The sequence below is a fragment of the Schistocerca americana genome, chromosome 2 (genome assembly GCF_021461395.2).
Source record: "Schistocerca americana isolate TAMUIC-IGC-003095 chromosome 2, iqSchAmer2.1, whole genome shotgun sequence".
Taxonomy (NCBI): Eukaryota; Metazoa; Arthropoda; class Insecta; order Orthoptera; family Acrididae; genus Schistocerca; species Schistocerca americana.
In genome coordinates, this window is record NC_060120.1 from 165,108,798 (window position 1) to 165,252,976 (window position 144,179).

Below are 144,179 nucleotides of genomic sequence, written 5' to 3' on the forward strand. Positions count from 1 at the left end.
AAGAGGTTGAGGTGATTCGATACTTGGTAGAGATCAAGTTTTCGGGGAGTTCCAATTGAGCACGATGCAATACCAGCAATGTAGAAATGTGGATGAAAATAAATTTGTGGTGGATTGTGATGGCTGCATCGCATTGGGCTCGTCTGCTGGAAATGATATTTATGTTGTATTCACCAATGTTGGTTATTACCAGGGGCGGGTGGGGATGTTGATTTATGTGATGAGGCTATGTTTCAGAATATGGAAGATACTAGAATAAATATTTCTAGGAGAGAATGTGTGCATTTACTCGTATAGAGGAAGGTATGTCAACAGCTCTTCATTAAGATGTAAAATCTGGTTGGCTATCCAAAGGTGAACTAAATATAATATAGTAGAACAGAGGTCATGATCTTTGCTGCACAAAGCTTTTATTCTGTTATGAGGAGAGGGTAGTAAATATAAAGTGACAAGCAGTATGAAACTGTGAATGAAGGAGTTTTGGATGAATAAGGGAACTGTGATATTGAAGGTTTCTCTGTTGACGTGTTCTATGGAAGCACAATGTAAAGGTAGGGACTTTGCAAATGTTTTATTAAGGCGAAAATGTTGGGAGAGGGAAACAATAGAAAACTGGGCATCTTATGTCAAGATTAATGTTTATAATGAGAAAATGTACGCACTTCTCCTTTCAAATAGTACTTTGTGGTTGTCTCTCAGAATTTAGTACATAGGAGTAGGTACCAGGAAATAAGTAATTTTTCCAGTCATTCGAGTAAAATTCAATACTATTGCAGTGCCACAAATGGTTATAATAACCAAGATAATCTGCGACTGGGGGACATTCATTGCTATCGGTCATCCTACGGCGTATAAAGAAGAGATTCTGGTGTGTAGTTTCAGCATATGGGATAGTGTTATTAAGGAAGAAGATGACATAAGATTAGCCAGTGACCTTATAAATGGAGGCTTTTGCTTCAGTTCTGCTTCAGGTCCAACTCTCTCAGTGCTCAGAGAACCAAGGGGCAGATTTAAGGCTACCGGCTAACTTCTTGTTAATTAGCCTTTGAGCTATGATGCGGTTGACCTTCATTTGAGATGCGACGTAATGGATATGATCACAATTATTTGTCCCTGAAAAGACGAACCAGCTGCGATGTTACCACAAGTTGCACCCCAGAAGCGACAGACAATTGCGAGCTTGCTTCCCTCGCGCCCAAACAGCTAAAGAGCGCTCGGCTGATCCTTTGCCGCGGTGCATCTTCCAGCAAAGTGACTGTAAACATTGTCCATGAGGATGGGACCTAATTTGAAGCGTACGTCGCTAAATGTCGAATGATCTTGTAGCGCACCATCTGATTTATGCCCAGCAACTAAATACGGTTTTACAGCTGATCCTGCAATCTAAAATTATACGTATTCAGAGAATTAAACATGTAAGTTCGACAGATAATAAATAAACGTGACGAATGATTAAATCCTTTTGCACACAAAATGGCACAATTTCAGAGACTTTTCTGGTCTCATACTGATATGATTTTTTGTATATGGACTAAATCGGTGAGTGTATCAAGGACGGGAATCAAATCTCAAGTCTCGCAAGCCGCTAAGCCACCTTGGCACAGCGGTTCGCACAACCTCACGGATTACTGTGGCACGCCTCCACCCTCGATCCAAATTCGCACTGCCACCTCAGTCTAATTTAAATTACCCTTACACACGTAGAGGAAAAAATGAAATGATCCTGTGGCACTGATGGCCCGGAGGCCCCTTTCGGAGAAGTTCGGCCGCCAGGTTGCAAGTTTTATTTCAATTTGGCGACTTGCGTGTCGGCGATGATCAGATGATGATGAGGTCAACATAACACCCAGTCCACAAACGGAGAAAATCTCCAAGCAGGCAGGGATGCGAACCCGGACCCCTCAGCTTGGTTGGCAAACAGGTTACCAATCAGCTAAGCAGGCGAGTACGCACATAAAGACTTGCCAAGGTTCATTTTCTGGAATAGCACCTCACCATCGAACGTAAATGGGGCATCTAGCCTGAAACCCAGGTACAGGTACTTACACAAATGAAATGACACGTGTTTAGAGACTTCACTGCTCTCATTCAGATATGATTTTAAATAAGATATGCGAATTTTAACGACTTGATGATTTATTTACCTGACAAAACTACAATAAAGAAAAATGGTTACCATAAATTGTTTTCAAATAAGACCTAAAATATATAACAACAATACTCACTAAACAAATACAGTTAAGATTATGCAAATGCGATAGAAGTGCTAACAGACTCTCTCAATAAAACTAATCATATCAAACGCTCATATTGTAGAGGCCCATAAGGCTTAAACTGTCCATAAATCGTTTACTAACTCAGTAGTGCGATAGGCACACGTGAAATCCTACAAGATTTGTGTACTCTGTGAGGCTAACCTGTCGCTAAACTCAAAAACAGCTGAAATAAGTCCCGTGAAGCACATTGTCAGACACTCGCGAAAGAGACGTCTCGCTGTCACCTTTATTAAACCTAAGATTTCATGCAAAATTAAACGTACTGCAGCCTTCGAAAGGAGATAAGCCACAAGGTGCTTCTCTTCAGTAATGTTGCACAAAGCATCGATGACTGCGGACGAAACATATCAGCCAGAAACACAGACATAACTTCAGAATTTCCTTCTTTCTATATATCGTTCTAATCTTTTATTTGTTACTCGTTGTGATTCACTTGAAATGTACGTTCCGTTAACAGAATTTGTCTACTGAAAAGGCAACAAAACCACTGAGTCATGATAAATGAAAGCAGTAAATAGTAAATTACGTAAGCGCCGAAAGAATATTTCACATCCTTCGTTTTAAAAAAGTTGTACCGTTATAAATTCTCCTCGGAGGAGATTCTGTTCAATTAGCAGGGGCATTAAGTTGAGTTACTGCTCTCTCCGTTTTTGTTATCGAGTAATTACTACAAAAGCTAATTTACGCTGGTTGCTGCTGTCTTAACGTATTTAGCGAGTAGGGGCTTCTTCGCAGTTCACGGCATCAAACCTTAGGGGTGGGTGAATCTGCTGTTTTATGCAATATAGTCGTTTAAGAAGGAGATTTCGGTTTTTTTCATTAAAATGTCGTGCTCCAACTACGCAGTGGTATTTCTCTTAAATTAATCTTAAATATCATGTATTCCATGACTGCCACATTAAAGAGAGTTTGATATTAATTTATGCTAAGAATGTGTAATTTTTTCAATTTTTTTCTCATATTACTGGTTTGCAGGATAAGATTTATTTTGAAAGTTGTTGTTTTGTCGTTGTGTATATTAAAACCTATAGCGCAGAGATTCTTCATCACAGAATTGTCTTCTCATGAGCAACTGGTGAACCATTTAATTATTTCCAAAATATTACAATTATATATGGAACAAAAACATATTAAATAATAACAAAGTGTAAGATAATTGTGCAACATTTTGTAGGCTAATTCCGACACTAGCCCTCTATAAATAGACAAATTACCACTGACGGTACTTTTACATTTCAATAAATGGGTTATCTCTTTCTGAAATTTAGTCATTCACATTAAACGAATACAGTTACTCATAATATTCCAGTGAAGGTAAACAAAAGTAGGTTAATACCAAAGTATTCGCACAATGATCAACTCATTGTAAACGTTGGCTTCAGGGAATTCAAGGACGAAGTTCTGACGAGCCTCCTATTTCGTTTGAATCCCGCCCGGTCGTTTGAAAATCATTTTCGATCACGTTAATAACCCTCGGTTATTTTAACGATATTCCATCTGAGGCTTTGCTTTCGACATCATTTAGCCACGTGTAACAAGAAGTGTACGTCGGATATGACATGCTACTAAAAATTAAACTTCTTTTGGCAGACCCAAGAAGCATTTGGAAATGCAACTTTGTATTGTTCGTGTTGACGCGAGTGAGCTGTTAGTGAGCGAGTGTCGTTTTGTAGGTGTGTGACAACATTTTTAGCCCTTTTATGCGCCATCCTACTTTTTAATATTAGGAAGGGCGCTAATAACCTTCCCGCTGACTACCTGTGAACTCAAAAAAACAAACAAGCAAATACCCACCCACCCACCCACATACACACACACACACACACACACACACACACACAAAACACTCTTTGGATTGTGTTGTATTAATAAGAAATCGAAATCTTTCTATTTTCAGTCTAATGCCGTATATCCTTTGGTTACACATTGTGTGATTTTAATACGGTGGTTTCAGGTACCTTATTTCTCCTCCAGGTCTTGGAGAGGACAAATAAGGTAGTCCGAGTCTCCATCCGTTTCTCCGCCCTGTTTTGACATTGATAGCAGCAGAATGAGGGTGAGTCGTAATACGCCAAGGCTCGGACTAACATAACAGCTGACTGTTATTCAAATGTAAGCAGTAAATGCGCTCGAATCGAAGACTTAACGGACTGGATTACTGGCCAAGGTGCTACTCCTATAGCTCGTTGCACAGACAAGGCTATTTGTAAACGCCTTTTGATGCATAAATGAAATGTAGTTTATACTATACCTGTCTATGCGACCCTGTGTGCGTGTGCGTGTGTGCGTGTGTGTGTGTGTGTGTGTGTGTGTGGGTGGGTGTGGGTGTGTGGGTGGGTGGGAAGAGGATAGAAAATGGCGGTGGTATGGGGTGGGGAGGGGACAGCGGAGCGGAGCTGTATACACACACACACACACACACACACACACACACACCACATATATATACATGTAGAGCTGGATGGATAGAATAGTATCAACACCGTAGTCACTTATACATCAAAACTAGAGCCATAAAGCATGTAGCAGCACTGTGGATATATAAAAACGTCCAAGAGAGAAAGAATCGCGTGTCTTTGGGGTGCTGTGTGTTAAAACCTGATGTCTATGTACAGAAGAACATCTGCAAAAATTTTAAACATAAGAAGTGCTTCTTATACGTGCTCCCATACTGCTAATAAAACTGCATCTGCTGAAGAGTGGCATCAAAAACCATCACACAAATTCTTTGATGATCGTTTACATCCGTTATAATTTTGCTGGAAACCATGATAGTCATCAATTACCTAGAAGTATGTGTCCCGAGCGAGTAAGAGTAGAAAGACCACAGAGAATTAGGTTACGAAAAGCTAATATCACTTTGCAAAATAATGCCCATCCACGAAAAAGGTTTCACTACTCGCTCGTTGGAGCGATCCTCCAGTAATGCTTGATTTCTGATTGGTTTGAGAAGAGTTGGTAAGATAGTTTTTCCACATACATACGTTTTGCGAAATGATTAAGATTGGTAAGATCAGAGAAAATCGAGCTACCGACAATCGTTAATGCAACACGTAGAAAGGAAAAAGAATAGACTTGGACGTTCCAAAGACGTTTTAACCGACAGAACACAAACTCTTATTGAGATAAGCCATAAGGAACAGTCAAAAGAAAGCGAGACAGGAGGAGAAAAGTATGTGAAGTGTTTAAAATTTCGCAAGTAATTGCCATAATTGTTAATACATTTACCCTCCTGTGGGACAAAACGGTCAGTGCCCCCATGGAAAAATGCATGCTGTTGAATACGGTTCCAGGGCCGTACCTACGCGACCACCTCTTAATCCGAAGCAGATGGATGGCCATGAAGGTATTTCTTCAGGGATCCAGAAATACGGAAATCGCATGGGGATTCGTCGGAACTGCATGAGGGATGTTAATAATCAGCATTGGCGGTCGAAGACTTCTAACATATGAGGTCACCCTCATTCTGTAATAAATTTCAGTTAGTAATAGCGAATTCCCTGTTCCAGAATCACAAGAGGTGGAGGTATACTTGGAAACGATCGTTAGGTATGGGAAGATTCTAGTTAGATTACATCATGGTCAGACAGAAGTTCCTAAATCATATACTCGATTGTAAGGATACGCAGGACCGGATGTAGACTCAGATCACAATGTCGTGGTGATGAATAATAGGATGAAGCTTAAGAGATTAGTCAGGAAGAACCAATATGCAAGGAAGTGGGATATGGATGAACTAAGAGATGACGAGATACACTTGAACGTCACTAAGGCTATATACACTCCTGGAAATGGAAAAAAGAACACATTGACACCGGTGTGTCAGACCCACCATACTTTCTCCGGACACTGCGAGAGGGCTGTACAAGCAATGATCGCACGCACGGCACAGCGGACACACCAGGAACCGCGGTGTTGGCCGTCGAATGGCGCTAGCTGCGCAGCATTTGTGCACCGCCGCCGTCAGTGTCAGCCAGTTTGCTGTGGCATACGGAGCTCCATCGCAGTCTTTAACACTGGTAGCATGCCGCGACGGCGTGGACGTGAACCGTATGTGCAGTTGACGGACTTTGAGCGAGGGCGTATAGTGGGCATGCGGGAGGCCGGGTGGACGTACCGCCGAATTGCTCAACACGTGGGGCGTGAGGTCTCCATAGTACATCGATGTTGTCGCCAGTGGTCGCGCGGAAGGTGCACGTGCCCGTCGACCTGGGACCGGACCGCAGCGACGCACGGATGCACGCCAAGACCGTAGGATCCTACGCAGTGCCGTAGGGGACCGCACCGCCACTTCCCAGCAAATTAGGGACACTGTTGCTCCTGGGGTATCGGCGAGGACCATTCGCAACCGTCTCCATGAAGCTGGGCTACGGTCCCGCACACCGTTAGGCCGTCTTCCGCTCACGCCCCAACATCGTGCAGCCCGCCTCCAGTGGTGTCGCGACAGGCGTGAATCGAGGGACGAATGGAGACGTGTCGTCTTCAGCGATGAGAGTCGCTTCTGCCTTGGTGCCAATGATGGTCGTATGCGTGTTTGGCGCCGTGCAGGTGAGCGCCACAATCAGGACTGCATACGACCGAGGCACACAGGGCCAACACCCGGCATCATGGTGTGGGGAGCGATCTCCTACACTGGCCGTACACCACTGGTGATCGTCGAGGGGACACTGAATAGTGCACGGTACATCCAAACCGTCATCGAACCCATCGTTCTACCATTCCTAGACCGGCAAGGGAACTTGCTGTTCCAACAGGACAATGCACGTCCGCATGTATCCCGTGCCACCCAACGTGCTCTAGAAGGTGTAAGTCAACTACCCTGGCCAGCAAGATCTCCGGATCTGTCCCCCATTGAGCATGTTTGGGACTGGATGAAGCGTCGTCTCACGCGGTCTGCACGTCCAGCACGAACGCTGGTCCAACTGAGGCACCAGGTGGAAATAGCATGGCAAGCCGTTCCGCAGGACTACATCCAGCATCTCTACGATCGTCTCCATGGGAGAATAGCAGCCTGCATTGCTGCGAAAGGTGGATATACACTGTACTAGTGCCGACATTGTGCATGCTCTGTTGCCTGTGTCTATGTGCCTGTGGTTCTGTCAGTGTGATCATGTGATGTATCTGACCCCAGGAATGTGTCAATAAAGTTTCCCCTTCCTGGGACAATGAATTCACGGTGTTCTTATTTCAATTTCCAGGAGTGTAGATACAGCAAATAAAGATTAGCTCAGTAGGCAGTAGAGTGAAAAAGGAATTGAGATCTCTAAAAAGGGCTATCACTGAAGTGGGAAAGGAAAACCTAGTTTCAAAGAAGCTAAGTACGAAGAAACCATGGGTGACAGAATAAATACTTCATTTGATCCATGAAAGAAGGAAGTACAAAAAAGTTCAGGAAAATTCAGGAGTACAGAAATACAAGTCACTGAGGAATGAAATAAATAGGAAGTGCAGGGAAACTAAAACGAAATGTCTGCATGAAAAATGTGAAGAATTTCGAAAAGATTTGACTGTCGGAGGGGCTGAGTCAGTATATAAGAATGTCAAAGCAACCTGCGGTGAAATTAAAAGCAAGGGTGTCATATGCAGAGGAGAGAGGGTAAAGGTGGAAACAGTACAATGCAGGCCTCTATGAGAGAAAAGATTTGTCCATTGTGATAGAATAAGAAACAAGAGCCGATTTAGAAGAGATAGGGCATCCAGTATTAGAATCAGAATTTAAAAGGGTTTTGGACGACTTCGGAATTTATAAAATCATTGGGGGAATTGGCAACAAGACGACTATTTATGTTCGTGTGTCGAATGTATGAGTCTGGAAACATACCATCTGACTTTCAGAAAAATATCATCCACACAATTTCGAAGACCGCAAGAGCTGATAGTGTGAGACTCATCGCACAATCAGCTTGAAAGCTCATGCATTAAAGTTTCTGACAGGAATAATATACAAAAGAATGAAAAAGAATGTTGAGGATGTGCTAGTTGACGATCAGTTTGGCTTTAGGAAAGGCAAAAGCGCCAGAGAGGCAACTCTGACGTTGACGTTGATAATGGAAGCAAGACTAAAGAAAAATCAAGACCCCTTCTTAGTATTTGCCGTCCAGGATAAAGCTATCGACAATCTAAAATGCTGAAAGATGTTCGAAATTCTGAGAGAAATAGGGGTAAGCTATAAGGAGAGATGGGTAACACACAATATGTACAAGGGCCAAGCGGGAATAACACGTGTGGACGACCGAGAACGAGGCTCTCGGATTAAAAATGGTAAAATAGGGGTGTAGTCTTTCGCCCCTACTGTATAATCGGCACATCGAAGTAGCAATGATGGAAGTAAAATGAAGGTGCAGGAGTGAAATTGAAATTCAAAGTGAATGGATCTCAGTGATGACATTGTTATCCTGAGTGTAACTGAAGAATAATTACATCATTTACCGAATGGAATGGACAGTCAAATAAGTACATAATATGGTTTGAGAGTAAATCGAAGAAAATCGAAAGTAATGAGAAGTAGCAGAAAAGGGAACAGTGAAAAAATTAACATCAGGATTGATGGCCACGAAGTAGATGCAGTTAAGGAATTTGCTGCCTAGGCAGCAAGATAACCAGTGACGGACGGCGCAAGAAGGACATGAAAAGCAGACTTCTACTGGCGAAAAGGCTATTATTGGCCAAGAGAAGTTTACTAGTATCAAACATAGGCCTTTATTTGAGGAACACATTTGTGAGCATGTATGATTGGAGGGTAACGTCGTATGGTAGTGAAACATGGACTGTGGGAAAACCAGAACGGAAGAGAATCGAAGCATTTGAGATGTGATGCTACAGGCGAATGTTGAAAATTAGGTGGACCGATAAGGCAAGCAATGAGGAGGTTCTGTGCAAAATCAGAGAGGAAAGGAATACTAGGAAAACACTGATAAGAAGAGGCAGGATGATAGGAGATGTCTTAAGGCATCAGGGAATCACTTCCATGGTAATAGAGGGAGCTGTAGAAGGGAAAAACTGATCCAGCAAATGATTGAGAACGAAGGTTGCAAGTGCTACTCCGAGATGAAGTGATTGGCGCAGGAGAGTAATTGTGGCGATCCGCATCGAACTAGTCAGAAGACTGATGACCCCAAGTAAAGTGGGTTCCCAGTGAAACCTTTGCAGAGTAGTCGAAACAAACTGGGCAAAGCGTGAGGGGTAATTTTGTTGGCAGATCCTGCAAAATGTTTCGCTGTGGAACTCTTACACATCCTCTACACAGTCCCGATCTCTCTCCATGCGACTTCCTTTCTTTTGGAGGCATAAAGAAAGGTCTTTTGGCCACCGATTTGCTTCAATCGAGGATGATGATGTTTAGTCCGAGGGTCGCTCAACTCCGCGGTCATCAGTGCCCGTACAAAGTCCCAATTTTTACGCAGTCCAATTTTTTTCACCCTCTCAATCTAGCCACTCTCACGAATGATGATGATGATGAAATGATGAGAACAACGCAAACACCCAGTCCCCGGGAAGAGAAAATCCCCAACCCGGTCGGGAATCGAACCCGGGACCTTCGGACGAAGAGGTGAACGCCTAGGTACAAGGATTCCCGATTCCATAGGAAACCGAGTACATTTTTCCATGGAGGCAATGACCGTCTGAAGAGCTACACTTCTGTTCGTAGCATACACGATCAGTCTTAGGTAGACAAGTGCATCGAGTGGTACGTTTGCATAACAACCACGTTGTTGATACTGCAGTCGCTGCTTACTGTTATTGTCTCCTGGGTACAGTACACTTTTCGATGCAGTACAAGTTTTCATCGCAGGATTATGGAGTGATGGTGAACATTTTGGACCTCTGTAATCGTAATGCGAAGGCTGCTGTTGCCGAATATCACCGTCGGTATCCCAATCGTAGGATTCCGAGTGCCAAAACATATAGGACATCACTAGAAGCTAGTATTCTTCCCATTATTCGTATTCACTCTGAAAGACATCGTGACGTTCAAGAAGAGGAAAACATTCTTAATTCAGTAGAGCTCAGTCCTCGTTCAAGTACAAGACACCTAGCTACCCGATTGAACGTTTCACAGTATAAGGTATGTAGGATTCTTCATGAGAATGGACTGTATCCTTTTCATGTGCAGAAAGTTCACCATTTAGAGCCACATAATTGTGCCAACCGTTGGCACTTTTGTAACTGGTTAAATGGAAATCGGCAGCTCTATCGCTTCATAATGTTCAGCGTTGAGGCAACCTTTACAAGAGATGGCGTCAACAACATGCATAACAACAATGTCTGGGAAGACGAAAATCCCCATGCCACGATAGTATCTAAATATCAACGCAGATTCAGTGTCAAAGTCTGGTGTGGTGTTGTATGTGATCAGTTACTGGGGCCGTTTATTCTCCCGGGAAATTTAAATGATCAGATTTACGGTAACTTCTTACGATAAGACGTACCGCGGCTTCTTGAAGATGTTCCCCTGGAAACAAGACGCCACATGCTCGTCCAACACGACGGGCCACCTGCACACTTCCAAAATGTGGTAACAGCTTAATCAACAATTCCCACACCGATGGATAGGTCGCGGGGGCGCTATCAACTGGCCTGCCTGATCCCCAGATTTAATATCCCTAGATTACTGCATCTGGGGGTGGACGAAAGACATCGTGTACGATCTTAAGGCTGAAACACGAGAAGAGTTGATACAGCGTATTTTCAATGCCGGAACATCCATAAGGAACGAGCATGTGCAATTACGAAATTCTACTTGCGCGGTTCTCTCTCGCACGAAACTTTGCCTTCAAATGCAGGAAGGAAATTTTGAACACTTGCTTTATGTCCACTCTGAATGCAAGATACTGCTACAAAATTGTTTAAACTATTTACGATGTGCATTTTTGATAGTGAAATCCTACATTAAAAGTTTTTCTGCCATTTTCCTGAGTTTTTCAGTTACTGTAGCTCCTTAATTATGGATCTGATCCCATTATTTTATTAACATTTCTGTTCCCAATAACCTAAGAAATACCCTCCAGAAACTGGGGGAAAACCTCGTGACTCGCCCTGTACAAATAAACTCTCAAAACATTACTTAACTATTGAATTCGTTACGTATAAGCAGCACACTCTGCTGTGACAAGGAAAAGAGAGGAGCCACCTGAAAAATGCAAATATGCTCCTCTTTAGAACACTGTGACGGAAAAGCGGGGAACTAGCTGCCACAAGCCTCATTCGATATTCTGCACCAAAAAGTTTGGTATTGAAAGGTATTCACGCTTATTTGTGCTAAAAGAGAGAGAGAAATAGTGAAGATGGAAGAATGACAGTGAGAGATAAAGAGACGGAAGGTCAGTGACAGCAAGTGACATTTAAAGAGAAAGATATATTTACGAAGACAAAAACAGTGGGAGCCAAAGAGTGACGAGGTACTAATGGTCAGTAAAACACAGTGGCGATTAAAGAGAGATGAATGGAGATAGTAGCAGTGTGAGCAAAAGAAAAATAGTGGAAATGAAAAAGAGAGATGGGCGGATATCATACATAGTTATAGAGGTCTGGACCCCGTCGGGCAGTTGAACTTAAGCAAGAAGAAATTTTCCCCCTTTCCCTCATCCCCTATTCCCACGTGTTAAAATTTCCCGGTGTAGGGGTCAAATCGCCGAGGAAACAATCCTCAAGGGCTTCTGTGGAGAGGAGGGAATGGTGGTTGAAGAGAAAGACAGCAGACTGTAAGCGAGAAAGAAAGTGACAGAGGCAATGGAAGACAAAAGGACTGTGACCAATAAAATTATAGTGAGACAGAGAGGACGGTGACAGTGGTAAGGAAGAGAGAGGGAAAGGGATGAAGGCAGTACGATACGAGACATTTCAGTAGGAAATGGCAGTGGGAGAAAAAGGAGACAGTAGAAGAGAGACATGTAGAGACAGTTGTTGTGAGAGAAAGACGCTCAGAATGGAGGCTTTACTGCAATGGGTAAAACGATTAGGAACGTTCTGTATTAACAAAGAGCGAACAGAATTTTTGGTGACGAAACGGGAGTAAGAATTGAGGCAACTGGTTCTCCCATCTTCTGTCGGAGTCCTTTAAAGAGCAGCATAATCGTCTTTTTTGCGCTTCGACAGGAGCATTTTACGGCTCGTTTAGGTAAATGCTCGGGAAAATTATAGCCCAGATTTGTACATTTTTACACTGAAAAGTACACTGATGCGAAGAAGACGAAAGATGTGCTGGTCACCGCCATGATCTGAGGGCAATGATTTTAGATACCAATGCCTCCACAACTACGGCAGCTACTAACGCAAAAACATTAAGGGGCACAAGTGGGAACTGAGAGTAGCTCCAGACGCGAAAACATATGATTAGCGGTGAGTAGTTTTGGAGGTGTCACCAGTGTCATCAACAAACAGTTAAATTATACACTGGCTGACAAAAAAGTGAAGCACCCAAAAGTCACAATCTGTCATTGTAAGTTCCTGTTTACACCGGGTGTAGAAGTATGAGACCGGAATTTGGTTGCAATAATTACACGTGTGTTGCCTAAAACTGACAAACAATATTTTATTAAAAAAAAATCTCCATTGCAGTTTATTAGTTTCTCCCGCCTCTCCGGCAGGCTATGAATGCCACGCCCCTTCCCCCCCCCCCCCCCCCCCCCCAAAGAAAAAACAGTTCTTTTGAAGCGAACCAGTCAGCGAGCTATTTTCGTACATTTTCATACGAATTGAAGCGTTGTTCAGGGAGAACATCTCCCTGTGATGCAAACAGATGATAATCGGACGGACCCAAGTCTGGAGAATAAGCCGCATGCCCTAGTATTTCCCAACCAAACGTCTCGATTGTTTACCTGAGCCGGTTTGCTGTGCGCGACGGGGCGTTATTAAGGAGCAATATGACTTTGTGTTGCCATTTTTCGTATTAAATTAACGTTCGAGTTAAATCGATCATTTGCTGTTGGTAGGGATCTGTGTTGACGGTTTCACCAGGTTTCAGCAGATTATAATAGATGACGTCCTCCTCATCCTACCAAACACAGAGCATTTTCTTCTTGCTAAAGTGATTTTGTCTTGCAGTGGATGTCGATGGTTTGTCAGGATCCACCTATGATTTACGACGCTTAGGATTCTCAAAATATACCCATTTTTCATCACCTGTCACTATTCCATGGAGAAACGACTTTCTTTTGTATCTGGAGAGCAGCATTTCACAAGTGGTTTTTCGATTTGCTTACTGTATTTTATTCAGTTCATGCAAAATCCATTTTCCCACATTCTGCACCTTTCTCATAGCTTTCAACCGAAGAGAAACTCCTTTCTGCGTCACATTCAATTGTTCCGCGTGTTCCTGTTGAGTCTGAGTATCATCTTCATCTAATAATCCTGCAATTCGTTGTCTTCAAACTTGCTCTGTGATATTCCGTACTCTTTCTTTTTCACGTCAAAATCGCCACTTTGGAGTTTTCTGAATCCCTCGAAACATTGTGTTTTCCCAAGAGCATGTTCGCCGAAAGCTTCGACATGCAGTCGATGCCATTCTGCAGCAGTTTTCTTCAGATGATAACAGAAGACCAATACCGTCAGTAAACCGTAGTTCTAAGGCACAAAACTCTACATGTTTACAGGTTTTAAACAGACGCCGATGAATGGAACTTGAGTGTGTTGACATTCGTCGACAGTCTTTACAGGAAGCAGATGCCGCTGCAGACACGGTCTCACGGGCCCTACACTGACGACTAGAGCCATCTATAGGAAAATTCCGGTTAACATTTTTACACCTGGTACGCACCTTATGGTGTGGGAAGCAATCGTGTATGACTTCAGGTCACGGCAGGTGACTGAGGGAATTCCGAAGGTACCACGGTACGTCACGGATGTGTAGCTCACTCATGTGACACTACTGAAGCGTGATTTTTTGACACAACAGTGCTCGTCACATATAGCAGGTGTCTCTATGAAATGTCTGCGTTTGTAGAAGCAGCACCATAGCTAACAAGATCCTTAGATCTGTATCCGATAGAACGTACGTCGGTCCAGGTCGGATGTGAGCTTCTCACACGAGGACCAGTGACAACAACTGTGAGCCAGGTTGTCGCAGGAGAGCATAAAGCAATATTTTCTAATCATTGAAAAAACATCACATACTCTCTCAAGCCGTGATATTTCGTTTCTTTTCCTGCCTTCCTGCCCCCCCCCCCCCCCCCCCCCCCCCACCTGGACGCTTCACTTTTCCTGTCGGGCAGTAATATATTAATTGCCAACGACCTTGCCGCAGTTGTAACACCGGTTTCCTTCAGATCAACGAACATAAACGCTGCTGGGCTTGGATAGCACTTGGATGGGTGACCATCCTGTCAGCCTAGCGCTGTTTGAAAGCGAGATGCTCTCAGACCCTGGGTGGCCAATTGAGGAGCTACTTGATTGAGAAGTAGCGGCTCCAGTCAGATAAATTGACAACGGCCGGGAGAGTGCTGACCACATGCCTCTCCATATCCGCATCCGGTGATGTCTAAGGGCTCAATAGTTTTAGTGTGTATTCATTATCCGTCTATTTCGATTCTCGTGGTAAGTGAGCATCAAGTAAATTATAACTACTCAATTTTCATCATATTTTTACTTTTGAGGTGACAAACTCTGAAATTTACAGGTAAACTTTAAATATCTTCTTCTGCTGTTAATTTGGTCTAAGCGTCGAGGTTGGAGATGAGTCATCACATAAAATCGTCTGGAGATTTTGCATTACAGTAAAACCATGCATGTGAAGTTACGTCGACCAGACACACTGCTCGAGCAGAATACAGTGCCCGTTTCGTAAACAAAACTGTTTCAGTGTAAAAGATTTCGCCAGATGTTTCAGCCTTAGATCCCACAAATGTTACCTTGATTGTTTTAGACTTCTTAGTAAGTCATCAAAAGATTATCTACGGCAGTATAGCTAGTCGGTAAACATTTTATCCATTTTTCCAGCTCCCTACTGTATGTTATACTTTGACATGTTACTGTGTAACGTATTCATCTGACTTTCAAAGTGGTCTAAATTGGTTACGGTGTAATTTATGTGACTGAAAGCTGAAAAATTTCAACAAATAGCTTTGTTCAAATGGTTCAAATGGCTCTGAGTACTATGGGACTTAACATCTGAGGTCATCAGTCCCCTAGAACTTAGAACTACTTAAACCTAACTAACCTAAGGACATCCATGCCCAAGGCAGGATTCGAACCTGCGACCGTAACGGTCGCACAGTTACAGACTGAAGCGCCTATTACCGCTCGGCCACTCTGCGCCCGAAAGAACAGGGACCATATTTTTTCAGAGATATATGCATTCAAGCATCAAGATCCTTCTAAATGTCTACCAAATAGCAGGCATTCGTCACCGTTCCTCACAAGCATCTTCTAACAAAACTGCGTGCCTATGGAATATTGCCTCAATTGTGCGACTGTATTCGTGATTCCCTGTCAAAAATGTCACAGTAACACACGGAAGTAATATCCGGAGTTCCACAAGGAAGTGTTATAGACCCTCTATTGTTCCTGATCTATATTAATGACATAGGAGACAATCTGAGTATCCGTCTTAGATTGTTTGCACATAATGCTGTCATTTACCGTCATGTAAAGTCATCAGATGACCAAAACGAATTGCAATATCTACAGGGTGCGAAAAGTGGTAAAAGGAAGTTTGAAGTTGTTCACATGAGTACTAAAGGAAATCCGATAAATTTCGACTAAGCGATAAGTCACTCAAACCTGCAAATTCAACTAAATGCTTGTGGATTACATTTACAGAAACGTAAATTGGAAAGATCACATAGACAATGTTGTGGATAGAGTAAACGAAAGACGGCAGCCATTGGCAGAACACTTAGAGGGTTCAACAGGTCTTCTAAAGAGGCAGTTTACACCACACTTGTCCGCACATAAGGGCAGCTCGTTTTGTATTATCGCAAATTTAGGGAGACAGCGCACAAACATGTTGCGTGAATTGGGGTGGCAATCATTAAGACAAAGGAGTTTTTCGTTGCGACGGGAATTCCTCATGAAATTTCAATCGCCAGTTTCCTCCTCCGATTGCGAAATCACTCTGTTGGCACCCACCTACATAGAGAGAAATGATCATCACGAGAAGATAAGAGAAATCAGGGCTCACACAGAGATATTTAAGTGCTCATTTTTCCCGTGCGCCGTTCGAGAATGGAACGATACAGAGACAGTTTGAAGGTGGTTCTTCGGACCCTCCGCCAGGCCCTTTATTGAGAATAAAAGGCCGGCCGTTGTGGCCGAGTGGTTCTAGGCGGTACAGTCTGGAACTGCGCGACCGCTATGGTCGCAGGTTCGAATCCTGCCTCGGGTATGGATATGTGTGATGTCCTTTAGGTTAGTTAGGTTTAAGTAGTTCTAAGTTCTAGGTGACTGAAGACCTCAGAAGTTAAGTCCCATAGTGCTCAAAGCCATTTGAACCATTTTTTAGAATAACAGAGTAATCACGTAGATGTAGTTGTAGAATACGGGAAAGGCTTCTGCGTATTGAAGCAGGGCTGCTGTCGATGGAAGAGAAGGAAAGGTAGCTATTTTCATATTACTACGGATATTCCGTTACCGGCCGTCTTTGAAAGGAATGCAGTTCAGTTCAAGACACAAAATTTTGGAAAATAAAATCCGGTTCTCCAGTTCCAGAATATACGTTAACCGTTATCAAGAAATATTACTTACCACTGTTTATTCTAGTGTCATGTAGAATGCAAAAAGATAAAATTTGAAACTGGAGATACGAGGGCTATCGACAAAGTACATTACGTTTTGGAATTAAAAATAAGTAAAGTATTGGAATTTTTTTTATTATATACAGATGAAAGCCACACTCAAATACTACTTCCTACATAGTTGCCATTTAAATTAAGGCAGTTATCGCAGCGATGGACGAGCTTGGAAATTCCTTCGTCGTAAAATTCGGCCGCCTGCGCCTTCAACCACGTGGTTACCTCTTCTTGAAGCTGTGCGTCACCATCAAAACGCTGCAAAGCCAACCACTTCTTCATTGCTGGGAATACGTGGAAGTTGCTCGGTGCCTTGTCGGGACCGTACGGCGGATGAGGAAACAACTCCCACTTAAAAGATACGAGAACTTCACGAATGGCATTTGCCGTGTGGGCCCGGGCGTTGTCGTGAATCAGCAAGATCTTTGAGCCCAACTTTCCCCTGCGATTGTTTTGTATTGCTCTTCTGAGGTTGTGCAGAGTTTGGCAATACCTTTGAGAGTTTATTGTAGCGCCTCTTTCCAGGAAATCCACAAAAATCACACCTTTTCGGTCCCAAAAGACAGTCATTACGTGGTTGAAGGCGCAGGCGGCCGAATTTTACAACGAAGGAATTTCCAAGCTCGTCCATCGCTATGATAAGTGCATTAATTTAAATGGCAACTATGTAGAAAAGTAGTATTTAAGTGTGGCTTTCATCTGTATATAATAAAAAAAATTCCAAAACTTTATTTATTTTTAATTCCAAATCGTAATGTACGTTGTGGATAGCCCTCGTATTTAAGTGTGTGCTTCGTGGTGAAATGCTATACACTTAAGGTGACGAGGAAATAGTACAGCTGCTCATTTCAATTAATAGCGGTGTAAACCCTCTCTCTCCAGTTGGAACGCCGTAAGGAAGTGGTAGTCCTCTGATGCCTGAGATAAAGCGACGCAATCAGTGTCGTGGAGACGAGGACACAAAAAGCTAAAACGAGCGGCGACATTACATTAGGGCACTCACATACGCGAACCCCGTGCTCTTTCAGTCAAGCCCGAGGGCGCATAATTTACCTTTCCCGGTGTGGCAGGTAGCAATCTCGGCTGAAAGAGAATTTGTAAGTCTGCCGGGACACGGCGCAGTCGGGAAGTAACATAATTAGCCGGAAATTTCCTTGTCGCGGCCTGGGCGCTACTGTGCGTCGGCGGGTTCATTCCAGGCAGACTCGGCAAACACGGCCGGGATATAGCGAGCACACTGCAGCCTACTCTGTGTGCGTGAATGTGTGTGTGTGTGTGTGTGTGTGTGTGTGTGTGTGTGTGTGCGAACGTCTCCATCGCCACAGTCGGAACACCTGGCGCTGGCTGAGAAACCGAGACTGCGGCACCGGCTTATCAGTTGAGGCGACAGGCCAGGAACAGAGCTGCCGGGTGTCTGCTGTGTAGTGGACGACAAGTGACCGAGAGCTTTTATCCCGTCCCACTACTGCCTCGTACAGGAGTCGACAGTCTAGCGAATAGAGACAGTGTGTCTCTGTCCAACCCGAATTTCCAGACAGCTTGTTTGTATTTCATAAAAGACATTTTGAGCCGTTTAAATGCCACTATACTCACCAAAACAAATGAATTAATTAGTGTTTCAATAATACCAAGTATCAAAATTACTCGACTCTGCCTTTCAGGAAGTAGTAAACCCGACCGACAGGATATCTGGAAAGGGAGAAGGAATTAAAACTTTGAAGTTTGTCAATGACGTTATAACCCTGTTAGAGACGGCATGGGATTTGAAATACACTACTGAACTTTAAAATTGCTACACCAAGATGAAATGCAGATGATAAACGGGTATTCATTGGACAAATATATTATACCAGAACTGACATGTGATTACATTTTCACGCAATTTGGGTGCATAGATCCCGAGAAATCAGTACCCAGAACAGCCACCTTTGGCCGTAATAACGGCCTTAATACGCCTGACAATTGTGTCAAACAGAGATTGGATGGCGTGTACAGGTACAGCTGCCCATGCAGCCTCAACACGATACCACAGTTCATCAAGAGTGGTGACTGGCGTATTGTGACGAACCAGTTGTTCGTCCACCATTGACCAGATGTTTTCAATTGGTTAGGGATCTGGAGAATGTGCTGGCCAAGGTAGCAGTCGAACATTTTCTGTATACAGAAAGGCCCGTACAGGACCTGCAACATGCGGTCATGCATTATCCTGCTGAAATGTAGGGTTTCGCGGGGATCGAATGAAGGGTAGAGCCACGGGTCGTAACATCTGAAATTTACGTCCGCTGTTCAAAGTGTCGTCAATGCCACCAATAGGTGACCGAGACGTGTAAGCAATAGTACCCCATACCATCACGCCGGGTGATGCGCCAGTATGGCGATGATGAATACACGCTTCCAATATGCTTTCACCGCGATGTCATCAAACACGGATGTGATCATCATGATGCTGCAAACAGAACCTGTGTTCATCCGAAAAAATGACGTTTTGCTATCCGTGCATCCGGGTTCATCGTTGAGTACACACCATCGCAGGCGCTCCTGTCTGTGATGCAGCGTCAAAGGTAACCGCAGCAATGGTCTCCGAGCTGATAGTCCATGCTGCTGCAAACGTCGTCGAACTGTTCATTCAGATGGTTGTTGTCTTGTAAATGATCCCATCTGTTGACTCAGGGATCGCGACGTGGCTGCACGATCTGTTACATCTACGCGGACAAGATGACTGTCATCTCGACTGCTAGTGATACGAGGCCGTTGGGATACAGCACGGCGTGTCGTATTACCCTCCTGAACCCACCGATTCGATATTCTGCTAACAGTCTTTGTATCTCGACCATCACGAATAGCAATGTCACGATACGATAAATCGCAATCGCGATAGGCTACAATCCGACCTTTATCAAAGTCGGAAACGTGACGGTACGCGTTTCTCTTCCTTCCACGAGACATCACAACAACGTTTCACCAGGCAACGCCGATCAGCTGCTGTTTGTGTATGAGAAATCGGTTGGAAACTTTCCTCTTGTTAGCACGTTGTAGGTGTCACCACCGGCGCCAACCTTGTGTGAATGCTCTGAAAAGCTAATCATTTGCATATCACAGCCTCTTCTTCCTGTCGGTTAAATTTCGCGTCTGTAGCACGTCAACTTCGTGGTGTAGCAATTTTAATGGCCAGTAGTGTAAGTAAGGGAAATGCAAAGGCTCAATCTAGATATAGTAGGGGACAGTGAAGTGGAAGGAAGACAAGGCTTTCTGGTCAGATGAATATCGGGTAATAACAACAACAGCAGAAAAAGGTATAACAGGTGTAGGATTCGTTATAAATAGGAAGGTAGGCCAGAGGGTGTGTTACTGTGAACAGTTCAGTGACCGGATTGTTCTAATCAGAATCGACAACAGGCAACACCGACAACGATAGTTAGGTATACATGCCGACGTCGCAAGCTGAAGATGAACAGATAGAGAAAGTGTATGAGGTTATTGAAAGGGTAATGCAGTATGTAAAGGGGGACGAATATCTAATAGTCATTGGCGACTGGAATGCAGTTGTAGGGGAAGGAGTAGAAGAAAAGGCTGCAGGAGAATATGGGCTTGGGACATGGAATGAAAGAGGAGAAAGACTAATTGAGTTCTGTAACAAGATTCAGCTAGTAATAGCGAATACCCTGTTCAAGAATCACAAGAAGAGGAGGTATACTTGGAAAAGGCCGGGAGATACGGGGAGATTTCAATTAGATTACATCATGGTCAGACAGAGATTCCGAAATCAGATACTGGACTGTAAGGCGTACCCAGGAGCAGATATAGACTCAGATCACAATATAGTATTGATGAAGAGTAGGCTGAAGTTCAAGACATTAGTCAGGAAGAATCAATACGCAAAGAAGTGAGTTACGGAAGTACTAAGGAATGACGAGATACGTTTGAAGTTCTCTAACGCTATAGATGCAGCAATAAGGAATAGCGCAATAGGCAGTACAGTTGAAGAGGAATGGACATCTCTAAAAAAGGCCATCACAGAAGTTGGTAAGGAAAACATAGCTACAAAGAAGGTAGCTGCGAAGAAACCATAGGTAACAGAAGAAATACTTCAGTTGATTGATGAAAGGAGGAAGTACAAACATGTTCCGGGAAAATCAGGAATACAGAAATACAAGTCGCTGAAGAATGAAATAAATAGGAAGCGCAGGGAAGCTAAGACGAAATGGCTGCGGGAAAAATGTGAAGACATCGAAAAAGATATGATTGTCGGAAGGACAGACTCAGCATACAGGAAAGTCAAAACAACCTTTGGTGACATTAAAAGGAACGGTGGTAACATTAAGAGTGCAACGGGAATTCCACTGTTAAATGCAGAGGAGAGAGCAGATAGGTGGAAAGAATACATTGAAAGCCTCTATGAGGGTGAAGATTTGTCTGATGTGATAGAGGAAGACACAGGAGTCGATTTAGAAGAGATAGGGGATCCAGTATTAGAAAAGGAATTTAAAAGAGCTTTGGAGGACTTACGGTCAAATAAGGCAGAAAGGATAGAAAACATCCCATCAGAATTTCTAATATCATTGGGAGAAGTGGCAACAAAACGACTACTCACGTTGATGTGTAGAATATATGAGTCTGGCGACATACCATCTGACTTTCGGAAAAGCATCATCCACACAATTCCGAAGGCGGCAAGATCTGACAAGTGCGAGAATTATCGCACAATCAGCTTAACAGCTCATGCATCGAAGCTGCTTACAAGAATAATATACAGAAGAATGGAAAAGAAAATTGAGAATGCGCTAGGTGACGATCAGTTTGGCTTCATGAAAAGTAAAGGGACGAGAGGCAATTCTGACGTTACGGCTAATAATGGAAGCAAGGCTAAAGAAAAATCAAGACACTTTCATAGAATTTGTCGACCTGGAAAAAGCGTTCGACAATATAAAATGGTGCAAGCTGTTCGAGATTCTGAAAAATGTAGGGGTAAGCAATAGGGAGAGAGGGGTCATACACAATATGTACAACAACCAAGAGGGGATAATAAGAGTGGACGATCAAGAACAAAGTGCTCGTATTAAGAAGGGTGTAAGACAAGGCTGTAGCCTTTCGCCCCTACTCTTCAATCTGTACATCGAGGAAGCACTGATGGAAATAAAAGAAAGGTTCAGGAGTGGAATTAAAATACAAGGTGAAAGGATATCAATGATACGATTCGCTGATGACAATGCTATCCTGAGTGAAAGTGAAGAAGAATTAAATGATCTGCTGAACGGAATGAACAGTCTAATGAGTACACAGTATGGTTTGAGAGTAAAGCGGAGAAAGACGAAGGTAATGAGAAGTAGTAGAAATGAGAACAGCGAGAAACTTAACATCAGGATTGATGGTCACGAAATCAATGAAGTTACGGAATTCTGCTACCTAGGCAGTAAAATAACCAATGACGGACGGAGCAAGGAGGACATCAAAAGCAGACTCGCTATGGCAAAAAAGGCATTTCTGGCCAAGAGAAGTCTGCTAATATCAAATACCGGCCTTAATTTGAGGAAGAAATTTCTGTGGATGTACGTCTGGAGTACAGCATTGTATGGTAGTGAAACATGGACTGTGGGAAAACCGGAACAGAAGAGAATCGAGGCATTTGAGATATGGTGCTATAGACGAATGTTGAAAATGAGGTGGACTGATAAGGTAAGGAATGAGGAGGTTCTACGCAGAATCGGAGAGGAAAGGAATATGTGGAAAACACTGATAAGGAGAAGGGACAGGATGATAGGGCATCTGCTAAGACATGAAGGAATGACTTCCATGGTACTGGAGGGAGCTGTAGAGGGCAAAAACTGTAGAGGAAGATAGAGTTTGGAATATGTCAAGCAAATAATTGAGGACATAGGTTGCAAGTTCTACTCTGAGATGAAGAGGTTAGCACAGGAAAGGAATTCGTGGCGGGGCGCATCAAACCAGTCAGTAGACTGACGATCAAAAAAAAAAGTGTAAGTAGTGTGTTGATAGGAGGTTATAAGATGGCAATTAACAAAAGTGAAACAAGACTAATGGCATGTAGTCTAATTAAATCATGCGATGGTGGAGGTATGTGACTTAGGGATGCAACAATGAAGGTAGTAGATACACGATATACACTGAGAAAATAAGAAAAAAATTTTACACCTGGAAAGGCGACCTCGATTTTGATCTGATGACGGCGCATGCCACCTGAGACGTAGTAGATGTACTGGCAATGATATCAACGTCGTCTTCCAATCGAGAGCGTAGTGGCATAGTTACCAAGGCACCATCTGTGTCTACCCTTAATTAGGGAATACTCGCAGCCAGAGGACTCAGTGCTGTGCAAACGTGTCAAGTAGAGACGCACTTCCTACAGCCAACTGGGCGAGTTTGAAAGAGGTCAAATTGTGTTGCGGACTTCTCCTTTCGGAGAACTGAAACACAAGTTGGAGGTGCTGAGTCAGTTGTGCAACGATGCTGGTATCAGTATAGTGGTCATGTGAACATTCTCACACTCATACACAAGGTTCTGGACGTCCACACAGCACAGATGCCCGTAAGGATCGTCGTATTATAAGGGCAGCAGTGGCAGATCGTACAGCTACCACAGCACCGATGACGGCTAGTGAGCGTAGACGTGTCAACACGAAGTGTTGCGAGACAGTTATTAGCAGTGGGACTACGGGTACGCACACTCACGTCGTGCCATCGTCATGCACGGTTCAACTGATCCTGTCAGAGGGTCACTTGGAAGATGAAATCGCGCACGGTGGTCTTCAACGATGAAAGTAGATTCTACCTGCACCCAAGTGATGACCGTTTGACCATACGACGTAGACCTGGTGAGCGCTGGCTTGTTGGGTCCACTCTTCTGAGGCATACTGGCTGCACCCGAGGCCTTATGGTCAGACTACAACTCTCGTTTAACGCTGTTATTTCTGGAGGCGACGCTAACCAGCACCCGGTACGTGCAAAGTGTTGTTAGACCTGTTTTTTCACCGTTCTTCTAATTGGAAGGTGATGTGTTGATGAAGTAGAATAATGCTCGTCCACGCACTGTCAATGAAACTCCTCGTGCTCTGCTAGACGTCCAGCGATTTCCCTGGCTCGCACGATCTCTGGACTTGTCACCAACTAGCACGCGTGGGACATCACGGGACGAGAAGTGACTCGTGCGACTCGTCAATCAAAACTTCGGAAACAAGTCGGGCAGGCGTGGGATAACGTATCCCAGGACAGTGTTCGCGATCTGTGCAATCGACTGGATGCCAGAGTGAGCGCGTGCATTGCTGCACATGAAGGCTACACTACTATGGTTGTTTCACCATGGCTCGATTCCTGTTACCTCAGCTCTCGATCTGCTCTTGATCTGTAAATGTAATCATCTCATGTGCTCCATATGCACTTTCGCCACAATAGAACTTGAGTGAGATGGAAACCTCTAAAAGGATATACTAACTTTTTTCCGGCAGTATACTTCGTTATTAGGGCAACACAATAGGATGACGGCCGAGACAGAGAGGATATAAAATGTGGCAAAACTTGTGATTTATGCAATATATATATAGGTGTTGTCTACATTTCGATATCGTTGATGTGTATGTAACATACCTTCTAGTCTCTTAATTGGTACTGGTTTTCTGCCAAAATTTTACCTAAGGTCGGTTACCATACGGGAACAAAGTTGATATTATTACGTGTGTAATAGCTATATAACGAAACAATAACATTACCCGATTTTTCTGTTGGTATTTCGAAGAAGACAACAATATTACATAGAAATGTCGTACTTTCATAATGTTCTGCAAAATATCATTCATTTTTTTGCGAAGCGTCTTTAAATTCTGGCGCTTTCGTTGGGAGGCAACAGGATGTCACATCGGCACATAAAGTGAAGAGCGATTTGCACAAATGTTACATATAAAGATGCGAAAGATGCATGATATCGCAAGAGAAAGTTTAAAAAGCAAATTATTCCTTTTCATTATACTATGGAATTGTCACATTTAAGAAAATTATAAGAACAAAATTGTAATCTGTTACTTAGCTAGATGTCCCATGGATCATTTGAACAATTATTTTACGAAATGATGTCGGATGATTCAGATTTCAGCATATGTACATATATTTAGTGTTAACATTAACGAAAAGATTATACGTAAAATAAAGAACAACAGCCTACAGTCACAATTTGCCAGATTTAGGTGAATTCTGGTCCTGATAAGATTACAATGGTATGTTACAAAGCGAGCACGCTGTGAATATAGGTTTACACAACTAACACAAATCAAAAAATAACTTTTCCAGTGGTGGATGCCAACGGTCTTGCCGCAGTGGTAACGCCGGTTCCTGTCAGACCACCGAAGTTAAGCACTGTCGGGTTGGGCACTTGCATGGGTGACCATCCGGTCTGCCGATCGCTGTTGGCACGAGGGATGCACTCAGCCCTTGTGAGGAAAACTGATGAGCTACTCGACTGAGAAGTAGCGGCTCCGGTCTCTTAAACCGACATACGGTCGGGAGAGCGGTGTGCTGACCACATGCCCCTCCATAACCGCATCCAGTGACGCCTGTGGGCTGAGGATGACACGGCGGCCAGTCGGTATCTTTGTGCCTTCATGGCATATTCGGGAGGAGAGTTTAGTGGTGGATACATGGTTTTCAATCACAGTATGAGTAAACATGTGTATGTACACAAAGAGGTTTACTCATACTACGCCTCGAAACCATGCATCCAACACTGCACGCAGTAAGTTATTTTTCGTATTTATTATTAATTCTGTAAACTATATTCACCATATTCCGGCATTGTAACACACCATTGCAATTTTATTATGACCAGAATTACCCTAAAACTGGAAAACAAAACCGCTGAAAACTGTCGAAGCGCTAGAAGATGAGACCCTATTGCTCGCAATGCACTGAAATAAATTCATAATAGTGACTGTAGGAGGATGTGTTTACTTTACGAAAATAATACAGTCACTCAAGAAACACTGACTGCAATGGATAAAATAAAGACATATTACTTTTTAGTCTTACTAATGCAACTCTATTTAAAAGTAAGGTCTCCCAGGCGATCGGTTTTTTATGTGGGTTGTGCAAGAGAAATGTTTTTAGATTAGCTTTAAACCTTGCTTTGCTATCAATCATATCATGTTACTGGGAAAATAATCAAAACGGTCTTTTTCTGTCTATTGAAGCTATTTCTGACTCAGCTTTAATGATAGGTTATAAAGGTCATTTTCCTCCTCAAGTGTTTTAGGAACGCATATGACTATTCTTCTTAAATTCTGATCGATTATTTGTGACGAAATTCATTAGCGAATATATAGGAGGTGATCAAAAAGTTTTAGTTTGGTAGCCGTACAGTCCAGAATCGGTATGACAGTCAGACAAAATCGCCGCGAACATGGAGACAATCATTCTACAAGAGCACCAAACTGAAGATGCTTTTCGGTAAAAAACCGTGTCCTGCCGCATTAATAAGTCCGTAACTGCCTGCTGCACACCCTCTTCTGAGAGAAATCATTGATCATACAAGGCCTTTTCTTAAGGGATTGATGGGGAGATAACTGCGTGGGGAGAGATCAGAAGTGTAGAGTAGGTGCTCGATTGTCTCTCACTTGAGCTGACTTAACTTGTTCGTTACGACATCTGCGATATGAGGACGTGAGTTATCACGAGCAGCAGCACCCAGTGGCGTACCATTCCACGATGGTGCTTTTCGAAAGGCATGCGTGCTCGATAAACATTCCTCATTCTTCTAAGTATGTCTACCGTTGTTTGTCCTTCGGCAGTCCCGAAAAGAACAACAGCATGTTGACCAGGTTTGGTCGCCAAGGTTCCATCTGTGCATTCACAGCATGCACGTCAGGAAGACACGAATGCCACACTAATACCTTGCCTATTTGTCTGCATTTACACTACTGGTCATAAAAATTGCTATACCAAGAAGAAATGCAGAAGATAAACGGGTATTCAATGTACAAACATATTATACTAGAACTGAGATGTGATTACATTTTCATGCAATTTGGGTGCATAGATACTGACAAATCAGTGCCCTGAACAACGACCTCTGGCCGTAATAACGGCCTTGATACGCCTGGTCATTGAGTCAAACAGAGCTTGGATGGCGTGTACAGGTACAGCTGCCCATGCAGCTTCAACACGATACCACAGTTCATCAAGAGTAGTGACTGGCGTATTGTGACGAAACAGTTGCTCGGCCGCCATTGACCAGACATTTTCAATTGGTTAGCGATCTGGAGAATGTGCTGGCCAGGGCAGCAGTTGGACATTATCTGTATCCAGAAAGGCCCGTACAGGACCTGCAACATGCGGTCGTGCATTATCCTGCTGAAATGTAGGGTTTCGCTGGGATCTAATGAAGGGTAGAGCCACAGGTCGTAACACATCTGAAATGTCACATCCACTATTCATGGCGATGACGAATACATGCTTCCAATGTGCGTTCACCGCGATGTCGCCAAACACGGATGCGACCATCATGATCGTGCAAACGGAACCTGGATTCATCCGAAAATAAGACGTTTTGCCATTCGTGCACCCTGGTTCGTCGTTGAGTACACCATCGCAGGAGCTCCTGTCTGTGATGCAGCGTCAAGGTTAACGGCAACCATGGTCTCTGAGCTGATAGTCCATGCAGCTGCAAACTTCGTCGAACTGTTCGTGCAGATGGTTGTTGTCTTGCAAACGACCCCATCTGTTGACTCAGGGATCGAGACGTGGCTGCACGATCAGTTTCAGTCATGCGGATAAGACGTCTGTCATCTCGACTCCTAGTGATACGAGGCCGTTGGAATGCAACACGGCGTTCCGTATTACCTTCCTGAACCCACCGATTCCATATTCGATTAACAGTCATTGGATCTCGAGGAACGCGAGCAGCGATGTCACCATAGGATAAACTGTAATCGCGATAGGCTAAAATCCGACCTTTATCAAAGTCGGAAACGTGATGGTACGCATTTCTCCTCCTTACACGAGGCATCACAACTGCGTTTCACCAGGCACCGCCGGTCAACTGCTGTTTATGTATGAGAAATCGGTTGGAAACTTTCTTCATGTCAGCACGCTGTAGGTGTCGCCACCGGCGCAAACCCTGTGTGAATGCTCTGAAAAGCTAATCATTTGCATATGACAGCATCTTCTTCCTGTCGGTTAAATTTCGCGTCTGTTGCACGTCATCTTCGTGGTGTAGCAATTTTAATGGCCATTAGTGTATATATCCGCATCGGAGTCTCACTACGCTGCAGCATGCCTCAGTCTGGAACTTTTTGATACACTCTTATATGAGTTCTGACGGTGCGGTTAAAATGCCTAACTCCTTGAAGAAGTAGCTACGTGACGACCGCAGGTGACCACGACATATTATTTCAGCTGGTCGCTTTTGTGGAACCAAAATTTTATTTCTGAGTAGTGAGTTACGGCTGAATATGTCAGACGGTTCATTCGTTTTCTTCCAGGTCCGCCAATTACAAGAAGAGAAAGGTAGCTGAGCTTAATTGCTTGAGAAAGTAATATGCTTCTTCAAAGTAATGTATTTCTACAAATAATTACTTTTTTATAAAATTTCCTCATTCTTTAAAATTAAATTTGTTGCGTTTTTGCGGCAAGCAATACAGCCATTACAACTGTTTACGCAGTGGCTAAAATTAAATTTTGAAGACATAGTTTCGTAATACAGAATTACAAATTCAGTCGTTGTTATGTCAGAGCTTTATATATGTTTTTTGTTGATAACCAACTATTCGACTGATAAATTTGATTCTGTTATCAGTCTTAATTTTTTAATATTCGTTGGCGTCGGAATATCGATTTTTACGAGATTTTCCCACAGTATATTTTGATGTGGAATATCTTTGGAACATCCCAATATGATATTATGAAGATTTCCGTCATCTTCTGGATGTTCGCTAAATGTGAGAGAGTCTGTTACTGCAGTTACTGTTAGAGGGTTCTGAGGATTGATATTAAGTATTTTCTTGGAAGTTTTTCGTGGCTGTACCACGTTGAAATGAAGTGCACAAAAACCCTTTTTCTTCTGCGAAACTTGCCACTGACTTTCCCATTGAACATAACCCTCTTTTTATGATATGTATAGGATGTTTCGATATGGAATCATCTTCTCCATGTTTTAGCAGTATCTGTATAAGGCAGATGTATTTTTTTTATCTTTGAATGTGATGTTCAGTTGCTACCTCAACATGCTCTAAGAAGCAGAAACGCAGTTCGTGATAAATAATATTTTGGAGAATATCAGGAAAGTGTTCTAATTAAGTAGTAATTCTGATGTATGGCATAAATTAACTTACGTCTTTGGGGTGGTGTGTGCAACATGTATAATACATTACTGATAATATTCGGTTTCGAGTGTATGTGATAGTTGAGATTAAAAAACATTGAAATATCGTGCGGGAGTCAAACATGACTGCCAAAAATAGTTCAGTCCTTGAGTAAGAAACAACATAAAACATTAACAGACATTTCACATATGTATAAAACAATAAAAGATAGCTACAGAGCACTATACACTTTGGGTCACCAAATTAGAATAATGAACATTATACCTCGCCCTAAATATACGTCGCACATAATGCATCTGTGGCGTTGTGGTCCTCGTGATTATGTTGTATTATTAATGATACCATGAAACAACTAAATGAAACAGTACAAGCAGACTCTATATTATCAGTCCAACGACCTAAGTATGTCAGGAAAGTTAATAAACGACGATGGATGTTTGACAACAGGAAAACCTTTGTGTTTGCCACTCAGTTCGTTAAGATGACACCATCCATCTCACCCATCTCGTATGGAAAAAGGATACGGCAACAGAATTTTCAGAAAATATCGGACATCTATTTGAAAATAAATGTGCGGCACCAATCCAGTAATCCAACTGTCAAGAACGCAAGAGATAATTTTATTCGCAGCTACAGGAGATCCACATTTACATCAATACTCCGAAAACAACCTGACGGTGTGTGGCGCAGGGCCTTCTGGCACCACTAACTAATCCCATTCTCCCCTTTGCGCTCACGAATGGCGCGTGGGCAGGATGAAGGTCGTTACCTCCGTATTAGCACTAATGTTGCCGAATTTTCTCAACGTGGTTATTTCGCAAAATGTATGTGAGAGGAAGCTATATATTTCACAGTAATATGTGGCACGACTCTTCCTGGAAAGCACTCTCTGTCGAAATTTCAATAGTAAACCACTCTTGTAGAGTTTCCCACTAAAGTTGTTGAGAATCTCTGTAATGCTCGCACGCCCAGTAAACGATCCCGCGATGAAACGCACCGCTTGTCATTGGATCTTCTCTGTTTCCGTAAACCCTACTTAGTATGGGTCCCAGACTGGTTAGCAGTATCAAGAATCGGGGAACGAGCGCCTTGAATGCCACTTCTATCATGAAAGATTTACATTTCCTTAAGATTGTTCCTATGAATCTCAGTCTTGCATCCGCTTTTCCTGGTATTTGTTTCACGTGGTCATTCCACTTAAGGTCGCTCTTGTTAGTTATTAGTAGATGTTTTATGGTAGATACCGTTTCCAGTAATTTGCCATCATTAGCGTTGTTGTGTAGTAGCGGATTTCTTTGCCCATGTCTGCGCAATATGTTACATTTGTTTACATTCAGCAGCAAATTCCACTCCCTGCTCCGTTCATCAGTCCTCTGCAGGGCATTATGGAAATCCGTACTGTCTTCCGGCGTTGCTACTTCCTTACCGGCAGCTGCATCGCCTGTGAAGAGTCTTAAAGAGTTTTTGATGCTTTCTGCTAGATCATTTATGCTAGGTGTACTAGAAATGTTGCTACAAACTTCCTGGATGGGGGAGAGGAGTGTCAGACGGTGTCTTAAGGGACAGATCGAAATCGAGGATGAGAACCGGTGTCTGGGAGCGTTATGCAAGAACGCTACGGAGCGTCAAAGTTACAGGCACCGGAATTACCACTGGGCCACGCTTTTTGCATCAAACGTGACTTTGTCCGCTAACGGACGGTAGACGGAAAGTCTTGCAATGTTGTTTGTTATTCAGTGATACCGAATTATTAGCACGATCGCCAGTGGAGAAGACGCAGCTAGCTGCTGAGTAGACACGTCTTGTCTCCTAGCAATGCATTGCCGTGTTGCCCCCTTGGATGACGATTTCAGACACTTGTTTCCATCGGCAGTTTCTTTTCCTCCTGTATACCGACAAAAAATGGACATTTTAGAGGACACTTAAAGAAAAATAAACTGCAGTTGGAAACCCGTGATCGAAACCATCGTCCGCCGAGGCAACCACCACACTCATAGGAGACAAAGCATTTCTTTGCTGTGGCTAGCTCCATCTTTTCCGCTGGCGATCATAGCAATGAGTCACGATCACTAAGAGACATTACGCGTACTTCTCGCCAGCGCACAAAGTCTCGTTTGCTGCCGAAGGAGTAGTTCAGTAACAGACACTGGGGCCTCTTATTTGCATGATTTGTAGCATCATTGGATGACGTTGCACGGACTGGTTCCTGTCCTACGTTTGTTCCTCGAGACACTCTCTATAATTCCTCGAAGTTTGTCACAACATTTCTGGTATACCCTGTATACATTGTAATCTGTAACTGCCCTATTACACTTCCTTCAGTTACTCTAGAAATTTCCATTACATCTGTCATTCTGTTACACCGACGTGTTAGTTCTGTCTGTGAAGAAACCTTGAATTCAGTCGCAAATCTGGACCGATGCTCTTTAAGCTAGTATTTTTTCACTAAACGGCAGCGCGGGGCGGTACCAAATACCTTCCTGCAGTCGAGGAAAACGGCAGCACCCTGAGCGCGTTTGCCTACAGCGATTCTGGAAGAATATGGCGAACTTAGTGTAACCTACCCCTTCTTAATCGGTCTACTGGCCCGCTATGTAATTGACCGTGATCACGTATGCCTAACGAAATTTTACTGTGAATAAGGTTATCGCTACAGAAGGAAAGTAATACCGATTAGTAGGTGGAAAGTGTACAACCGCCCCCTCTGAAGGAGGAATCTATCCTAAACTTTATCTAAACACTGACGATAATTTCGAGATGGGAAATTCAATGCAATCGCACACGGTCCACACAGGGGGAAAGGGAGCTACGTAACATTTAATAGAAAGTAAATAGTGATTAGCAAAAAAGAAAACAAAAAGAATAATTAAACGGTTGCTAAACAACTAGGGCAAAGAATATCCAAAATCCTAAGAAAGGTAATAGTAAAGAAAATTGAGCAAATAATCGCACCACAACAGTTCACGCGAAAGTAAACGAATCAGAAAGCACCGAGTTTGCAGCTACTTGTTCTGAAATACTAAATTTTGAAAGTAATGGTAAATGGAGTTACTGGTTAAATAAATGCAACTAAAACTATGTTATGTAGAAAATGACTTTCAATAGCCTCCGTGTAATGAAATACCAAATTTAGAAAGAGAAAAGCAATTGCTATTGATAATTGAAAGTCTGAATTGAATTTACTTTAAGCAAATGAGCATCTGATTTTTACTTTTAAAATAACAACAATAAAATACATTCCAAGGCAGCATAAGTCACTCGCGCTAAGCTAAACACGGAGTAACTGAAAGTGGGCGTACTTAATTTGTGCTGTATCTTTAGTTATTAGTTTTGCCGATGAAGTTTTACGTTACTCTAAGTGAATGAAGTTAACACTCAGGATTGCAAATTAGTTACACCTCCGTTAAGAAATACAAGAATGAACAGTTACTGGCATTAAATAGTTAATCAGTTTTTATATTCTTTCGACACTTGGTGACTGCATAGGAAGCAAAGGGACCCTGCTTTGTAATAATGTGTGAAGACGACAACATAGGTCCCCTGCAAGTCTTAACTATAGCAGCTTACTACTCAAGTCAGTCATATTTTGTGAAAGAAATGTCAGTGGATAATGCCTCTACAATACTATATCAGTCACTTTACCGTCTTACGATGTGGTAGCTGTGCGGACGATGAAGAATGTAGCTGACGACAATGCTGAACTGCCACTGTTGCTGCTGTTTCTGGATGAGAACACCGAGTCGTCTCCAGAGCCACGGATAATTATGGGACAGGCAATAGTTATTATTGCAGCTTCCTCCGCTTGTCCACTCCTATCGTGCTCTCCATGCTCACAGGTTAACGAACCTGGAGGGCATAAATTGGCGCATCATCCCTGCACACTGCGTCTGCGCACTCTCTCATCGCTCAAGCTGCTCTGCCTCCTCTCTGCTCGCAGCGCGACAGACACTCTTCGTACCCAAAAATAAACAACGCCACAGCTCCTGCTCTTTCGTCGTCTCTATTGATACATTCAAATAAACTTCCATTGGCTATTACTCAGCAATTTCCAATATATACTTTATAATTACAATCAATTATACACAGTCAGAAATAAATACACTATTACATCCATTACATACTACCTATAGTTTCTGTAGTAAAGCTTACATATTCAGCATCAGAATTACACTACAAGCTATAAACGGATATGAAACGCCGAATATTTTGGAGGGTGCAGAAGGCATTTTATCTGCATTTTCGCTGTTACTTTCACGAGATCTCTGTTTCCATGTTGCTCTTCATAGAAGAGATTCTCATTCTCCAAAAACATCATATCTCTTGAGCATGGAACATATGCCATAATTCCACGACAGATTGACGTCAACGAAATAGGCCTACTCCTTATATGCACCTGTCTTACGAACCTTCCTGAAAACAGGAATGATCTGCGCTTTTCTTCCAGTTGCTAGATACCGATCTATGATAAAGCGTTGCTATTAGGGGAGCAAGGTCTTTGTCATAATCGTTGCAGAATGTTACAGGTGTCACATCTAGTCCTGATGCATTTTTACTACTAAGAGACTGTAGTTTTCTGTTCAGCAATCTGTCATCTCATTATCTGCCATGACGACGTTCGTAAGATGGTTGAAAGGAGGAACCATATTACGATCTTCTGCAGTGAAACAATTTCGGAAAACAGAGTTTAGTACTTCGGACCTCTCTCTTTTCTTAAACGGTCTATAGATCAAACGGTTAAATATTTTATGTGCAATCAAAATTGTGATTGGAAACCGGAAAGAATATCTTTCCTTCATCAAGCTTTCTAGTTCACATACAGATAAACTCCATGAACCTTTCATATTTAATTTTTGTCAAGTCTAACATGTTCTAAACTTTACTACAGTTTTCATTTATATTTGTAACCACTGAAAGTACGGTTCCCTTTCCTACGTAACAATATTCTGCTAATAGGAGCAACCTTACCTTGTAGAATGCTGCTCGTAACTGTGTACTATTGCCTTTTTTGAAAGACTGTTGACGCATCTGAATCGCCATGAATCAGTGACAGTATCGTTTACCAGATGCCCTTCCAGTAATATAGCTCTGTATGTTTCTCTCTTCCTCTGGCTCTAGAACGTCGAGAAACAGGAGAAATAAAACGACTTCCGACAGACTACCCTTCTCTCACAGAAGGGTCTGGAGACTGCAGCTCCGACTCCTGGAATCCAGAGCATTTATTCGCCGACCCACCTGGCAAGCTGCCTTGAGCTCAACAGGTTAAAGTATTGCGCCGAGGAACAGTAAAACGCACTTGTGCCTAGCTCTATATATGAGGGCCCACCCGTAGCAGACGACCTACTGCAGGGCAAATGTCGTCTGACAGATATTATGCAACGGCTGCTTCACCCCCTCTGTAAACTACACGGGTGTCGCTATAAAGGACCCTTTTTACCTTATGTCTCGCATCTGGATTCCCGTCACATATGAAACATAATAATGATTAATGATTTCGTAATTTCTGAGTGTGTTAACGCATAAACCAGATGTAACATCTGAAACAGTATTTAAAATACGTACTTTACGAGGAAGTTAATTATTTATGTGATCTACCAGAATATGCTTGCTACTACATCAGAGACGCAGTGCGAGTAACTGCTGAAGCGTCTTAAGTAATCTCTATTTGCTATGCGAATTGTGTCAGACATAGGGAATATAAAAATGAAAAAGCTGGCATACCATGCTTACTTTCATTCCATAATGTCATATGGGATAATTTTTTGGGGTAATTCATCAAGCCAAGCTAAAGTTTTCCGGGCACAAAAACGTGCAGTAAGAGCTAGATGTGGTGCGAACTCAGTAGCATCCTGCAGAAGCCTGTTTAGGGAACTAAGGATACTAACTACTGCTTCCCAATATATTTATTCCTTAATGAAATTTGTCATTAAAAATATATCACTTTTTCAAATCAACAGCTCAATTCATGGAATCAATATTAGAAATAAGAATAATCTTCACAAGGATTTAAAGTCACTTAGTCTGGCACAAAAAGATGTGCATTATTCAGGAGCACACATTTTCAATAACTTGCCAGCAGCCATAAAAAGCTTAACAACCAATGAAATTCAGTTTAAGAGAAGCCTAAAGGATTTATTGGTGGCCAATTCCTTCTACTCCATTGATGAATATCTTAATAAAACCAATTCATATAACTTCTGCACAATTTCAGTGCAGTAATGAGTTCATTGTAAATGTGTGTGTGTGTGTGTGTGTGTGTTTGTAAGTAAGTACAATCTAACTTCTGCACCACTTCAGTGCATTAATGTGTTCTTTGTAAATAAGTATTATAGTAGTTGTATTACATGTTTATTATTTTATAAATAAACTCTTTTATTTTAAATTCAGTGCATTGGTATTTGTAAAATGACTCTTTCATATAGCGTTCATTAAAAATGACGATCATTCCACTTGGGACATGTGGAATGGTACATTAGCTAATTTGTTTTAGTTGTAAATATTTGTCATGTATTGTTGTTTTTCTGACATATTCTACATCCTGGAGGACCTCCTCACTACGAATCAATTGGAATGAAAGTAAATCTAATCTAATATAATCTAATCTTGAATCGCATGCACGGCATGTATTTTTCCTCGCTGACTGAGAACTTAAAGAGAAAAACGAAGCTTAAAATCATTGTACCTTGAAACGTTGCCTGATTGTGTAATGAACTGGAATTGGTAAGTTTTGTATTTGACAAAATAAAAGGTAAAATATACCGCAAGACTTGCAGAAATGAAAGTTACTGAATGTGTGACAGTAATTATTACGTTTTATTTAGAAAGATACAGCATATCAGAAAGCAGATCTGTACTATAACATAAGTGATCGATAGTGATAGCGACAGAGGCACTAAAATAATGCCAGTGCTTTTTATAACCATCACAGTAACCTAATTTTTACTACTGTTCTTAATCTCCGGACACAAAATGACTTAATCGTGTGTAGAAAATATTCGTGTCCTGTCAGTACATGATTCTGATCCAGCGAGTAAAAATATGTGCAATGGCAGAGATTTAAATTCCACGTGTCGCGTCCCTGGTGTGCAAGCATATACCCTCTAAACTAGAGACATAAATTAGTTTCTCGTAAAATACCATATTTTAAATACTGTCTGAGACTGTAAGCAGAATTCAGACGTAATTTTAATCGACAGTGAAATGCGAATGTATTACTGCGATTATAGACTACACAATCCTACAGTGAAGTGTGGAACTGTATCGTTGGAATATTCCTGAGACAACTTTCTGGATCAGAAGCTAAATTTAATACAGAGTGTTTCAAAAAGATTCATCTCTTTTCACAAGACTATATCTTCTACATGATACTACATCACGGGAAACAACAAACCGAATAGCTAGACAACGAAGGTTGCTGAAAGGACGTGAAGGATGAGAAAGAATTTCGGAGCCATAGGAACGTTTTAAAAATGGTTGCCGGCCGGTGTGGCCGTGCGGTCTAGGCGCTTCAGTCTGGAACCGCGTGACCGCTCCGGTCGCATGTTCGAATGCTGCCTCGGGCATGGGTGTGTGTGATGTCCTTAGGTTAGTTCGGTTTAAGTAGTTCAAAGTTCTTGTGGGACTGATGACCACAGCAGTTGAGTCCCATAGTGCTGAGAGCCATTTGAACCATTAAAAATGGTTGTTGTTGTTGTTACTCTTGTAGTCTGGTTGCATGCAAGTTTGTATGTTATACTATATTGCGCAAGCCTCTTCATCTCCGAATAACTACTGCAACCAACCAAATTAACGATTCCTTACTGGCAGGGGATGTGTTCTAGCAACGGATGTCTTCTCTTAGTCTACTTTAGTCACATTTTTACCATTTTCGATTCTGCAGTTATTGGCAGGGCACTAAGAGGATGCAGACTGCCAACACTAGGCCTGTTCGTTCTCTCTGGAGTATTGATTCTTACCTGATACAATTAACGGAGGACGTCGACAAAGTTGAAAGAAGGTTCAAATGGCTCTGACCACTATGGGACTTAACATCTGAGGTCATCAGTCCCCTAGAACTTAGAACTACTTAAACCCAACTAACCTAAGGACATCACACACATCCATGCCCGAGGCAGGATTCGAACCTGCGACCATAGCGGTAGCGCGATTCCACACTGTAGCGCCTAGAATCGCTCGGCCACCCCGGCCGGTGTTTAAAGAAGGGCAGCACTTTTTTTTACGATTGTGAAGTAAGGGAAAGAATGTCACGCGTATGACTTGCGATAAGCCGATTTTCGTTGCGGTGAAATCTTTTCACCAAAATTTCTGCTTTGATTGCAAAAATGTTTTCACTGCCACATACATATGAGAAAATGAGAATCGTAATAGAATCAGATTAGAACTTTCACGGAAACATTTAAATGCTCCTTTTTCCCATATTCCATTCGAGAATACAACGATCGGGAAGCCTGAAAGCGATTCCGTGGTCCCTTTGCCAATCACTGACTTGTGATTTGCAAAGTAATCTTGTCGATGCAGACTTAGATGTACGAAAACGTATAGAACATAGAAAAGTACTGCAAGAGGTACACACAGCGTATTGGTCACCCCATAACTAAGTAATGCCTAGTACTGAGCTGTAATTACAGTTTTGAAAATAATACAGTTATTGGACTAGAAAGATGGAAATGGATAACTTATGAAATATGACATTAGTTCAGAAGTATGTATATATGTGCACTCGGCTAACGGCAACAATGAAAAATGACGAAGTCATTAATAATGGAGCGCACGTTCCGACGGGAGAAAGACAGGGAAGAAAGTCTGGCGTTGGTTTTCTCAGGAAATCATTCGCTCGCATGCGTTAATTGATTTATGGAGATAATAAAAAATTTTAATTTGCTCACATCACAGGGGGAACTCCGCCACCTCTGGATTAAATCACAGCGTTTTAAGCGGTGTGCCATCTCGTTCGGGATTAAGGTTTCGCTAGAAGCGTACTATATGAAGTTCAGATGTAGTTAAGGCTAGTGGAAAGGTGGAAGCTCTAAGGCAAGCTGACGTGAGCTTACCGCTTGGAAACAGCACAATGATCGTTCTGGACTGTTATGGATGGCGCCAGACGTCACGTGACTTTCCACCGCTTGATGGCAGCGAAGTGCTGTTTACTCTCCAGTAGGCTGAACGTATCAGGGAAGTAAGATGTCTCCACGTGTTTACATGACAGAATAGTAGAAATTAGTTACCGCGTTTGGACTTGCCCTTGAAGACACCTAGAATGAAGTTGCCGATTTGTTCATGTATTAACGTGGACTGATCAGTCTGCGTACAGTCACAGCCATGCATCACACCGTAAGAACGGTGGTCGTAAATAGATCCCAACCGATAGGGAGCGGAGGTCAGTTTCGTGCCAGACAGGAGTTACTGATGTTAGTGAAAAAAAGTCCATCTCAAATAATTTTCGAGCGAACATTGTAGACGAGACTGCCTTGAATCAAGATTAGGAGATGGGTATCTCGGAAGAGGTCATTACTAACAGTGCTACACTACCAGTGGAACTTCATCAATGCCACAAAAAACCGAGAAATATGATAGTAACTGACTATGGGCGTACAGTACGGCCTGACATACCACGAAATTGCTCCTTTTCAAATGCACCGACAAAGAACACCACAAAAGCACTACAGAACCACCTCCGGCCAGAACTACACCCTGCACATGTTGCGGGTCAACGCCTCATTCAGCTGTCACTGCACTTGAGCAACACTTTGCGTGGTTTGTCAAGAGGTAAAATCTTATCTAATCGGATCACAGTGCACTTCTACAATCAGCTACTTTCGAGTTTCTGTGTTGTCTGCTCCACTAAAAACGTGCAGCTTTCCATGCCGCTGTGCACAATTTTTTGCGATTCACAGATGAGGTAAACTACAGTGACAATTCCCTGGGTCAAGAGTAAAGATTATTGAGGCGGGAGTTTAAAACAGAATTACATTAATCAGTAGTGACACGTAATTCCCGTCTGATTTTAAAGCACCGCCCAAATGTTGATGGCACCTGAACCAGGTTAATTTCCATTCGGAAAATGGATGCACTCAGAGACTGTATGTGACTTTACAAATTATAGAGTGCAGCAATAAGTCGTCCTTTTTAGATTTTATTATGAAAATCGAGATTTCGGCTAGCAGCTATCCATTCTCACTGCGTGATTTTTCATTCTCAATGCATGTAAGTTTCTGTTGTTCGGGCGTCAGTCACAGTTCTTTGAACACTGCACCTGAATGGTATGTGGAAGACTGCTGCACAACAAGCAAATTACTTGAAACTTCCTGACATATTAAAACTGTGTGAAGGACCAGACTCGAACTCGGGACCTTTGCCTTTCGCGGGCAAGTGCTCTACCAGCTGAGCTACCCAAGCACGACTCGCGCCCCGTCCTCACAGCTTTACTTCTGCCAGTATCTCGTCTCCTACCTTCCAAACTTTACAGAAGCTCTCCTGCAAAACCTGCAGAATTAGCACTCCTGAAATAAAGGATATTGCGGAGACATGACTTAGCCACAGCCTGGGGGATGTTTCCAGGATGAGATTTTCACTCTGCAGTGAAGTGTGCGCTGATATGAAACTTCCTGGCAGATTAAAACCGTGTGAGGACGGGGCGCGAGTCGTGCTTGGGTAGCTCAGTTGGTAGAGCACTTACCCGCGAAAGGCAAAGATCCCGAGTTCGAGTCTCGGTCCGGCACACAGTTTTAATCTGCCAGGAAGTTTCATATCAGCCCACACTCCGCTGCAGAGTGAAAATTTCATTCTGGAAGCAAATTACTTTCCAAAGTCTGAGCAGCTCGCAAATGCAATAATACCAGAGTATATCGACTCACTATCCCAGTACAAATCATTTAGTTGTGAGCAGCGCGAAAGAAAATTAGTGTAGACGCTAGACGTGATGCGTACTCAAAAGAGGAGTGAAAGAAGCTGCAGGCCGGGTTGCAAGTCTCTCGGTATGTCCACGATGGAACGTCGACCCTGCGTTGCTAAATGTTGAACACAAAGTGTGTCCTTTCGTCTATTTTGCAACCCGCTCCTAAACACCACCGGCTGGGGAGCAAACAAGAACGTCTTCCCACAATCTAAAATGCAGGGAAAGGCAGCAGATTTTTCTCCACAAACCCCTGTTGTACTTCCGTAAACTGGCTACAAGCTGGCAGTGGACGAGCTCTTACTGAGTTCATTTCCCATACTGTGTACTGGAAAATGACGGTGGCTCATTAACTGCTTATGCTTCTGGGGGAGTTCGTGGGTATTTCTGGCTACCTTCCAAGGACCGCTCGTTGCTCGCAATTGCGATACCACAGTAGGGAGCCCCGTCACATACGGCAGCCTTCTCAAGCGGCCCTACCATCCTGGCAGGAATTTGAAGAAACCTCATGAAAATACGCTCCTCGACCAGCCAATACCTAAAGCTTACAGCTGGCGTTTTCCTTCACGCTCCAGCAGTGGACAATTTAACACCTCGTTTTCAGACTTCACAAGCCTTGATACCCTACGCAGAAAATTTAAGATAATATGAGTGACTCTGATTAAGCACTTATATCGCAAGGTATGCATAAGCTAGAGTCTACTGCATGCTATTCCGTACGCACCGTTCTCTCGGAAACTAGGTTGAGATAGGCCCTGCATTCTCTGACATCAGCAGTTCCAGTTTTGAGTCATTCATAATACGCGACACTTCTCACCCACTCCTGATTATAATGGTCATTTTACAGCCTCTGTTCCTTGCAGTATTACCCACGGCCTGGGCTGAAGGATCACGTGACTACATGAACACAAATTACACCGCTCCAAAGCAACTTACGAGAGGCATTCAATAACTAATGCAACACATTTTATTTCTCGGACAATTTCGTTTGGAAAAGTCAGGAATTTGTTGTGGGACAACGTGAAATATTCCTGATTCAATGGAGAGAAGTCTTCCGAAGTAAGTGTGATTTCAGGTGGGCCGCAGATGAGTGTCGTAGGACCGTTGCTTTTCACAATATACATAAATAACTATGTGGATAACATCGGAAGTTCACTGAGGCTTTTTGCGGATGATGCTGTGGTATATCGAGAGGTTGTAACAATGGAAAATTGTACTGAAATGCAGGAGGATCTGCAACGAATTGACGCCTGGTGCAGGGAATGTCAATTGAATCTCAATGCACACAAGTGTAATGTGCTGCGAATACATAGAAAGAAAGATCCTTTATCATTTAGCTACAATATAGCAGGTCAGCAACTGGAAGCAGTTAATTCCATAAATTATCTGGGACTAGGCATTAGGAGTGATTTAAAATGGAATGATCACATAAAGTTGATCGTTGGTAAAGCAGATGCCAGACTGAGATTCATTGGAAGAATCCTAAGGAAATGCAATCCGAAAACAAAGGAAGTAGGTTACAGTACATTTGTTCCTCCACAGCTTGAATATTGCTCACCAGTGTGGGATCCGTATCAGATAGGGTTGATAGGAGGGATAGAGAAGATCCAACGGAGAGGAGTGCGCTTCGTTACAGGATCACTTAGTAATCGCGAAAGCGTTACGGAGATGAGAGATAAACTCCAGTGGAAGACTTTGTAGGAGAGACGCTCAGTAGCTCGGTACGGGCTTTAGTTCAAGTTTCGAGAACATACCTTCACCGAGGACTCAAGCAGAATATTGCTCCCTCCTACGTATATTTCGCGAAGAGACCATGAGGATAAAATCAGAGAGATTAGAGCCCACGCAGAGTCATTCCGACAATCTTTCTATCCACGAACAATACGAGAATGGAATAGAAGGGAGATACGATAGAGGTACTCAAAGTACCCTCCGCCACACACCGTCAGGTGGATTGCGGAGTATGGATGTAGACAGGTAGGAAGGTAGGTAGATAGATGTGGTTTCATGAAGTTCCGACGGAAGGCGTAGCCATCACAATTGCGTCTGTAGCAGAGGTGTGTTCCAAGCAGAGAGCTGTTATTTAGTTTCTTTTGACCGAAAATGAGAGCGAACCAGATATTCATGGACGGAGACCAGAATCATGCACCTATCGACTTCCACTGTTTGGCGCAATGAAGGATACACTGAGCGGGAAACAGTAGGTGGATGACGTAGACGTTAATGATGCAGTAGAGTGGTACCACGAAGGCACACAGATCATCCCAATAAAATGGCATAAGCCCGTTGCATTGAACTGAGATTATGTTGAAAAACAGCCGTTTTGTAGTCAGAAGAGAGGTAATAAGATGGTGTACTGAAATCCTGAAAAAAATTATTTTCAGAAAAAATGTGTTGCATTACTTATTAAACGCCCCTAGTATGTAGCCGAGTTATCTTCCCATTGGCTCATGTTTACAACTGATGTTCAATACTTCTTGATACAGAAGCTACACCGTACGGTCAAATTAAATTACACTAACACAAGAAACTATAGGAATGAAAGTAAAATATGAAAATGCATTCATGATCAGGAAAAAAACACTTTGAGCGACTAGGGATAGGACGTTCATATTCACAGGATATGTACATTCTGCAGAAATGATTAGCATTTGAATCACGTCGGCCCGCAGTTTCGAGTCTAACATCGATATTGCGGTGCATCGTTACTTGCCAGTAAAATGTGCTTTCGGCTCTCGTTGTTACTATAAACCTGAAGTATTGGATCAATGTAACTTGATCTGACGTGCCAGATGCCTCGCGGACGTATGCGCGAACCGTACTGTCAAATCTGTGAGTCTGAAAGAGGGCGCGTTATTGCCATGATGTTGATGTGGTCTTTAGACTGGTTTGATGCAGCTCTCCATGCTAGTCTATCCTGTGCAAGCTTCTTCATCTCCCAGTACCTACTGCAACCTATATCCTTCTGAATCTGCTTAGTGGGTTCATCTCTTAGTCTCCCTCTACGATTTTTACCCTCCACGCTGCCCTCCAATACTAAATTGGTAATCCCTTGATGCCTCAGAATATGTCCTACCAACCGATCCCTTCTTCTAGTCAAATTGTGCCACAAATTTCTCTTCTCCCCAATTCTATTCAGCACCTCCTCATTAGTTATGTAATCTACCCATCTAATCTTCAGCATTCTTCTGTAGCACCACATTTCGAAAGCTTCTATTCTCTTCTTGTCTAAACTATTTATAGTCCACGTTTCACTTCCATACATGGTTACACTGCATACAAATACTTTAAGAAACGACTTCCTGACACTTAAATCTATACTCGATGTTAACAAATTTCATTTCTCTTCCACAGAATCCATTGCCAGTCTACATTTTATATCCCCTCTACTTCGACTATCATCAGTTAATTTGCTCCCCAAATAGCAAAACTCCTTTACTACTTTAAGTGTCTCATTTACTAATCTAATTCCCTCAGTATCGCCAGATTTAATTCGATTACATTCTATTATCTTCGTTTTGCTTTTGTTGATGTTCATCTTATACCCTCCTTTCAAGACTCTGTCCATTCCGTTTAGCTGCTCTTCCAGGTCCTATGCTGTCTCTGACAGAATTACAATGTCATCGGCGAACCTCAAAGTTTTTATTTCATCTCCATGGAATTTAATTCCTACTCTGAATTGTTCTTTTGTTTACTTTACTGCTTGCTCAGTATACAGATTGAATAACATCGAGGACAGGCTGGAACCCTGTCTCACTCCCTTCCCAACCACTGCTTCCCTTTCATGCTACAACCCTGTCTCTCTCCCTTCCCAACCACTGCTTCCCTTTCATGCCATCTGGTTTCTGTATAAATTGTAAATAGCCTTTCGCTCCCTGTATTTTACCCCTTGAAAGAGAGTATTCCAGCCAACATTGTCAAAAGTTTTCTCTAAGTCTACAAATGCTCGAAACGTTTCCCTTTCCAAATTTTATAACCTACGTGCCCGATTAAGGGACCTGACATTCCACACTCCGACCCGTAGAACAGTTTTCTTTCTTCTGATAACAACGTCCTCCTGAGTAGTCGCAACCCGGAGATCCGAATGGGGTGTATTTTACCTCCGGAATATTTTACCCAAGAGGACGCCATCATCATTTAACCATACAGTAAAGCTGCATGCCCTCGGGAAAAATTACGGGTGTAGTTTCCCCTTGCTTTCAGCCGTTCGCAGCCGCAGAAATTTCTGTTCGTATGGGGCTAAGTGTTCCGGCAGTGCAACCTGTGTGTGCAGAATGGTTCACTGAAAGCCGAGAAGATCTACACCTCTTCCGAAAGTCATCCCAGGGTAGATCTGAGTCCTCCCCGGCTCTGTCACAACAGTAAAACACTGCAACACATCGTACACTATCAGGGGTTATGGCGTGGGTTACGTGCGTGTCGTCTACTTATCCGCCTATCTTTGGCAAATGTAAAGAAACATGATACACAGCAACGGTGTATGCAACGACGTCGTTGGGGACAGGTATGGCATCAGATAGTTTCTGGGCGAATCCGCGTTGTGTTTGTCTCGAAATGAAGGCGGCAGTTTGGTTCGCCATAGGCAGGGGGAGCGGCATTCGCACAAGACATAGAGCGCTAACTCAAAGCTTTATGGTGTTGAGTACTATTGGATATAACCACAAATCACAGTTGGTGCGTGTCCAGGGCTCTTTCTATACTACATCCCAGACACCGTTTTTCAGCAAGACAATGCATGGGCACAAGGTGCTACACGAACCAATGTCTTCTTGGTATGACGGGATGTCAGCATTTTGACCTGACCCCCGCCAGTTCACCAGACTTGTCGCCAATCGAAAATGTGTGGGATATAATGAAACGACAGTTGCAGCGCTGTGACCCAATGCGAACCACCACAGACGAACTTTGGAACCAGGTCAATGTTGAATAGAGGAGGAGGATATTAGTGTTTAACGTCCCGTCGACAACGAGGTCATTAGAGACGGAGCGCAAGCTCGGGTGAGGGAAGGATGGGGAAGGAAATCGGCCGTGCCCTTTCAAAGGAATCATCCCGGCATTTACCTGAAGCGATTTGAGGAAATCACGGAAAACCTAAATCAAGATGGCCGAAGACGAATGCTGAATAGATAATTGTACCACAGGACGCCATTTGCGCCATAGAACCGTCGGTGGCATCACGCATGGAACAAGCTATATTGGCTCTGTGCCTAACACGCATCAGGAGACACGCTAAACCGAGGTGACTGAAATGCTAATCATTTCTGCAGAACATACTAATGTACATGTCCTGTTAATATGTATGTACTGTCTCTAGTCGTCCAAGGTGTTCTGTTCTTTTCCTGAGCATGAGTGTATTCAATATTTCCATCAGAGAAGTGCCCAAGACACTAAGTCTTTCCCACCCTCTCATCTGATTGCCATGTGCATATTGTAAGGGGTCCGTAGGCCCTTACTGTAAGTTTGCACTCGGCACAGGTCGATAGGGCAAACAATCGGTAGTGTCGGGTTGCGAGAGCGAGTGTGAGTTGGAGTCAGTTCCAGGTTGCGGGCCGAGCCGTGTGGAGGCCGGTTGATGTAATGCAAGGCTGTACCGACAAAGGGAGTGGCCATCGCCGCGGTTTAACCCCTTTGTGTTAGAATAATACGGGAAAGTGAAGAAGTTTAATTACGAGGGTGATCAGTAATATTTCTGCGCAGATATTTTTGGTTTCGCGTCTACCGCGCCGGCATCATTTGTATTGCAGTGTTGGATTGCAGTGATTGAATTTGCGTGTGACATTAATGAATAGCGAGGAAGCCAGTGCTGAGATTAGCCGTAATTAAATATGTATGACGAAGGCAGTGGCTGTCTCCTTCCTTCTTGTGTTTTTGAGACGAATATAGGTTTTGATTAGTGAAGCTGTGTTGTTGTTCTTCTTGTTACCAGACATTACATTATTACAGCATTTGATAAGGACAAAATGGAATGTAACAACTCCGTAGCAGCCAAATCCGATTGCCAGCCCCATTAGGTACACGGTCACATTAATTAATGTTTATTTGGGCTGCTATTCAGATCCCGATGGAGCAGGAAACAAAAATCGGAGGTGTTACACCCTTGGCTTACCGTGAAAGGACAAGTGCAATTTTCAGACGAATCGTAAAGAACAATAGGTAATTTTATCTTGCTTAACGCGAGAAAATTTTTTTTCCAATTTTGGATCGAGACAGAGCATAAACTTCGAAATCGCGACAAGAAACAGTGCATTTTGAACAATACGAAGTAATAATATCTTACGATTGTGACTAAACTGTTTCTTCTCGCCATATTAGATAAGAATAATAGTGTCAATAAACTGTGTTATAATGTGCATATGCGTAAATCCGCGCGAAAAACTGTGAAAAGTGGACACTAAAGAAAGACACATGTGTGAACATTACTATAGCAAAACGAACTAAGAATTTGTCATGGAAGCTTTTAAAGAAGTGTTTAGTGGTAATATTTTGACTGAAATTGCTTTTTGAATAGTGAAATTCGGACAGCTTCAAGTGGACCCATAAACTGTTATGCGGACGACAATTCATGTGGCGACGCAATTGTTGAGTGACGTCACGCTGACCCGTGTAGCAGTTGCGCCAAAGAGCTTCGATCTGCGAGGTGATTTCACACGTCATCCCAACTACCTGTGCAAGGAGTAGTTCGAGCACAGATGCACTACACCGACTGCCTTCACCGCGACACCGAGCGCCGACCCGGCATCTAGCGGCCGAACTACAAACTACGCCCGCCTGCAGCGCCACGGAGCGGCCAACGGAGAACTACGACGACTCGCCACAGATCTTCAGCTCCACTTCACGCAGCTCCAGCGCCAGTACAGCGCCACGCCCACTTCAAACGTCAAAACATCGCGACTCATGGTAACGTCAGTTGGTGAGTGAAGACGACTGGTTGGCATAACATTAAATTGTAGTGCACAGTCTTCGCGGTAAATAAACAATTGTAAACGGTGTTTCGCATTAGGAAAAGTGCCCAATTACAGTAATTTCCGAAAAGTTTGTGAAACATACTCTGAAATATAGCATACTTATTTATGCATGCTGCGTTGTCTAGATGGTAACTATACAGATATGGTCATTGTTTTTGGGGATTTTACATTTATAGATTTTATGAGTGGTGTGATTTATCTTGTTTAGAACATTTTACATAAGCTGTGTATGTGAGAATTGATATTTGAAGTTATTAGGTTTTGAGAGTTGGCCGGCCGAAGTGGCCGTGCGGTTAAAGGCGCTGCAGTCTGGAACCGCAAGACCGCTACGGTCGCAGGTTCGAATCCTGCCTCGGGCATGGGTGTTTGTGTGTCCTTAGGTTAGTTAGGTTTAACTAGTTCTAAGTTCTAGGGGACTAATGACCTCAGCAGTTGAGTCCCATAGTGCTCAGAGCCATTTGAACCATTTTTTTGTTTTGAGAGTTGTTATGTTCGGTATTCATATGTATTGTATCAATTTTGGGATTAACTGAAAATACTGCAGGTACTGTTTGATTAGTTTCATGGTAATTAGGAGTGTTTTGGGTTACTAGAGGTTATTTTATATTACTTGCCTGTGCATCAAAAATAAACCAAACATGTCTACTGAAGATAAGCAGGTTTGTGAGGCAGTAGTCGAAAGGAAAGAGATAGGTCAAGAAGACAGAGATGATTCGGGAATCAGTGATTATGAATTGTCATTAGGAAGCCCATCAGCACATTCAACTAGTTATCCCGAGACACCGGGACAAACGACGAGAGCTAGGCCAGTTTCAGAGGATGCCAATAGGTGGTCGATGTTGGTAGACTTGATAAAGAAGACTAACGCATCACTAAAGGAAGATTTACGAGAATCATTAGAGAAAGGTTTACAAGAAACAAGAGAATCACTAAAGGGTTTACAAGAAAATAACACATCATTAGAGAAGGGTTTACAAGAAACAAGAGAATCACTAAAGGAAGATTTACAAGAAACTAGAGAAGAGGGAAGAATATTCCGCGGATCATTGGAGAAAGGTTTACAAGAAACTAACGCATCATTAGAGAATGGTTTACAAGAAACTAGAGAAAGCTTAGAAAAATCGTTTAAGGAAACTCTGACACAAGAGCTCAAAACATCGGAAAGGAAGATAGAATGTAATCTGAAGAAGGAAATGCAGGAGTTACAAGAACGACTGAAGATGGACATCGACAAGAGAGAGACGAAGCTACAGAAGAGCATAGACCAAGTCCAGGGAGACGTGGAGAAGATGGAAGGAAAGTTAACACAAAAGATGGAAGACGATATTGAAGAATCGAAAGCCGAATTGGGAGAAAGAATCAACGAAGTGGAAACAAATTGCAGTCATCGAATCGCCGAGGTGACACAGATGCAGAAACAATGCAATGATGCGGTTAAGGGGATAGGAGATAGGCAAAACCAACTGGCTGTCAATCTGGGAAATGCTATAGCCGTGCAACGAGAAGAGGATAACAAGAGGGTTGCAATGGAGGTCAGGCAATTACAACAGGGAGTGCAGCAATTGGAAAGCAAGACAGAAGAAATCGATAAACGAATTAGCAATGCCACTTTAACCGTTGGGGAAGGTAGAGTCGTTACCTGGATGAGCAGTGATAATCAGTACTTCCAAAATATACAGGGCAGAAATTTAGACCGAAAGGAGGGTTGCACCCAATGATATTTATGAAATGGTTAAAAGGAGTTTTCCCAGCACATCTTAAAGACTCAGACAAGATTCAGTTTGCAATAGATGAAATGGAAGGTGAGGCCTTTACTTGGGGAGTCAGGAAAAAGGAAGGGACTACTAGTTATGATCAGTTTGAAGAGGAATTCTTGAAGAAATACTGGTCCAAAAGTCATCAGTGTGCAGCAATTGAGGACCTACTCCACTGCAAGTCACTTAGTACATGGAGAGGAACGTTGAGACAGCTGGCCAAACACTTGTGGGAATTGAACGAGACCTTGGAACAACCCCTGAGTGATGACGTAATGATATCAGCGATAAAAAGAAGAATGAGCCGGAGAATGCAAGAAACTGTATCCGGGAGCCTAATTAAAGATAGGGAGGCCTTGATGGAAATACTGGAACAGATGGAATCTGTTCGATCACAGGAACACAATCAAGCTAAAGATCAAAACCGAGGGGGAAGTAATGACCCAAGGAATCATTTTGATAATTCGTCTAATTATAGAGGAAGAGGTCGTGGCCATAGGTACAGGAACCATAGTGGTGAACGGCAATGACGAAATGATTGGAGAAGGAGTGAAGAACCAAGAGATCATGAGAGAGGATGGGATAGGCGAATGAATGACACAGTGCATGTAGAAGAGGCGGAGAGACTGGAAAACTGAATGACACTCCAGATGAGGTCCGGTCAGGAGTGAGAGCTACAAGGACCAGGGTAAACCTACTAAGACACGACAATGGTGGAGATCTGAGAGAAGATCTACTGGAGGAAAGAAGTGGGATTCCCAAAGAACCCATGCTACCCATGATAGGGATCAAGCTATGTGGACTGAATATCGAGGCATTAGTCGATACAGGAAGTGAAGCATGTGCAGTATCCAAAAGGTTATATGAACAGAGACTAAAAGCAAATATTAGCTTGCCTAGTTTCCCAGTGAGTGGAGTGAGAATTGTGAACGCGTTGGGTGCAAGGAGTAAACCTATTAAAGAACAAGTGTTGATTACATTGGAGATAGAGGGAGAAGAATACGAAGCAACATTTTTGGTGGTGGCTGGATTGAACACCTCAATTATTTTAGGGATAGATTGGTTGAATGAAGTTGATGCAGTAGTGAGTTTTGATGAAGGTACTATCAAGGTCAAAGGAAGAAAGGGAGAAGAGAAGAGATTAAAGTTTGCTGAGGGGAGTGCAATCGAAGAAGAGGAGGAATTCAGAAGGATAAGTTTGTGTCATGAAGAGGAACCCACCACAGGTTACAGGGAAGAGGAACTAGAAGAAGAAGTGTTGATATACCTGGAGGGATTAGCATGAGAGAATAGACATAAAGAGGATAAGATCAATAAAAAGTTGGAAGAGATGACACACCTAGATGAGGGGACTACAAGGCAATTAGCCACAGTATTATACAGGCGTTGTAAGGTATTTTCTCAACGGCCAGGTATCATGAAAGGGGTAGAGTGTTAGCGAAAGATAAAGAACCATAAACCGTTCAATATAAAACAGTATTCCATTCCCCAGGCGAAACGAAGAGCAGTAGATGAAGAGATACAGAGGATGATGGACCTTGGTGTTATAGAAAGGGCCAACAGTCAATATAACAACCCACTATTTGTTGTTGATAAGAAGGATGGAAAGGTGAGGATAGTTTTGGATGCACGAACAGTGAACAAAATCATCGAGCTGGAGTGGGACAAACCTGAGACTATAGAAGAACTGATTCAAAAATTCAGAGGAGCAAAGGTGCTTAGTAGTATCGACTTAACTGCTGGTTACTGGCAAATACCATTGGCCGCAGAGTCCCGCCAGTATACAGCATTTACTTATGGAGGAAGATGCTATCAATTTAGAGTGTTGCCATTTGGGCTTAATGTGTCATTGTCTGAATTCATAAGAGTGATGGATAAGATACTAGGCGAGGAGTTACTTAAAAAGGTCACAGTCTACGTGGATGACCTCTTGATAGCAAGCGAATCATGGGAAGAACATTTGAATAGATTGGATGCAATCTTGGCAGCTTTTGAAACTGCAGGGGTAACTGTAAACCTGGAGAAGTCGGAATTTGGCAAATCAAAGATAAAATTCCTGGGCCATATAATATCCGAGGAGGGTATCTATCCTAATCCTAGTAAAATGGAGGCTATTAGAAATTTTCCGACCCCCCATAGTAAGAAGCAGTTGCGAGCATTCTTTGGGGTTTGTGAGTTTTATAGAAAATTTGTCAAAGGATCTGTACTTGATGCCCCGAGTATGAGACAATTGACCAAGGCGAGGATGCCGTGGCATTGGAGTGCAGAGTGCCAAACCGAGTTTGAGAATATCAAGGAGGCACTATATAGTGCAGACATATTGTACCACCTGGATTTTTCCAAGGATTTTTATTTAGGAGCAGACAGCTCTGACTATGGACTAGGAATACATTTGTACCAAATGGAGAGGAGCGGAAATGGTGAGAGTGTAAGAACAATAGCGTTCGGTAGCAGAAGTTTGAATGCTTGGGAGAGGAAATATTCGATTACTGAAAGGGAGGCATTGGCAATTGTGTGGGGGTTTAAGCGTTTCCGGTATTATTTGGCCGGGAGGCATGTGAAAGTCGTGACTGACCATAAGGCCCTTACATTTCTGACCACAAGCAAGTTGAGGCATAGCAGGCTAATGCGATGGGCCGTGGCATTACAGGACTATGACTTCGAGATAATTTATGAACCAGGAGCAACACACATAATACCTGATGCTTTGTCAAGATTACCAGCTGACTCGAGAGGAATGTTGGTGGATAGGCCAGAAGCAGAAGGAGTTAGAATTAACCTGATGAAAGGAGTACAATATGAAGAATTCATAAGGAAGTTCCTAAAGAATTTGCGCAGGGAACAGTACGAGGACGAGAAATTAAAGACAATTAAAACCAAATACAGGTGTGCAGGAGAGGAAAGAATTCGCACATTTTATTATATTCATAATGGGATACTTTATAAAAAAAAGCAATGAGAGTGAGGAGAACTAGAAACTCTGTGTACCTGAGCCTGTGGTAGAAAAATTAATTTGGTATACGCACTATAGTAATGCGCATTATGGACCGAAGAAGTGTCTGGAAAAGTTGAAGTTAGATTGTGCATTCAACAACATGGGAAGGCGTATACGTAAGGTACTGAGTACATGTGACACCTGTCAAAAATCTAAAACGATTACAGTACAGCACAAAGGATATGTGCATCCAATTGTACCAACAGCAATTAAGGACATAGTTGCAGTGGATCTCTTTGGGCCACTTCCTGCCTCACGAGGGAATTACACACAAATCTTAGTAGTGGAAGAACTGGTTTCCAAATACATAAAATTTTACCCGTTGAAGAAAGCCACTAGTAGAGCCATCATTAACCATTTTGAAAAAGACTATTTTCAAAAGGTGTGTATTCCTAAGCGAATTTTGAGTGATAATGGGTCACAATTTAGGTCAAAGGAGTGGACAGAGATGCTAAATGAGCACAGAATAGAGCAAATTGCCATTTCTAGGTATAGGCCAGCTTCTAACCCAGCAGAACGAACAATGAAGGAATTGAACCGTTAATGCCGAACATACTGCCATAGGAAGCATGGTTCATGGAAAGAATATCTGGAAGAATTTGAGCGGGTCAGGAATCACCTCCCACATGATTCTACAGGGTTTGCACCGTGTGAAGTATTGCTCAATCAAGAACCCGACAGTATTTTTCGTGAGTTGTTAGTCTACCCACCAGGAAGTTCATTGACTTGGGAAAGGAAATTGGAGCTAGTGGAATTGAGTATGAAGGAGAAGGCTAGGAAAAGACAGGAAAGACACGACAAGCTAGTGAAACCGATAACTTACCGAGTGGGAGATTTGGTACTAGTAAAGGTTCATGCAAAATCAAAGAAAATAAACTCTGAAATACATAAATTCAACCACGTTTATAAGGGACCATACAGGATTATAAAAATTGGTCATCCTAACACTGTGGAGTTGGAATATGCTCGGACAAAGAGAGTGCATGGTAAGGAACATGTGGAAAACATAAAAAGGTACTACTCACAAGAGAACAGGCATAACCCAGATGAGGAAGGGGAACTCGATTAGGGCAAATGTCTGAAATGAGAGTGTTCAAGCTCCTTGATATAGTTGAGTAGGGTATGTTTAGAACGTTTAGTTGTTAAACGGACATTTGAAAAAGGGAAATGTTTATTTACATGGTGTTTTCTGAGGTATTATAATTAGAATTGCACATTTCATATCGACGATTACCTGAGAATGGGTATAAAACCTGTAACAACTAATTTGTAGTATAATAATTCATATGTCATGTGTTCAAGTAATAATTTTTGATTGTATGTTGTGTGTTTCATTCAATATTGGACTATAGAGGACTTTTGCTGTTTGATATAAAAAAATTGTAATTTGGTCAATGCCATGTTTATGAGATGTAACAACCTTTTGTAGAAATTATTGTGGAGGCAGCCCACTACCGGAGTCGAGGGATTTTTTTGGTGAATTGTAATTTCATTAATTATTTACACTGTGTGTTTTGTTCAAATGTAGCAATGTTTAATTCCCTTGCCGATTCTTTTACGCCGGAGGCTCCAAAGAAGTTTTCGGGGGCGGGGATGTAAGGGGTCCGTAGGCCCTTACTGTAAGTTTGCACTCGGCACGGGTCGATAGGGCAAACAATCGATAGTGTCGGGTTGCGAGAGCGAGTGTGAGTTGGAGTCAGTTCCCAGGTTGCGGGCCGAGCCGTGCGGAGGCCTGTTGCGGTAATACAAGGCTGACCGACAAAGGGAGTGGCCATCGCCGCGGTTTAACCCCTTTGTGTTAGAATAATACGGGAAGCTGAAGAAGTATAATTACTAGAGCGATCAGTGATATTTCTGTGCCTATATTTTTTGGTTTCGCGTCTACCGCGCCGGCATCCTTTGGATTGCAGTGTTGGATTGCAGTGATTGAATTTACGTGTGACAATAATAACGTAGAGGCCTGTGCTGAGATTAGCCGTAATTAATTATGTATGACGAAGGCAGTGGCTGTCTCCTTTTTCTTGTGTTTTTGAGACGAATATAGATCTTGATTAGTGAAGCTGTGTTGTTGTTCTTCTTGTCACCAGACATTTCATTATTACAGCATTTGAGAAGGACAAAATGGAATGTAACAACTCCGTAGCAGCCAAATCCGATTGCCAGCCCCATTAGGTACACGGTCACATTAATTAATATTTATTTGGGCTGCTATTCAGATCCCGATCGAGCGGGAAACAAAAATCGGAGGTGTTACAACATTTCTGTGGCTTACTATACAGTTATATACAATGTGCAATATACTACCTAACCCACTGAAGTCAGTAGAAAGTACGCCAGTGCACAACACTAACATAAGAAATATATCGTAGATAACTGTTCGGATTCTCAGTAGAATCTGTAAACACAACCATATCACCATGTTACATTCCTTACTCGAGTAATTTATGGTAGGTACACGATGTCTCAGGTTGTGCCGGCGGTTGTGCCATAAAGAGATGTCATCGCCTATAACCGCAACTTAGTCTTCGGTCCGCAAAGTTGCTGGTAGTAATTAGGCGCCGTCGGCCGCGCTTACAGGAGTCGATATTTTAGAAAACCGCGTGTAATGAATTGGGTTCTAGGCTGCTTCCTGCCCTCACACCCCAGTGTTCCACCAGCCTTCCCTTCCCTCTCCGACCGAATCCACGCCTCCGCCTCTCACCATTTCCCCACGCGGCGGAGCTGGCGCTGTTGCGGTGGCCAGAGTTAAGACCCAATATTGCTGCTGCGGTGCAGAGTTAACTGAAACTATGAAAGGAATTACCGCACCGCAAAAAGGATGGGCTCGCCTAGCCGCTTAATAAGGCTTTTGGCCGCGTGTGGCCTCTTCAATATGCGAAGTTAAGGATACGGCGATAGGAAAGAGTGTAGTTAAGAGCTACAAGCGTCTAGAAAAATTTTATCTGCCGGGTTTGAATATTTTTATCGTAGAAGAACAGATACTCGTTCTAAACATCTGCAGCCTAACTCCTATGGTCCCTGGAAAGATACGGGTTACGTTCAATATAAAATGAAACCATTTTTTGAAGGAGAATGGCATTATTCAAGGTCCCAATACACAATATTATACCCCGCTTTTTTGGCTTCAGTTCAATGGATCGGCCTTACGCCAGTTTACTAAGGGGCTCTGTCTGCTCGCTTGGTACCACTCTACTGTCATGTGCGGAGCTTCTAACGTGGTCAAAAAAGATGGCGCTCAGTGCTTTGGGATACCAATGGGGCAGTTGTCTGCACTGTCGTGGTATTTTTATTTCTTCAGTTGTCCTACTCAGACCGACTCCGCATATGACGACCTAATGGAATACAGAGTGTCCGACACATAACTCTTTATGTACACTACTGGCCATTAAAATTGCTACACCACGAAGATGATGTGCTAGAGACGCGAAATTTAACCGGCAGGAAGAAGATGCTGTGATATGCAAATGATTAACTTTTCAGAGCATTCATCCTAGGTTGGCGCCGGTGGCGACACTTACAACATGCTGACATAAGGAAAGTTTCAAACCGATTTCTCATACACAAACAGCAGTTGACCGGCGGTGCCTGGTGAAACGTTTTTTTGATGACTCGTGTGACGAGGAGAAATGTGTACCATCACGTTTACTGCTTTGATAAAGATCGGATTGTAGCCTATCGCGATTGCGGTTTATCGTATCGCGACATTGCTGCTCGCGTTGGTCAAGATCCAATGACTGTTAGCAGAATATGGAATCGTTCGGTTCAGGAGGGTAATACGGAACGCCGTGCTGGATCCCAACGGCCTCGTATCACTAGCAGTCCAGATGACAGGCATCTTATCCGCATGGCTGTAACGGATCGCGCAGCCACGTCTCGATCCCTGAGTCAGCAGATGAGGACGTTTGCAAGACAACAACAGTCTGCACGAACAGTTCGACGACGTTTGCACCGGCATGGACTATCAGCTCGGAGACCATGGCTGCGGTTACCCTTGACGCCGCATCACAGACAGGAGCGCCTGCGATGGTGTACTCAACGAGGAACCAGGGTGCTCGAATGTCAAAACGTCATTGTTTCGGATGAATCCAGGTTCTGTTTACAGCATCATGATAGTTGCATCCGTGTTTGATGACATGCGGTGAACGCACACTGGAAGCGTGTATTCGTCATCGCCATACTGGCATATCACCCGGCCTGATGGTATGGGTTGCCATTGGCTACACGTCTCGGTCACCTCTTGTTGGCATTGGCGGCACTTTGAGCAGTGGACGTTAAATTTCAGATGTGTTACTACCCGTGGCTCTACCCTTCATTCGATCCCTGCAAAACCCTACATTTCAGCAGGATAATACAAGTCCGCATGTTGCAGGTCCTGTACGGGCCTTTCTAGATACAGAAAATGTTCGACTGCTGCCCTGGCCAGCACATTCTCCAGATCGCTCACCAACTGAAAACGTCTGGTCAATGGTAGCCGAGCATCTGGCTCGTCACAATACGCCAGTCACTACTCTTGACGGACTGTGGTATCGTGTTGAAGCTGCATGGGCGGCTGTACCTGTACACGCCGTTCAAGCTCTGTTTGACTCAATGCCCAGGCGTATTAAGGCTGTTATTATGGCCAGAGGTGTTTGTTCTGGGTACTGATTTCTCAGGGTTTAAGCGCCCAAACTGCGTGAAAATGTAATCACATGTCAGTTCTAGTATAATATGTTCGTCCAATGAATACTCGTTTATCATCTGCATTTCTTCTTGGTGTAGCTATTTTTATGGACAGTAGTGTGTGTATGGATTCAGTGTGATCTTGTGGCAAAGAATGGCAGATGAAATAGACTAAGGCATTTCAAGCAATGTGTTTATTGCAGAGTTTATGGAGCGCAATGGTAGAGACGGAAGTATCAGTCACAATAACAAATCGGAAAAGGGTATCAGTTTTTTCCAATGGTAAAAATATTGTTTCTGTGCATTTATTACTGGACAGTATTTAACATAGCTTCAGAAACATTCAAAACAAAAAATATAACGCAGTCCTTCGAATGATGCGAAAATATTTCTTAACAACAAATGACGTCAGATCTACATCTGCATAGAGATTCCGCAAGCCACCGTACGGTGCTTGGCGGTGGGTGCCGGCCGGAGTGGCCGAGCGGTTAAAGGCGCTACAGTCTGGAACCGCACGACCGTTGCGGTCGCAGGTTCGAATCCTGCCTCGGGCAAGGATGTGTGTGATGGCCTTAGGTTAGTTAGGTTTAAGTAGTTCTAAGTTCTAGGGGACTTATGACCACAGCAGTTGAGTCCCATAGTGCTCAGAGCCATTTTTTGGCGGTGGGTACACGGCTACCAGTCATTCCCTCCCCTGTTCCACTTGAAAATAGAGCGAGGAATAAAAGACGGGTATATACCTCCATATGAGCCACAATGTCTCACATCTTATCTTTTCGGTCCTTACGCATAATATACATTAGCGGCGGTCAGCTTCAAATGCTGGTTCTCAAATGTTGTCAATAGTGTTCCTCGAGGAGTTCGTCACCTGGCGTCCAGGAATTCCCATTTGAGTTCCCGAAGCATCTCCGCAATACGTACGTGTTGTCCGGACCTACCGGGAAGAAATCTAGCACACCCTCGCATAATTGCTTCGATATCTTCCTTCAATCGGATCCAAAACACTGGAGTAGCACTTTAGAATAGGCCTTACCGGCGTCCTATATGCAGTCTCCTTTACACGTGAACCACGCTTTCCTAAAATTATTCCAATAAACCGAAATCGACCATTATCCTTCCCTACCACAGTTATCACATGCTCGTTCTATTCCACATCGCTTTGCAATGTTATTCGCAGATATTTAAAAGACTTTATTGTGTCAAACAAGACACTACTAATCCTGTATTCGAGCATTACAAGTTTCTTCCTCCTGCCCATTCGCATTAACTTACATTTTGCCACATTTATATGTAACTGGCATAAGAAATTTTGTCTGAGTCGTTTCTTTCTACAGTTGCTCTACGTCTACACCTTACCATACCCCACAGCATCATCAGGAAACAATTGGAGGTCGCTGCCCACCCTGACCAAATCATTTGTGTACGTAGAGAACAACAGCGCTTCTATCACACTTCCCTCGGCCTCTTCTGACGATACCGTTGTCTCTTATGAACATTCGTCGTCGAGGACAACATACTGGGTTCTATTACTCAAGAGTTGTTCGAGCCACTCACATATCGGTGAACTTACTTCATACGTTCGTACCTTCGTTAGCGGTCTGCAATAGGGCGCCGTGTGAAATGCTTTCCGGAAATCTAGAAATATGGAATCACCCTCTTTCTCCTCATCCATTGTTCGCAGTGTATCATCTGAGAAAAGTGCAAGCGAGTTCTAAGACCGTGCTGATTATAGACATAAGGTTCTGAGTCTCAAGATAATTTGGGCAGCTTTCGTCACCGACTGTCCAGTGCCTTATAGCGCACATTCTCGTTGATTTCATGAACAGTTCCCACCCTGATACATCATTTGTGTGATTAATCAACGGAAGTATTTTCACTTTTGAACTTAACCAAGTGTTTTCTTGTTTTTGGAGTGAAGAGAGACTCACGCATTAAGAACATTCACAAACACACACAGACACTGAATTTTCGTCGGCGGTTAACACTGCAACACAAAGAAATGTATTAAAGAAAGATATTCCACAAACTGCGACACTGTCGTGAATAAAACAGTGACCCGTATATACAATAACTTTCCTTTAATTTGGGTCTGTGGTTACAAACTTTTTGTTAACAGATTGCCGGTTTCGGTCAATAATGGCAATCATCAGATCTGTTTTATAAAAACAAAGTCCTAATGTACTACAGCCATAGTGGCATTGTCAAATGGTAAATGCAAAATCAACATCGTCAAATATATATAAATAACATCATATTCACGAGTCATGTTGTCAGTATCACTACAGTAGTAGTAGTGCTACTGACAATATGTATCGTGCTTATGATGTTATTTATATATGTGTGACGTTGCCGGTGCTGATTTTGCGATTAACATTTGACGGTGCCACTATGGCTCCAGTACATTAGGACTTTGTTTTTATAAAACAGATCTGATGATGGTCATTATAGACCGAAAACGTCAATCTGTTAACAAAAAGTTTGTGACCACAGACCTAAATTAAAGGAAACTTAAAAGAAATTCCAGTCGACCAATTTGAACAGAATACACCTAATAGGTCTTAAAATGTCTTTAGATGCAAAACTATTTTACAGATCATGTTTATGCTTGAATTACATTATTTAATAACATCTTAAGCAAAGTTGTAAGTAAATATGCACACAAAACCCCGTGAATGATAGAGAAACCATAGGTAACGTGTGGAGTAGATGTCTATTATCAGACAAATAAACAGATATATTAATATCTGGGCCATAGCCGAACACCAATTTATTGCAAATTCAAGTGTGACATTTACACTTCTTCGAGCTGTGAAAAGGTAGATAAGCCGACATTTTAACATTAACCAAAGAGATTCAGAATCATAAAAGTAATAGCGGATTTTGTACAAATAGCAAATCCCGAAGAGAAACGAACAAGGGTGAATGTTATAATGCCCTACGGTTTTCTGTTATAGTTATACAATAATTCCGATGATGCACTCCGCCTGCTTGAAAAAAAAAAAAAAAGCTGGGTGGTAACGTGCTTGCCTCCCATGCAAGTGGGCCCGGATTCGTTTCCCAGCCGGGTTTGAGATTTTCTCCGCTCGTGGACTGGAAGTTGTGTTGTCCTATCTTCATTTCATCCTCATCACCGGTACGCAAGTCGTCCAGTGTGGCGTCGACTGAAATAAGACTTGCACTTGACGGCCGAACTTCCCCGGATGGGGCCTCCTGGTCAACAATGCCATACCCTCATTTGATTTTTCATTTCCTATGATGTAGGCTTGAGTTTCGCAACCTATTAGTTTTAGTGCTCTTTCACAGTGAAAGCTGAGTCGACTTTTTAACAGTGTTTGTAGCAGCCACGACCTCGTTTGCATCATGCGTAAAATCAGCTCTCTGTTGTCTGAACAATTTCGGTTTTCTTTGAGCTGACATTGTTCCTCACCGGGAGAAGAGTGGATGGCTTAACAGCTTCTCCACAAGATATAACAGTTAAATGTCACATCTACACCTTTATCAGCAATGTAGAATTTTTAATGTTATGCAACTGTCTATGACATTTATGTAAAAAATCAAGATACATCCATGGGATCTAAGAATCTACAAGAAGTTGGCCTATACACATGTGTGGGCTAACACGTTTGCGACATTTAAGAGCACGTGATATTATTTAGATATAAGAAAAGAAATTTATTACCCTTGTAATAATAACTAGCCCATGAGAACTGAGTACTTACAGCTTTAGTAAAGGCTCCCATTTGAAACTTAAAAAGCCATAGGTACTAAAAATCCGACAAACTCAAGATTTAATTCTGCTCAATACAAGTAGTATTGCGAATCCGACAAACTCAAGATATTCTGCTTAATACAAGTAGTATTGCGGATTAAATCGAAGGAAAGATACAAGTGCTTTGTGCTCTGCCACTGTGTTAATAAGCAACACACAACTTCAACGTAACCTCTTCCCTACGCATTACCAAATACCTGCAACGTATGCCGGATACGCACTTCAATATAATTTCACTATACATAATAACGAATACTTGCATCGTATGTTGGATATATAATGAACACTTTACGAATTGTTCGTTTCTAGTTCTCTAAGTTATGTACGTTACCTTAGTTGGGTTTAACTGCGAGAAAAAAGAAATTTGGAAACACCAAGAATAGATGATGAAATTATAATTTAGTTAGTTGCTAGCAATAGTTTATGTTTGAAACAAAAACTTCTGTTCCCTTATTACTCAGACAATGAAATTATATCTTCGTAATACCACAGAAACGTGATCCCAAGAAATTCAGCCGATCCCAAAGTGACAACGCACACTTAACTGACGTTTTTCTCAGCTACAAACGCCCGCTTTGCGATACACTCCATGAACGAAAGGCAATCAATTGTTTTCAATTCTACTCAATTCTCGAACATATAGATTTCTCAAAAACAAAATTTATTCCTATAATGCCGAAGCTGCGTACAGTTGCATAAGACACCTTTCTAGATAAAAGGCCTGTAGTCGGTTACGTCTTGCTTGCAGGCATGATAAGACCATTTGCCAATCTCATATTTCCAGATGTTCTGAGCTGTCATGTAAAATTGCATGCGAACCGATTACAGTTGAGTCTTGTCGGCCGTCTCCTTGTTTGATATTAACGCAGAATAATCTGTTTCCCTCTGTACCGATACAACTGCGTTATAAGTTTAATGTCTTTTTATCAGAAACCAACAATACTACACTTTCTTCAGAGACTTTGTCTCTAACTAATGCCGTATGTATTTACAAAAAAATGCATTTCATTCATCTACGCACATTCGTTTTACTATTTTATCCAAGATGGACATAGAAACTGTCCTGACGTGATTTTCTTGTACTGTGCACGATAGTATTGGTCATTCGGAGAAAGGTACACAACAAAAAATAGCTGTTATTGGGCATGGGAAGACTCTTCTACAGATAAGCGAATAAAGAAAAGTCAAGTTCTAGAATTGCACAATATATAATTTATATACTAATTATATAATGACATTCAATTACTCAAAAACTCATAGTAGGATATTAATCATAATGTGAGATACGCGCTCGTTCCTGTCGTGATTTTTTTTTTACGTTATGCAGGAGCGACCCGCGCTACAAAAAATAGGTATTACTACGTACGGGTTGTAAGCTACCCCGTCTTTCCATTTGCAGCTATTGTCCACAATAATCAAAAGTCTTTTATAAAAAATTTGAGAGGAGCGAAGATTACATTAACCTTTCTAGTTTATTTAGCTTTTCATGTAGAGCTGGCTCCAGTTCTTCTTGTCTAGGAGTATGATTCTTGAAGATGGAAATGTCACAATTTAGGTCCTCACGGATGGACTGATCTAAATAAATTTGAAGAATTTTGTGCAGAATATTTGTTGTTATATTAATATATTTTGTCACATTTTAGTATATCATACAGTCTTCCGATTTTCACATTAGCAAAGCCGAAATTACGTTGTTCGCACAAATTACAAAAATATTTCCGATCGCATCAGAGGTATGCTTACCACTGTCTCACTCAGCGGAAATAACAATATTCCAAAGGGTTCATAATTTTTCTTCTTCACAAATGAATTTCTGTTAGTTTCTGTTACATTATTACCTTCTATTATTATTTCCTAAATGAATTCTGAAATAAACATAGTGAACAGGTTCATAATTTTTCTTCTTCACTTATGAATTTCTGTTAGTCTCTATTACATTATTACCTTCTATTATTATTTCCTAAATAAATCCTGAAATAAACATGGTGAACAGTGCAGTATTGCGTCATTAATAACAGAAATATTAACTGTATGACAGTTTTCAGAAAAGCAGCTGAGATTATATTGACCTGTCCAAAATTCGAAAAATAATGCTAGTATGGACAACTACTGTTGAGGAAAAGTAATGCTAGAGGAAGATGTCCCGTTGCAGGGTGTACTCGGATTGGTTCGGGTACGGGAATAACAAAAAGTCGAGAGCTAAAACTGTACAGTGCACGCATTCAGATACGCACTAGCAAAGAACGCCTTACGTAGCTGGCAAAGAAGAGGAAGAGATTATCACATTGGAGTTTTGAGCTCAGCTCCCGTACTTGCTGAAAAATAATGTTGAATTAAGGATGAGTCCATGTATTTGCAGGTGCACAGATTGTCTTTTCACTCAAAAATGTTTCACCACAGTTGTGGCATTCGCAGTAGGATATCTAATTATTTTTCTTTCATTTTACATTATATGTGTCCTTTGGCTGCCAACCAAATTCGTGCAATGAAACGTGTGTCCTAGCCACAGCAACGTAACACGGCGCAGTATTTACAATCGAGAAGAAGAAAACGTTCGGCTCAGTTACTGAAAACACACGTTTGGTACTTTGAAACAAACTTGTTACAGATAAGGTCTAGCAAAACACTGTAGTGATGACGTGGTGTACTAGTTTGCTCGGCAACCGCAGGACAGACAAAACATAAAACAAAAGGAAAAATAACAATAACCGCACTGAGGATCCGCAGCTGTGGTGAAACATGTTTAGGTGATAAAACAAAACAATAATTTGTGTTACTCGCAAAAGACGGACCATTCTTTAATTATTAAAAAGAGTTTAGTACGAATTATTTTTCACATAGCTTTAAAGCAGCTGAAGGACTCGACTTTAACATTGAGTAAAATGAGAAAGCTATTTACGAGCTCCTGCAACTAGCGGCACTTCACGAAATCTTTCATTCCATAACTTCACTGCTTTGTCGATCCACGTCAAGCAATACCGAGCTCTTTGCAACTATAATATTACGACTACAAATGATTTAACAAATAGATACAGATAAAATATATTTTACGTCCGGTTAAGTAGTTAATTACAGCTTTTCTGTATACACAATTTATAGAAACATAGAAAATATGAGGTTTATTTAGAACAGTTATGCCCGATGGAAGAAAGATGAACTACCAACAGCCATCTAGATGGTCGGCGTGCGGAATCGATGTTAGAGCGACTAAAACGTGCGTGGCAGAGTGGTCCTTTGAAGTTAGCGCTGCACTCAGTCTCAGTTCATCTCTGGTCTTGCACTACTCGAGGACAAAAAAATAAGCGATTGCTTTCCGTCCCTGACTTCAAAGAAACAACACGAGCAACTGCCGTTATGAGAAGAGCTTTACATTTTTCTGCTTCCGCTCCTGGCCCCCGTGCGTGACTTTTTCAGGAGAATAAACTCGGCGTCGTAAAGGTGATGGATACTGCTCTTTAAAATTGTAGATACAAGATTAACTTGCGAATGTAAGGGACAATGTCCTCTATCTTTCCTTGGTAGTGATAAATTTTCTTTGTATATTGAGTAATGTTTACAATGTAAACGGTGTATTTAACGCAAACCACTGCCTTAAATCAGAGGAACACAACGTCGAGTCGTCTATGATGGGAGAAAAAGATTTAAAGACTCTCCAAATGGCAGCTAAGTGGACGCGTATGACAGCGATCGAAGTCAAGTCGTCAAGTAGTTTTCAAAAAGCCATCACCTACACAATCTCTTCGAAAATTATCGTCGAGTCACCAGGATTCAGACAGAAAAATTTACATCTTTCCACCGAAAGAAATAACAGACCGATTATAATAATAGAATAAATGGAACCAGACAATTTCTCCAGACCCACGGACATTCTGAAAAAACAATTTTCACTTAATTTCCTGTGTTACTAATTATTTCTATGTTTTTAATTGTTCTTGTAAAAACTTTACTTTCACTGCCGGAAATGTCGCGTTTATGAAAATATTATTGTCTCTTATACAGTAGACGAAAAAATTGTTATTGGTTTCTCCAAGAAATTCACTCGACCACGAAATAAGTGAGAAGAATATTTTTATTAATATTACTCGCTATTAACAAACGTCGGTTTCAAAACGTGGCACACTGCACCTACTGTAGGTATCACCAGTGATACGATGAAATCGATTTATTCTGCGCAGTCATTTTTCCTTACATCATATATGATACCATTTCGTGGCCTCACGTCTGGCGTATATTATATTTTTTACCTCAAGCTCCAACCTCTGGTTCATATGTGTGATTTGTTCACGAAAATGACATACACCTCTGACAGTTTGATGAATGTTATATTCAAGTAACAGAACATCGGTTCCGACGCTGTTTGTGAAATGTATATGAACTTGTTTAAAAGCAACAGCAGTTCACAGAACAAAATTCTCGCATATGAAATAAGACTATAGATATTTTTTATGACTAATAGTCAGACTACGCTATGTGAGTGAACCGCAGTGTGTCCTGGCATTGGTTTTTAGCATGATTACCTGGAGTATTCTAGATTGAACAGGATGTCTTCAAATGTTAATAGACTAATTACTACCATAATAGCAGTTCAGATTAAACTCGTCTCCGTATTTCATTGAACATAGTGTCCTGGACATTGTAATCTTTTAAATATCGATTTATTAAAGAATCAAAAAATTCATGCCTTTCCTCGATCGTATTCCCACATTTAAATCTATGACTGGTCGGTATTGGTTGTAAGGTTTGCGTAAATGCTCAGTTTTTATTAGATTTGTTGTTAATTTGCTCCATAAGAACAGCTTATACGATATGTGCATCGTCTATAAGTGGTTACATACTTTTCTATTACGTTATGCACTGATATACATTGGATTGTTTTATTTATGATGTATCTATGACTATTGCGTGCTGAGTAGATTCTACAGTAGAATCGGTAACATCATAGAAGTAGTACAACTTAACTATGAGCATAGCTCACAAAGGGAGCACATGGCAGTCGTAAAATGTTCAATGGTTCAAATGGCTCTGAGCACTGTGCGACTTAATTTCTGAGGTCATCAGTCGCCTAGAACTTAGAACTACTTAAACCTAACTAACCTAAGGACATTACACACATCCATGCCCGAGGCAGGATTCGAACCTGCGACCGTAGCGGTCGCTCAGCTCCAGACTGTAGCGTCTAGAACCGCACTGCCACTCTGGCCGGCTCGTAAAATGTAATGTTCTTTAGGTATGGTATGTGAAGTTTAGATCTGAGATATTAATCCTCGAAATATTTTGATGAAACTCTCAAAACTTCTACAGAAAATCGACTTTGATATTTTCCGAGAGTCTTTAATATCCTAACGTAAGATCGCTTTCTCTCGAAAGGTCGTGTGGTTATATGGCAGAATACTCGCCTTTCAAGTTGAGGGTTTAGGTTTGATTCCCAGCTGATGCAAATTATAAGGCAAAAGTGCCTGTCCTACTAGCATTTCCGTGAATTTTAAAATACGTCGAGACGGCAGAAAATCAGCAACGATAGAGAGTAGTAATCGCTAGTTAGGGTCTCGTTTCGGTCATTATTCTTTTCTTTTTTCTTCAGTTCAGTTATGATAACTAAGTCATTTAAATATAAAATCCATCACACACACACTCACACACACACCCACGCAGACATATGTTAACTAACAAATGTCCAATTGCTATAATTATGAAATATGCACTTCTTTCAATTTCTAAATCATGCAAGAAAAACCAAAGCCAAGTGTTCATTGCAAATGTACTTCATTAATCACTAAGAATTTATAAAAGATTGTTAAAAGTAAAAGGAATTACCAATTAAGTTCTTTTTCATCAATATGTATTTTATGTTTCATGGAAAAGGTGATGGAGCATGTGTCTTTGTTTAAAATTCTGGCAGGGCTGAGAATCGAACCTGCGACACATACTTGGCAGGCGAGCATACCACCGCACAGGCACATAATCCGGCAAGAAGAACTGATCTAGCTTTAGCATACTGCAAAGGATCGCAAAACTTCACTGCCCAGAAAACTTCACTGTCCAGTGTCTCGAGAAGTTTTGAGAGATGCATCGAACCGGTTTGCCTCATTGGTATTTGAGTCCTAAACTTCACGAACCATAAAAATGAGAACGTACAAACATTCAATTGCCATTAGGTTCCCCTGTCAGTTCTTCTATCACATTCGGAGTACTGACAGATACCTGTTTTCCCGTAAAACTTTGGTTATCACAAAAATAATAAACATTTGATCAATTTAAGAGACAAAGAAGATCCTTTGTCATATTGCAGCAAACTGTTAACCAGCTTTTAAATAATCGTCACACAGATGTTGAAGCCTGCGTGGGACAAGATCTATATATACTTAGAAAAAATTGAAAGTTTCGCTGCGGAGAAAATAATCTGTTCACTGGAGGTATTCTTGAGTTGTACCTAACATATTATTGTAATTGTATACAAAAACTAATGGCAACTGCATTCCGTATTCCCTAATGACCGATCCATAGTGGTTTGACATTGAAATAAATTTAAAAGTAGGACACCAGATTGTTTGCACGATCCAGTCAGCATGGAAGTGGTTCCTCGCGGTTTTATCAAATTGTTCCAAGCGTATTCTAGAATGGTTCATGAGCCACGACCGAAAATTCTTAACTTGTAATTATGTTACAGGAATAAGTATTTATTTTGTCATTTGTTATCCGACTTCAAACTTGAAATTAAAACATTCTCGAAAATCTTGGAACCACTGGGACCAGTATCGATGTCGACGTCGATAACAAGGAAAACTCGTCATGCTGTTTTTGATGGTTATGCTTGTTGCCAAGCCAATCCAGTTTAAATGCGATGTCTTAGAATGAGAAATGTTCCTAAATATTAGGACTCCGAGAAGAGTAACCAGATGTTCAGAATGTAGGCTCGTTAGTCTGATTACCAGCAGTGGGATTTACGAAACGTTCCTACTTTCAACATAACGACGTTTGTTACTTGCTGAATGCACTTGGCTCATTATGGACAATGGAGTGTCATCAGCTGACATAAAGGGAACCATTTTCCCGCTTGAAGCAGAAGGGGCACAGGGACCGTTCGAGTAGGTTACTAAGGAGGAAACAAGGGAAACGAAATCTAAACGCTGACACGTATGGCTGAACGTACACTCCAGTCTTTATCTGTTCAATGTAAATCAATATAACTTGTCTAGATGTAGTTATCCCGGGATTTCAGCAAAATTACTGAAGACGACAGACAGATTATGAATATATGTTTGGTATACGTAGTCCGAACGCTGACGTAGCATACAGGATACTTTCTGCTGCTTCTCTTTTTCTGTTCAAGTCACTTAACGTAAATTGAGGGAAGAGTTTGCTGTATCATGCACCATCATGCTATAATAGAATTTTCTCACTGATAGGTAACTTAATAGAGGTTCGCACATAATCGGAATAAAACGTGGCAAGGACGGATCCATCAGTGTGACCAAAAGACTTCTACCATTGTTCAGTTAAATACACTACTGGCCATTAAAGTTGCTACACCAAGAAGAAATGCAGATGATAAACGGGTATTCATTGGACAAGTGCATTATGCTATATCTGACATGTGATTACATTCTCAAGCAATTTGGGTGCATAGATCCTGAGAAATCAGTACCCAGAACAACCACCTCTGGCCGTAATAATGGCCTTGATACGCCTGGGCATTGAGTCAAACAGAGCTTGGATTTCGTGTACAGGTACAGCTGCCCATGCAGCTTCAACACGATACCACAGTTCATGAGGAGTAGTGACTGGCGTATTGTGACAAGCCAGTTGCTCGGCCACCACTGACCAGAAGTTTTCAATTGGTGACAGATCTGGAGAATGTGCTTGCCAGGGCAGTAGTCGAACAGTTTCTGTATCCAGGAAGGCCCGTACAGGACCTGCAACATGCAGTCGTGCATTATCCTGCTAAAATGTAGGGTTTCGCTGGGATCGAATGAAGGTTAGAGCCACGGGTCGTAACACATCTGAAATGTAACGTCCACTGTTCAAAGTACCGTCAATGCGAACAAGAGGTGAGCGAGACGTGTAACCAATGGCACCCCATACCATCACGCCGGGTGATACGCCAGTATGGCGATGACGAATACACGCTTCCAGTGTGCGTTCACCGCGATGTCGCCAAAACGGATGCGACCATCATGATGCTGTAAAATGAACCTGGATATATCCGAAAAAAATGACGTTTTGCCATTCGTGTATCCAGGTTCGTCGTTGGGTACACCATCGTAGGCGCTCCTGTCTGTGATGCAGCGTCAAGGGTAACCGCAACCATGGTCTCCGAGCTGATAGCCCATGATGTTGCAAACGTCGTCGAACCATTCGTGCAGATGGTTGTTGACTTGCAAACGTTCCCATCTGTTGACTCAGGGATCGGGACGTGGCAACACGATCCGCTACAGCCATGCGGATAAGATGCCTGTCATCTCGACTGCTAGAGATACGAGGCCATTGGTATCCAGCACGGCGTTCCGTGTTACCCTCCTGATCCCATCATCGATTCCATATTCTGCTAACAATCATTGGATCTCGACCAACGCGAGCAGCATTGTCGCGATACGATAAACCGCAATCGCGATAGGCTACAATCCGACCTTTATCAAATTCGGAAACGTGATGGCACGCATTTCTCCTCCTTACACGAGGTATCACAACGACGTTTCATCAGGCATCGCCGGTCAACTGCTGTTTGTGTATGAGAAATCGGTTGGAAACTTTCCTCATGTCAGCACGTTGTAGGTGTCGCCACCGGCGCCAACCTTGTGTGAATGCTCTGAAAAGCTAATCATGTGCATATCACAGCATCTTCCTCCTGTCGGTTAAATTTCGCGTCTGTAGCAAATCATCTTCGTGGTGTAGAAATTTTAATGGCCAGTAGTGTACTAGAGACAAAACGTAAAGCAAAGTGTTCCGCCGCTGGTGGTACCTCTAATATCTTGCTACATTTTATTAGAATATTCTTGTGACACTGCTGTCTGGCAGGAGACCGAAACAAAACTCGATTTCCTTTCTGTAGAAAAGAGTGTAATGTTTTCACACAATCGTGTTTGTATCAACCTGGCCCCTTTCTTAACAAGTAGCATATATGGACATACCTACATCTACACTCCTCAAGACACTTTACATTTCTTAGCAGTATTATTCGCCCCCTTCTCCCTCCCGCTCACGGGTGTGTTTGCGAACGGGAATGGGAAATTTCCTGGGAGATTAAAAGTGTTGGCCAAGTGCGAACCTGGTTCGCAGAAGAGCTTCTGTGAAGTCTGGAAGGTACGAGACGAGGTACTGGCAGAATTGAAGCTCTGTGGATAGTTTGTGAGTCGTGCGTGGGTAGCTCAGTTTGTAGAGCACATGCCCGCAAAAGGCAAAGGTCCCGAGTTCGAGTCTCGGTTCGGCACACAGTTTTAATGTGCGAGGAAGTTTCATATCAGCGCACATTCCACTGCAGAGTGAAAGTCTCATTTTGGGAATGAGAAGCTTGAAGTTCCATTTCTTTAATCCCACTGCTTGCAATCCATAACTGATAATTCTACTTCGGTTAATGCTAAGGTGACGTGAACAGGAAGCGTATATGGTACAACACTTTTAGTTGTTTCGGCGATTTAACAATCAGAAAATTATGGTACTTAACTTTGACAATTACACAGATGTGTCGCAAGCAAAGGGTGACATACGAAATAATCAGTCTTTGCAGTGACTGCTGATTTCTAACTCACACTAGTCTTTCCTGAACTGCTGTCGAAGTGCCTAACGTTGACGGTGCTGTTGAAGTCGCTAATCTTGAAGCTGCTATTGAAGTGAGCCGCACCAGTCGGGCGCGGCGCTTATGTGCTCTCCACGTAGGGGCCGCTGCTGTTGTGTTGTCGTACTGCAAGGGCGGTCAGGTCAGCGTGCGATTGGCTGACCTCACAGCCTTCGCTTCCCTGTCGTTCCCGACTGGCTTGCCGGCGCTTGACTTTACACCGTAACAGCATGTACTGCCACTCGTCGGAAGCAGTTTTTTGCGACAAATATCTGTTATTTGTTAATTTTCTTTAACTTTCTTTGATCAATATAGCTTCACAACATGAATCATCTTCGCAGAAACTGTACATCGCGGTGAATCGTATGGTTTCTTCTTTTTACGACGCCTTTGTGTTTTTCGGCATTCTGATCAAGAAATAAAGTTCACTATTAAGAAAACGCCTATTCATAATATTGTGTCTCACTGTTTAGAGGCACAAAACGCGTGGGTGTTTTCAGCTCGTTACTACATGCAAATCAGTAGGAGGCCGAGTTGATAGGAGCTGAAGGAGTCCAGTTTGCAATAATATGAGATACGGCACACTGTTGGACAGAAGGATTATTATTCAAGAAACACATAGTACAATGAAATTACTTATCTTCAGTAGTTTGTAGGACTGTAGCTGCGGCTGTGAACTGACAATCTCGTAACATGGAATACCATGAACTAACACAACCTATTCTCAGGGACTATGCCTCATGGCCCTCCTCAGAGAATCATGCAAACATTACAGAACTGGCTGAGGGCCGATTATGAAAGTGCGTCTGCCTATGTTGAAATCTAGTTAAGAAGTGAACGAGGCACACTCCAGTTCCGTCGAGCTGCACAGCCCGCTAGAGAGCGCTGTGCTCGGCAGACGACGGGCTGCAAACCTTGTGTTGGCGCGGCGTTGTAGTAGTACCTGTGGCAATAATACTACACATAAACGTGGTATAATACGTGGACTAACATCTACTTCTTGGCAGACAGTAAAAGTTAAATATCGGAACGCTAATAAGAGTGACGTCAAGCGACTATAGAATTCAGGCAAAAAAATGATAAAATGATCGAATGTTTTCGCTCAGAACTTAATGTGTCGGACTGCGTCGAGTGTTTCCTCTTGCTCCTTCGGACTGGTTTCACTTGAAAGAATGAATAATTCAGACGATACGTAAAACTACGATACACCTCAAAGTGACGCAGCAACATGAGGTTATTTTTCAACACAGTCACCAATTGTTGCTAAACAAAAGTCAGAACGTTCCACCAATAGTTCAGTTCCTCGATGATGGACTTCTGCTACTTACGACACCCTGCCATTCGACAACACTTGCGTGAACGTCCTCATCGTATCTCATGCAGTTTCACCCTTTTATTTTCTAAAGATTTCTTGCAGGTTAGGCATACATTTGTTATATCCAGCGGCGAAATAGTTTGTCAAGTCTCATCCGCATCAAAAAAAAAAAAAAAAAAAAAAAAAAGTGCTCGAGATACTATTTCATATACCTGGTGATCAAAATGTCAGTATAAATTTGAAAACTGAATAAGTGACGGAATAATGTAGATAGGTACAAATTGACACCATGCTTGGAATGACATGTGGTTTTATTAGAACCAAAAAACTACAAAAGTTCAAAAAATGTCCGACAGATGGCGCTTCATCTGATCAGAAAAGCAATAATTAGCATAACAAAGTAAGATAAAGCAAAGATGATGTTCTTTACAGGAAATGCTCAATATGTCCATCATTCCTCAACAATAGCTGTAGTCGAGAAATAATGTTGTGAACAGCACAGTAAAGCATGTCCGGAGTTATGGTGAGGTATTGTCGTCGGATGTTGTCTTTCAGCATCCCTAGAAATGTCGGTCGATCACGATACACTTGCGACTTCAGGTAAACCCAAAGCCAATAATCGCACGGACTGAGGTCTGGAGACCTGGGAGGCCAAGCACGATGAAAGTGGCGGCTGAGCACACGATCATCACCAAACGAAGCTCGCAAAAGATCTATCACGCGTCTAGCAATACTTTGTTTTTTTTTTAATTAATCTAATAAAACCCCATATCCTTCCAAGCATGTGTGTCAAGTTTTACCTCTCTATCTACATTATTCCGTGTTTTATTAAGTTTTCAAATTTATACTGACTTTTTGATCACCCGGTACTATAGACTGTTTCCTTTACCTTGTCCGCTGAAACCCATAGTATCACTCTGAACCACTTGAAAAAATTTGGGATGTTTCGGGGCCCTTGTAACTTCTGCAACGTATCCGATGTACCGCTGTTCAACGCTGGAGTGAACAATCGCTTAGTGAGCAGTGAACAGGTGTGACTTTGTTTCTTTCTGCCTCCGCACTGCACGCGCCCCTCCGCACAGAGAACGAGAAAAAGTGATCAGATTTTAGTAATATACTCTGCAAGCGACATAACTTTATTGTGACTGACATAATTAATTTTGAAGTTATAACTCAAAATGCATTCCACTGTAAACCTCTTACTTCTTCTTCAATAATTGGCATAAATAGTTCAAATGGCACTGAGCACTATGGGACTTAACGTCTGAGGTCATCAGTCCCTTAGAACTTAGAACTACTTAAACCTAACTAACCTAAGGACATCACACACATCCATGCCCGAGGCAGGATTCGACCCTACAAGCGTAGCGGTCGCGCGGTTCCAGACTGAAGAGCCTAGAACCGCTCGTCCACATCGGCCTGCTTCAATAATTGCTACAGCGCACCTGGCTGTATACTAAATTGCAGTGCTTGTGTTGTTCAAAGTACGATGTTAAGTACCTACGGACCTGCATGCACGTCCGAAGGAATTTTACACTGTACTTCTCAATAAAAGAGGCACTGCAGTATCGCATTTATCCGCCGAAACCGGATCGGCGGCTTTCAGTTAAATGTCTCTCCTGTACGGGAATATACTCAATGTACGTACGAGTGCAGGTTGTAGACGCAAGGTTACGACATATACACTCCTGGAAATGGAAAAAAGAACACATTGACACCGGTGTGTCAGACCCACCATACTTGCTCCGGACACTGCGAGAGGGCTGTACAAGCAATGATCACACGCACGGCACAGCGGACACACCAGGAACCGCGGTGTTGGCCGTCGAATGGCGCTAGCTGCGCAGCATTTGTGCACCGCCGCCGTCAGTGTCAGCCAGTTTGCCGTGGCATACGGAGCTCCATCGCAGTCTTTAACACTGGTAGCATGCCGCGACAGCGTGGACGTGAACCGTATGTGCAGTTGACGGACTTTGAGCGAGGGCGTATAGTGGGCATGCGGGAGGCCGGGTGGACGTACCGCCGAATTGCTCAACACGTGGGGCGTGAGGTCTCCACAGTACATCGATGTTGTCGCCAGTGGTCGGCGGAAAGTGCACGTGCCCGTCAACATGGGACCGGACCGCAGCGACGCACGGATGCACGCCAAGACCGTAGGATCCTACGCAGTGCCGTAGGGGACCGCACCGCCACTTCCCAGCAAATTAGGGACACTGTTGCTCCTGGGGTATCGGCGAGGACCATTCGCAACCGTCTCCATGAAGCTGGGCTACGGTCCCGCACACCGTTAGGCCGTCTTCCGCTCACGCCCCAACATCGTGCAGCCCGCCTCCAGTGGTGTCGCGACAGGCGTGAATGGAGGGACGAATGGAGACGTGTCGTCTTCAGCGATGAGAGTCGCTTCTGCCTTGGTGCCAATGATGGTCGTATGCGTGTTTGGCGCCGTGCAGGTGAGCGCCACAATCAGGACTGCATACGACCGAGGCACACAGGGCCAACACCCGGCATCATGGTGTGGGGAGCGATCTCCTACACTGGCCGTACACCACTGGTGATCGTCGAGGGGACACTGAATAGTGCACGGTACATCCAAACCGTCATCGAACCCATCGTTCTACCATTCCTAGACCGGCAAGGGAACTTGCTGTTCCAACAGGACAATGCACGTCCGCATGTATCCCGTGCCACCCAACGTGCTCTAGAAGGTGTAAGTCAACTACCCTGGCCAGCAAGATCTCCGGATCTGTCCCCCATTGAGCATGTTTGGGACTGGATGAAGCGTCGTCTCACGCGGTCTGCACGTCCAGCACGAACGCTGGTCCAACTGAGGCGCCAGGTGGAAATGGCATGGCAAGCCGTTCCACAGGACTACATCCAGCATCTCGACGATCGTCTCCATGGGAGAATAGCAGCCTGCATTGCTGCGAAAGGTGGATATACACTGTACTAGTGCCGACATTGTGCATGCTCTGTTGCCTGTGTCTATGTGCCTGTGATTCTGTCAGTGTGATCATGTGATGTATCTGACCCCAGGAATGTGACAATAAAGTTTCCCCTTCCTGGGACAATGAATTCACGGTGTTCTTATTTCAATTTCCAGGAGTGTATAAGTTGGGTCTGATCGTTCATCGGCTCGGGTAGCCTAATGGTACAGCATAGCTTACCAAAAGCGGGAGATACCGGGTTCGAGTCCGGGTGCGGCACAAATCTGCACGGTCTTCATTTCATTGTAGAGCTGATGGTGAGCCGTAGTCCAGCTGCGATTTCATGTATTTCATAACGGCTGCACACGCTGCAGTTTGCGTTCCTTCGGACATTCATGCATGTGCAAGGAAACTTTGTACTCTAACTACGAAAACCACAGGTACTGCAATATAGAATTTATCCACTAAAACCGAGTAAGCAACTTTCATTTGAAAATGTCTGACTTATATGGGAATATACGAGGGTTGGAACTTAAATAGTGGCAACTATTCATCCACAACCGATGCAAAAGAGTACATGTTTGCACCTGTTACTGTCCTTCAAGGTAGTCACCAGCGTTGTGTAGAACCCTTTGCCAGCGATGTGGAAGGCGTAGTATACCGTTAGCAGAGCCTGTTCTGTTGATTGTGCAAATCGAGCGGTCTAAAGTTATGGTGATTCTCGTGTACGACTGTGATGGTGTTACCCTAACGCATTACGTTCCTCCACGGCAGACCGTCAGTGCACAGTATTACTGTACGTTTTTGGAGCATCACCTGCGACAAGCTCTGCGAAAGAAACGGTGACACTTTCTGCTCAACCCACCCCATCATTTTGCACGACAATGCCCGGGCGCATACAGCGCAAGCTGTGGATGCCCTGTTCGGTCGATGGGACTGGGAAGTACTGTACCATCCACCATACTCCCCGGACTTAAGTCCTTGTGACTTTGATTTGATTCCGAAGTCAAGGAACCACTTCGTGGCATTAGCTTCAGAACTGTTGCAGAGATTCGACAGGCAGTAGACCGCTCCATTCGTGCCACCAACAGAACAGACTCTGCTAACGGTATACTTCGCCTTCCATATCGCTGGAAACGGGTTCTACACAACGCTGGTGGCTACTTTGAAGGACAGTAGCAGGTGCAAACATGTAACTCTTTTGTATCGGTTGTGAATAAATAGTTGCCACTATTTAAGTTCCAACCCTCGTACATAATAGATTAGCATGTGGAGGTTGTAAGCACGTGGTTGACGACAGATGGAACTTTCAGTATATTCATTGAGGATGACGAACTGCAACTGTGATTTAAAATGGAGATCTATTTGGCAATAAATTTAGCAACCAGTCGCTTTTGTTTTAGTTTTTTGATAGGATTTATTCTGTTATAAACATGTTTGAGTCACTGCAAGATCATCTACAGATGGTGGTGTTACAAGAACGTTATGCTGTAGACCATGTGTGGCTAGACGCTGTGCTGATGCTGTTACCGGAAATGACAGAAATTTAGCAGTCAGTGACGAAACATTCATGAAACCGAAAATCTGTTACTTTTTAAGTGCTTACAGATCAGCGTCTTGTGGTAGGTGGAAGTTCGGATCTGGTCGTGAGTAGTGCTCAGACAGTCTAATGGTAAGATAACAGATAGTGATAAACAGGAAATCTGGCAAAAATTTTCACTGTCGCTATTCCGCTATACAGCTGAGGGTTGTCTTGGGTTCGGGGAGAGAGGGGTTGGCGCATTGAAATTTTCGGTCACGGGGTGGCAACATCCCATAGCGAGCCCTGGTCTACTCCGAGAGATTAATTTCAAGAAATGAATTAACAATAATCTCATGGCTACGTAAAAGTACAACCTGTAAACGTATTGTCATATCGATGGCTTATTTGTGGAGTATCTTTGGAGTCTGTAGAGTCGAGCATGGAACACGGAACTGTTGTGTTGTGTTGTGGGTAGCTCTGCATGTAAGAAGCATTGTTAGTATGGAAGTTGAAGTGTTGCTACACGTACTATTACAGTAAAGTGATAAAATAAGCAAATGATTCAGAGGAAAGTGCGTCAAGAAGTAATTAAAAAATGAGCAATGCCGCCGATGACGTATTTGAGTATCCTCTCGTTACGTGTCGTACCATACAGTGTCCATCACCCGCGCCGTGTGCGGTCTCTCAGAATGAACTAATGTGAATCAGCAAAAGTTTGTTACCATAATAGAGCGCAGTCTAGCTCCAGTGGCCGGCCGGTGTGGCCGTCCGGTTAAAGGCGCTTCAGTCTGGAACCGCGTGACCGCTACGGTCGCAGGTTCGAATCCTGCCTCGGGCATGGATGTGTGTGATGTCCTTAGGTTAGTTAGGTTTAATTAGTTCTAAGTTCTAGGCGACAGATGACCTCAGAAGTTAAGTCGCATAGTGCTCAGAGCCATTTGAATCTAGCTCCAGTGTCTTGTTGCGAGCGTGAGAACGTGCGTTCGATCATCGCATTTCGCCTTATCAACAATCAGCCGCGGCGCGACGCTTACGCGCACGCTCGTACAAGTGAGAACTGAGAACTGAAAAATTAACTTTACGAACAGTGTTATATCATTACTAGTGTCAAGGAGGACTGGTACAAAATATCTGTGTATGCATGACGAACGTAAGAACCTTCGTGCGATCATTCGGCTTCCGCATCATCAACAATCACTCGCGTCGTCTGGGTTACGCGTACGCTAGTTTGAGTGATATTATGGACTGTTAATCATCCATTAATTGGGATAAACACTTATGAATTAGAAATTAAACAGTGCAACCTGCGATTTTCTTTTATCGTCTCAGAATGTAGATGTTCATACCAGACGTAGAACAGTGTTGTGTTTTAACGTTGAGTGGCTCTCCTAAACCCACTTGCATATTTCGATAGAGAATTTCAGGCAAGCCAGCAGCAGTGTGGAACAGAACAATACGACCGCCGCGGGATTATCAGGTACGCGGTGTGGACAGGACGCACGGTCAAAAAAAAAAAAAATCTGTTTAAGTGTACCCCCCCCCCCCCCATTTGTACTCCCGGGCGCGTCACAAACCGACTGGATCTATTGTTGTCATTCGGTTGTCCCCATAGACTCAAAACAGTGAATAAATAATTCAAGCAATACGTAAAACTACAACCGAATAAATCGATTATTTTCTAGCAACCGACTGTTTTCATTCAGTTCTTTCTAACACTACATGGGAATACAAGGAAGCTCGTGTAATACAGGACGAGATGCGGAGTAAGATGCGGAGTATACACACTACCGGAATTTTATTTGCGAGTCTCGGAGTGTAGTGCTTCTCTCTGTCTTGTGCAGTGTGCTGACCTGAGAGACTACCAATTCGGGGCGAGGTATCGGTGTGTTTCTGATCGGGCGCTCACGTGACAAGCAAGTACCCCGACGTTATTCGCTTCCCGGAGACCCACTTCGATCTCTCGTAGTCAGGAAACTGGCGCTCGCATAAAAAACACGGGTATTGCGCTAAGGCCGTCCGGAAATTGCCACAGCGGCAGCCAGAGCCGTACATCGGCGGAGGACGTCGGGGCAGAGCGAGCTGCGGCCCAAGCTCGTTTCTGCAGCCACCGTTCGATATGTGGCGTGACAGAAATAGACGGATGGGTGAGCCACGGCGGTCCTGGCTGCCGACCGTCGCGGAGACTCCGGCCAGAGGCAAAGGTGGCGCCAAAGTGCTTCCATTCATCCCAGGCACAACCAGATCAGGTCAAGTGTCGGATCGGCGGGATACTAGCCCCGTTTGAAAATGAAGAGTTTGGGGGAAAAACTTGATAAGTAATAATATTATTCTTTTTTTTTTTCAGGAAACAAAATTTAAAGTTTCAAGACCTATATAATATTTCAAATTAATTTTCTCGTTTTGAGAGAACGGAATTATTAAAGACCATTCGACAGCGACGATCACGTAAAACATTTTTTTATTTAAGATAACCGGTTTCAACACACTATGTTGTCGTCTTTAGCTCTTGCGCGTGAGGTCAGAGTAAAATAAACGTGTTTCACTACAAAACTATTGAAACCGGTTCCTTGAAATAAAAAATGTTTTATGCGATCTGGGCTGTTGAATGGTTTTCATAATATTTCAAACACCAAATTGTTTTCTTTATCTTGTTTGTGATGTTAAGATATACTTCAGACCGGCCGGAGTGGGCGAGCGGTTCTAGGCGCTTCAGTTTGGAACCGCGCAACCGCTACGGTCACAGGTTCGAATCCTGCCTCGGGGATGGATGTGTGTGATGTCCTTAGGATAGTTAGGTTTAAGTACGCGTAGTTCTAGGTTCTAGGGGACTGATGACTTCAGCTGTTAAGTCCCATAGTGCTCAGAGCCATTTGAACCATATACGTCAGAGAAAAATTACCATTGTAATTATATAGATCTAACTATGATGTATAACAGTGCGATGTATTTCTATCAAGAACGCAACCTGTATGGAGGGTAAAATATGAAAAGTCCGAAATATGTTGCAATTAGCTATTAGATGTCAAGCACTCACTTACGGCATGTTTAAATTCCCGTTACAGTAAATTCTCATAATTCCTTTTTTTTTTTAGTTATCAGTCTTCCGAATGCCTTGTTGCTGTCCGTCACGAATTCCTCCTCTCTGCCAATCTTGTCACCTCAGAACAGTAATTGTAGCCTACGTCCTTAATTATTTTCTGGATGTATTCCAATCTCTGTCTTCCTCTACAGTTTTCTGCCATCTACAGCTCCCTCTACTACCATGCAAGTTATTTCCTGATGTCTTAACAGACGTCCAACCATCCTGACCCATCTCCTTGTCAGCGTTTTCCGTTATTATGATCCTTTCCTCGCCGATTATGCGTTGAACATCCTCAATCCTTATCATGGATATGGTGTCTGTTCTTTCGGACATATCCATATAAGTATATAGTTCTGGCAATACCGGCCATGAGCTTCTTCTTCAGTACGGATGCACACATATTCCCTGAAGTCTTGCGGGAGTAATGAGTGTGTTGGGGTGGGACACTACGAATGTAGTGTGTGGACATACAAGATGAGAACGTTGGTCTGCCGGGAGGCGTGCGCGAGATAGTCCCTGCAGTCGCCCTGTTCTCTATACCCTCGTTGGCTCAAATGGACAGAGGGTCTATCCTGTATACAGAAGATCCCGTGTTCGAGTCCCCGTCGGGCACACATTTTCACCTGTCCCCGTTGATATATATCAGCGCCCGTCAGCAGCTAAATGTATTAATATAATTCTAATTTCTTACCTTATCAGTCCATCCAATTTTAAACATTCTTCTGTAGCGCCACATATCAAATGATCCGATTCCCTTCTGTTCTGGTTTTTCACAGTCCATGTCTCACTGCTAAACGATGCTGTGGGCAAAACGTACAATTCAAGCCTTTATTTGATATTAGTTGATATCTCCTTGCCAGGAAAGCATTTTCTGCCTGTGTAAGTATGATTGTTATTGTCTGTTCCATTACCCGTGAGATATATTACCACCTAGGAAGCATAATTACTTAACTTCGTCTACTTCGCGATCTCCAGTTATTATGTTAATTCTGTCGCTGTTCTTTATGCCAGTTCTCATTACTTTCGTCTTTCCTTGTTTTGCTCTCAATCCATATTCTATACTCAGTGGACGGTTCATTCCATTTGTCAGATCGTGTCTTCGTACTAGACTTTCTCTGAGGATAGCAATCAGTGAATCTTAGCATTGGCGTCTTTTCACCCTGAATTTTAATCCTACTCTTGAACTTTTCTTTTATTTACGTCATTGCTACTTCGCTGTATAGATTGAACAGCAAGGGTAAAAGGGTAAATCCCTGTCTTACACCTTTATTTTAGTTACATAATTCCTTCTTGGTTCTTGTACGTAGACGCTGTACATTATCTGTCTTTCCCCTAAAGCTTACCTTTTTCCCAGGTCTACAAATCCTATGAACGTGATTTCTCTTCAGTCTTGCTTTCATTATCAAATGCAGTGTCAAAACTGTCTCTCTGGCGCCATTGCATTTCCTAAAGCCAAATCGATGGTCGTGTAACCGATCCTCAGGTTTCTTTTCCATTCTTCTGTATATTATTGTCGTCAGCAAGGTGTGTGAGTGTATGTGTGTGTGTGTGTGTGTGTGTGTGTGTGTGAGTATGCGCGTGCGCACCGCGCGCGCGCGCGTGCGAAGACGTTATAGTACGCACGAAGCTATCAGTACGAAAGTTATAAACTCGTGCTGCGGATGGCAGTTTCTTGTTAAAGGTACTGTGGAAAAGACAATGGCATTATTATATAGCGTTCTACGAATGTGGTTGTTTCGACCGACGTTTTAAAACTGAAATAAATGACTTCTAACTTAATGCCACTGAGATATCGTATGAACCTTTTGCGGTCTCTGTATAAAATATCACGTGTCAAGCGGAACACGAACTTTTTACTTTTATGGCAGGTGTATACTGTTTAACTAACCGGTCGATAACCATTTAATGTAGTAGAGTTGAAAATATCTTACTTTCAACTCGTGAGCATGCCAAATTGTTGCCTGTTTGAGTTGTAGAAAGGTTTGCTTCATCTAAGCACTTTAGAAAGCCATTGTACGTATATTTAATCAGATTTATCTTTGAATCACTTTTATTTTTAAAAAAAACGGTACTCCCTACTTATTACCATACTACAGGAAGTATTTTTCAGTAAACATAGATGATAAGAGAAATACACTCTGGGTCGCTCTTTCATAGAATCGGAACTTCGCTGGTTGAGAGAAGGACGAAAATCAAGGGACACATGTTCTGGCTTAGGTTCCAACCGTCAATAATTTCCTATAAAATGATCTTCAAAGTTTCGAAGCAATTTCATCAGTCCGCTCGTTTGGTGCAGAACGAAATGACGCGGTACGCGCAATGGTTAATAGCACTATTTGCAATTGTTGGGCCTAGTTTACAAATCCCATAATTAAAAAAATATTCAGATTATTCTTTGTTGCGGGATTTTATAGCATCAATACCTATTGCAACCTCGTGGAATGCAATGGAAGTAATGAAAAAAGAAATAAACATCTAAAATCTTATTAAACATAGTTTATGATCACAAATTCCAATAATTAAAAGTAATTGAATATAGAAACGATATAGATTTTAGTTTTTGCTTTGATTTATGCCTTCATGCTCCAAGAGAACCAATGCATTTCCCGGGGTGATACCTGTCACAAAAACATTCAAACAATAAAAATTAGGACCACCATGGAGCCAAGTGATAAGTGGCATATCGACTCGAGATAAATATGAAGCGATAGATCCGTGGACGTTGGACCATTTTACAGAGGCCATAAACAATAGACAAAAATTCAAATGGCTCTAAGCACTATGGGACATAACATCTCAGGTCATCAGTTCCCTAGACTTAGAACTACTTAAACCTAACTAACCTAAGGACATCACACACATCCATACCCGAGGCAGGATTCGAACCTGCGACCGTAGCAGCAGCGCGGTTCCGGACTGAAGCGCCTAGAAACGCTTGGCCACGGCGGCCGGCTAACAATAGAAATTTGGCTACAGCACGAGCATTGGGGCAGTGGGCAATAATTGTAGCAGTCTCGTTGCGATCGAAAACATTTGAATTCAAAGCCTCAAACACCTTTCAAGGAATCTGCACCGTCATGTCACCAAATACATGAACACCAAAGATAAGAGACCATTTGATGATTAATGGAAACAGCAACACTGTTCCAAACTTGAAACCTCCACTACATTTCCGGAATGAAACCCCGATTGTGATGTAAATACGGGTCAAACAGAATGCGAGTATCACACCTCTAGTAACAAACATTATCCTTTCAAGGTGCGAAATTTATCGAAGTACTTGTTGACCAACTGCCTGACGCACTCGTACTCTCCCCATTATGGATTGACACTTTCGGGAAAACTGCTACCAACAGATATTGTTTTCTGCAAAAAGTTAGTGACAGATTGGGTTCTCGAGCCCAACAAGATGTAAACCAGTTAACGCACCAGAATCAGAACATATACGCAACAGTCGAATTATCAGGAAAACTCACGGAAGAAATCTGTCATCATCGAAATTTAGTCGCTGACTTCATATTTGTTCACTGCAGCTGTATTAGGTAAAGACCTACAATTAGGTACTGGCATATGAAAATTTTAAGCGGAGCCAAGTTCCAACCTAGAGTTCCCACTTCTGGGGGGCGGTTGCCGTAACCACTTCGCCTATCCCTGCACGTTTCCCTGATTTACCCTAACTTCCATATGCCACTCAGTCTAAACCTTTATATCGTAGTCCACTAATACATGACAGTTTCGATCTAGGGAACATGCACGGATAGCCGCAGTGGTTAATGTTGCGGCCCGCAATAACCGGGAAATCCGGGTACTGGTCCAAGGAGTGCACAAATTTTGATATGTCCGCACATAATCGGTAGTAGATCCCTCTCTGCCTAATATACCTGAAGTCAAGAAGTTCACTGTTGTTATATTCGCCTCATATTAGAAAGATAAATGGAATGTTGTCGTTACTAAAGAAATCTGATGCATTTCCATAAATGAGGATATAAACAGTGTAATTGTAGTATTATTTAATTTTATTTGTGGTATTTTCATGTCAGTTAAGTCAGAAATCTTTTCATGCCCAACTTTAGTTCAGTGTTTCCTGCAGTAACATATCAGTACTGAATCAAGTGATGATAGTTATTGTAACGGTTATTATTATGAGTGGGGTACAATCTTGCTTACTATGATTACTAGTTGGTGTATTAATGGTAACTACTGCTGCCCACGACTTAGATCGCCCTGTATTCGTGTGTATCCAATATGCTATTCAAAGGGAATCTTAAATGAAAATCACTACAACTAATATTCAGTTACCTTAATCCTAATATTTGAATTTAATATGCCTAATTATGCTGGTGACCGTTTATTGTTTCATTCCTATGAACTTTTCTACTTTCATTACCCCCAAACTAAAGCCTGTTTAGTTTTCTATTAATTACATTATATTCAAAATTACTGTCCGATACCCTTTTATCCACTAGACAAACACACGGTCAAAACTCAAAATCCTCCCAGAGAGTAACACTAGTTTGTGTCACGCCAAATAAATATAGCTAGTATTATAATTTCTGCTGTTGTTTTTGTCAGAGATCTGAAAAACATGCGCACAAGAAGTTAATTTGTGAAAAGAGAGTTTAAGGTATAAAGATTGTTGGATAACAACTACATTTCGTGAATTTAATGTGAAGATACGCACTTACATCGTAAAATTACTTCAGCAATAACAACAAAGGGAAATCACAAAAGACTGACAGTAAGTAGTTTCTTAAAATACCATTTACGTCTTTAAGTGTTCGATAGACTTTAGCTTAGAGCCATCAAATCAGCCAACCGACAATGCCCTCACGCTCCGTCCAGTGACAAAGAAAGCACTGGGTGAGCACTTTCGTAGCCACAAACTAGTAGGGTTCTGAGCACCCATCATACTGGTACCACATACATCTGCGTATTTCAGGTAACAATTACTGTATCACTTCGATAAGAAATTGTGCGAATAATTTATCCATGAAGGTTTATTCAATGAAGTAAGCTCAAATCACGTCTCTAATAATCCCACAACAAACGTTCAAACTCCACTGCCTTTGATGTTCAACCTGAATCTGCTATTGTGGATTGTCAGCGGCCCAAAATGCGTGTTACTTACACTCAGCTTCACACGATTTGTAAAGGTAGCTTCATACGTTAAGAGAGTACCTTGGACTGCTCGGAACTGATCTAATTCTGGAGGAACTCGCCATTTCTGTATAGAAAACTTGTGGATTATGATACGTCAGCTGTCAGAACATCTGTTTAGTTCACCCTGCTCTGCGTGTTTGCTTCTTACCCTCCCATAACAATGTTTTGCGCATTCGCTGAATTGTCATTCTTGTTAGACACCGTTTGTGACGGCTTCTACGTACGTACAACTCGACTGCTCTCTCGCGTACCTCGGGCATTCTCCGTAAACTACGAGGGGTGTTCAGAAAGTAAGCTCCGATCGGTCGCGAAATGGAAACGACTATGAAAATCCGATAAAGCTTTGCACAGATGTGTTGGGCAGTGTCTCTAGTATAACCCCAGTTAGCATCACGTAGCTCTTCTCATTTCTGAGCTCGCAGTGAGTGCGTAAAGATGTCTAGAAAATAGTGTCTGCCGCCAAGTACGAGGGCCTGGTGAGAAATTTCGCCTGAAGCTATGCAGCTAACATTACATAACTGTCGTGCTGTTTCGTCTTCACGAAAATTCTCAGCCGCATTCTGCAGGGGCAATGAAGATGCTCCTGCATCGTTTTCAAATGGAAATGTTAGATTACCCACAATACAGTCCGCAATTGTCTCCCCCTGAGTTTCATCTCTGGTCACATGAACCGCTGTCTTTGAAGACAACATTTCGACACAGACAACGAGGTGTAGGCCAGCGTGGAGAATTGGCGGAAAGCACTGGCGGCTGCCTTCTATGATGAGGCTATTGAAAAGTTGGTACAACGCTATGACAAAAGTCTAAGTCAGAACGGCGACTACGTAGAGAAGTAGCTGAAAGGTGTAGCTAATTGTTACAAGTAAAACATTTCTGATGTTCACTGTGGTTTCAATTTGGCAATCAATCGGAGCTTACTTTCGGAACAGGCCTCGTATTAGCACACGCGGTTTCTCTGGGTTTTCAGTAGACAAAGTAAGCAGCATTGGACACAGGTGAACGGCACAGACTGAATGAAAGTGGGATTTTCTCTGTGCCCCATTAATACAGGTATCGCAGCAATGACTCATTTCCACAATAGCGTATGAAATTACGAAATTCCTTAGCCATAATATAAATTCTAACTTATAAATGCTGTAATATCTTTGAGGTTACTAATCTGTTTTTAAAGAGTGAAATTCTGTAAAAATACGTTTCTTCTAGTACTAAGGTATTAACGACTTAAATTACAACAGTTCCACCAGAAAAAACGAAATCAGTATCAACATTTCTGCAGTTAACAGAGCTAGGAAAAGGAATTGCATGCATTTAGTGAAGACGTTCTCACATTTCGTCTGAGTGAAAATAGAATTATGATATTTTAAACCGTTCCGCATATATTTGAGGTGACCAGTGCTCTCCTTTCACTTTGCAACTTACGTCCTCAAATAATTGTTGAATGTATTCCAATTTCTGCCTTCCTGTACAGTTTTTAGCCTCTACAGCTACTTATCGAGGCATGGAAGTTATTCCCTGACCTTTTAACATCTGTCCTATCATCCTGTCCCACCTTCTTTTCATTGTCTTCCACAATTATGTTCCTGTTTTCACCGATTCTGCAGAGAACCTCCTCATTCCTTACCTTATCAATCCACCTCACTTTTCACATTCTTCTGTAACACTACATCCCAAATGTTTCGATTCTCTTCTGTTCTGGTTTTCCTCCAGTTTTTAACATTCAGTGCCGGGCGCTATATCTACAATGTCATAAAGTTCTTCCTCAAATTAAGGACTATATTTCACGCTAGTAGACGTTTCTTGGCAATGAATGCCCTTTGCTTCTGTGTTTGTCTGCTTTTCGTGTCCTCCTGCTTCTAAGGTAGCAGATTTCCTTCACTCCGTCTACTTCGTGCTCACCAATTTTGCTGTTAAGTTTATCGCTATCCACTTTTCTGCTACTTCTCATAACTTTCGCCTTTATTCGGTTTACTCTCAACCTACATTCTGTACTCATTAGACTGTTCATTCCATTCAACACATCATGTAACTTTTCTTCACCTCCACAGAGGTTAGCAATGTCAGCGGCGAATCTTAACATTAATATCCTTTCACCCTGAGTTTTAATGTCACTCTTGAGTTTTCCATAATTTATTTCCGTCATTGTTTCTTCGTAGTATAGACTGAACGTGACTACATCTCTGTCTTACATCTTTTTGATCCGGGCACGTCGCTTTTGGTCTCTCAGTCTTATTTTCCCTTTGGTGCTTGTACATGATGTACGTTACACGTCTTTCCCTACAGCCTACTCTATTTTTCTCGGGGTTTCGAACATCTTGCACCGTTTTAAATTTTCGAACGCTTTCTCCAGGTTGGCCAACCCTATGAAGAGGTCTTGACTTTTATTCATTCTTCCTTCAATTATGAAGCACTACCGTTCCTAAAACCAAATTGATCGTCACCTATTCTTAGTTTTCTTTCCGACTCATCTCCTTATTACTCTTGTCAGCAAATTGAATGCATGAGGTGTTAAGCTGATTGTGTGATAGTTATGTGAGATGTTGAATTGATCACTAGAGTTCAAGGAGTCATAAAGGCGAAGAGTGATACAGAGCATATTAATGTCCACTAATAGGAGTCGGGATCCTTTTGGTCGGTGAGTGTGTAGCACGTAGGACATTCTCAACGTAAGACAAAAATTTTGTAATTAGAAGCTGCAGACGTTGGGGATGAAATTATCTAAATTTGGAGCTACAGATCAAACTTCAAGCTGCAAGGAAAGCAAGAAATATTAAGTGCTCAAAGAAAACTCAAAGAACTTGAGTGAATGTAGTGATTGGTATTAAATTCAACAAGGCAACGTCGAGTGAAAATTACAGGAATCAAGCAGTAAAAGATCACAGTGTAGTTATTCATAAGGAACGTTAGTAATAATCGAACCTCTGGCAACTCTGTGACGCACCGACTGACTTCCTAAGGAATCTGCACGCTACTGCTTCTAACGCATTACACTGTAGCTGCGTTGCAGTGTTTTCCCTCGTACCCCATAGCGAAAGTTTCGACCTCGCAACTCAATCAGCTCTTATTTGTGACCAAATTAACAGAAACATTTGTTAGTAAGGTGACAGGCTTTATTCATTTCATAGGTAAGAAGAAGATACCCTGCCAACTTCTCGGTATTTTTGTCAAATCGTACCGATATCTTTTCTGCAACGCAGTATTAATTAACTCTTAATGTCTCAAGGCGTCACGTCGCAGATAGTCAAGAGTCTATTCATTCTGAGCAGATTTTAGTTTGCAAAGTTGGATAAAGAGACGTGCATTAGTTACGTTTAGTACTGCATAACTTTACATATTTTACGAAAGACAGCTAGCGCCATTCATGCTTGGATTTAAAAATTTCTTTAGATGTAACAGGAACTACATAAGTAAGTGGCTGCACACTCAGTAAAACGCGAATGTAGTTATTATCTTGCTCCTTCCTCTGGGTTTTGCTTCAGCAGCAGAAAGACACGATGCATGATACAGCCTCTACTACCGTAAAGTAAAAAAAGGAAAACCTCATTAAAATTCGACGAATGGGTTATTCAGTAACAGAACCAGATTAACGCAACGCTCTCGCGAAAATGAGATAGGACGTGGGGCGTGCACGGGAAGGTGATACGAACTACGACGAAACAGAAACGTACAGCACATAAATCGACATTGAATGAGACATTCAGGAGGGTGAAGGGGACCTAGGAAGGTGATTCTTGTTACTTGATCGCGTTTCGTGAATGAAATGTGGAGCGGACAATCTCACTGAAATTTCTGATCACATTCACTGTGTCCGGTTACTGTGCGTTGTTTAAGAAAACCGTCTCATGGGATAATAAGCTACAGTGCAATGTTACGAATCCCTGTCGTCAGTTATAACCACAACTGAAGTAGTGCACTTGGTAAGATCTCGCGGGAATGGTGATACATCTATTAATATAATCACGATTTCCAGAATGAAATTTTCAATCTGTAGCGGAGTGTGTGCTGTCATGAAACTTCCTGGAACGTTAAAACTGTGTGCCGGACCGAGGCTCGAGCTTGGAACCTTCGCCTTTCACGGGCAAGTGCAACGTCTGGAAACCGCCCCCCCCCCCCCCCCCCCCCCACGTCACCACAATATCCTTTCTTCCAGGAGTGCTAGTGCAGCAAGTGTCGCAGTAGAGTCCTGAGAAGTTTGGAAGGTAGGAGACAAAGTACTGGTGGAATTATAGCTCTGAGGACGGGTCGTGGGTCGTGCTTGGTTAGATCAATCGGTAGAGCACTTGTCTGCGAAAGGCGAAGCTCCTGACATGGAGACTGTCGGGCACACAGTTTTAATATCCCAGGAAGTTTCAAAATCTCGATTGCCAGATCTGGAGAGGCTACCCTACTACACACTATCAATAATTTTTCAATTCCTTGTGCGTTCGTAAGATAAATTTCGTTTCATTGATTGTAAGGCATCTTCACTGGCCGTTACATTGAGCTACCCGATCGTGTTTAGGATTGTAGAAACTCAAACCTCCACAATATAAGTTGATAATTAAAAGTAAAAGTATGTAAGGCACAATGCAGATCTGGCAAACCTTCTAGATTTCACTATGCCTACGCTTGAGAGTTCCGCGGTTAGCCGGTCGACATTGATACGAAAGGACCCCGTGTGGCCGTCAACGCATAATATATCGATGTACGAGTGAACGATAATGTAAATTACTGTAATCTGACTATATGTACAAGCCCATACAGCCATGTCTATGTCCTGCTTTACACTAGAAACCCATTCTTGATATCGTAAACCATTTGACTAGACACAATTTCACAATAAACTTCCACCAAATAGTTGTCCAAATACATAATAGTGCGCAGAATTTAAGGACAAAAGTAATTCTACTGCCAAGTAACATAAATCGTTGAAATTTGAACTGCACATAGAAAGAACTGCTGCAATGTAAGACATATGATAAATGAAAGAAATGCGCAATTAGACGAACAGAAGTAATATTTTCATTCAACGACAATAATTACACTGAAATTAGCGCGATTTATGAATTTCCTCTGTACAGTACAGAACGTGGCACATAGTTTTGAAAAAGATGTGTGATGACCATGGACGGCAGTGGACGCTCTGCAACGTGGTCCCTGGACCACCAAAACGTTCATATTCGACAATATTCTCGTGAACATTAGCCGTTTCCACGTTTCGCCGTAAGAGTGTACGTCCAGCGCTGCCCAACATGATCGTTTTGATTGAAACTAAGTCATACATATTTTTATGATTTAAACATTGACCTAAATAATTTTCCCTGACAAAGACAACTCACACTTAACCTATTCATTTACTACCCACTATATACAAGCCCAACACGATTTCACTGCTATACAGTGACAACATGACTTCCAGTAATTAACGCAAAAGAATAGCACTGAATTGCAAGAAACCCTAACAATAATAAAAATCCATAAAATATGAAATTAAAGACACGTGAAACTACCTCTAACTCTGTTAATTGCCTAACTCATTTCAATCACGAGTCCCTATAATGGAAACCCCATTCTTTTTTTATATGACATTTACCTCACAGAAAAACCTTCACAATGCGAACTACAGCAATTACAGCAAGCACCAACTACAGCCAGCTAAATAAAAAAAATTTCTAACTACTATAGCCTCTAACTACTAGGGGGTATGAGGTTAGCCAAAGGTAGATTTTGTTGTAGAGGAAACAATGTATTTAGAATATTTTACCTTATTCATGTGACATCAAGTTCCCAAAATTATATAGTTGTCAATAATTTCACTGCTGAAAAATTACCAATCATACATACGTCATCATACATTTCCTTGCATCTCACTTTACAGTGCATCTCCTACCAACGCAAAGTCTCCACTAAGAAAATACATGCCCATACACGTCTCTATCTACTCGCTAATTGCTAGCCCGTCTAACCATAGAATATCTTGCCGACTGCGCAGAGCATGTCAGCTATATTAACACAGTCTATAGCGCTGCCAACATACAAACAGGCTACTTACATAGACCCCTGCTCCCCTCAAAAAAATTTTACTAAGTGTTTTGGACAGAGGCCAAGACAAAGTTGTTAAAATTTTCTGTATTAACAATATCAAATAGATCAGATGCACACAAAGGTTAAGTAATACGCTATTGGTCAATAAAGTAAAAATTCTCTTCACAGTCCCTGAAGACAGTTCTAATAATTCATCACAAGAGAAGACTGCGCCAGTTTTACGCACAAAGGCTGAGCAGAATATGAAAACGCACAAGTAAGTAGTGTTTTCCTCCCCAGAGAAAAACAGTGCTGACTCTTGACATGAAGATTTCAGTTGGTTGTCCAACGTGATCGTTTTGGTGTTCCAGCTTTTTTGATGTAGTGGACATAATGTTGCAACGGTGTGCTGGTCTCCAAATCACTAAACTCTCTACACTCAATGTCAGCGTTATAACGACACTTTACCCGTTCCCCATATGCGTCTTTTCAGGGGCGTATTCGGTCCTAACTTCATGTCTTAACCTAATGTGAGATGATAATATCGATTCATACTACCACTGCGCCATCTTATGTGCTTACATATCACTAAGAAAGATTAAGCTGGGATTTGGCAGTTATAAAATGGTGATGAATGTGAGCACTTGTAATCGGCGCAATAATACACTCCTGCAAATTGAAATAAGAACACCGTGAATTCATTGTCCCAGGAAGGGGAAACTTTATTGACACATTCCTGGGGTCAGATACATCACATGATCACACTGACAGAACCACAGGCACATAGACACAGGCAACAGACCATGCACAATGTCGGCACTAGTACAGTGTATATCCACCTTTCGCAGCAATGCAGGCTGCTATTCTCCCATGGAGACGATCGTAGAGATGCTGGATGTATTCCTGTGGAACGGCTTGCCATACCATTTCCACCTGGCGCCTCAGTTGGACCAGCGTTCGTGCTGGACGTGCAGACCGCGTGAGACGACGCTTCATCCAGTCCCAAACATGCTCAATGGGGGACAGATCCGGAGATCTTGCCGGCCAGGGTAGTTGACTTACACCTTCTAGAGCACGTTGGGTGGCACGGGATACATGCGGACGTGCATTGTCCTGTTGGAACAGCAAGTTCCCTTGCCGGTCTAGGAATGGTAGAACGATGGGTTCGATGACGGTTTGGATGTACCGTGCGCTATTCAGTGTCCCCTCGACGATCACCAGTGGTGTACGGCCAGTGTAGGAGATCGCTCCCCACACCATGATGCCGGGTGTTGGCCATGTGTGCCTCGGTCGTATGCAGTCCTGATTGTGGCGCTCACCTGCACGGCGCCAAACACGCATACGACCATCATTGGCACCAAGGCAGAAGCGACTCTCATCGCTGAAGACGACACGTCTCCATTCGTCCCTCCATTCACGCCTGCCGCGACACCACTGGAGGCGGGCTGCACGATGTTGGGGCGTGAGCGGAAGACGGCCTAACGGTGTGCGGGACCATAGCCCAGCTTCATGGAGACGGTTGCGAATGGTCCTCGCCGATACCCCAGGAGCAACAGTGTCCCTAATTTGCTGGGAAGTGGCGGTGCGGTCCCCTACGGCACTGCGTAGGATCCTACGGTCTTGGCGTGCATCCGTGCGTCGCTGCGGTCAGGTCCCAGGTCGACGGGCACGTGCACCTTCCGCCGACCACTGGCGACAACATCGATGTACTGTGGAGACCTCACGCCCCACGTGTTGAGCAATTCGGCGGTACGTCCACCCGGCCTCCCGCATGCCCACTATACGCCCTCGCTCAAAGTCCGTCAGCTGCACATACGGTTCACGTCCACGCTGTCGCGGCATGCTACCAGTGTTAAAGACTGCGATGGAGCTCCGTATGCCACGGCAAACTGGCTGACACTGACGGCGGCGGTGCACAAATGCTGCGCAGCTAGCGCCATTCGACGGCCAACACCGTGGTTCCTGGTATGTCCGCTGTGCCGTGCGTGTGATCATTGCTTGTACAGCCCTCTCGCAGTGTCCGGAGCAAGTATGGTGGGTCTGACACACCGGTGTCAATGTGTTCTTTTTTCCATTTCCAGGAGTGTATATCTGTACGTAGCTGTTATCTTACAGTTGAAATACCTACTTCAGGTACAGCTCACGATATTAACATAGACACACGGTGAATAGTACCGCCAATGTACTGAAGAAGAAAACTGTATAGCGATGTAAAAATAAATATGTTGTTGCTCCATGTAATGCAAATCTTGGATATAATTACGCATGCTATGATGTTAGTTGGTGTATCATAGTATTTTCTGTCGCGTATTTTTCAGATCCGGAGACGGAAAAGAGAAATGGCGAAACTGGTAATCTATACGAACAAATGATATTAACGATCTTGGCAGTTAGAAAATTTAATGAGCGCTGACTGTCATTAACTTATAGAAAAAATTGTTGTTTTCTCACGCAAAATATTGTAGACATTAATTTGGAACACGCAGCAGTATCTTCATACTAAATTATGTGCCACAAGCCATTGAAATCAGTCACAAATTCAGTTTTAAAACAAGCAGACACCGCAAACGGAGGTTTTACAAGCAAGGACCTTCGAAGGAGGCTGCTTATCTCTCGTCTGTTGAATGGCATTTTTTCCTTTCTGACAAGTCAAAGTGTCGCCGACAAGCACATCAAGGTAAAAAGAGTCGCTTATATTTAGTCATTGCATCATGAGCGGGAATGACAAAATATAAGCAAAACCACATCTCTAAAGCACATCAGTATATCACGATTAAGGTCACTGAAACCGTGGCCGAACGTTTATTTGTCCAGTATAGTTTTGTACATGATGACATGGTACGATGCTCAAACGACTTTTATGTCATTTGACTGGCTGCGGTAGCGTACGCAGTTATATAGGTACATGAAGGATTGCTCTTATAATTCTGTAGTCCACGTTCCAGGAGGATTAGAGCTATATCTTACAACCTACTAGATACATATTATTACCAGAGCGCTAAATATTACTGAATTTCCAAGTCATGCAGCAACGTAGATATGCACATACAGACAACTTTGACTAAGAGGAGTACGGTGATGATGCAGATATACTACGAACCTTATGCCTCAAACAGCGCTGAAACGAGGTACAGCGTCGTTACGATTAAGTTGTTGCTACTTTATAGAGTCCCCATGAATAACGAGAGATCGCAGGACAATGAAACTTTGTGGAACCGTCTGTAAGGGTGTGTGGAAGAGAAGTAACGAATAAACTATTGAAGGAAACACATTTCAATCCTCATATGTGAGTGTAGCATTTGATACTTAAGTTGCATCTTCACGTTCCAGGTTAGAAAAGTTGCTCAATGTCACGACCATCTACATTCACTACGGCCTGGAACCGTGATGGAGATACAATTTCACAATTGTTCGTGGTAACTTTCGAATGATGGGCCGTTTAATGTCCAACTATCGTGACGCAGTTGACGCACTGCTTGAAGATTGGACATTGCATGTAGCACTTTGAACCATGGCAAATGTAACATATTCAACAATTTGTGGCGCTAGTGACCGTCTGCCTCTTCCAGGTACTATTCACATACTGCTAGTTACTTCGAAGATCATGTTCTTCAACCTAGGTGCGACAAGATGGTTTCCATGCGTTCATTGAATGCTGCGATGCCGAGCGGGATTAGCCGAGCGGTCTAGGCGCTGCAGTCATGGACTGTGCGGCTGGTCCCGGCGGAGGTTCGAGTCCTCCCTCGGGCATGGGTGTGTGTGTTTGTCCATAGGATAATTTAGGTTAAGTAATGTGTAAGCTTAGGGACTGATGGCCTTAGCAGTTAAGTCCCATAAGATTTCACACACATTTGAACACAATGCGGCGATATTCGCAGTTCACATTGCCCAGGCCCAAGTTGATTGACTGCAACTGTAATGACCATGTTGCTTGTAAAGACATTTTATGTATATCATAAACTGAAGAGCCAAAGAAACTGGTACACATGCCTAACATCGAACTGGTACACATACCTAACATCGTGTAGGGCCCCTCGAGTACGCAGAAGTGCCTCAATACGACGTGGCATGGACTCGACTAATATCTGGAGTAGTGCTGGAGGGAATTGACACCATGAATCCTGTAGGGCTGTCCATAAATCCGTAAGAGTACGAGGTCGTTGAGATCTCTTGTGAACAGCACATTGCAAGGCATCCCAGATGTGCTCAATAATGTTCACGTCTGGGGAGTTCGGTGGCCAGCGGAAGTGTTTAAAGTCAGAAGAGTGTTCCTGGAGGCACTCTGTAGCAATTCTAAACGTATGGAATGTCGCAATGTCCTGCTGGAATTGCCCAAATCCGTCGGAATGCATTACAGAGTTTCCACCAGCCGGAACAGTCCCCTGATGACATGCATAGTCCATGGATTCGTGAGGCGGTCCCCATACCTGTACACGTCCATCCGCTCGATACAATTTGAAACGAGACTCGTCCGACCAGGCAACATCTTTTCAGAGACCAATGGCGGTGTTGACGGGCCCAGGCGAGGCGTAAAGCTTTGTGACGTGTCGTCATCAAGGGTGCAATAGTGGGCCTTCGGTTCCGAAAGCCTATATCGATGATGATCCGTTGAATGATTCGCAATCTGACGCTTATTGATGGCCCGGCATTCAAATCTGCAGGAGTTTCCGGAAGGGTTGCACTCCTGTCAAGTTGAAAGATTATCTTCAATCTTCGTTGGTTCTGTTCTTGCAGGATCTTTTTCCGACCGCAGCGGTGTCGGAGATTTGATGTTTTACCGGATTCCTGATTTTCATGGTGCACTCGTGAAGTGGCCGTACGGGAAAATCTGCACTTCATCGCTGCCTCGGAGATGCTGTGTACCATCGCTCGTGCGCCGACTGTAAACACACGTTCAAGCTCACTTAAATCTTGATAACCTGGCACTGTAGCAACAGTAACAGATGTAACAATTGCGCTACACACTTGTCTTATATAGGTGTTGCCTACCACAGCGCCGTATTCTGACCTGTATCAGTCTCTTTGGCGCCTCAGTAAGCTAAGGTGATGTTAGTTTGGAGCTGTATTCGAGACTGTACAGTAAGGCAATCTTATGTTGCTTGTATTGTCGTTTCCATTTTCAATTACATAGCGCTTTTCGTACGAGTAAACACAGTTTTTACGTTTTATATCTGATAGGTTTTTTAAAAGTGTGTCGAGAACTTACTTCTGTTTCTACCAAGCTGCAGGCCCTGAGAAATCCAAAACACTAATGTTTGTGTTTGAACTCTCGGTACCATACCAGTAGCGGCGCCTAAAGGCAAGTCATGAAAACAATACCAACAACACAAATCCTGCAGTTCACAGTCTGACTGTCATTCATACCAAGCTGGGTACCAATATAATAAATAGTTTTCCGTCTACACCGGATAAAGTAGCGAAAGGTTAATCATAACAAGCTGTACAATTGTTATATTATGCACACAGTGTGTTGTTGTTCAAGTTACGACAACTCAGAAAATTCACTATATGTTTATTTAACTTCTGCCTAGCTTCTGATGTAAGAACAACAAAAATTTCTGATTCCGGATTTAGATACTTATCGCTCTTCGGAAAGAAACTCGGCTGAAATACAAAGAGGGTGCCACGCAGATAAATGGTGCCCTTGCTGGCGTTGGAATAAATTAATCTGTCAGCTCTAAATTCGTCAAAGCATTAATCAGAAGCTCGGTATTTTACGTTCAGGCGCAGAACGTTTCCACAGCTAAAAGTGGGAGTTAATCTCCTGTCCGTGAAGATGACAGAAATATGAAACAAATGAGATGACGCAACGTATTCAGAAATGAGAAACGCGGAAATACAAGAAACAGGGAACGCTTCCCATTAGGATCATATCCCGCTGTGTACCAAGTATCTCAGTTTAAGAAGTTACCTTCAGAGTGGAGAAAGATGTAGAAACACCACAACACATTACAATGCATAATTTGGCGTTCGACAATCGTTGCCATTGAAAACAGCTTCCAGTGGCCTCAGAATGAACAAATACAGGTCCCGTATTAGTTTGAAGGGAACCTTATACCATTCTTCCTACAAAATAGTGGCAAGTTCAGGTGACGAGCATCGCGGTGGATAGTAATCAAGCGCCCTTCAGTCCAAAGTAGACTAAAAAGGCTCAAGAATATAAAACACAATATCATCATTGTTGTAACAAGGGATGGACACGACCAGCCATAGCTGTCACATAAAGCTTGGCAGTGACGTGACCTTGAGGCTTATCGAGTACCACGATGTGCTGTCCAAATAATCACTGAATAGCCGTTATGTTTCACCCCTGGGATATAAACTCTGTCAGAAGTTGGAAACAGTGTGAAAGAAGACAGCACCCTTCCATTTCCTCGTAGTCCCGATTCTTCGGCTTGGATACCACGTTTCTTGATATGGGCATTGCATAACCGACAAGTGGTTTTGGAATACAAGCTCGTCCTGCAGTTCCCTATTTATGGAGCATTTATTAGTGCTGACATTGTTAGCGAGTACGCCTTTCTGTTCTGCACTGACTTTTAGCCGACATCGTACAATTTTTCGTTACAATCCTCTTCAATGACCGACCATTACGGTCACTCAACCCTTTGGTCCACTTTGTGACTTAGTGAATGATGTTTCTCAGTTTTGCGTGTATGCAGTTTAACCTTTGATACGGTACCTCTTCAAACACCAAACACTCCGGCTCCCTTGGTTACGGATGCAACCACCACACGAGCTCCAGCAGTTAGCCCAACTTCGAATTCTGTTATGGCCACGACTGGCACTTGTTACGCACTGAAGACACTGCATGCGTGCCGTTCGTGTTCAGACAGAACAGCGCAATCTACAGGCTTGGCCAGTAATTTGCATTTATGTTCAAGGAAGTGTTTCCATATTCTGGTTTAACCTCTGTATATGGTAAATGGAGAACTCTAGTGGAAATTGCGTTTACTTTGCAATTTCAAAGCTACGAATTTAATGTGAAGGAATGAACATGAACAGTCACAATCACAAAAACTTTTTTTTTTTTTTGAGGTTACCGTTGAGCCGTGGTAAAAGTTGCTGTTTTGAAGAGCGCACCGCAGCGCGTAGTGTGAAGCAGTCGCCCTCCGTTTCTGGCGGTGGCGCCGCTGTGGCAATCGCAGCTTTGGTGTCTCCCTATGGTGGAAAAGGGGAAAGGTTGCCTGTTCACGTGCATTTAAGGGGCGCTATGAGTTGGCCAGTGACCCCCCCCCCCCCTACCTTTTATACATCAAATCCTTGAACGCAATGCTCTCCGCCTCGCCTATCGCATCCGTCTCCCCTCCCCAACGCGGATCCTCGTACGATCTCATTCCGTTCCCCCACTTCCTCCTTTTCCTTGAAACGATATGGATCCTGTACACCCCCCCCCCCCCCCCCCGCAAGCTCGATCCTCCTTAGCCGCTTGTCTCGCCCATCCTCTCCCACCCCTGCCCAGTGCCGCGCCTGGATTCCCACGTCCCACCCGGTCTCCATCTCTCCACCCTCCTTACCCTCTCCAAAGGTGGCTTCCGCCAGCTCCCTCTCCCTGATGATGCCCTCCTCCCCTCCGACTACCCCTCCTACCAACTTTGATCCTCCCACCCTCTTCCTGTGTTTGCTCCTTTGGGCACCATCCCTCCCTTCTCTCCCTCTTCCCTCCCTCCTCCATTTCTCCCCACTCCTCCCCCAGGCTTCCCCTCCCCTGTCCCTCTCCTCCTCGCCCCATCTCCTCAGCCATTGCCATCCTTGTTCTCCCCTATCCCCCACCTCACCATTATTCCCCTCTTGGTAGGTCCCCGGCCTCGCACACGCTAAGTGGACATTTGTGCGCCAGAGATCATCGCCATCAGTGTCTCGTGTGTGCCATCATGTTTAGTGTTCAGTGTTCACAGTCACACTCCATCGTTCACCAGTGCCATCGACATCTTCAGTGTTTGTGCTTCGTGTCAACAGTTTGTGGTGTGGATTGTCATCGAGTGTGAACGGCTTCATGTTTTTTTATGTTCATGTGTCTACTGTTTTTTCTCCGCCATTTTGTTCCAACTCATGTGTCTTCTCTGTTTTTATCATTGTACTATCTTTGGCTGAAGAGCGACGTATTGTGCTGCTGCCAGCCTACCTGTTCTACGGGTTTTAAAATCACAATAAAGAAAAAAAAGCCTGGCCAGTGGGAGGTCAGTCTGTCAGTCTCGGCGAGTCTGGTCAGTTGGTCAGCTTGGTCAGCGTGGGGCAGTCAGTGTCTGTCTGTCGTCCGGAGTGCTAGTATGTGTTAGGCCGCCAGTCTGCTCGAGTTTGTTCAGGCAATGGTCATTGGCGGTTGAATCGATCGGTTGGTCGGTCGCGCACTGGGACACAAGATGACTTGTCCGTCTTGAGCGTCGGCACATGTGAAGTCTCCACGTGAGTCCAGTGCGCCGCGCCGTATAGCGAGGGGTGGTGGCTTCGCGGCCGACGCGAGAGCAACAGGAGTCAACCCATGACATCGGTTTGGCCGGCGGGAGCTGCAACGCCATGAGACGGGAGATCGGCGCGCCTTCCTGCGTCCGTGGAAGCGGCTGGCAGCGGACGGTTCGGGAGAGTGTTTTGGGGATGCTGAGCCAGGTCTTCGCCAGAAATCGCAGTTATTAGAAGTTAAGTGATTCGTGATACGTGGTTTCAGTTACTTGTTAAATTCTACTTGTGTTCTTGGTCAGTCTCTCATCCCCAGCTTGCACGTCTGTTCTCGTCCGCATGTGTTAAGCAGTTAGTCGGCCTGCCGTACGTTAATAGCTGCGTCTGTCATGTTTGTCGGATTCGGTGTTAAAGAATTTACTGCTTAAGGTGTAAAGGCCGAATTCCTTAAATATGTTTTTATCGAGCCTATCATCTTGCGAGGTCGTATATGTGTAATGTAGAGCATGTTGGTACATTTTATGTAAAACTGCATTTCATGTATTTTATTTAAATGGTCATTTTAGTATATAAAGTTGCTACCTTTGCACCGTAAGAGTTGTTTTAAAACAAGTTGCACTTTCGGTGAGAAATAATTTTTAATGTGTTTCGTACCATTTACATCCCTCTTACGGGGTGCATGGTTTATGTGTTCGTGTGAGTTGTTAAAATTTTTAGTTTAAAGTAATCTGGTGTGTTGCAGATTTGCACCAGTGTAGTCTTTCAGAGGTTGTTGCTGTGAGCGGTCGTGACTACAGCCGTGTTAAGAGGAAGCGGCAAGGTTCTCAGACCGAAAGCTCATATTATTAAAAAAAAAGTTCTTTTTTTTAAAAAAAATAAAGGGTTTTTAAGAATAAAAATTTCCATTTGTTGGAATTCAATTTGATTCTATCAGTTACTCCCTGGCAACTACTTCCACGCTCACATAGTGTGATTAAATGTGTTAATGTTCTTGATGAATCGCTAGTAAAGACAGTAAATTCTTAAGAAAAAGGTTTTGAAAGTAAATGCATGGTTCAACCGGTTACCGGTAAAAAAAACCGCTGTACTCTAACAGACATGTTCTCAGAAATTACTGACGTGAAGGACTTTTTCCGCAATAACTTTGTAGGCACACATTCGGAAAGCTCTGATTTGATGGAATTACAATTGATACTATATCGGATCAGATAAAATCTTTTAATGGAACGAGCTGCACCTTTGTCATTGTTATTTCTGAGCCATGTACAGGGTCGTACGGACACGTAAGAGTGCACTAGATACATTTCTGTTTGATGACTAGGTGACGGTTTTCATGGCGCCCGGACAGAGGCATGTGAAAAGCTGGGAAGCGAACTTTACGCTGAGCGTGCCTGCGCGAGCTCTCACTAGGTCCGTAGTCTTAGCAGCTATTAATTGGTCTCAGCTGTCAAGTAATGAGTTGTATCTCGGATGGATGACAACAAGAGTCTAGGCCACATTTGAGGTGTTGTGATGTCTTCGGTTGGAGTTCGCATGAGAGAGGTGATGGTCACAGTGATGCGATATTGCGCTTAGCTGTAATAGTTCCAATCGACAGAAGTTTACCTGCCAGCGGGTTTCAAACCCTTGGTATCGCGTTGTGGAGACATGCACAGTGTCCAGTAGGATGGCGCTTAGCTGTAGGTAATTATCTGAAAGTTAGAATTTTGCTACACCCCTTTGCTACACCCCCCCCCCCCCCCCCCCCCGCCCATATGTCTCAATTGACAAAATAAGTTTGAAAAATGTCATCTCAGTCCAACAAATTCTAGGCGGCCCTCAAAGGGTTTGAAGTTGGAACATAGCATCCGCAGCAGCTATTTCACTTAAAGCGCAATGTTTTCTTCCTTATCTCCCCTGTATTACCTGTCTCTCGTGAGCGTAATATATGTGACACATTAAAACGCCCCGAGTAATGGTTTAAAAGCATTTTGATTATTACTGAAAAGTTCATTGGAGGAACTGGAAAAAAAAGGCATGAAAAATTTAAGAAAAATGAATATTGTTTCGGTAATGCATACATTTTCACTTTGAGGAACTTTTTTATTTTTAATAATCATTTGCAACATTCATTTATGTAGAATCGAAAGATTTTTTTATTTAATCGTACGGTTAGGACCCCCGTCGGGCAGACCGTTCACCGGGCGCCGGTCTTTCAATCTGACGCCATTTCGGGGACCTGCAGTTGATGAGGATGATAGCACTATGATGAGGACAGCACAACACCCAGTACCTGGGCGGATAAAAGTCCGCGACCCAGCCAGGAATCGAACCCGGGCCGAGCGGATTGACAATCCGTCACGCTGACCATTCAGCTACCGGGGACGCACAATCAAAAGACAATTTGATTGAATGAACGATGAGCGTTATTTGTTCCCAAGAGAATACTTTGTAGCAGCGCGAGGAATTACTACCAATATAACCAATAATAATAATAAGGTATAATTACTAATGGTCTTCGTAGTACATGCACAGCTTAAATATGCCATTCTGTTTATAAGTGTTGAAAAAATTAGTTTCTACTCACCTGTATACAGATGCCGTCCCATTACAAAAATGGCTCTGAGCACTATGTGACTTAACATCTGTGGTCATCAGTCCCCTAGAAATTAGAACTACTTAAACCTAACTAACCTAAGGACATCACACACATCCATGCTCGAGGCAGGATTCGAACCCGCGAACGTAGCGGTCACGAGGTTCCAGACTGAAGCGCCTAGAACCGCACGGCCACACCGACCGGCTCCCATTACATGAAACCAATTTCGAGAGAACGTAGTATTTGTCCAAAACGTACCTACACCCAATTTTTAAAACCTTACTTCTTGCCTAGACAACAGTTACAAGCCAAAGCAGAAACAGACTTATTATCAGGAATTTAGCGATATTTGTTGTGAAAATAACGCGCTCGCTTTTTTCCGCTTCTCTGTGTCAACAGTCGGGAGAAGGATCGCGTTCGCCGGCTTCGGTCTGCCGGAGAACGATGGCCCAGAGGAGAAAGGCAAACACTTGGGGAATCACCTGCCGACAGCCGCAGGCGCAGAAGAGCGATACGCTCCGACTGACGCTCAATTCACCGCCGACGCCCCTCTCTCGTCCACAGTGCCGTCGTATTTTTGAATACGCACGCCTGCCGCGGAGGCAACCTAATTACAAATTACCAGCTGCTGCTCTAATACGACTAATTCGATGATCCTCCCCATCTCAAAGCGACAGACACCGAAATTAGGTAAGTATCAATGAGTTGTGTGAAATCACACAAAGATCCTAAAATGTATCAACAAATAGGGTTATGTGTAAAAACAACTTTTATGATTGGAACACAGCATTACTGTTCATCGAATTGTGTAAGACCAATTGTGTAATAATTATTTTGTCTCATGCCTACCTCCACTAAAGTGATATTTTTATTAATTTGTTATAGAACGTCAACGAAATACTTCACCCGTTTTCTCTTACGTCAAACGACAATGCTTTTTAATTGCTAACAAAGATATCAATATATACCTATTAGACGGTATATTTTGAATAAGAAATGCTTAATAAGTGTAGAAGAAAATACGTTAAGTTGATAAGGAATGCAAGACGCCTTTGGAGTTTTGTTTTACCGTGATATCTTTCAGTACTTTCTGTGCTATGGTATCTTCAGTGGGTTTCTTTACTTCCTTTCTATAAAACTGTTATTACATTACAGCGTTTAGAGAAAAAAATCTCATATAAAATATTTACATTTGTGAATCAAGCGACTGATGCCAAATGTTATACGTGGTTTGTTTACAGTTCACAGTTGAAGTATGTATTTCTGGACCGATGCATAGTATGTTGTTTATTATAATATCATGGTTTTATAACTCATTTGGAGAAATGGTGGATTTATCCAGTAGTTTACATACCTTACAGGAAGCTATTGTATGTTTATGTTGGTAGCTGTAGGTCTAATATTCAGTCTACAATTTGTCATCTGCAAACAGCGAAACACAATTTTTATTTTTGTTCATTATGAAATTCCAAACGAAAATGAGTATCTATTGCGTTATTTTGTGTGTTACCTTCGGCTTTGATATTTTGGTGATTTTCTCCTTTCTTTGTGTTGTGGTATCACGCTGTCCTCACAAATTTTGTCGCTTCATAGGTATTTTTGCTATTTTACGAACTTGCACGGTGTTTTCGCAGCCATTGCATGCTGCTGTGGCTATGGAGTATTCATTTGTTTCGTGGCATGTTTTACTGGGTGAGTAGCGCAGATTTGAAGTGTTGTTGACGCTTATGGTATTTGCTTTGTGTGTGGGTGTATTCAAGGCTGGGAAGGAGAGAGAGAGAAAGATGTTGTTGTTCTGGAAGGGCATCTCGAGTGAATGTTGTGCAGTGTGGGGAAGAGAGAAATTTCGATCTGGGAGGCTGATCTTTAACAAACTTGATTTCATACAAGAACTGAATACAATAAAGCAACTTGCACAGGAGAGTGGATGTAATACAAAGAAAGTAGATAAAATAAACCACTACTTTGTAATGTAATAACAATTTTACAGAGAGGAAATAACGTAACCCACTGAAGATAGCACAAAAAGTGTTGAAACATGTCCGGAAAAAACAAAGCTCCAAATCTGTCTTCCATAAGGCGAAATTCCTCATCCACTTTGCTTAGCAAGCACGGGAATCAGAAGAATTACAACACCACAAGATGATAATCCTGGTTTCATATTTACCTGTGTCTCATTAACTTACTGAAGATTCATTTTGTTTTCTCCTTATGCTGCAACATCTCGGTATCTTTCGCACCCGCCACTGCATATGTGACAGTGGCGCCGCGCGGAGTGGCCGCGCGGTTTGAGGTTCATGTCAGTGAATGCGCGGCCCCTCCCGCCGGAGTTTCAGGTCCTCCCTCGGGAATGGGTGTGTGTGTTGTTCTTAGCATAAGTTAGTTTAAGCAGGTGCCCATTCTTTTGGTTGGTTCGTAAGATTCTACTATTTTCATATGGATCTACTATGCTGCGGGAAACTAACACACGTCATGAAAGCATTTCGCCTGACAAACACTATAATGAATCCAGAATGAGATTTTCACTCTGCAGCGGAGTGTGCGCTGATAGGAAACTTCCTGGCAGATTAAAACTGTGTGCCCGGCCGAGACTCGAACTCGGGACCTTTGCCTTTCGCGGGCAAGTGCTCTACCATCAGAGCTACCGAAGCACGACTCACGCCCGTCCTCACAGCTGTACTTCCACCAGTACGTCGTCTCCTACCTTCCAAACTTTACAGAAGCTCTCCTGCGAACCTTGCAGAACTAGCACTCCTGAAAGAAAGGATGCAGCGGATACATGGATTAGCCACAGCCTGGGGGAAGTTTCCAGAATGAGATTTTCACTCTGCAGCGAAGTGTGCGCTGATATGAAACTTCCTGGCAGATTCGCAGGAGAGCTTCTGTAAAGTTTGGAAGGTAGGAGACGAGATACTGGCAGAAGTAAACTGTGAGACAGAGCGTGAGTCGTGCTTCGGTAGCTCAGATGGTAGAGCACTTGCCCGCGAAAGGCAAAAGTCCCGAGTTCGAGTCTCGGTCGGGCACACAGTTTTAATCTGCCAGGAAGTTTTCACTATAATGAATAATGTAAAAAGCAATGACAGTATAAAAAACAGGAAAGTATAGTAAAGAAGGTACTCCTCACTACCAGCAGTATACAGGTACAAAACGTAGACCTTAACTTCAGAAAGAAATTTACAAGACAAACCTTAAGTTGAGAACAAAATTTATAAGAAAGTGGGTCTGAAGCACATTACTGTGTGGAATTAAGAGGACACGCCACAGAGCGGGTTGCATTTTTAACATTATCTTCACCCTCATAATGCAACTGATCTATAAATGTAATATAGCTCAAAAATCTTACTCACGGTAAGGTTTATTCCTCAAAGCATTCCCAAAAATCATTGAGATATTTATTATATTTTGGCACTGAGAACAATATTTATAATAGTATAAAAAACGGAACACTATTTCACTGCAGTACCATTTTCTTTAGAATCACTGACTGCAAAGCTTGGAAAAAGAGTCAGAGCACAGAAAACATTCATGCGAGTGTTTTACGCCTACAGTTTCCTTCCCTGATGCTGATCTGTGAAAAAGACAAGTAATTTACTTTACTACAACAAAAATATTTAAAAATATAGCTCAAACATCACCGACTTCATCATCATGTTATAAATTTTTCAGGAAATTGTGGGCAAGGAGGGGAGGGGTGGCGGGGGAGGGGGGGGGGTAGAGGAGGTCATTTTAAATATCTCTACCAATTTTTGTGAGTTTAACTTCAGGCATTTAGGAGAAAAATGTACCTGAATGATGAAATATCAAGTTTTAAGTAAATCGAAAAAAAAAGATTTACAGATTTATTAACTTACAACTTTGCTCGTTTAGAACATTCCAGCTGCATATTTCAGTTGTCCTCCTGGTTCCTTATCCACCATACTCTTTCTCTTCATTCTTATCTTTATCCTTGACTCCTTGGTAGCAGCTTCTGCGGCTGTCTCTGTTTCGGTTACCCGCCGCTTATCAATAGCAGTTAGAGCTGAAGCCATATTCCCTCCTGTCTGGAAGTTCAATTTCTTTATAACATTGATCCTTGATATTTAAGCATCATTGAATGTTATTATTACATCCATTACACGAATCTTCGGCATTGTTAGCCCATCAAATTCAGTTCTGGGTATTCTCTCCCATATGCAGCTGTAGAAGCTTTCATTTGCGTTCTGAGAGAGATCATGCACACATTCCCTAAGCAGATTTTTATTTGCCAGATCCTTATATATAGGCCTAATTGCCTCCATTACAGCAAGTGGTAAGGAATGCTTGTGGGTATATTGTATGCCTGGAGTATCGCTTAATCAGTACTTGCACCACCAATCTTCCCTTCTTGCACACAAACCATGCTATGGGGTTTCCTCTGTTGACACTCTGTGAAACTGTGTTCCCCAAACAGAACAGCTCGTCTGATGTTCTCCAAATCTCCTACATTTCTCCTTATTGCTAGTCCATAATATTGAGTCAAAGAATCAATTTCACTTTTTGTAAGACGACCTGGACCACCTGTGTGTTTTCCGTCTTACAGTTTTTTTTTCCACTGAAGTCTTTACATAATTTTCTCAGCCGAAATCCCATTCTTTTTTGTACATGCCCAACACAATCAAGCTTTTCTTTCGGAGTGTCCCCATATGGTCTGTCATTAACAAAAGTAGTGTATCGTTTACAGTCTTCATCCCCAAGGTAGCCTACGTACCTCACACCACGACTGAACTCTGATCTTCTAAAAATGTTTAGAATTCCTTTCGTTTCCATGTTTCCACTTGGGCCATCAAAGTTCTTTACGCAAACATGGGTGCCAAGAAATTTACTTGAACAACCCTAACAGTGCTTTGTTAAACATTCATAATCTAGTATCTTACCGTATTCCATGAATGTGGCAGTTAAAACTCCATTCAGAGATGTATGACCTCTCTTCTGCCAAAATCCATCAAATGCTGCTACAATGTCTGTAGCGTTTGCCAGTGAGTGATTTTACTAGTTCTGTTGTACCGTCCGTTTTTAAACTACTTCCTGATATTGCAGAGGAGGCTAGGAGGGAAACATGCCGTGTGTTACCTAGGGCACGTCCTCTCAAGAAGATCTTGGTATTTTCCCCGTGGACAAGGGTAATGCTACAACTGTTATCGACAAGCAGGATTACGTTCAAAAGAAGCCGTGTTTCCTGTCTGATTCAGCATATAGCTGGATCGGTGCTGATCCCACGCAAAATATTCGGAGAAAGACTTAGAGCCTCCTGAAGAAAAGTTTCTTGCTGCAGGAGATTATCAGTAGTCTCAATTCTTACTGTGCTATCCCCTCTGGTTTAGTTGAGCTTTCTAAGCTCCACAGTGAACGGGTTTCCCTCAGCTCGATCGTGAATAACGTTGGTGCTCTGGCATATAGCGTTGCGAAACACCTTCTTACTCTGTTGAGCTCAGTAGTAGGTCAGTGTGAGCATCAGATTAAGAACTCAGAGTATTTCTTACGTCGATTTGAGGGAATACGTTTCAAGGAATCCGATATTCTAGTGATGTTGTCCCCCTCTTCGCTCTCGTTCGTCTGTACGATTCGTTGCGGTCAATTGAGTTTGATGTCTGTTTACTTTTTGTTCAATAACCAGTATTATGAGAAGTCAGATGGAGTTGCGATAGGAAGTCCGTTGTCACCTACTATTGCCAATTTGTTTATGGAAAACTTCGAGAAAGGCGTCTGGCTGTCTCCTGCATTGAGACCAGTGCGTTTTTCCAGATGTGTAAACGACGGTTTTGTCGTTTGGCCTCATGAGAGTGAAAATTTTAATGACATCTAGAGCACATGAGTTCAACCAAAGCGAACATTTGTTTCGTGACAGAGGCGGAAAATGAGAGCTGCCTTCTGTTCCTTGATCTGTTGGTAAGGAGGAAAGTTGATGGTACGTTGGCACCTATGGTTTATAGGAAGACTTCTACCACTGACTTGTACTTACACTCTGATAGTCGTTACCATCACTTTCAGCGTGTAGGGGTCCTTCGTATCTTGGTTCACAGGACCCATGTAATTTTGTACCCTGACAGTTCGTCAGCTGTTAGCCCATCCTCAGGTCACCTTTCGTCAGAATGGTTACAACGAACAGACGTGCTTTGCGCTATCGACCAACCGAGCATCTGGTGAGTTATGATAATACCTATGTGGCAACAAAGTCGACGGTCTTATGTACTTACACAGGGGGCATTTCCAACGGGGTTGCTCATAGTTTGCGGACACTTGATGTAAAATGTGTTTTTCGTCGCTATCTAAGATTAGGGTCCTTCTAGGTTTCCTAAAGGATGACCTTCGTTTGCGCAAAGTAGATGTCTTCCGTATTATTTGCATTGTGGTACGTTATATATTGGTCACTCTATCAGGACTGTGGAGGACCGGTGTACAAAATATAAGTGTGACAAATGTTTCAACATCCATGTAAATCTGTTATTACAGAACATTGTCTTGGCACTGGTCATCCTATGGAATAAAAATAGCTATTGGAATAGTGTTATTAAGCAAGCAGTTTAAATTAGCAAGTAACTTCATAAATACAGATGAAAGACTTTGGTCTCCATTTTGTAGAAAAGTAGAGTTACAGAGTTAATGTAACTTCACTATTTGGCTATTAATTTTCACAGTCGATAGCTTCTGACGTTGTTCATATTGTGTGGTGGCGCTAATTTTAACAGTGTATGTGTGTATGTGTGTGTGTGTGTGTGTGCGCGTGTGTGTTAGTGTGAGAATGAGAGAGAGAGAGAAACATCTTTCCGGAATTTCTCTGCAAACCGAGGTTTTAAATTCCCGTGCACAGCGCTTACTTCCTGCAGTTTTAGCTTGAAAATGACAGGGTATACACCTGTCGAAATATCGGCAGTTGTCGACGACGTCGCATTCCGGTAAATATGGCGAAAGAAACTCAGTTCTCAAATTGATAGCAGTTTGTGATATGGCAGCGTTGGCAATAAGAAATGTTGCGTCACGCAGAGGGAACTGTTGGGATATCTGACATCTGGTATCGCAGCAAGTTATATTTCTGACCTTGCGTTAGTACTTTAACAAGGCACATACCTAGCTAGAGAAGAAAAAGAGGAAGACAAAGAGAGAGAGATGTCAATATTAACCGAATAATGATCAGCAAATTACTATTAATTAAACGATAAAAGATACTTTGTTGAAATAAGACACTGAAAGGTTGTGATTTTCAAGCGGGAGTGAAAATGTTAGCCTATGGGGAGTGGGGGGGGGGGGGGCGTATGGTTATTTTATAGTACGAACCATGTAATCTTAGCGTTGTCCTTGAAGTGAAATACTTTTGTATTAAACTCCTGGTAGAACGGTTCTAGTACTAGCTCACTTTCAATGTCGATAGTGAAGTGAATCTTATTGACATATGTAAGATAAGAAGATTAAACTTTTTTGCTTTAGATCATTGCGGCTGATACAGCATCCAGTGTAAGATTTGAAATACCGTTTAGTGGCAGAAGTTTTTATTTTCAAATTTCAATGACGCGTTTAGCCTGTGGTAGATATCAAGAGATGTAAGAAATAACATTTCATCGATGTATTCGCATCGTGTAATCATTTTATGGGCGACGTGCGTTGTGACCAGTTTCTGTACTCTGAAGATGCCTACCACAGGCGAAACGCGCAATTGAAATCTGAAAATAAAAACCTTCTCAACCAAGACAGTATTCTTATATCAGACAAGATAATTGTATTTACTTGAACCAAGCAAGCCACAGCTAACATTAAGAGTAGGCTTTATTGTCCATTCTGGTGTGGTTCGTCATAATTTCCTTTTATGAGGTACATTTTCTATGGCTGTAATTAAACACGCTGGGAATGAGTATGTATCTGTGCGTGGAACAGAGCAGTAATCCCCGTGTTTATAAATATCTATAGCAAATACTTTTCCTTTTCGTCACGGCGTCGATTAAAGGCAGTGATACAATTAGCAAGTTTGTAGTTGACAAGTCGTTCGATCAAGTCGAGTGTCGAACGTAATAGACGAACCCTCTTATAAAACTTGAGTGCAGTAAGGATCTAGGCAGCCGAGGAAAGTGCTCGTTCTAGAGCGGAGAGCTCATTATCTGATCAATGGTAGTTTGCTAAGTAGACAATTAAGGTCTAATTCCTATTAACCACTTGTAGATAAGCGGAGAAAATCCCGGTTTAGCGACCGCATCGTACAGGAACATTTCAATGGCTATCGCGGTTTTTTAAATAACGAAAAGAGAAAGCCGGTTTGGTAGAGCGAGGCATGTTCCTTCGGCGAGCTGGCTGTCCTCTACAAATTCCTTTTATCTCTCTGAAGTTTTCTCTTCTACGTAGCTAACTTTTAATTGCCATATTTGCTGTTCGTGCAGCGTATCGCGAAACTGTTGTTCAATTTTCGTTTAAAAATGCAATAATATGCAGAATTGTTAGTAGTACTCAAGTTTTCTGTAGTTTTGCGATCCACTATTGACTTCTAGAGAGAAGCGATGGTGGATGGACAGTCAACGGAACCGGGAGAGAGGGGTGCGAGACAACATTATATATATGTTACAGAAGAATATTTTACCTTGCAATCTCCGTACGGCGAAGTGTAAAGACAAGTGGTTTACGTAGAAGAACACTGTGTTACTACTACATAAAGCTACAAATCCATCTTTTAGTTCCGAACACCTGTGCAAAACAAAACAACTGTCACTGACATCAGTCCTACTCGATATTGTGCTGAAGAGGTTTGTTCTGTTATAGAAAACCCGTAAAGAGTTAGCGTATGCGCCGTTAGTTTGCGAAGCGAGGACGAACATGACGTGGATCGAGATCTCCACGTTGGAGTGGCATCCATTTTTGTGGTACATAAATTAGTATGGGTGTGGTTCAAGTCGGATTCAAAAGGGAAAGGTCGTTTACTTATATCTACATCTACACAGATATTCCTCAAGCTACCGTACGGTGCGGAGCGGAGCGTACCCTCTACAACTACTTGTCATTTTCGTTCCTATTCCACTCGCAAACAGAGCGAAGGAAAGACGACTATCTGTATGCTTCCACATAACCCTAATTTCTAGTATCTTATCTTCCTTACACGCGATGTATGCTGGCGGTAGTAGACTCGTTTAGCATTCAACTTCAAGTGCCAGGTCTCTGAATTTCCTCTATATTTTTCTCGAAAAGAACGTCGCCTTTCCTCCATAGATTCCCATTAGAGTTCCAGAAACATCTACGTAACACTTAACGTGTTTTTCGAACCTGCCGGTATAAATCTAGCAAACCGCCACTGAATCGCTTCAATATCTTCCCTCAATCCGACATGGTACTTGTCCCAAACACTTGAGCAGAATAGGTCACGCCAGCATACTTCAAGTGGCCGTCTCTACCGGTGAATCACTCTGTATTAAAATTCTCGCTATAAACCAGAGTCGGCCATACGTCCTCCCTACGGCAAATTTCATATGCTCTTTTCATATCTTATCGCTTTGCAACGTTAAAAGCAGATATTTAAACGACTTGACTGTGTCAATCAATACACTATAAAATTGTAATTGAATGTTATTGTTGTTGTGGTCTTCAGCCCTGAGACTGATTTGATGCTGCTCTCCATGCTTCTCTATCCAGTGGAAGCTTCTTCATCTCCCAGTACCAACTACAACCTACATCCTTCTAAATCTGCTTAATGTATTCATCTTTTGCTCTCCCTCTACGATTTTTACCCTACACGCTGCCCTCCAATACTAAATTGGTCATCCCTTGATGCCTTAGAACATGCCCTACCAACCGATCGCTTCATCTAGTCAAATTGTGCCACAAACTCCTCATAATTATACAGTAAAGCTGAATGCCCTCGGGAAAAATTACGGCTGTAGTTTCCCATTGCTTTCAGCCGTTCGCAGTACCAGCACAGCAAGGCCGTTTTGGCTAGTGTTACAAGGCCAGATCAGTCAATCATCCAGACTGTTGCCCCTGCAACTACTGAAAAGGCTGCTGCCCCTCTTCAGGGTCCGTAGCTCGTGGTCGTTCGGTAGCGTTCTCGCTTCCCACGCCCGGGTTCCCGGGTTCAATTCCCGGTGGGGTCAGGGATTTTCTCTGCCTCGTGATGACTGGGTGTTGTGTGCTGTCCTTAGGTTAGTTAGGTTTAAGTAATTCTAAGTTCTAGGGGACTGATGACCATATATGTTAAGTCCCATAGTGCTCAGAGCCATTTGAACCCCCTTCAGGAACCACACGTTTGTCTGCTTCTCAACAGATACTCCTCCGTTGTGGTTGCACCTACGGTGCGGCTATCAGTATCGCTGAGGCACGCAAGCCTCCCAATCAGCGGCAAGGTCCTTGGTTCATGCGGAGGGGGCGGGGGGGGGGGGGGGGTAATCGAATATTACAGGCTTATTCTTCCTGTCTCATCCGCATTAACTTACATTCGTCCACACTTAGGGCTAGTTGCCATTCATCACACCAACCGGAAAATTTGTGTAAATCGTATCTTCCTACAGTCATTAAACTTCGAAATCTTAGCGTTCACCACGGCATCATCAGCAAACAACTGCTGATTGCTGTCCACCATGTCAGCCAAATCATTTATGTATACAGAGAACAACAGCGGTTCTATCACACTTCCCTGGGGCACTTCTGACGGTGCCTTTGCCTCTGAAATTACTTTGATTCAGTAGTATATTTGATTGTGTGCCGTGTGCGAGTAGCGGCGCCGGTTCTGATTCTAATATTTCGCGCACGTAGTGTTTGTTTTGGGTGGGCGACGCGTGTGGCGCACGCCGGGAGAGTCCCGTTGCGGCTGGTGAGAAGCGTATTGAGAGTTTTGCCGTACTGAGTTCGGAGGAAGTCGACCCCAGGAAATAGTTGTTGGCGTGACACATGGTGACACAGAACAGGCCGGTTTGGCGAGGAACGCGGTGGTGCTACTGTGAGATGTCTATGCGGCCAGGGCCAGTGGGCAGATGGCGTTTATACGTGAGGTCGTAAGTGTAGCGACAACCATTGGGGAACATGCACTCTCCTCTGTATCGAGAACACGTGAGAATACTGGCGATTCAAGGTGTATTTGTTCGTGTAAAAGCGTACCTAGTATTTTGGGTGTGACTAGCGCTCAATGAAGTTACGGTTTACTGAGCGAGGTGGCGCAGTGGTTAACACACTGGGCCCACATTCGACAGGACGCGGTTCAAACCCGCGTGCATCGTGATATATGTTTTCCTTGATTCCCCGATATAGCCCCCCAAATCAACCAACCAACGAACCAACGCTACGATTTAAGTAGTGTGGGTTTTCACCCGGTGTATTTTGATTAGGACTGAGCTGAAGTGACTTGTGTAACTGTTTGTGTGAAAGAGAAGTGCTGTTGGTAAATCACGCCTCGTTGTAAATACGGCTGCTGTGGATAAGCCTTCCTTCTCTTGCTGGCACATGAGTGTCAGCAGCATTATGCCCCCAGTTGTAAGCACTACGTAATGTGGCTAAACGTCAGCTGCCATGCCCACTTTAGTTGAACTGTGTAGTGCCTTGGGTCACGAGTACCTTTTTTTGAGTTAAAGCTTTATATGGAGGTGCACGCTTTGAAACTTACGTGCAGTTGTAAGGACACCTGCGGCGAATCGCTCAACCACTGCCTTCCCGCCTCAGAGAGGAAGCAAACAGTAATGAATTCGAAAGTGGTTCCTCCCATCTACCAGCTGTCAATCGCATGTTGCAACTTGCGTTTTATGTAACAAACGATCGATCCACTGACGTACAAACTCGAGAGAAATTGCTTGTAGGTTATGGGAGTCCAGTAATTAATGAAGGAGAGGTTGGAAAATTGTGTTAATACTTTAAAGGCAGCCGTACAAATGTACTTGGAGAACAGCGAAGTGTCGTGCTATATATCAAATGGACGAAAATCTGCGATCTAGTCGATGATTATCGGTTGCCAAACGTTTGAAGAACTTCCTTTGGAACGCACGACTGTTTAAAAAACAATGCAGAATCTTGGATATCACAGATTGTTTGCAGAGTGTGTAACGATAATGGTTACCGACCAACACAGGGAGCAAAAATTACTAGCGGACAAGCGATGTTAAATCACGATGGACATGAAGGCGACGATTCGTGGATATCCTACTTACTGCAGTGGGGCCTTTGAAATTCGCTGAACCCAGTAAAAACCACTCACTCGCAGTACTGAAGAGAAATGATGGATACCTTTTTCTGGAAGGAGACGAATATCTTTTTGGTTGGTTACATGAAACGTGAGACACTACCTGCGAAACGCTCGCCTAACTGAGGTGTGCAACGGAAAATATACGGTGGGGTAACTATCGTCCGGAACAGTGTCCCTTCAACGCTTCCTCAAACGGCCGCCCTTACTAAGGATGAGTTTCATCATTTCGGTTTGGAACTTTTGGATCACATACACTACAATCGTAACCTTTCTTAAAAGAGTAAACCACAGTTGACTCTGTGATTATTTATCTTCTGTAGTGTCCATATTTCTGTTTTTATTCCAGTCTCAGGTACATTCTTTGACAGTTCATCTTAGAGACATTTGTTAGTCTTGGTTGCCTGATTTGGACTCCCTTAACATTTATGGTCCACCAGTTTTTAGCATAGAATTTGATAATGACATAAAAGCCAAAATCTGGCTACTACAGAAGATATATATACTAATACATAGTCAAGCGGAGCTTTCAAAAAACACTACATGACAGTGGCTCAACACTATCGAAAACTGTTGACTATTTCCTTCTTCGTTATTTGTTCTGCCACAGTCGTATCTAGAGGCACCAGGAGTCCCCATATTACTCCAACAGCACATTCCCCATACCATTACACCATTACAGAGCCTCCACCAGCTTGAACAGTCCCCTGCCGACATGCAGGGTCCACGGATTCATGAGGTGATCTCCATACCCGTACACGTCCATCCGCTCGATACAGTTTGCAACGAGTCATCCGACCAGGCAACACGATTCCAGTCATCAACAGTCCAATGTCGGTGTTGACGGGCCCAGGCGAGGGGCTGTTTCGTTGAATAGTTCACACGCTGACACTTGTTGATGGCCCAGCATTGACTGCTGCAGGAATTTAAGGGAGGGTTGCACTTCTGTCACACTGAACGATTCTCTACAGTCGTCGTTGGTCTCGTTCTTGCAAGATCCTTTTCCGGCAGCTGCGATTTCGAGATTTGATGTTTTATCATATTACTGATCTTCACGATACACTCGGGAAATGGTCCTACACGAAAATTCCCAATTCATCGCTACCGGAGATGCTGTGTCCAATCGCTCGTGCGTCGACTTTAACACGACGTTCAAACTCACTTAAATCTGGATGACTTGCCATGCTAGCAGCTGTAACCGATCAAACAATTCTGCCTCTTTACATATGTCGGTATTTAATGCGCATACCTATACCAGTTTCTTTGGTGGATAAACTGGCTTACTGTGTTTCTGTACGTGTTTGTGGCTTTCACGCAGTTCCTATTTTATAACCCTTTCTGGCTGAAACTCCTGCAACTGGTTCGATTTCCTACGCTGACACGGTCGAGGAGGCAGAATGATGTTAGCTTAAGACATCATTCATCTGTACATAGGGAATAAGTTGCATTTAGTCCAGCAGGACCGATACTCACCAAAATTGGTATGCCAGTATTTAAACTGATTATGGCTTTTCCGTCATTCTATTAAGACACTGGCGCCACTATCCTTCATTAATATACGAGTATATACCTGAGTATGTACCTGAGTCTCTGCTGTTCCAGAAGATATTTGTAATTTCGCTTTAGGCGCGTGTACCTCGAGTTAGCCAAAACAGATATGCTAATCACATCTTTAACGCACTGTCCGACGGTGACGAAAAGCGGCGATTTCTTTCCTATTACACATAAAACTATTTTTAAAGGGGAGTTTGACGCCCCGTTAGATAGAGCTGTCCCTGATTAGTCCGGTTTGGTATTTGGTTTAGCGATATGTATCAACGATCACTGCAAAACACGACGAATAACATGAATTCGACCAGCGAGGGAGCAGTGCTGATGACTGGCCGTGAAAGTCAACGCTGGCCAGGGCGTTGCTGTTGCTCCATGCGAATGTGATTCCGATGCACTTACCATTAAGATAACTCGAGACATTTGGTGGCAAGCAGGGAATCGTTGAAAATAAATCAGAGTTTGATCCAAAATTAGGAAGCTATTCATTTCAAAAGGATCACGGTATCATGAAGGAGAATTACGAAGCAAGGTGTAACGGGTTCATCATTTTCTAAATACTACACCTTATCGCCGCAACTACACTACATTTGCGGGGTCCTCCTTTCTAAATAATTTTGATATTTTGTTGTCAACAGTTGGTTTTCTTTCTTGGCCTAACTTTCGCATTATCCACCAGAATTTTTCATTCCAGTATATTTGTTGGACACGCAGTCTGAATAAATGATCAAAATATTTCGTTTCACTTGTTAGTATAGTTGCAGGCCTTAATGAAGATCAGAAAAATTATTTATTAATGATGATTTAGAACAAAGGGATTAATTCTCCGTCTCTCGCACAAATTTACTATCAACTCGTTTACAGCGTGAATACTCGCGGAAAAGGATGCTCGGAAACAGTACATCATGGTATATTTCATTAGGACGAACTATACCGAAATGGACATCATAACTAAATCATGATGTTGGCTCCGGCATGCTCGGTTCAGATAAATGTTACTGCCATGACCTAAATTTATAACTGTAACTCAGTTGATCATCGACATAAAAAGCGAATTCGTACTTGAGGAATGAGACACTCAACCGTGAGTTAATCACTAAAAAAATATTCCACCTCAAGGATAACGTTAAACATCCACAAGTCCGGTGAATTTTTGATATATATTACCCATAGTCATCTTCCGGATCTTAAACGTTTACTTTTTCTTTGGTCATTCCTGTCAATCTTGTCTTTATAACGCACATAAAGTACCTCTCATTCCCTCGCGTTTCATCTCTAAGTTTAAGCTGTCGGGCTCTGTCCCAGTTCATCTCTCGACGTAAGTTCGTAAGCTACCACAGCCAATATCGTTTTGAATAAAGTAAATTTGGTTATTATGTTGCGTCACTATATCCGTAAAGCAACTAACTTCTGTCATCTTCAAAATCTGTCAGTAGATTTTCATTGGGTTTCTTTCAAGTTGATCCTCGGTAACCTTCTCCATCGTTTCCAAGCGCTTTCTGCCTGTCTTCAACAGATTACACCACACGTAGCTCTAAAGGAACCAACTCCAGAGGAGTGTCTTGGAAAACGGTTTTTATTTTTGTTAGATGTTTCAACTACGTTTCACTGTTGGTCTTTCGTAACAGAAAGCATATTTTGCCGTTCTGATTCTTTCCATGTTTCATGTCTTCTGTAATTAATGTGCCTAATAAAACATTTACCTTTCATGCTTATTTCTTTAAATTTTGACGCAAGACGTCCTTCCCATTGTTAATTCGCCTACTATTATAATAGGGGTTTTTCTCTTTTCTTCTGAGTTTTAATTTTTGTCTTAATTGTTGCAAATTATGGAATTATTTGCCAAATAAGTCTCTGATTATCAGCCAGTAAAGAAATATCACACGGAAAATTTGCGTAATGAAAGGGAATTGGTTTTGATTTATACCATAATGTTTCCGAAAAATCGCAGACTATCGTCAAACATGGAGAACGATATTAGTTAATGGGTTTAGTATGTTCTTTTGACCGGAAATGACAGTTATAATAAAGACGTGACACACAGATGTTGTGCCAAGTCATGATTTTGTACAAATTTGAAAACTGTGGGTCATCACCTTCTTTATAGACCCATGCTCTTGTTTTGAAAACCTTTTTCGATGGTATGGCTACAACAATATAGAGATAATGAGCATCTTTGTCTTACCTATTCCTTTGTGTCATAAGCCGTACAAGAATTATATTAAAATCAACATCTACGAAAGCAAACTTTCCCTTTAGTTGAAACTTAGACTGTTTTGCGACTGATAATTTACTAGGCACCCACTCCCTCCCTCAACCGCCCCCCCCCCCCCCTACACCTCCGCCGCGCTACCATTTCCTTTTACCGTCACAACGATTTGTCGGAAGAATGGTTGTTAGTAAGCCTCTGTGTGAGCTTTAATTTCTCAGATTTAACGTTCATAACCTATTGTGTGTGAAATACTTAGGAGGAAGTAATGTATATGTTGAATCCTGCCTTGACATCAAACATGTGGCGTCCAGGAAGCTTGCCTTCTCGGATTGCTTGACGACATTCAAAGAAATGATACTAATGAGTTTTATTATGATATGAACAATGACAATACTTAACTCTGACAATAACACAGAAATGTCGCAAATAAAGAACGACATATACATAAGGAATCTTTTAAGTATATACAATTTCTAATACAAGTGAAGTAATGCAATTGATTGCTCTATCCAGGTCGTTAGTCGTGAAGATTCTGTAGAACTGGGGTATGGCCAGTCAGCCGCGGCGCTTATGTTCCCTTCGCACAGGGGCCGTTATAGTCGCGTTGTCGTCTTGGAGATGGGTCGGTCAGCGTGCATTTCGCTGATTTCTTCTCACAGCCCTTCCCGACTGGCGTGCCGGCGCGTGACTTTACGCCGGAACAGTATAGGCTGACTCTTCTAGGAAAGTAAGAACACCGGATTTCAGCAGTAAGTTGTCAAGTGATGCGCAACTTCTGTCTTGTAAGCACTGGAGCCGGAGGAGCATACCCATGACGTGTTCACGCTTACTAAACGTACTTCTGACGAAACGCGTTGCTCGTCATTGTGGCTTCTATATTTATAAAACCTGCTTGGTGCGAATCACTGACGAACAAGTAGTGTTGGTCGAATGAGAAATTTGTAACGTGCCTCCTTTGTAGGTGGACTACACATCCTAGGGATTCTTTTAATGAATCTCAGTCTGGCATCTGCCATTCGTAACCCACAATTCGCCTGATACATTATACACTACTGGCCATTAAAATTACTACAGCACGAAGAAGACGTGCTACAGACGTGAAATTTAACCGGTATGAAGAAGGTGCTGTGATATGAAAATGATTAGCTTTTCAGAGCATTTCCACAAGGTTGGCGCCGGTGGCGTCACCTACAACATGCTGACATGAGTTTCCAACCGATTTCTCATACACAAACAACAGTCGACCGGCGTTGCCTGGTGAAGCGTAGTTGTCATGCCTCGTGTAAGGAGGAGAAATCCGTACCATCACGTTTCCGACTTTGATAAAGGTCGGATTGTAGCCTATCGCGATTGCGGTTTATCGTATCGCGACATTGCTGATCGCGTTGGTCGAGATCCAATGACTGGTAGCAGAATATGGAAGCGGTGGGTTCAGGAGGGTAATGCGAAACGCCGTGCTGGATCCCGACAGCCTCGTATCACTAACAGTAGAGATGACAGGTATCTTATCCGCTTTGCTGTAACGGATCGTGCAGCCACGTTTCGATCGCTGAGTCAACAGATGGGGACGTTTGCAAGACAACAACCATCTGCACGAACAGTTCGACGACGTTTTCAGCAGCACGGACTATCAGCTCTAAGACCATGGGCTGCGGTTACACTTGACGCTGCATCACAGACAGGAGCGCCTGCGATGGTGTACTCAATGACGAACCTGGGTTCACGGATGGCAAAACGTCATTCTTTCGGATGAGTCCATGTTCTGTTTACAGCATCATGATGGTAGCATCCGTGTTTGGCGACATCGCGGTGAACGCACATTGGAAGCGCGTAATCGTCATCGCCATACTGTCGTATCACCCGGCGTGATGGTATGGGGTGCCATTGGTACATGTCTCGGTCACCTCTTGTTCCCATTGACGGCATTTTGAACAGTGGACGTTACATTTAAGATGTGTTACGACCCGTGGCTCTACCCTTCATTCGATCCCAGCGAAACCCTACATTTCAGCAGGATAATGCACGATCTCATGTTGCAAGACCTGTACGGGCCTTTCTGGATACAGAAAATGTTCGAATGTTGCCCTGGCCAGCACATTCTCCAGATCTCTCATCAACTGAAACCGTCTGATCAATGACGGCCGAGCAACTGGCTCGTTTCAATACGCCAGTCACTACTCTTGATGAACTGTGGTATCGTGTTGAAGCTGCATTAGCAGCTGTACCTGTACACACCATCCAAGCTCTGTTCGACTCAATGCCCAGGCGTATCAAGGCCGTTATTACGCCAGTGTTGGTTGTTCTGGATCTATGCACCCAAATTGCGTGAAAATGTAATCACATGTCAGTTCTAGTATAATATATTAGTCCAATGAATACCCGTTTATCATCTGCATTTCTTCTTGGTGTAGCGATTTTAATGGCCAGTAGTGTATCTCCAGTAGTACTCTAGCGACAGTACTGTCTCTGCGAGTGTTAGATGGATCTTTGTCCCGTTCGGTCACTTGTGGTATCCTCTTCTGAATTGGACATGGCTGTGACTGGGATGCCAAATTCCGAAACGCGCTCGGAACACCTGAGCTCGTCCGCCACAGCGCTTGTCGCTTGTGGTACGTAATCGTCTGTATGCAAACGGGAAGTCAGATAATCTTCCCCTGGTGTTGCCGGTTGCTGGCAGACTGTTGACATGGGAGTACCAGAGACAACAAGCTAACCGGAAGGGGCGCTGGGCGGAAGTGTACGAGAGCCTCCCCCTCGTTAGGGCGGGACACCCCCCTAGAGCGCTGTTAGCCCGGCAGGTAACTCGCCTACACGGAGCAATCAATACGCGGCGCGGCGCCGGTCCCAGAGCTGATGTTTAATGTACGCCAGTCACACAGTGACTGAGTCACTGGGTCGGCAGCCTTCGATCGGCGCGGCCCGGCGGCGGTTACGGTGCTCCCGCAGGAGGCGGCGCATCTGTTATTTATACCGACCGGCAGCAGACTACTTGCCGGCGCTGATGGACTGCGCCCCGCGACGGCGGACCGCGCAGTAAAGGGCGCCGTCGCGTTCGTCAAAGGGCGGCGCGGATTGCTCCAGGGAGCGGCGCGCCCTCCAGGGCCTCGCGTGCTTGTGGACGGCCGCAGGGGGAAGCGACCTCCCACAGCGGCCGGGCGTACCGCGGCAGGCATCCGGCAGACGTGATCCACGTGCCTGCAGCAGACAGCTGTCACTGGAAACCTGACGTAGGCGTCTATTGTATCAAGGCGCATCCAAACTCAACCTGCCCACCGGAAGAGCGAGCGGTCTTATTTTTCAGTATTCGTCTTGTTTTATTGTAGTCATCAGTTCCAATACTGGTTTGGTGTAGCTCTCTTGTGCATCCAAATAACTTCTGCAACTTAATCCGTTTACTTTATTCACCTCTTGGTCTCCCTCGAGGACTTTTAGGTCCCTCACTCCACTCCAATACTAACTCGTAATCATTTGATGTCTCAGACTGTGTCCTATCAACCGATCTCTCCTTTTAGTGAAGTTGTGCCACATACTGGGTGATCAAAAAGTCAGTATAAATTTGAAAACTGAACAAATCACGGAATAATGTAGATAGAGAGGTACAAATTGACATATATGCTTAGAGTGACATGGGCTTTTATTAGAACAATAAATAAATAAATAAATAAATGCATAAGTTCAAAAAATGTCCGACAGACATATGATCACAATAGCAATAATTAGCATAACAAAGTAAGACAAAGCAAAGATGATGTTCTTTACAGGAAATGTTCAATATGCCCACCATCATTCCTCAAAAATAGCTGTAGTCGAGGAATAATGTTGTGAACAGCACTGTAAAGCATGTCCGGAGTTACGGCGAGGCATTGGCGTCGAATGTTGTCTTCCAGCATCCCTAGAGGTGTCGGTCGATCAGGATACACTTGCGAGTTCAGGTAACCTCAAAGCCAATAATCGCACGGACTGAGGTCTGGGGGCCTGGGAGGCCAAGCATGACGAAAATGGCGGCTGAGCACACGATCATCACCAAACGATGCGCGCAAGAAATCTTTCACGCGTCTAGCAATATGGGGTGGAGCGCCTGGTTCTAATAAAACCCTATGTCATTCCAAGCATGTGAGTCAATTTTTACCTCTCTATCTACATTATTCCGTGGTTTATTATGTTTTCAAATTCATACTGACTATTTGATCACCCAGTATTTCTTTTCTGCCCAATTCTATTCAATACCTCCTCATTACTTATGCGATCTACACCCCCAAATTTCAGCATTCTTCTGCAGCACCACATTTCAAACCTCTTTAACCTTTTAGTGCCTAAACTATATTTATCGAATGTTTCACCTCCATACATGGCTACACCCGAGAGAAACAACCTCAAAAATGAATTCCTAACACTGAAATCTGTATTCGACGTCAATAAATTTCTTTCTTTCAGAAACGCTTTTCTTGCTGGCGCCAGTATGCATTTTATATCCTCTCTACTTCGGCCATGATCACTTACTTTGCTGCCCAAATAGCAAGCCTGACCTGCTACTTTTGGTGTCTCGTTTCCTAATCGGATGTCCTCAGCGTAACCTGGTGTAAATCGAATATCCATTATACACGTTTTACTTTTGTTGATGTTCATCATTCGTCTTCCTTTCAAGTCGCTGACCACTACATTGATATGCTCCTTCAAGTCCTTTGCTTTCTCTGTTAGAATTACAATATTACTGGCAGATCTCAAAGTTTTTATTTCTTCTCACCAAATTTTCTTTCGATTTGTTTTACTGCTTACTCAGTGGGCAGATTGAATAACATCCAGGGTAGGCTACATACCAATCTCAGTCCCTTCTCCCCAACTACTTCGCTTTCATGTGCCTCAACACGTATAACTACCGTCTGGTTTCTATACAAGTTGCAAATACCCTTTCGCTCCGCTTATTTTACCCCTGTTACCCTGTTACCTGTCAAAACAGTATTCAAATCAACATAGCTAAAAGCTTTCTGCGTGTCTACCAATGCTATATACGTTGCCGTTCTTCAACCTATCTTTTGATAGAAGCCGTCTGGTCAGTATTACCTCACACGGTCTTACATTTCTCCGGAATCCTAACTGAGAGTTGTTCAAGTTTTTCCATTCCTTTGTAAAGAATTACATAATTGCGCATCAGATTATTGGTTTTGGCATGGTTAGCTCCCGCAAGGATATCAGTTGTTCTGACGGAACGTCGTCTACTCTATGGCCCTTGTTTCTAATTAGTTCTTTCAGTGCTGTGTCAAGTTCTCGCACTATCATATTTCCCATGTCATCTTCATCGATGTTCTCTTTCATTTCTACAATATTGGCTTCAAGTTCATTTACTTTGCACAACCCTTGTGTAAACATCTTTTCCTTCTTTGATATTAATTCCTGTTAATTTTCAGTACTTAGCACCTCTAAAGAAGAGGGTTATACATTAGTACATGCGAGGTACTGGAAGTACTATATATTGTACAGAAAAATGACATACATCGGTGAAGAGAGCTTAAGTTTTGATTCTCAACACGTGTGGTAACATCTACACACAAGTGTTGCATAAACCCGATATGTCATGCAGATGTGTTACTACTGCGACTGTTCCTCTACCGATCGGAAGGTCGTGTCGGACGTTACTCGTATACATACATACAGTTATCATGAGTGCTACCTATGGTTAGAGCAGCGCACTGAAATGGATTGCGACATTTCAGCTAAAATAAAACACCACTAGAGACGTAATAGGGATGTCTTTGGAACAATGGAATGAATATTCACCACATAATGAATGACACTCACACAAAACTATCAACTCCACATCATCAGGTTACGTGCAGAAGGTTTTTGAATCACGGAAGTTTCCTGATATGTACAGAGGAGTCAACGTGATGTCGTGCGGACATGGAATGGGTTCAAATTGACAGGTACTGCTCAGGACGTACACCACAAAGGCCATCCTCATTGGACACATGCACAATATAATCGATATGTGTGATTCTTGAGTGAAAAATACTGTGAGCTGAATGCTCTAGAGCTGAATTAAGTGTTCTAAAAGGCTATACAATGCTATGTATTGCATCAAACTGTTATGACACAATTACACGACTCGGATCTCTGTTTCCGGCGACCATAGTGAACACCACGTCATACACCATAACGCCATGGGTAAGAAATCATGCAGAATGGATTCCCCAAGACTGGCTGTCTTTTGCTTACGGACGAAACTCAGATTTTCTTTCGTCTTGATAACCGCAGACAATTTTTTAGGAGACAACCTGGTATTCTCCAATGCCTCGAGCACTGTGTCCCACATATGCAGCAGGGTGTTGGTGGAGTGTTTTTCTATAGTGGCATTACATGGAGTCACCGTATTCTTATTGCGGTTGTTGAGGGCAGCCTCACCGTTCTACGGCACAGGGCGAGATTCTGAAGTAGTGGGACTGTATCGCCAATTTTTGGTAACAATTTAGTCTTGACGTATGATAACTCGCATGGGCATCGCGCTGTTCTTGTTAACAAGTTCCTCCAGATCGCTAGGATCACCATAATGAAACGGGCTGCCTGTCCCCTCGACATTCACTCAATCGAAATGTGGGATCGAGTGCTACTAGCTGTCTTTAGACCTTTACAACGATCACGTACACAGCAGGACAAAGAATGGCTTTTGACGAGTGCGACAATTTGACGATCTCATCGATGGGTAGCCACTATGGATTCAAGCCTGCATCGGAGAAATCAAGGGGATTTTACACTACGTACTGATGTTGCTCAGGACTTTGTGGCAAATCACACAAGAAAAACAGCTCATTTTGTCGTTGCGCCTTTTTTTGACATGGTGGTCTATACACTTGAAAATGAGTATACACGTATGCCTCAGAACCACTTTTCGTGCTCTTTGCCATTCCATTTTGAAATAGAGGATTGACGCAAAACTTTTACTGATGTGTGTATACTGTTATGCTACTAACCCAGTACCCAGTACCAGTTGCAGGTTGCCTTTCCAACGGACTCTGGGTACAATCAATAATTCTCATTGTTATTTACCAAATCTAAAAATTTAAATGCTGACATAATCTACTTATTAAGAGGTATAATCACTGCTACAACTTTAACACAATGGGACAAATATTACACATAGATTTTATGTATTTGTTTTGAGGCAGCGTAACTGACGCCGCGCAAATACTCGGACTGTATCCATCCAGTAATTGAGAATGAAATCACTTATCGAATTCCAAAAAACACATAATTTCAAACCGTAACGAAACTGTAAGCCTCCTACAAAATGATTAAAGGAAAAAGGTTAATCGCTTACCTTCTACATTTTCCCTGTCCATGCAGTAAAATTTCAGCATCAAACACGACGCTTTAGTTTAAGTTCGTAGACGGTATCTATTTGCACCACTAGATGTACATGCAAACTTACATCGTTGTACAACACTAAGTTCAAGAAATATGATCTGAAAAACTTACTTTGGTTTAAAACGGAGAGCAAATTACCCTGACTATATTCCTCCAAATTTGCATTGTGAGAGCACTTAGAGACTCCCAACAAACTGTAAGCGTAACTTTACATCTCTTTCAGACGTTTTCTCTGGCCTATACTTAACGTCACATATTTAGTAAAGTTATGAGACGTTGCAAACTATTTTACACATTAGATTTCGATTCATTAAGGAATCGGCAGTTTACTGGTCGTTGCGGAGGGCACAACTAGAGGACAGACAAATCCTCCCAACTGTAATGTCGCATCGAATTAGTTCGCCCCTGTAGATGGGCAACCGAACGAATAGATTTCCAAAGCAGGCGACCGTCGTTGCGCCTTCCCTCTAAGCAGACACAGAGATTTCTATTAGCTCCGAGCCCGTATTGACATTTGTCTGTCATGAATGGTGTCGACGTTGAACATTTGTAATTTATGGGAAGAGCGATCATTATGACCAAAGCGGGCACAACGACCATTTGAAACTACGCCTCCGTACAGTGTTCCAATCGTACAGCAACTGAATAAAGATATTGCTCGAGCACCTTCAATTACGCAGTTATTTGAAGGAGCCAGTATGTCGTGTTGTCCCGAAGTCACGTCTTGTATGGTTTGGAGGTCTTTTAATCTAAGACGAATTCTCACTTCGCACAATCATTACAAATTTACATAATCTTAGGTCGTTAGAATTGTTGCTGCTTTGCGACAGATTACCATGTAGACGAACCCTTCATCGGACGCAGCCTACAAAGAAGTTTGTAGACTGGCGTCTAGGTGACCACAAAACCCAGCAAGTGGCCAATTGGCTCGCCACAGTCCCCAATTTACCAACCGTAAATTAAAACGAATTTTCTTCAGCTTTACTGTTATTTGTGTGAACAATTATTGAAGGTAACTATAATAAATGATGAATCATGATAATAATAAATAATAGTTAGCCAATGATCATAAATAACAGTTACTAAATAATAATCAAAAATAGTTTTTCCACGCATTCATGGTGTATATAAGCCTTAAGGAGACAGGAAATTGTAGGATGCATTGACATGGAGAGATAAGTGCAGGCAGTGAAGAATCGCTTAGTTTAAAAACTGCTGCAACCACTTTTCAAATTCCATGGGATACATTGAAGAGGAGAGTTATAAAGAGAAATCCAAGAGTTACTGACAAGAAGAAGACATTTTGAGAGTTTTAGGGCGTTGTATCCCAAAACAAGCCGCAAGAAATTTATGGCCGTTCCTCTCTATGGAGACAAGATTTTTCTGCACAACAGATAAGGATATGTGATTTCTGAGTCACTTTGCTTTACTTTTTATCGATAATAATACTGATATTATTCTTGAAAAAAAATTGTAATTCTAACATTTAATTAATACTTTACTTTGAAGATGTGATTACTAATGGTTACACCCGTGGTCTAGGGGTGACGTCTTCGACTAGTATTCAGAATCTCATCTGTTCCGCATTCGAAACACCGCCGTCGTAACCGAGAACTTAAGGCATCAGAAGCCACCCTAATTCTGCCAACGGCTTTGTCAAAGAGGGCGGATGAGCGGCCAGAGGTTCAGGGCACGTTCTTGTCCTTGGGGTGGGAAACTGCCCCTGAATGCGGAAAAATCCCTAATGATCAACGGCATGATAATGTAGAAGGCAATGAAAACCACTGCCTTAAATACACGTAACGTGTATCCATAGGACACGTGGTCTGTAATTGAAGACGTGTCATTCTCATCTCTCCATTGGCAAAAGATTCCGAAATAGTCCCCCATTGGGAATTCCGGGAGGGTACAGAGAAGGGGGAGGTGACCAACAGAAGAAGAATGAATAGCCACCGAAAGGATTACGTTTTATGTGTCGGGGCATGTAATGTCAGAAGCTATAACGTGGTAGGAAAGCCATAAAACCTGAAAATGGAAATCCATAGGCTCAACCTAGATATAGTAGCTGCCAGTAAAGTGAAAATCGAAGACAGGGATTTCTGGCCAGAAGAGTACAGTGTCATATCAACAGCAGCAGAAAATGGTACAATGGGAGTAAGATTCGTTATGAATACGAAGGCAGGGCAGACAGTGTGTTACTGTGAATAGTTCAGTGATAGGGTTGTTCTTATAAAAATCGACAGTACATGTCGACGTCAGCTGATGATGAAGAAGTAGAGAAAGTGTATTAGGATGTCGAAAGGGTAACGGAGTACGTAAAGGGATATAAAAGTCAAGGCGGGCTGGAATACAGTTGTAGGGGAAGGAGGAGAAGAGGAGGTTACAAGAGGGTTAGGACAAGGAATGAGTGAGGAGAAAGACTAATTGAGTTCTGTAATAAATTTGCACACAGTTTTAGCGTGCCAGGAAGTTTCCAATTCAGGGATACCGAAATACGAGTTGCTGAGGAATAAAATACGTAGAAGTTCCTCTATGAGGTGGAAGATTTGTCTGATTTGATAGAAGAAGAAATAAGAGTACTTAGAAGAGATAGGAGATCCATTATTAGAATGAGAATTTTAGGGATAGACAACATTCCATCAGAATTTTTAAAATCATTGGGGGAAAGTGGCAACAAAAAGACTATTCGCGTTGGTTTGTAGAATGTTCAAATGGCTCAAATGGCTCTGAGCACTATGGGACTCAACATCTGAGGTCATCAGTCCCCTAGAACTTAGAAATACTTAAACCTAACTAACCTATGGACATCTCATACATCCATGCCCGAGGCAGGATTCGAACCGGCGACCGTAGCGGTCGCGCGGTTCCAGACTGAAGCGTCTAGAACCGCTCGGCCACACCGGCCGGCTTGTAGAATGTGTAAGTGTTGTTGCATACCATCTGATTTTCAGGAAAGTCTCATGCAGACAATTCCGAAGACTGCTCAATGGCTCATGCATCTAAGTTGCTGACAAAAATAATATACAGAAGAATGGAAAAAAACTGATGATGTGTTATGAGACGGTCAGGTTGGCTTTAGAAAAGGTAAAGGCACCTGAGAGGCAATTCTGACTTTTTGGTTGATAAAGGAAGCAAGACTAAGGAAAAATCAAGACACGGTCATAGGATTTGTTGACATGGAAAAAGCGTTCAACGATGTAAAATGGTGTAAGATATTTAGAATTCTGAGAAAATTAGGGGTAAGCTATAGGGAGAGACAGGTAGCATACAATATGCATAAGAGCCAACAGGGAGTAATAAGAGTGGACGACCAAGAACGAAGAGCTCGGATTAAAAAGGGTGTGAGACAGAAATGGTTCAGAGCACTATGGAACTTAACTTCTGATGTCATCAGTCCCTTAGAGCTTAGAACTACTTAAACCTAACTAACCTAAGGACATCACACACATCCATGCCCGAGGCAGGATTCGAACCTGCAACCGTAGGGGTCGCGCGGTTCCAGACTGTAGCGCCTAGAACCACTCGGTCACCCCGGCCGGCAGGTGTGAGACAGGGATGTAGTGTTTCCCCCCCCCCCCCCTGCTGTTCAATATGTTCAACGAAGAAGCAATGATAGAAATAAAAGAACGGGGAATTAAAATTCAAGGTTAAGGGTTGTCAGCAATAATATTCGCTCATTTCATTGCTATCCTGAGTGAAAGTGAAGAAGAATTACATGATCTGCTGAATGGATTACAGAATATATATTGAGAGTAAGTCGAAGGAAGGTGAATGTAAAGAGGAGTACTGAGAATAGCAGAACATGGTGTTTTACTAGACGGGTATGTTTAACTTCCAGATTTGGAGGGATGACTGCCTCAATGATCACGGAGATTTTGCGACTGCCATACCGATTCTGGACTGTACGGCTTTCGAACGGAAACTCTTTGTTCGGCCCTTGTACAACGAAAGTAACTTAGCCAAAATTTGGAAAAGCCTCCCTTAAGTTAAAAGCATGGTAAGATGATCCACCCGCTGATAAGCGTCTGTTTTCTGTGTGTTTTGTAATTGTCTCGCAGGTGTACTTAAGATTACCGCAGTACTTCATGGAGTTCATCCATGTGAACCGCATGGTATTTGGTAAGTTTTCTTTACGTACGACCGTAATATAAATACCTGTAGTTGACGCGAATGTTGGTTTTAACATTACTGAATTGCATTACGTTTAATAGTTCAAGGGAGCGGGTGTCTTCTTTTAACGTTTGAGCTTAAATACCTGTCGTTAACAAGAAAGTTGGTTTCAACATCAATGATCTCAATTACGCTTAATAGTACAAGCAAGTGTGTGTGCTCTTTGTTTCTCCGACCTTCCACCTACGATCTAACGTAAGTTTAACGTGAATTCAGAACGACGACACAACTGGACACTTTACAGGAAAATGTTGCAAAGTGCAGAAACAGAAGTGACATAGCAAGGCAATTAACAAGAATAATGCGTTTGACATCCAAGTAAAGAAGATATTATCACCAGAATGAATGTTCACTCTGCAAAAAAGTGTGCGCTTGTTTCAAACTTCCTGCTAATTAACTGTATGCTGAAACAGAACTCGGAACTGTGACATACTGTCTTTTGCAGGCAAAGCCTGAGGAATTGTTTCCAAAATGTTCACTCGCAGTCGGTAATGCACTTGCCTGCAAAAGGCAGCAGTGCCAACTTTCAGTCCTAGTCTGACAGGTTTAAATTGCCGAGAACTTTGTAGCTGTGACGTTTCCGGCAGTTTAAGACTTTTTTCTTTTGACGGTGCAGCGCCACCGTCTTCAACCCACTGTTTCGTAAGTGGTACGACGTTTGGAACGCATGTGTCATCTACAAAGTGTAGTCATAAAAGTTTTAGGAATCATTATGGAGATATAGCTTTAGCACTTTTCTACAACAAAATGTTCGCAGTCGCAGTACACAGTGATAGCCTCAAAGCAGAGTAGCGTGCAATATGAGGCGAAACTAAACGGAGCAGCTCGTTGGAGGAGTGGCGTCCGGTAAATCGTATGGGACAGTAGTTATGTCTCAGAGACCTCCATTGGGACCAAACTAGTCTGAATGACGAAGAATGAAGTGGCAGACCATCGCTCTGTGAAGAACCGGGAAAGAAAAAGGAGGCCGTGCTGCTCGACTCCAGTGGTGTCAGATTCGAGGTAGTAGTGTAAAAGTTAAAATCAATATCACAGACCAGTTCTCAGCATACAAGAAAACGTTCAAATGTGTGTGAAATCTTATGGGACTTAACTGCTAAGGTCATCAGTCCCTAAGCTTACACACTACTTAACCTAAATTATCCTAAGGACAAACACACACACACCCATGCCCGAGGGAGGAGTCGAACCTCCGCCGGGACCAGTCGCACAGTCCATGACTGCAGCGCCCTAGACCGCTCGGCTAATCACACAGCATTCTTCTGTCGCACGTCACTGTATTTCGCTCTGTGGAATTGAAACGTGTATATTTTGTAATGGTTGCCATCAAACTATATTCAAAACAGTGGGAAGTAAAATGTCCTATGGTGCCTCTCCTGCTTCCAGTCGGCCGGTTTGACATCCTGCCCCACCCCCATTTTTTAAACTCTCTGTTAATACTGGATGGGATTATTTGTAAACAAAAACTCTTCAGAAAATTTGCACCCTTTATGCCCTATTAGCTAACAACTTGCTGCTTTGTGTGACATAAAACTAAATACAGGATACATAAAACCAGCAAAGACAAGAGACACGCAAGATAGTACATATTTCTTCAATCCTTAGTTCCTAGAGCGTTTTCTCTCTAATCTTGCTACAAATGTACATGGCGGGCTTTCCTTTCTGCGAAAGAATCTATTATCTCATAAAAGTTCCTCAAAAATTTTGCTACATGAAAAATCGAAATGTCGTTGTCTAACACTGAAAAAGCTGTTAATACAAATAGGACCCTAGACTGGTGTGGTTTCTCTATCTGATTACGTCTATTTTGTCATTGTCTGCTAGACAAAACAAAATAGGCCTTTCTATTGCTGCAGCAAGTGTAACACACAAATAAACGAGACTGTTTTGGCATAAATGGTCATTTTTATAACACAACAAAATGTAATTCACAAAGTACCAATATCAAATGCCTATTAGGCCTAGTACAAGCAAAGAGCTTTATCTTGGGAAATAGTTTCACACTTCAATCATACGCTCCAGTTTCTCAAGCATCAGATCGAAAAGTAGTAGTACGAAATTTTTATACAAATTTGGGATCGTCATATTCTTCCATAATTTGTGTGATGTCCCCGTTTCTTCTCCTTCCCCGTTCTATCAAAGTCTTGTCATCACTAATTCTGTAACTATCCCTGTGAATGTCAAAGCTTATTCGCCGTATAATTTCACTAACTCTGTCCCGCGATATTCTCCGGTTGGGCGTTGTTACATGTTGGTACAACACGTTTTCCGCGTCACTTCCAGAATACAAGTTAAAGCGGCTGCTACCTGGGGAGTGTACAACTGACCCTTAGTAGTATAGCGATCTGGCCAAAACGTTTCTGTTAGAATTTCATTTTCTTAGATACACCGAGAAGATAATACGTAATCTTTCTTACCTGTTATTCCTGTTAGTCGTTTATTTCCACTCTGGTAGTCTGAATCTATGGATTTCGCCAGTAATTATAACAACGCTCATCATTCAACCACATAATCAGACAACGGTTGGCATTCATCCGTTCGGCTTTACTTCGAACATCTTGTATAGCCCTTTTTGTCCGCAGGAAAGTTTATTTCTAGGTGCGACGAGGATTCTCTTGACAGACACCATGTGCACTATGCACCGCTCGGCTATCTCAGCATACAGAGTGACATTTTGAACACGACAGAGTTCGCCGGCTACTAGGCCCCGCACCTACTCCAATTAGTTAAAATAGCAGCAGCGGAAATTTTGCGGCCGTTCTAGTACAATTCAGGTAAATTCTCTAGCTGCTGAGTCTCCCGTAATGCCTTATGCATGTATCACTATTATTCCCAGACAAAGGAATAAAGCAAGCAGTATTGTGGTATCATCACATTGGAACGTGGCTGTTGGCGGGTATGAAATCGACGAGGGAGGATGTTCCAACAATCTATTCTTTACACCATCACGTTCATCGTTGTCGAAAAACCTTTATGGGCAGATGCAAAATTCGATGCAATTCTTTATGCGTATCGATCTTTCACAAGCGTTTTTTCGAGGTGCGGTTTCAGAAGACCAACATAATATTCGCCAGCTTTTCTTTGCTCTTAGCTTCATCTAGTACCTATTACGAAATGGCGGTCACATGTGTCAACTATAGCAAGAACTCATGCTCATAATCATTTTATAAGTAGATCGTCTTAAAATATTTCAAAAACATTTATTTTCGCTTTCGTTTTGGACATAGCCTACATCCCACGTACCCGTAAATATTAACACAAGGGAAACGTACGTACGTGTTAGTGGGATGACAGTGACTCATGAGCAGGTTGTCACAGAGTTGTGAATTACATACAAATGTCACAGGGAGAAAAAAATGATTGAGGAGCAACAGTGTTCTTTTCTTACGGCATGACTCAGATGGACGTTGTAAATTACCTCGACAGGTAAAGTACGTTACGAGTAAGTACTGGGAAAACAAGTGTGGGATGAGTTCCTTGGGATACCTCCGAAACAGAAAAACTCAAATGGACAGGTAAAGTACGTTTCGAGTAAGTACTGGAAAAAAAATTGCAATGGGATATTTGGGATACCTTCGAAACAGATAAGCTCAGATTTCTACGAATTTCTGAGAGCAAATGGGAAGGAACCAATGGACAAGCAAAATGTTATAGGGCAGCTAATTTTACGATACATAATCGTAATCACCGAAGACTTTAAGCACAACATTGTGGCATTTCCCCATTGTCGATATTTACAGAATATTAAAAATATAGTGCTTTTTATTGCTTTTTGTGGCAAATGAATGACACGCTTCCGAAATGAAAACTTATGTGGTATATTCTCGGTACTGACATTAATAGGAACTGGAGAAACTTCAAAGCTCTGTGACACAGTCTATGTATGGAACTTTAGGGGAACACCACATAGCATCTATTAGAAGAGTTTGCTTGTCCTTACCGCGTTTGAATGATGATGCGCTTTGAAATAACATAAAAGTCGAAACCAAGGCGAATAAATAATGGACTTGATGAAAATACAGTGTTCACGGACGTTGGTCAAACAAAGTGATCACAGAGGTTATTCTACACTGTGGATATTATGGGTTGAAAATACGAGTTTTTTAAACAACGCATCACTCATTATTGTGTCAGGCCAAATAACATTCATGGAATACTACTCGACACGATAAAATGACCCCGATGCATCATACAATTTTTCAGAATGGTCATCAGGTTTATGTGAACAACGGTTGGAACGTTCTATCTATCGTTTAATTTCTCGAATACAGAACTCCGATCCTTCGTCATACAGCTATTCCGGAACCATTGTGTGAACGTCCATTAGAAAGAAAATCTATTTATACCCCCCCCCCCCCCCCCCCCCCGATGCTTCTAACTTGACGCAAACATAGAAATCGGATAGTGCAACATCTGGTACTCTAAACCAACATCATCCACGCCTATATCGTCTTATTCAAATTGCTGGCACGATTTCACTACAGCTGGATGCTACGTTACATTTGCTCCACAAACCGCCTAGAATGTCACGATTAGTTTCTGGGCAATTTAGATTCTTTTGCCCACAAGTATCATCCTGTCCCGCTTGCATCAGCTTTGAAATAAGTTTAGAGCTGTCTTGGCACTTAAATCGTACGCCGTCAGGTACTTTATATCCACACTGCAGTAGAACTGTGCCTACAGAAAACCAGGAATATGCGCTCTCTTGTGACGATGCGCCACTGTCGGTACACAATAGTCTTGGCGTGGGACAACATAAATAACTCGTCTTCTGAAATCCCCCCGTATTAGATCACGACAGTAAGAGCTGAAGTCCACGAACAATCTAAAGATTTTGTGACTGTTCGATTCCGGCTCCAGTGGCCTCCACTTTGAATTCCAGCCGAGTGGCGCCTCCGGCGTCTGGAATAACAGATGGCGCTCCAAGATAGGTGGCGCCCGTGCTGCAGGCAGCATGCGGGCAGTACCTTCCGGAGGGGGTCAACGGAAACTTCTCGCTGCGATGCAGTCTTTGCCCTGGCGATCCATTGGACTGGTCGAGGCACATGGTCTGTCAACTGGAGGTTCCAAGCCGTTGTTGGATCGAGTGGGCACAAAGCTTTTATGAAGGGGCCGCTGGAACTGCTGCATACCAACATTTCTCGAATTGTGAACTCTGAGCGGCGTTAAACAGCCACATACAAAAAAGTGATGTTGATCGAGATGGCCTATTGCAACAGTTGGCCTGTGTGAATTCGTGTGGCCTTTGCAGCTTGTAAAGGTGCCTTCACTGCTCAGGCGGGTGAATGACCTGGTTGGTAGTGTTCAAGTACGTTGTTGGTGCTCATCGTCAGTATTGTACTGAGTCCATGTGTTTTTGAATCTGCGTACTTGTCTTGACAAGAATGCCGTTTATTACATTATGTCGAGTACTGTGTATGCTACTATTCATTTGATTATTGTTGAAAAATGTGTCGTTCACATTTTGGAAGGAGGATTGTATATGGTTAATGTTAACGTGTGAGCTATCAATTCAATGCAGCAATGGACTTGTCTGTTCTGTAAGGATTACCTGTCATAATTTTAATATTATTTATTTTGAAATGCAGGAAGGTGAAAACAGTGCGTAAATTTAAATCTTTATTGTTAACTGGTGGTGAGATATGTGCGATTTCTGTCTCCCATCTTAGTTAATGGGATTTGTTTTTAGTGTAAAGATTGTCAGTGGGCCCTTTTAGAACTGTTTATTCTAAATGCAGAAAGATGAACCGACTAAATAATTTGAAGGTTGTTTTGGTTGATTCCCAACACGTTTATGTTATGCTGGTTACATAGCTGCTGTCTTAATATTAGTTGTTTCTCAAAGGTAAAAGGGAAATGAAAGTTTAAATTAAAATTTTCCTCACCCTTTGAGCTTAAAAACTGTATTAAAATAACAGTGTGTGATGAAGCTTTATCGATTCTCTTGTAGGGCTAACTGTGTTTGACCTCTTTAGTTTTTCTGTTTAAATATTTATTTGTGATAAAATCATGAAAATTTGTTCATTGGAAAGTCATTACGTATACCTGTAAACCTCAGAACCACCTCTCCAATGCTGCGCCACAGATTTCACAAATAACAGGAAGATGTATACTAGCCTCAGCTTACTTACGAAAGAGACATGACTACATTCGTGAATATTTACGTAGCCGCATTTAATGTCGCCAGCTGTAGTCAGCAAGAAACGAATGCAAAATGGTATAGTGTATCTCTGCAGACGTATGATAGGGTTTAGTTTGAAAGACAGCACATACGTTTTAAATTATTTAGCTATCGTTATTTGACTTGTAAACATAGATATTCACGTCATATTACTGAACTCCTTCCCTACAAAGTATTTCATGCGTAGCAGTTCATTCTAACCTCGAATAGATACTATAATGAGGGTACTGTTGACCACAAAGCTGAGAAGATTATTAAAAATTATGGGAAACCTGTGGCAGGAAATAGCACGAAGAATTAATATTTCATGCTTCCATTTCGAAATGTGCTTGTAAATGAAATAACATTTGACATAACATGTATTTTCCCATTTAGAGGGTGGTTATGGTCATGATATATACTTGTCGAAGTTGTGGTCGTTTGTCTGTATACTTGTTGTTGTTGATTTGGTCTTCAGTCCTGAGACTGGTTTGATGCAGCTCTCCATGCTACTCTATCCTGTGCAAGCTTCTTTATCTCCCAGTACCTACTGCAACCTACATCCTTCTGAATCTGCTTGGTGTATTCCTCTCTTGGTCTCCCTCTACGATTTATATCCTCCACGCTGCCCTCCAATACTAAACTGGTGATCCCTTGATGCCTCAGAACATGTCCTACCAAACGATCCCTTCTTCTAGTCAAGTTGTGCCACAAGCTTCTCTTCTTCCCAGTCCTATTCAACACCTCCTCATTAGTTATGTGATCAACCCATCTAATCTTCAGCATTCTTCTGTAGCAACGCATTTCAAAAGCTTATATTCTCTTCTTGTCTAAACTATTTATCGTCCATGTTTCACTTCCATACATGGCTACACTCCACACAAATACTTTCAGAAACGACTTCCTGACACTTAAATCTATACCCGATGTTACAAATTTCTCTTCTTCAGAAACGCTTTCCTTCCCATTGCCAGTCTACATTTTATATCCTCTCTACTTCGACCATCATCAGTTATTTTGCTCCCCAAATATCAAAACTCCTTTACTACTTTAAGTGTCTCATTTCCTAATCTAATACCCTCAACATCACCCGACTTAATTCGACTACTATCCATTATCCTCGTTTTGCTTTTGTTGATGTTCATCTTATATCCTCCTTTTAAGTTACTATCCATTCCGTTCAACTGCTCTTCCAAGTCCTTTGCCATCTCTGACAGAATTGCAATGTCATCGGCGAAACTCAAAGTTTTTATTTCTTGTCCATCGATTTTAATACCTACTCCGAATTTTTCTTTTGTTTCCTTCACTGCTTGCTCAATATACAGATTGAATAACATCGGGGAGAGGCTTCAACCCTGTCTCACTCCCTTCCCAACCACTGCTTCCCTTTCATGCCCCTCAACTCTAATAACTGCCATTTGGTTTCTATACAAATTGTAAATAGCCTTTCGCTCCCTATATTTTACCCCTGCCACCTTCAGAATTTGAAAGAGAGTATTCCAGTCAACATTGTCAAAAGCTTTCTCTAAGTCTACAAATGCTAGACACGTAGGTTTGCCTTTCCCTAATTTAGCTTCTAAGATAAGTCGTAGGGTCAGTATTGCCTCACGTGCCCCATTATTTCTAGGGAATCCAAACTGATCTTCCCCGAGGTCGGCTGCTACCAATTTTTCCATTAGTCTGTAAAGAATTCGCGTTAGTATTTTGCGGCCGTGACTTTTTAAACTGATAGTTCGGTCATTTTCATATCTGTCAACACCTGCTTGCTTTGGAATTGGAATTATTATATTCTTCTTGAAGTCTGAGGGTATTTCGCATGTCTCATACATCTTGCTCACCAGATGGTAGAGTTTTGTCAGGACTGGCTCTCCCAAGGCCGTCAGTAGTTCTAATGGAATGTTGTCTACTCCCGGGGCCTTGTTTCGACTTAGGTCTTTCAGTGCTCTGTCAAACTCTTCACGCAGTATCATATCCCCCATTTCATCTTCATCTACATCCTCTTCCATTTCCATAATATTGTCCTCAAGTACATCGCCCTTGTATAGACCCTCTATATACTCCTTCCACCTTTCTGCTTTCCCTTCTTTGCTTAGAACTGGGTTTCCATCTGAGCTCTTGATATTGATACAAGTGGTTCTCTTTTCTCCAAAGGTCTCTTTAATCTTCCTGTAGGCAGTATCTATCCTAACCCTAGTGAGATAAGCCTCTACATCCTTACATTTATCCTCTAGCCATCCCTGCTTAGCCATTTTGCACTTCCTGTCGATCTCATTTTTGAGACGTTTGTATTCCTTCTTGCATGCTTCATTAACTGCATTTTAATATTTTCTCCTTTCATCAATTAAATTCAATATTTCTTCTGTTACCCAAGGATTTCTACTAGCCCTCGTCTTTTTACCTACTTGATCCTCGGCTGCCTTCACTACTTCCTCCCTCAAAGCTATCCATTCTCCTTCTACTGTATTTCTTTCCCCCGTTCCTGCCATTTGTTCCCTTAAGCTCTCCCTGAAACTCTGTACAACCTCTGGTGCTTTCAGTTTATCCAGGTCCCATCTTCTTAAATTCCCACCTTTTTGCAGTTTATTCGGTTTTAATCTACAGTTCATAACCAATAGATATTGGTCAGAGTCCACATCTGCCCCTGGAAATGTCTTACAATTTCCTAAATCTCTGTCTTACCATTATATAATCCATCTGAAATCTGCCAGCATCTCCAGGCTTCTTCCATGTATACAACCTTCTTTTATGATTCTTGAACCAAGTGTTAGCTATGATTAAGTTGTGCTCTGTGGAAAATTCTACCAGGCGGCTTCCTCTTTCATTTCTTACCCCCAATCCATATTCACCTACTACGTTTCCTTCTCTCCCTTTTCCTACTACCGAATTCCAGTCACCCATGACTATTAAATTTTCGTCTCCCTTCACTATCTGAATAATTTCTTTGATTTCATCATACATTTCTTCAATTTCTTCGTCATCTGCAGAGCTAGTTGGCATATAAACTTGTACTACTGTAGTAGGCGTGGGCTTCGTGTCTATCTTGGCCACAATAATGCGTTCACTATGCCGTTTGTAGTAGCTTACCCGTATTCCTATTTTTATTCATTATTAATCCTACTCCTGCATTACCCCTATTTGACTTTGTATTTATAACCCTGTATTCGCCTGACCAAAAGTCTTGTTCCTCCTGCCACCGAACTTCACTAATTCCCACTATATCTAACTTTAACCTATCCATTTCCCTTTTTAAATTTTCTAACCTACCTGCCCGATTAAGGGATCTGACATTCCACGCTCCGATCCGTAGAACGCCAGTTTTCTTTCTCCTGAGAACGACGTCCTCTTGAGTAGTCCCCGCCCGGAGATCCGAATGGGGAACTATTTTATCTCCGGAATATTTTGCCCAGGAGGGCGCCATCATCATTAACCATACAGTAAGGCTGCATGCTCTCGGGAAAAATTACGGCTGTAGTTTCCCCTTGTGTTACAAGGCAAGATCAGTCAATCATCCAGATTGTTGCCCCTGCAGCTACTGAAAAGGCTGCTGCCCCTCTTCAGGAACCAAGCGTTTGCCTGGCCTCTCAACAGATCCCTTCCGTTGTGGTTGTACCTACGGTACGGCTATCTGTATCGCTGAGGCACGCAAGTCTCGCTACCAACGGCAAGGTCCATGGTTCATGGGGGGGGGGGGGTATACTTAGAGAGGTTTATAAGCTTATACCGTGACAGTACTCATGAAGATGTGGATGATGTCAGATATATTAGTCAACTGCTATATTAAAAAGAATATTGTGTTTTGAGCATAACCCCTTACCGAGAGTTATTCACTGTCTATTGTCAGGTGCTTTTACTCTTTTAATCACTAGGGTAACAAGTTACAGCAATGTTCGCAAAAGATACTTGGAATTTACGCTTTCCATCACGGTGCATTCGTCCCACTAATACAAGATCCAAACGATTGTACTTTCCGTGGAGAGGTCCTCCGTCTTGTTGTTCGCCCACATTCTCGTACTGTATGTTCATGCAGTTTCACATCATGAGTCTTCTACACCAGATGTATTTGTCTTTTACACACTGGTGTGCAAAACTTAAGGACGAAAGAAACTACGGGCAAGATGTGTCACAGTCAAGTAACATAAGTCGATGAAACATGGACCATACATAGAAAGAAGAGCTACAGTATTATACAGTACAGTGCCGAAGGTTACTGAGAGAAATACGCAATGAGACGAAGAGAAATGACACTTTTATTTAACAACAATATTTACGTTGTATTCAACGCGATTCATGATGGCCTCCTGGATATTACAAAAAGCCGGACATGGTTCTTAATAGGATGTGTGATCGCAACGGACAGCAACGCATGATCTGCAAAGTACTTCCTCGTGCATGCATGTGGAGATGTCGCAATGCACCTCCCCAAAGCAAACCACATGTGCTCGATGGGATTCGTCGGGGGAAAGGTCAGACCAGTACATTCGGCGTCTTCGGTCCCCGGTTCGAACCCCACCACTGCTTGAATTTTATTAATAATCAGCTTAGGCGGCCGAAGACTTTCGGCACAACAAGTCGCTCTCACTCTGCCAACGGCGTTTTCAGGAGGGCGGATGAGAGGACAGAGGTTCAGGGGCACTCTTCTGTCCTAGGGTGGAAGAATCAGCAATGATGAACGGCATGAGGATACAGAACGCAATGGAAACCACTGCATTAAAGACACAAAATGTGGATGCAAAGAACTTGTAGCCTGTAATTGAAAAAGGTCTGATGCTCATCTCTCCCATGGCAAAATATTATGGACTAGTCAGCCATTCGGAACACCAGGAGGGCACTGCCAAGGGGGAGGAGATCATAAGAGAAGACTGAACAACCACCGTATGGGGTAACGTTCTATGAGCTAAGGCGTGGAGTGTCAGATGTTTGGAAGTGGTAGGGAAACCAGAAAATCTGAAAACAGAAATGCAAAGGCTCAATCTAGGGGTCAGTGAAGTGAAATGGAAAGAAAACAAGGATTTCTGGTCTGATGAGTATAGGGTAATATCAACAGCAGCAGGAGACGGTATGAGTGGGATCAACAGGAAGGTAGGGAGATAGAGTGTTACTGTGATCAGTTCAGTGAGAGGATTGTTCTTATTAGAATCGACAGCAAACCGACACTGACAACGATAGTGCAAGTATACATGCCGACGTCGCAAACTGAAGATGAAGAGACAGAGAAAGTTCATGAGGATGTTAAAAGGGTAACACAGTACGTAAAGGGAGACGAAAAATCTAATAGTCATGGGGGACTGGAACGCAGTTGTAGGAGAAGAAGCACAAGAAAAGTTACAAGAGAATATGGGTTTGGCACAACGAATAAGAGAGAAGAAAGACTAATTGAGTTTCGTAATAAATTTCAGCTAGTAATGGCGAATACTCTGTTCAGGAAACATACGAGGGTAAATACTTGGTAAAGGCCGCGTGATACGGGAAGATTTCAGTTAGATTAAACCGTTATCAGACAGATATTCCGATATTAGATGCTGGATTGTAAGGCGTACGCAGGAGCAGATATAGACTCAGGTCACAATGTTGTAGCGATGAGGAGTAGGCTGAAGTTTAACACATTAGTCAGGAATGGACATCTTTAAAAAGAGCGATCACAGTAGCTGGAAAGAGAAACACAGGTACAAAGAAGGTAACTGTGAAGAGACCCTGAGTAACAGAAGAAATACTTCCGTTGATCGATGAAAGGAGAAAGTATTAAAATGTTCCGAGAAACTGGGGAATAAAGAGACGCAAGTCGCTGAGGAATGAAATAAATAGAAAGTGCAGGGAAACTAAGACGAAATGGCTGATTCAAAATTGTGGAGAAATTGTTGTAAGGACAGACTCAGCATAAGGAAAGACAAAACAACCTTCTCTGACATTGAAAACAAGGGTGGTAACATTTAGAGCGCAAGGGGAATTCCATTGTTAAATGCAGAGGAGAGAGCGGATGGATCTATAAATACACTGAAAGTCCCTATGAGGGGTAGATTTGTCTGATGTGATAGAAGAAGAAACAGGAGTCGATAAGGAAGAGACTTTATGGGGATCCAGTATTATAACAAGAATATAAGAGAGCTTTGGAGGACTTAAGATAAAAAAAGGAAGAAGGGATTGATAACATTATATCAGACTTTCTAAAATCATTCGGGGAAGTAGCAACAGAACGACTAGTCACATTAGTGTGTAGAATGTATGAATCTGGCGACATACCATCTTACTTTCGGAAAAATATGACCCACACAAATGCGAATACTGCGAGAGCTGACAAGTGCGATATTTATCACACACTCAGCTTAACAGCTCATTCGTCCAACTTTCTGAGAGAATAATATACGGAAGAGGATGTGCTCGATGACGGTCGGTTTGGGTTTAGAAAAGGTAAAGGCACGAGAGGTAATTCTGACTTTGAGGTTGATAATGTAAGCAAGATTAAAGAGAAATCAAAACACGTTCGTAGGATTTATCGACCTGGAAAAAGCGTTCGATAATGTAAAATACAGCAATACGTTCGAAACTCTGAGAAAAATAGTGGTAAGTGGTTGAGAGAGACGGGTAATATACAATTTGTACAAGAGCTAAGAGGGAATAGTAAGAGTTGACGACCAAGAACTTAGCACTCAGATTAAAAAGTATGTATGACAGGGACGTAGTCTTTCTCCCCTACTGTTCAATCTGTACATCGAAAAGCAATGATGAAAATAAAAGAAAGATTTAGGAGTGGTATTAAAATTCAAGGTGAAAGGATATCAATTTTACGATTCGATTATGACATTGCTATTCCCAGTGAAGTTAAAGGACAGTTATATGATCTGCTGAATTGAATGAACAATCTAACGAGCATAGAAATTGAAGAACAAAGAATGTAATGAGAAGTAGCTGAAATATGAACAACGAGAAAGCTGACATTGGGATGAAGTTAAGAAATTCCGCTATTTAGACTGTAAAATAACCAAAGGCGGACGGAGTATGGAGGACATTAAAAGTAAACTAGCAACGCCAAAAAGGGCATTCTTGGCCAATAGAAGTCTACTGGTATAAAACGTAGGCCTTAATTTGAGGAAGAAGTTTCTCAGAATGCAAGTATGGTAGTATGGTAGTGAAACATGGACTGTGGCAAAAACGGAACAGAAGATAATCGAAGCATTTGAGATGTGGTGCTACAGATGAATATTGAGAATTGAGTTGACTGGTAAGGTAACGAGGTTTTGCGCAGAATTGGAGTGGATAGGAATATGGGGAAACTACTGATAAGGAGAACGGGCAGGATGATAGGACATATGATAAGGCGTGAGAGAATGACTTCCATGGTACTGCGCAGTTCGAAGCGATGCGCGCTGTCGTCCACAAAAATGAAGTCAGGGCCGAGTGCCCTCCTAAATAGACGCACCCTGTGAAGTTGTACAGCGCCACAATAACTTTCACAGGTACATAGTTCAGAGATTATGAAGCCAGTACACGCATGCCTCCCCACACTATAACACTTGTATAACAGAAGAATCATGTTCGACAATATTCTTGGCTGTGTTACGTCTTCCAACCTCTTGCCGGATGGGGATACAACCAGAATCACGTCTCATGCGAGGGGCACGCGACCAACTTGGCTCCATGTCAGACGCTATCGTCGAGGTGCAGGTGTCAACGAAACACAGCGTATTAGTCATCGGCCAAAAGACTACCCGTTATGCAGTTTCCGTGGCACTGTGGATCTTGATGCTGTGTGCTTTGACTTAAATGTGGTTGCAACCGCACCATCTGTTCGACGTGAGCCCCTTCTAGCCTATTGCGCAATGTAGCAGTCATCCGCTGTTGAAGTTGGTCGTGGTAGAACGTTGAGTCCTCTCCTTTGAGCAGTAACGCCTGTGGTTCGGAAGGCTTACAATGCACGCGAAACAATGCCGTGAGCAGTACTAAAATGTACGTGGCAGCATTCGTCACACTTATATCTTCCAATTTCCCGAACATTCTTCCCCGCATAAACTCATGCAATTGCTGGCTCTGCGCTATGTTGTAATGATACGTAACTGCTAGTCGATTGAGACACACGGTCTTTTTCCGTTCGTTCAACTGCCTGGTGTTGAAGGCCAGCCCCATTTGACGCTATAGTCAAGCTGACCTCACGCCATGTGAGTTCCAGCTTTGTGAACACGACAGGGAGCTCTGTGGGAAAGTTCTCCATCACTTTCTTTCATTTCCACCGAATAGTTAACATGTTCTGTAAATATATCTATGTATTTAGAGTTCTGCTTTCCTTATGTGATGTAGCTCGTACTTTCCTTCATTGCACAAAAGTTAAATGTGGTCTGCCTGCAGAACACTAGTCATCTAGAACCGATAAATACTAAAAACTGTATATAAAACGAAAAGGATATTCGGTTTCAGATAAAATTTTACTGGCGTGAAATAATTAATCTAGATCAGAGAGCAGTTGTGTCAGAATATTTGGTAACCGTTTTCCTCGTCTTTTTCACGTAGACAGGAGCTTTTATCGTGTTCAAATTCGAGTTTAAAAACGATTCTTGACTACGTCTTGTGTACGTGGCGGTCATTATAGCCGTGTGCAGTGGCAGAACAACGCGTGGATCGAGAACCGGGTCGGTAATTGCTGTCACCGAAATTTCCTTTTAGCCGGAAACCGAATTTCCGGGAACGGAGGTGGCCTGTTTCCCGTAAGGGCGACACGAGCGAGTGGGCTCCTTGTTTTCTCTCGTCGTCAGCAGAGACTACTGTGCGGCGATGCAACTGCCTCAACACCCATTTATGCACCTACTACAAGCAGACGCGAGAAATGACACGCTGCTTCCTTATTTGGTTTCTGAGTTTTCAATGGTATCTCTGTATAGGAGGACTATTTTCCTTCTCGGCAGAGAGCAGTGAATTTCCTTCAACAGTAGCACTGTGGTTGGAAGCTAGAAGAACTGTGCATTCGAAGATAAGAGTCACTATGAAAATGTGGAGCCGAAAATCTGATAGCACAGCGAGTAACTATGAATTGTGATGATCTAATACTGGCGTAAATTATTATAGGAATCCCGGAACACAGCGACAGATCGTTACGTTTTAATAAGTTCCGAAATGTATATTTACATGTCCAAAAAATCTGGATGATTACGTGGAAGCTGAGAGAAGAAATTGTCAGTAGCACATAAATATTAATAAACAACATCGAAGACTTGCCAACAAGAAGGTATTCTTGCAGTGGCGTTGGAGAAGAATATCGACGACGTACCTTAGTTAAGTCCCGTCTTTCATGGACACGAGTTATATGCCATAAACATTGTGCTGAATCGGTGTGTTTCAAGAGAAGTGGCACGTTGGGTCATTATAAGAACGCAAAATAGATGAGAGAACCTTGCAGTTGGAAAACGGATAGCATCTATTAAGTGTATAATGTCTGATTCTAGCTTTTCAATATGAGATACAAAAAGGTTTGATGTGTTTCCCACGTGCTGCAAG